Source organism: Micromys minutus (genome assembly GCF_963924665.1).
Source record: "Micromys minutus genome assembly, chromosome: 32".
Classification (NCBI taxonomy): Eukaryota; Metazoa; Chordata; class Mammalia; order Rodentia; family Muridae; genus Micromys; species Micromys minutus.
In genome coordinates, this window is record NC_137967.1 from 5,612,796 (window position 1) to 5,725,808 (window position 113,013).

General features: G+C 52.1%; 4 protein-coding genes and 1 pseudogene across 6 annotated transcripts in view; 3 read left to right on the top strand and 2 right to left on the bottom strand.

Annotated features, from left to right (window-relative positions):
* SYT3 (synaptotagmin 3) overlaps positions 1-3,870 on the bottom strand; it is a gene marked incomplete at its 3' end in the record, with an annotated part of 11,670 nt that extends 7,800 nt beyond the window's left edge. Inside the window, exons 1-2 of the mRNA XM_080908291.1 lie at positions 3,711-3,870; positions 1-187 (exon numbers count right to left, since the gene is read on the bottom strand). The exon at positions 1-187 is cut by the window's left edge and continues 342 nt beyond it. Of these exons, the coding sequence (XP_080764417.1) occupies positions 1-187; positions 3,711-3,861 (338 nt within the window). The 5' untranslated portion in view covers positions 3,862-3,870. The remainder of the gene's footprint in view (positions 188-3,710) is intronic.
* A 10,548-nt stretch (positions 3,871-14,418) lies between these two features.
* LOC308413430 (uncharacterized protein C19orf81 homolog) lies at positions 14,419-23,059 on the top strand (the record flags this gene model as incomplete). Its single annotated transcript, XM_080908391.1, has 5 exons — positions 14,419-14,485; positions 20,753-20,825; positions 20,959-21,079; positions 22,122-22,255; positions 22,864-23,059. 5 exons carry the CDS (start codon positions 14,419-14,421, stop codon positions 23,057-23,059), a joined length of 591 nt encoding a protein of 196 aa, XP_080764517.1.
* Positions 23,060-25,614: 2,555 nt separating this feature from the next.
* On the bottom strand, positions 25,615-70,408 carry SHANK1 (SH3 and multiple ankyrin repeat domains 1; the record flags this gene model as incomplete). Of its 2 annotated transcripts, XM_080908596.1 has the most annotated exons (24): positions 25,615-26,332; positions 28,621-31,705; positions 32,211-32,307; positions 37,234-37,352; positions 37,705-37,773; positions 37,945-37,968; positions 38,598-38,678; positions 39,175-39,310; positions 39,791-39,915; positions 40,145-40,227; positions 47,923-47,949; positions 48,359-48,434; positions 48,577-48,690; positions 54,365-54,558; positions 55,290-55,620; positions 55,876-55,942; positions 56,175-56,252; positions 62,711-62,827; positions 63,199-63,366; positions 65,944-66,095; positions 66,323-66,431; positions 69,308-69,379; positions 69,793-69,996; positions 70,154-70,408. In XM_080908596.1, the coding sequence occupies 24 exons, from the start codon at positions 70,406-70,408 to the stop codon at positions 25,615-25,617; spliced, it is 6,501 nt and encodes a 2,166-aa protein (XP_080764722.1). The 2 variants fall into 2 exon arrangements, with proteins under 2 accessions (XP_080764722.1, XP_080764723.1); XM_080908597.1 differs by lacking the exon at positions 37,945-37,968.
* Positions 70,409-76,559: 6,151 nt separating this feature from the next.
* On the top strand, positions 76,560-79,488 carry CLEC11A (C-type lectin domain containing 11A; the record flags this gene model as incomplete). Its single annotated transcript, XM_080909093.1, has 4 exons — positions 76,560-76,706; positions 76,854-77,061; positions 77,309-77,500; positions 78,339-79,488. 4 exons carry the CDS (start codon positions 76,560-76,562, stop codon positions 78,782-78,784), a joined length of 993 nt encoding a protein of 330 aa, XP_080765219.1. The 3' UTR covers positions 78,785-79,488.
* Positions 79,489-109,641: 30,153 nt separating this feature from the next.
* Positions 109,642-111,367, top strand: LOC308414103 (formyl peptide receptor 2-like; annotated as a pseudogene). Its single transcript has 3 exons — positions 109,642-109,686; positions 109,860-110,991; positions 111,307-111,367. The product of its transcript is annotated as a formyl peptide receptor 2-like (transcript).
* Positions 111,368-113,013: the final 1,646 nt, after the last annotated feature.

The window sequence follows — 113,013 nt, forward strand, 5'->3', positions numbered from 1 at the left end:
CCTCCCACCAGGCCTGCCAGCCCAACCCCAGGGGCTAAGTCTTTGCGCAGGGGGCCACCGCCCACTGCCGAGCCGCCTTTGTCCCTCCAGGGCACCCAGCACAACTTCCAGGACACGAAGAGAGAGACACCCAAGAGGACGATGCCACAGAATGTCACGATGACGGACAGCAGGCTCACGGAAATGTCTGGAAAGAGTGAAGAGAGAGAGGTCATGGGTCACGAGGGGTCAGGTCAGGGCTGCCTTGACTAGTTTCTCGGTCTGGCTGAGTTTGAGCTCAGCGTTTCTGCTATGATCACCTGTGGGGGGGGGTCACATTCTATAGGTAGCAGGTTCTGAAGGCTGTCCCCAGGCTTTGTCCTCTCTAGTTCCTGTTGTTTCTCGGTCATAGGGCATTTCTGAAGGACAAGATCCCTAAAAGCTTAGAGACAATCCAGGAGAATTTTTGCTATGGGTCCTTGGGAATCCACCGTAACTTCTCCTGGATTGGCAGGTGGGATAAGTCTACTCTGTTCTTTGTGGCAGTGGACAGCAATGGGGGCAAATGACGGTAGAAGGACACAATAGCAAACATCTGTTGAGAAGTGACAATGTAACTGTTACCTTGCTGTGGAGATCCAGAGACAGGAGATAATGAACAGGGAGGGGGTGAGAGCTCAGTCAGTAATATGCTTGCTGCTCAAGGATGAAATCCAAGTTTGGACTCTCAGAATCTACACAGAAAGGCTGGGCAGCGTAGCATGTGCTTGCCGTCCCAGCACTGGGGAGGCAGAGTCAACCAGATCCTTAGGAGCTTCCTGGCCAGTCAGCCTCCCTTACTTAGTGAACAGTGAGTCCGTTTCAAAAAAACAAAGTGAGCCTTGCCCGAGAAATAGCATCTGTGATTCACCTCCCGCCTCTCTCCTGTGCAGGGCTAACGAGCACATAACCCCTTCCCTCACCATATACCACAGGTGCCACACTTCAAAACCAACGTTCTTACTCTCACACATCATTACTTTTTTGGTGACTAGTGGCCCTTATTCAGATAATCAGTCTCATGACTGTGGTCACATGGTGTCATATATATTATGTTATATATAACTGGTGCCTTCTGGATGTCAGTAACATGATACCCTGTTTTGCTATGAAAGCCCAGCACAACTCAGTTCTTGCAACCAATGTTTTATGGCTCTTTGGGTAATTAGTACTGGGACTGGGGTTTTATGGCTATGGTTCCTCTCCTAATGCCACCAGGAGAAGGGTTTCATGGATTCTCTCTAGGCTGTGGGAATTTATTTTGGAGGTGACTCCTGGGATTGGAGTTAGAACAGACATGAGTCCTTGCTCTCTGTATATGGAGAACCACGTTGGGCGGGGCCAAGTAACTCAGTCACTGCCAGTTTAGACATCCAACCGTAATGGTTGTGTTCAGGGAACAGTCAGAAAGAAGGAAACACCTCTTAGTGCTGGATCACCTGGCAAAGCAAAAGCAGGGTGTGGCATGAATCCTCATGCTACTGTGTGACCTAAATGTGATGCATATCTCACGTCCCCGCTGCAAAGACCAAGGCTGTGGGAAAATAGAAGTCTCTGGAACGTGTGTCAGGCATTGCTGCAAGGACTTTGAGTTTTATCTTGCCACCTACTTGGGGTGCTCGAGCCTACATAGCTACTGTTTCTACTGAGAGCCCTAGATTCTACTGAAACAAGAGTCAGGGATTTAAGCAGTCCTTTCTACATGGGAGAGACCAGGGCATGGGAGTCATGCAGCAAACTGGCCAGATGCTTCTAACATTGCCAGTACAAGATTCCCATCCCAGAGAACTCTGGATCCTTCGAGCCTCTCCTGCTCCCCAGGCCTGTCTGCACAGCTTAAAGAGCACAGAGCCAAGGCAGCTGTGTGCCTAGAGCAAAAGATACACTCTCCCCAAGCCTGACCAGTGCCTAGGTGGGAACCTGTCAGAACAGGCACACACCTGAGAGCTCCAAGCTCTTGGGAGGTCCCACTGTTGTCTTGAGCCATGCTAGGCATTCAAGGACAATGCTAAATCACATTGGTGCCAAAGCCAATTGCTGGAAGAGCTTTAGTTTAAGGGCTGTCACAAAGGCAGTCCACCCCATCTACTTGTGATGTTTCCTCTTCATTGTCAAATTGGCTAGATTTAGAACTACCTAGGAGCTAGGAGTGGGTGGTTTGTGCCTGTCATTTCAGTACCTAGGGGCTGAGATAAGAGGATTTCTGTGAGTTTAAGGCCAATCTGGGATACATAATGAGTTCCGGGCCAGTCTGGGTTACAGAGTGAGACCCTATACCAGAATGTAAAACAAGGGGCTGGGGAGAGGGCTCAGTCAATAAAGTATTTGTCCTACAAGCCAAAAGACCCGAGGCTGAGCTCCAAAACCCACATTAAAATAGCCAGGCATGGTGGCACATGTGTATCCCGAGAACCCACAGACACAGAGACAAGCAGATCTCTGAGCTCACTGGCCATGCAGCCAACCCTACTTGATGAGTTTCAGGCCAGTGAGAGACCCTGTTTCAAAACATTGAAAGGTATGTGCCCGCAATAAAGAGCACTTGCTACTCTTAGGGAGGACCTGGATTTAATTCCTAGCACTCACACTGTGTCTCACAACCATCTCTAGGGAAACTGACAGCCTCTTTTGGCCTCTGTGGGCACCAGTAGACATGTGGTACACAGATATGCATGCAGTCAAAATATATAGACACATAAAATAAAAATAAATTTAGAAGCAGACAGTTCCTAAAGAGTTCTCGGACTGCCAAATGCACGCATGTTAGTACATGCACACACATGTTTGTGTATGCAAAGGCATTTCCGGGGAGGACATTTGGAGGGGGGGGACCCACCCTGAATACAACCAGCACTGCCCTATGCCCTGGAGGCCTAAATGCAATAAAATAGGAAAGCCGGGTAGGACCATCATCCCCAGGAATCCTGTTTGCTGGTCGGCCATGCTGTGACTGCCTTCTTTATGTGATAGAACTGCACCTCCAAATCCATGAGCTAAGCAAACCTTCCCTCCTTTGTTTCTATCATGAATCTGGCCAAAGTGATGCGAAAGCTGATGAATGGATCTCATGACCAAACCCCAACCAAAACCCTAAGCATGAAGGTTTGGTGGGTAATGGGTCACATGGGAGAATTAAAGATGGCCTGTGACCTTACTGGAAGGGAACGCAGGACAGTCATAACTTCTGTCTCCTGCCCCACAACTAACATCCTGCTTTGGCTGATTTAGCCTGTAACTTTTTGGTGTAATCAATTCTTCTAGAGCTAGCTATGGTGGTTTCGTGTCTGTAATCCCAACAGCTAAGAGACTGAGACAGGAGGGTTATTTCAAGTTTGAGACCAACCAGGCCTCCATAATGTTTTATCTGATCCCCAATTTTCTCACCTCAAAAAAAAAAAAAAAAAAAAAAAAAAAAGTCATGATTTCTGACATGGAAATTTCATGGCTGTAATTAGAAAGGAGTCGATCTCAGGACAAAAGCCCAAGGTCGAGGGTTAGATGGACCAAGAACACAGCAATTTCTCCATTTCAGTGGTTTGGAGACAAAGTAGCAGCAAAGACAGCCCAGGCTCTCAGTGGGACTGGCCAGAGGGGTGGGGAAGGCTGTGAGCTCTGCTCTGACCTTCCCACGTCTTTGCTACTGTGGAGTTGGGTAGAAGGCAGTGGCTAGTTGGGCCAGCTGGGGTTCTGACCTGCATCCGGACCCCGGGGATATCCTCGGATCCGCAGTTCGTTGAACTCCTGACACCTGTCATTGGTATCAGCATCTCGGACTCGTGCACAGAGGTCTGAGACCAGGATGAGGGCCCGCCGACAGAGGTCATCTTCGTAGTCCCCAGACATAGTGGCCGCAGGATCCTACACTTAAGAGTGGGGTGGGCAGAGATGCAGGTGGGGACAGGGACAGGTTCAAGGAGAAGGAGGGAGAAGGTCTGGTAAGGGGGCAAAGGCCAGAGGGTGGTGGCTCAGGAGCCGGGATTAGAGGATGAAAAATGACAGATGTTAGAGTTGCTTCTTGGGGTCACCATCCAGTGAGAGAGAGTGATTGGGAGCAAACAGATCAAGGGAGCCACAGTAAAAGGCAGGGCGCTCTCAGACTAAAGAATTGTGCCCGGGGGTGGGGTGGGGAGGGAGCACAGATTGAAAGTCTCAGCAGGTACTCTGAGACCCAAAGTGGAAGGCTGGAGGCAGCCATCAGTAGCGGGCAGCCAGGCTGTGGCAGGTAAAAGCATTTTGGGCAGCAGGAATACCATTGGTGCGAGGCTTAGAGGGGGAAAGCTGCTGGGGGGGGGGGGGGTCAGAGGAAGGAGAGTCAGGTGTGGGGCAGAAACACCAAGTTGAGAGGAGGAGAGCTAAGAGGACAGATGGAGGTAAGGACCAAGTGAAGGCTGGTAGCCAGGGAAAGACAGACAGACAGAGAATGGGAGCATAGGGATTCAGGACAGAGAGACGGGGGAACAGCGTGTACTTCATTATATCCGAGACATGGTGCACACAGAGAGAAGTAAGGCAAGGAAGGCAGGGGTGTGGGCAGAAACACCTTCCAAAGAGAGACAGGTAGATCAGAAGAGAGAGAGGGAGAGGATGCTGAATTCCAGGCTGGACAGCCAGACAATGGCTGGAGACCTCAGATACAAGGCAAGAGAAGAGAGTTGGGAACACAGAGTCATGGTCAGAAGAAAAAGAAGGAGAACAGGAGAGAGAGGTGGAGGTGGGAGAGGAGGGAGTGACACAAGGTTGGGGGATAGACATTAGACATGGGTGGGAAAGGGGCCCCCCAGAGGGAAATAATGAGGGCCAGTCAGGCGAAGGGGGGGGGCTGCTGAGGAAGACTGTCATTCGGCCAGGGTCAGACTCACCTGTGCTTATCCCTGCCTTGTCCTGGGTGGCAGCCGAGGAGGCGGGGGGCGGTAGCCCATGGGGGTTGCAGGGTGGACGAGCCTAGCCGCTGCGGACCGGTCCCCACGCTTGCCAGGTGGCAAGAAGGGGGGCTGGTGACTGATCTAGGGACCCAAACCGGGAGGGGAAAATTCAGCTCAAGCTTTGCATCTTGCCCCACTCGAAGTAGCTGCGCGACCCCAGATGACCCCTGTGAGGTCCAGCCGCCCCCTCCCACCTCCGTGCCCCCAGCAGCGAGTTAAAAGCGTAGGGACTACAACTCCCAGCTGCTCTTGCTGCTAGTGCTTCTGCAGCTTTACGCACAAGAGCTGCAAGGGCTGCTGGGAGTTGAAGTCCTCAATGGATCTCCGGTCTGCAGAAGATGTGATTTTTTTGGGGAGGGGTGCTGGAAGGGTTAAAATGTCAGGGTCCCAAGACGCTGCTGGAGAGGGGAACGGAGTCCAAGCCCTCCAGAGGTCACATGACTCTAATCACTTAGAGGTCATGAGATGGTCACTGATCCCCATACTCTGGGGATGGGTGGGCAAGGGTGAAGTGCACCCAGGTGTATTGAAATCAAGATTCCCCCTTTTTCCAGGGCCACGTGCCCCTCCCCAGGGGCGTCCAGCTGGCACTGCAGACTCAGTTCCCTAGCTCCAGATGCACCCCTCTTTGCACCGACCTCCGCGCCCCCACTTGGGGCCGCCCCCAAGGGATGAGGCTGGGGCGGGGGCGGGGGAGGGGGAGGGGCGGACTCACCGGAGCCCCGGCTGCTGCAGCCCCGAGCGCGCGCGCGCCCGCCCGCTGCCGCGGTGCCCGCCTGGCTCCTCCCCACCCCTGTCGCAGCTCCTCGGCTCCTCCCAACCCCTTTCTTCCCCCTCCCCCGCCAGCCCATGCAACCCAAAAGCCAAAATCGGTATGGCCCTAGTGTGCACCTCCTTGGACTCCCGATTGCAGTTTCACCCCAGTGAGAGCCCACCTGAAGGACCTAGAAGGTTAGGCTTCAGGGGTCCCAGGCCACAAAAACTCCTTCCTCCAGGGAGCAGGAATGAAAGATGGCCCACAGTATGTTTCAGGATTTAGATAGCGCCACAGGCACTGGATTTGAATCCTGCTCTAGTCCCCTTGAGACTCTTAGCATCCCAACTCCTAAGGGATGCAGTTTGAGAAACCAGTCAATGTGTATCAAGCCCTGGCACCAAGTAGGTGCTTAATGACTACTTAGAAGCACAGAGCATCCCGTGTTTTGTTTTGTTTTGTTTTGTTTTATCACATTAATAGCAACTAATGAAAATTGCCTTTTACCATTACCAATGTGAGGAGTTAAGAGCTTTGACGATGTCTTCTCATGGAATCTTCACTTTGGCATAAGGATGAATGCGATCAAGTTATTCCCATTTCACAGAACAGTTGAGGCCCGTGGAGATTTCATTCCTCCGACGAGGTCCTGATCTACACAAAAGCAGCCCAGAGGGATGGCTTGGAAGTCCCTGTCTCCCTCAGTTGCTATTTCCTCCAACCAGTTATACAAAAATCAACACAACCTCCAAGGCCTGAAGGCAGAGGTCTCTCTTCCCAGTCGCTCTAGATGGGGAGGGAAGAGGGTAGCAAGTTCCAGGTCAGCCTGGGCTACAGATCAGTTCAAGACCAGCCTCTGCAGATGAATGAGACCCTGTCCAAAAATAGAGAGCTGGGGATGTGGGGCAGCAGTAGAGGTCCCGTCTAGAATCCTCCAGCGAGGAGCTGGGGCATTGCCGAGAAGTCGAGCCCTTGTCTAGCAGAATCTCCCGGTAAGGCGCTTGGGCGTTTAGGTTCAAAGCAACCCTTTTAACTCCGTTGCCCTCTGCCCTGTGACCTGCCCATGTATTTTTGCCCTCACTGTGCCAGAAGCCTCCGAAAAGATTCCCGGCCCCATCCAGGGTCCCACGCTTCTGCTTCTCGCCTAGCCTCACAGGGGTCTGAGGGCGCATGCGTAGGTGTCTGCCCACCAAAGGGGCCAATGGGCGTAGTGAGGAGTCAGCTCCGTTCCAGCCTCGCAGCTCAGCCTGACCAGGCGGTGACACGTTCAGAAATGTGAACACAGATGGGCTTGCCAGCTTCACATGACACATCTTCAAGGAAACACTGAGTCTGAGGCAGCTCCGACACGGCGAGGCAGCTGCAGCGAGAACTAGCCATCTGTGCGACTCGGGGAAAATGCCTTGTGTGTTCAATGCCAGCTCAGCACACTGCAAGACTTCCACTGGGTTAATTCCTAACTGCCTTAGTTTCCCTCTTTAAAATTGAGGAAGAATTTTAAATTAACAAACAAACAAACAAACAAAATGTGGATACTGGGTTTTATTACGAAGCCCAAACCAGATGAAAACTAGTAATCCTCCTGCCTCAGCTTTCTGAGACTTAGTGCTGCTGGCCTGGGCCACTAAACCTCCCAACGAGGATGATAATTTGTCCACATGTGTGCATGTATGTGTCTGTGAATTCATGCACATGTAATGTGCGGGTGTCAGGTGCCTTGCTTTTTGACTGGCCTATAAGCTCCATGCGTCTACCTGCTTCTCCGTCCCCGAGCTGAGATGAATGTGGGCGCCCGCCACCACACCTTTTTTATGTTGTTCTGGGGATCAAACTCAGAACATGTTTGCTCAGTAAGCACTTTACTGACAGAGTTTCCCCCGGGCCTGAAAATGATAATTAAAAAAAATAAAACACGGGGGTTGGAGAGAAGAGCACTGATCTCTCTTCCAGAGGTTCCAAGTTCAATTCCCAGCAACCACATGGTGGATCACAACCATCTGTAATGGGATCTGGCGCCCTCTACTGGTGTGTCTGAAGTATACTCATAGACATAAAATAATTTTAAAAAATCAGATATTGCATCATTATTTCGAAGATTAAATTAAATTATCCCGATGTCTGCCTGTTTAGAGTCACCCACGAGCTCAGTGGTGGGGAACCTGTCTAGTGTCCCTCCAGTGAGGGCTGGCGTTGGGGCTAAGATGCTTTCTCATTCCTAGTACCTACATTTCCTCACTGAATCCTTAGCTGCATTTGACAAGTGAGAGAAAGCAAGAGGGTCCTAGGAGGCAAGGACCCTACCCGCCTCACATAGATGGGAAAAAGCTGCATTAACTTGAAAGTCACTTTGGGTCTTGTGGGGGTGACCTTCCTTTACATTGTTTGAAGGTGCACCCCAGTATTTTCAGTTGTTAATGCTGCACAGAGAGCTAAGTGCTGGCGGGGTGTGCTGTTGCCATTCGGGGGGAGGGGCTCACCAGTCTCCTGTATGCAAATGCTTGCTGTTCCTCACCTGCCCGAAAGATGAAGGCTAGGCAGTTCTTCTTGCCTAAAGGCAACCCTAAGGGCCGACCAGGTGTTTCTTGCTGCTGATGGGTTTAGGCTGAAATATGATTATTATATAATAAAGAGTTGTGGGCTGGAGAGATGGCTCAGCGGTTAAGAGCACTGACGGCTCTTCCAGAGGTCCTGAGTTCAAATCCCAGCAACCACATGGTGGCTCACAACCATCTGGAATGGGATCTGATGCCCTCTTCTGGTGTGTCTGAAGACAGCTACAGTGTGCTCACATACATGAAATAAATCTTTAAAAAAAAAAAAAAAAAAAAAGAGTCAAGAGTCGTTGAGCAAACCTGGGGCAGGAAGTATGGGGATGAGACTTCCAGGCAGGTGGGGGGGGGAGGAAGTCGTGGGGGACTCAAAGACAGAGGGGCGAAGAGACTTAAGCAGGAAGGAGAGAACAGAGCTGTAAGCAGGTAATGAGAACTCTTGTAGGGAGAGGTGGATGATGGGAAAGTTAGAAGTTTAAATGAGCTAGCTGACAGACTGGCCCAACTAAAGGCCAGCAGCTTTAAATTGTATAGAGCGCCGCCTTATTTCAAGCACAGGCAGGTCCGCAAAAGCCCTGCATTCGGGTCTGAATCAGGACTTTATGTGCACCTGAGATATTTGAGGGCTTTGTATATTGTTGCCACTGGGAGTGAAAAATGGCAGCCAGGAGACAGAGTGTGCTGGCCATCCTACTTGATTTAACTAAAAAGGTCAGTAATGGGAGTGACAGCATTGCTTTCCTTTGTCACTTCCCTGGTCTTCACTAACAGCATGTATGTGTTGGTTCGCCTGAGACTGCTTTGTTGCTGAGCTCCACTGTGGCTTCCCAGAGAACTTCTCCCATGGCCCCTGCTGCTTCCGAAGCCCCGGACCAGCTGGTGAGGCTGGCACTTTCCTCTGGATTGAACTGCACTGCTGGTCCCTGCCTAGAGGACCACAGCAACCAATCGGTGCATGTTTGCCACTGCACAAAACCGCTGACATCCTGACAATCGAGACTGGACACGCCCCCAAAGAACTATTTCTAAACAGGTCCACTTCCCGCGTATCCTAATAACCGTTCCCTGCCACTACCTCTGGTGGCTGGTGGGCTAGAGGGGAGGTTGTACATTTACTATAATAGGCTGCAAAAATTTACATCAACAGACCCTTTCAAGATCTCCTCTGGTCTACACACGTGTGCCATGGTATGCATGTGTACACTCATGCAGAAGATGTAAGTTTTTTTTCTTTTCTTTTAAAGTTTAAAAAGTTAACTTTGAGAGCTCTGATGAGAAGCTGGATGAGGACCATCTTGAGACTGTGCAGGCAAGCCTAGAGTTCTGAGGGTGCTGGGGACAATGTCAAGGAAGGCTTCTGAACTCATGGGCTTATGGCAGGGGCATGTCAGGATCTAAGGGAGAAAGGGATGAAGGGAGGAGGGTGTGTGTGCTTGAGTGAGAACGGTTTCCACTGGATCCTAAGTCGAAGTTAGTCCCCAGTTAGTGCAATTGCTTGCGAAGAATTAGGAGGTGACCTTGTGGAGTGGGTGTGGCCTTGTTGGATGAGGTATGTCTCTGAGGGTAGGCTTTGAGCTTTCAAAGGCCCAATTCAGGCTCAGTCTCCATCTCTCTCGGCCTACAACGTGCACATGAGATGTTCTCAGCCATCGCCCTTCATGCTTGGCAGCTGCCATGCTCCCCACCCTGACGGGAATAGTTAACCTTCTGAAACTGTAAGCAAAGCCACGATTAAATGGTTTCTTTTAAAAGTTGCCTTGGACATAGTGTTTCGCCATAGCAACACAATAGCAACTAAGGCAGAGAGGATGCAGAGAAGGGAGGAACCTGAGTGAGACCTGTGTAGAAGGGGGCTGGGTTCAGTCGGTGAGGACGGACATCAGAAGCTGCATTTTTTTCATCCTCGAATGTTTTCACTACCTTGGACAGCGCCTGACCCATCACAGACACCAAAATGAATGAATGAACGAATGAATGACCGAGGGGATGGATAAAGAAGAAATGGGTGGGTGAATGGATGGTATGGTGGTCTGAATGACAATTGTCCCTTATAGGGACATTTGTTTGAACACTTGGTCCTTGGTGGTGCTACTCCTTAGGAATATTACAGAATCTTTTGAAGGTAGAGCCTGGCTGTAGGAAGTGGGCTTTGTTCATAGTCTCCGCCCACTTCCAGTTCCCTGTGGTTAAAGATGTAATCCTGAGCTTCCCGCTCGGGCTGCCTTCTGCCATGCTTCCTCGGCTGTTCAGAACCCCACCCCCCAGAACTGAAAGCCCAGATTAATCCTTCTGCAAGCGGCTCGTGGTCAAAGTGTTTTATCACAGCGATAGAAAAGTAGCTGATATGGATGGAGGGATGGAGGGATGGAGGATAGTTGGATACCTGCCTAAGTAAAAATAAAGGGCATGGGGGGGGACTGGTGGATGAGGGGAAAGTCGGATAGATGGTTGATAGATGGATGATGGTGCTTACAAATAAATAATGGAAGAAGAAATGATAGGGTAGTGGGTGACCAAATGGGCCAGTTTGGACAGATCTCTTTCCTTTCCTTCCCACAATCCCCTGAGGTTCTCCCTCCACCTACCCATTCCCGCTTGCCTAATGGGAATCCCACAGGATGCCAACCTAACGCCACCTGAAAAGAAAAACCTGTGCTTGAGGTGGGCCAGGCCAGTCCTAGGGTTCAAAGAGACGCTAGACACATCATTTCACACACAGCACTGCCTGGAGATAGGTGCCCATCCCTCCCAGTGTTCAGTAGATAACCCCAAGAGGGAGGTCAGCCAAGCTGCCAGGGTTTGTGCAGAGGGAAGTAGGAGGAAAAAACCCTCCAGGGAGAGCGGCAGGCAGCACTGCTGCAGTTCTGACGTCATCTGCAGAACTGGAGGGAAGTGCTGACTCAGGAATGTGGGTCCCGGGCTTGTGGCCAAGGGTTACTGATGGCCTGGCAGAGGTGGCAAGAGTCGCAGAGAGAAGTCACCGTCGGCTGGACAGAGGGAGCAGCTGGAGAACAGAGGACGGAGAACTGCAGAAATAGAGGCACAGAGCCAGAGAGACAAAGAGAGGGAGGAGGAGGGAGGAGATACAGGGAGAGATGTACAGGAAACACAGAAAGGGGCGGGGCCACATAGCACTGTAATGATGCTCAAAGCTGGGTGTGAAGTTTGGCTGAATGTGGGAGAGGCTCAGGAGGCTCCTCTCCTCCCTGAGGAATTGCTGGCCGGATGGTTACTGGTGGAGGGGCAGCCATTTTTCCTCAGTAATATAGTTACAGGTAAGTTCCTTCACAGTAGTAAATAACCACTCCCATACTCATCCAAGCAATTCTAATTAAGCTCAGCCAGTTTAAAAACAAAACCCACCAAAGGTGGACACTGGTGGCGCACACCTTTCATCCCAGCACTTGGGAGGCAGAGGCAGGTGGATCTCTGTGAGTTCAAGACCATCCTGCTTTACAGAAAGAGTTCCAGGACAGCCAGGGCTACACAGAGAAATCCTCTCTTAAAAAAAAAAAAAAAAAAAAAAAAACGAAAGCTAAAATAAAATTAGGAGGGGGTAAGGATGCTGGAAAGAGGATTGGGTGGGAAATGAGAGAGGTGAATGGGAGACAGAGAGGGCGACAGAGTTGGAGAGGCGCTCTGAAGAAGCAAGAGACAGCAGGCTGGGGGCCGAGGAGGTTCTCAGAGTCTGAGTATGATCAGACTACAACATACACATACATGAAGTGGCCAAATAATAAATGAAACAGATGTATGCATGTGTGTGTATCTGATTTATTTATTTGTTTATTTTTAAAGTGAGCTAGGCAGATCCTCAAATAAGGCTTCTCTCAGGCGACCCTTAAGCTGTGCGGGGTTAACAGTTCAGGCTAACCAGGACCGAGAACTTTCACTGAGCCAATTTTGCTGGCAAGAGCTGAGGGGACTGATCTCAGAGGCCGTCGGTGTAGTGGTTTGAAATGAGATGTTCCCCATAGTTTGGGGGCATTTAATACTTGATGCCCAGTTGTGAAACTGGGGAGTTCAAGTGTGGTCTTGCTGCAGCAAGTGTGTCTCTGGCGGCACGCTTTGAGAGTTAAAAGACTTGGGCCCTCCCCAGTTTGCACTCTGATTCCTAATATCAGTTAAAATGTGAGCTTTCAGCTTTCTGTTCCTGCAGCCACGTCTGTCACCTGCTGCCACAATTCCCTGCCACCATTGATTCTTATCCCTCTGGAATGATAAGGCCAAGTAAATCTTTTCTAAGTTGCAGTGGTCATGGTGTTTTATCACAGCGACAGACAGGCTGTCCTGTCTGGTCTGAGTCTGTATTCTCTTCTTATATATACTACAGTCTCGCAAGAAATAGGAGGGTGCGCTAGGCTGGGGTTGCATTGCTAGCCACAAGAGGTTCATTCATTCATTCATTCATTCATTCATTCATTCATTCAATGCAGATGTCTCTAAGCAGTGAAAGTGAGGGCTTTCCTACAGAGATGGAATTGGCTGAATGGGAGGAAGGGAAGGTTCAGGGAAGTAGCAGAGCAGTTGCAATGTGTGCACAGGACTCGAAGTCAAATCCCCGAAGCACAGGTATGTAGAGATCGCTGGTGCTCAGCCAGTGTTGTGCACATTGGGGGACTTACGCATACCCAGGAGAAACATTGGAGATCAAGGTTGCAGAAGACTGAATGAGACCACTGATGTATATGGGCTTTTTAAGTGGTCAGTAACAACCAAGCATAGCGGGGCACAACTTTAATTCCAGCACTGGGGAGGCAGAGGCAGGCCAGCCTGGTCTACATAGTAAGTTTAAGGGGAAGGGAGTTCAGAGTGAGCACTGTGTTGAAAACTAAAAAACCAATCCCCCTCGCCAAAACAAAATAACCAAAACTAGCTAAGTTAACCTAAGTTTAGGATTCTCGATTTCTGACAAAACTTGAGAGCTTCAGGTACAGCTGGATCCAGCCATGTTGGGAAGGGACAGTAATAAGGACTAGGACTACCACCTCAAAATGGGCGTGGTGACACATTCCTACCATTTCTGGCCCTGGAAGGCAAGGGCGTGCCAGAATGAGGGAGTGAGGTCTAGACCAGGCTGGGATACTTAGGCAGTTATTAGGAAGATACAAGGCTGGAGAGATGGCTCAGCGGTTAAGAGCGCTGACTGCCCTTTCAGAGATCCTGAGTTCAAATCCCAGCAACCACATGGCGGCTCACAACCATCTGTAATGGGATCCAATGCCCTCTTCTGGTGTGGCTGACAGCTAAAATAAATGAATCTTGAAAAAAAGGGGGGGTGAGGGGGGAGCGGAAGGGGGGAGCGAGATACAACCTACAAAGGTATCATCACGCATAGATGAGACAGCTAAAGGTTTTACCGCCGCATGGCCTCACAGTTCCGTACTCACTAAAGGATAGTCTACCGGGCGAGCCTGGCAAATGCCACTTTTCTCACATTCAGGAGTATGAGCCCCAGCCTTGCTCGCACTCGCGGAACCATGGTAACCAGACCCTGCCTACCGTCCCCTCCCCCCTAAAGAACTCAATTTCTGTTTGTCTCCAGGAGTCTAGCCGGTGCTGAGCAGCGGGCAAGTGGGCTCAGAGAGGGGAAGAGCGAAGGGCGGGCCGGGCAGCGGGGGGGTGGGGGAGGTAGAACAGCTATGGGAGAGAGACTGAGGAACGGGCCTGGAAGAAGGGGAACGGGAAGTAGGGGGGCTCAGAGAGGATGACAAGATTGGGGAAGGACCGCAATGAGGAGAGGGCAATCCAGGGGCCTGGGGAGGTGCTGGGGAGGCTGATGGAGAAAAAGGCCAGGGAGGTGGGGGAGAGGATAGAGGTTTGTGGGAGAAATGTGGAGGACAACTGGAACAAGGCGTTGAGGGGGAGGCAGACAGAGAACTGGGAAAACCGGGGACCAGGATGGTTCAGGAGGGGTGAAGAAAGAGAGGCCCGGAGACAGGAAGAGATGGGGACGGAAGCAGGGATGCAGGAAAGCAGGATATGGGGCGCGCACCAAGTCCCGGAGGTTAGGGGAAAGCGCGTGTCCTTATGGTCTCAGCCTTCCAGTTCGGTGTTTGTCCCTCGTGGTTGCAAAGAGCAAGAAGCAGGAGTCCAGGGAAAGAGCTGGGGTGTGTGGCCCAGTGAGAGCACCCCGCCCCATCTTCCTGGACCTCCCCCGACCCGCCTCTCCAGGATGCAGCCAGAAGTGGAGCCTTTTAGCTCCCCAAGCCTGGCCGCCCCCAGCTCGCACAGGGACACAGGTGAGCAGGTCTAGGGGGCCGGCACACCGGCCTTCCCACACGGTTGGTCCTCGAGCCTCGAACTACGTTTCCCAGGAGCCTCTGCCTTTATCTGGCTGGTACTCTGAGTACAGAACTGCATTGCCCTGGGGAGTTCTGCAAGTCTCTGGCCTGTGTGGTACGCCCCAAACTACATCTCTCAGAAGATGTTGCAGTTCCCCTGTTTAATACTCTGAGCTCATAATACTTTCCCAAAAGGCTCCCTTGCCAATATTCTGTAATCAAAACTACATTTCCCAGAAGGCCTTGCAGATCCCTCGCAAAGACCGGATTACGAACTACATTTCTCAAGGGACTCCGCAGGTCCCTGGCCAGTATTCTGGGTCCACAACTACATTTCCCACCAAACTCTGCAGTTACCAGACTAATTAATAATCTTTTAACGAGAAGTGCTGCAGCTATCTGAACGCTACTTCTGGGCCCCAAACTACATATCCCACGAGACACTTGCAGTTCCCTAGCTACTACTCCGATTTAGAACTCCATTCCCTTCACCTGTAGCAAATACCCTCGGTTTACAAAGAATTTACCCTGAAATGCTGCAATGTCCCCAGCTAAAATTTTGGGCCCAGAACTGCAGTTCCCGTGAGCCACTGGGTCTCAACGACGCCTCTGAGTCTATTCCCCACTAGATACCTTCACTCCTTGGTCTTGCTCAGTAGTTCACCATCTTCCTGTTCCCTGGTTTTTATTTTCAGATGGTACCACCACCAACCCAGATGCAGAAGTAAACCCTAGGTGCCAGTCAGTCTTCCACCCCAGTCCCACTCAGATAACCCCCTCCCACCCCTCACCTCCACCAGCCCATCATCCCCATCTTACTGTCCTTGGGTCTTTTCTTTGTCTGTAGTTTTACAGTTTCCCACAGGGACCTTTTCACCTGGGCTCACCCTGGTTCCAGGGAGTCTTCCCAACATGCAGCTAGACTATAGCTGCCGCTTGCTCGTGTCCGCCCCAGGCTTGCAGCCTTTTTCAGCACAGTTCACTTCCCAAATGCTGAGTTGACATCCTAAGAAGACTCTACATGGTAATAAGTAACAAACGAAGTCTGTCAAAGTAGAAATGGCAGTGTTCTACAGGAAAAAAAGCACAGACAGATTAAACCCGGGGACACCGTTAGGGACCCAGGTTCTTTCATCTCTCAGAATTTTGGTTTGAGATTCATTTCCTTGGCATACCACATAATGTTGGCTTGCTTACCTCATGGTCACAAAGCAGCTACTACAATTCCAGCCATCTTTCCCAGAAGCCTTTATTCTTAGAGCGCCTCTTCTACCATTTCAACTGCAAACACTAAGCTGTCCACCTCTGTCCACCTGGTAGGAGGAACAAGATGACCATATTATTCTGCTCAGGGCTTTCCAACTCTAATGAATATTTCTGAATACCTGGGGACAAAACTATAAACCTCAAGACCAGACCCCATGGGATCCCCCTCTTCCATTTAGACCCACACCTCCAAAATATCCCACAGTCTTCTTTTTTAAAAGAAATTTATTTATTATATATAAGTTCACTGTCACTGTCTTCAGACACCCCAGAAGAGGGCATCAGATCTCATTACAGATGGTTGTGAGCCACCATGTGGTTGCTGGGATTTGAACTCAGGACCTCTGGAAGATCAGTCAGTGCTCTTAACCACTGAGCCATCTCTCCAGCCCTCCCCACCCCACAGTTATTAAAACAGTGCCTCAACGGGGTATCATTTGTTCAAACACGTGAGCCAGTAGGGACTTTTCACATCCAAACTACAAAATTTAGCAAATTCCTACAGTCTTTAAGTTTCACTGTAGACTACACCTCTTCGGGGAAGCGTTCTGTGATTGCTCCGGGGGAAGAGTTTCCTCTCTGCTTCTAAACTGGGAGTTCTCAGGGGCAGAGTGGATACCAGTCATTTGGCTAATAATCTTTTTAAGTTTTCTGGTGTAAGAGTGTTCTCTATCATCCTCCAGTACACGGAAAGCACAGAGACGCTGTTAATGAGTGAAATTCTTGCATCTAATGAATTAGTAAATACTTCTTTCTTCAGTGTTTGGGATCAAACTTAAAGATTTATGGAGTCAGGTGCTCTACCACTGAACCACACCCCCAGCCCCTCACTGGGGGATTGTAGGCAAGGGCTCTACCACTGAGCCACACTCTATCCTCTTACTGGGTATTGTGATTTGAACAAGAGTAGTTCCCAGAAGTTCATATATTTGAATGCTTTCTCACTAAGGAGTGGAACTTTTTGAAAGTATCAGTAGATGCGGCCTCGTTGAAGGTTCTGTATCTCAGGGGTTGGGATTTGAGGTTTCAAAAGCCAATGACAGCCTCACCCCTCTCTCTGATTGTGGATCAGAATGTAGCTCTCAGCGACTGCTCCTGGCACCATGTGTGTTACTATGCATCCTGACACAGTCATGGACTAAGTCTCAGAAATTTTGAGCGAGGCCCCAGTTAAAGTGGCTGTGGTCATAGCCAGAAAACAGTCACAGAGACCAAAGTTGGTACTGGGAAACAGGATATTGCTGTGACAGACCTGCCCATGCTACTTGTTGGTGGAATGCAGACTTTGGGTCGCTGGATTTAGGAAAGAAGACGATACTGAAGGCAATTTGAACTGTGGGGACCCAGCTCAAGAAGTTTCAGAGGGAGGTAAAAGGTCTAGAGACCGTTTATGGTGGTTTGAATAATAATTGCCCTCATTGGTTCATATATATTTGGATGCTTAGTCATCAAAGAGTGGCACTACTTAGAAGGATTAGGGGGTGTGGCTTTATTGGGGTGGGTGTGGCTTTGTTGAAGGAAGTATGTTGCTAGGGATGGGCTTTGAGGATTCAGAAACCTAAGCCAGTTCCAGAGGCTTTTTCTCTTCCTGCAGATCCACAAGCAGAACTCTCAGTTCCTTCCCTGGCACCACATCTACCTGTGTGCCTTCATGCTCCTGCCATGATAACAATGCACTAAATCTCTGGACTGGAAGCCAGCCCCAGTTAAATGCTTTCCTTTACAAGAGTTACCATTGTCGCGCCAACCTCGACCAGCAAGGAAGACACGACCCGGGGAAGATCTTCTTCGAGCAGTTTATTCAGGAACCTTGTACAAGCTTCTTCTTCAGCTTCTGCTTCTGACTCCACTCCCGGGGGAGGGAAGGGAGCAGGCTAAATACTCTAGACTGGCAAACCATAAGCTGCCACGCGGGCACTGCAGATAGGTTGTAACCATGCAGAAGTTAAGGAGCCAGGCAAGTGCGTCCAAATAAGGAGTTGTTTATCACAGGGAGCGCTCGCCATTGGGAAGGCGGAGGGCGGAGGTCAGCGCCATCTTTGGGGGTGGCACAGCGCAGCTCCCTACATACCATGATCATGGTGTCTCTTCACAGCAATAGAACGCTGTTGACCAAGACAACATTCTTTTGTTATTTTGGCAAAGAATGTGGTGTCTCTTTGCCCTTGTCCCAAATATCTGCCTGAGGACTAAATTGAAGAGTGTTTAGATTAATAATAGCTTTGACAGAGGAGAGGCCAAGACAGTCTAACATTGACTGTATAATGTGGTTATTAGTATATCTGTCTGTCTGTCTATCTACCTATCTTATCAAGACAGGGTTTCTTTGAGTAGTCATGGCTGTCCTGGAACTCCTTCTGTAGACCAGACTGGCCTCAAACTCAGAGCTCCCCCGCCTCTGCCTCCTGAGTGCTGGGATTAAAGAAAGGCACTGAGCACCGCACAGACTACCCATCACTCTTGTGCAGATATACAATGAAAAGGAGCAGTCTGGACAAAGAGAAATACAAGACACACACATTGAAGGGGAAGTGTAACAGAGTTAGGCCTGGTGCTCAAGGAGATCGTGTTTGAAGGAAAGTCTATTGCTAAAGAGAATGAAGGGAGAGGTGACCTCAGGCAAGACCCCACCCAGCTAAGCTTCCTGCCTGTGAGACAGATTGAAAGGTGAGCTTAAGCAGCGAAGGAAACCATCAATAACAGAAAGCCAACGCAAACATAACTGACTGAGGTGGCCATGTCCGCAGCACAACTTGGAATTTTGGGACACACGGTTCTAGCTTTAGAGTCAGGGATACAAGGAAGGGTTGCAGAATCTTCTTTTGCAGCCAAGGGAAGCTGCTGACGTCAGGTATGTGCAGGGGTATCCTGTACAGAGGCTGGGAGAGGCCATTGCATGAAGCTATGAAGGTAAAGCCTGGGTTGTGTTGGGTGACCTCAAGCTGTTGGAAATGCCAGAGCTCTGGGATAGCTGCAGAAGAAAGCTGCTAACGGGGAGTGGAACCTATCACTGGACTGTCTCGACCCACCAGCTTCTGAATAACGATACAAAGACTTATATTTATCTATGGAGCCTGGGCCTTATAGCTTAGGCTTGTTCCCAACTAGTTCATAGAACTTATTTATGTTGATTCTAATTTATGTTCTGTCATGTGGCCTGTTACCTTTCCTTCAGCATTGGCACCTGTTTCTTCCTCAGTGAGTGAGTGTGTGTGTATGTGTGTGCATGTGTGTGTGTATGTGTATGAGTATGTGTGTATATGTGTGTATGTGTGCATGTGTGCATTGTGTGTGTGTATGTGTGTGTGTATGTGTGTGAGTGTGTGTGTATATGTGTGTGTGTGTGTGAAGACCAAAAGAGGCTGTAAGGCATGGGTTCTGTTTAAATGCAGATTAAAATAATGGCACACCTCTTCAATCCCAGCAAGAGAGGCAGAGGCAGGGGGCTCTCTGAGTCTGAGGTCAGCCTAGTCCTCAGAGTGAGTTCCAGGATAGCGAGGGCTACAAAGGGCCTTGGAATGTTGCCATCAAACAAGGTCCCCACTCCACGTCTAGAAAAGCACATGTCCACCAAGGGGGTATGTAATTTCAAGTGCCAGATGGAACATCTGGAGGCTTTAAGCAGAGGGTGCTGACAGGAGACACAGCCCTCAGCCCTGAGCTTTGGTGGAGGCTGTGATGTGCTTTCTGTAGTTGGTGTGTTTAACTGTTCTGTGCCTGGTCTCTGCTCAGACATAACTGCGCAGTGCTTTCATCTCAGTGTCATTCTCCAGTGGCCCCGTCTGGAGTTGATGTCAGGGGTTGATGTTAGGCCAGGAGGAGCATCCTACATCCCTGGGCTACTAGGCAACTCTTCTCTCTTCTGTCTTGAAACACAATAAGGAGGCAGACGACAATTTGTGTCAAAGAGTGTGCTGTGGGAGGCTTGAACTCTGTAGGATAACTCATGGGCCTAAGATCCAATACGTTGCTACTCTACATATTCTAACATTATTGGAGATGGGCTACTCTTATCACATTCCAGCCCATCTGAAGCAAGGAGCCAAACATCAAACACAGTTTCCTCCCTTCCTTTTGACCTTCCTTTCCTCTCTCCCTCCCTTTCCTTCTTCCTTCTCCTCCTCTTCTTCCTTCACCTCTCCCTCCTCCCCATACTTTTCCTGTGAGGCACAGGCTGACCCACAGTCACTGTGTAGACCCGACTGCCTTTGAGCTTGTGGCAAACCCCCTGCCATAGCCTTCCGAGTGTGCATTCTCCCTCGGCCAGTAGACAATCCTTTGTGTAGATGGCTCTAAAGTTGCAGTACTCTCTGCATATGCCGTCGGTAAGAACTTGGTTGCCAGGCCATAAAGGAGCTGGTCAGGGACGTTAGACACCCTTGCACCTGGACAGATCTCGGGCTGAAGTCAAGAGGGAGAAAGTAGGTCATGTGTGCCAGTTACTAGCCAGGGGGAAAGAGAGGCCCGTCAGCTAATGATAAGATTGGCAGGGGGCTGGAGAGATGGCTCAGCGGTTAAGAGCACTGACTGCCCTTTCAGAGATCCTGAGTTCAATTCCCAGCAACCACATGGTGACTCACAGCCATCTGTAATGGGATCCAATACCCTCTTGTGGTGTGTCTGAAGACAGCAACAGTGTACTGACATACATAAAATAAATATATATTTTAAAAAAAGATTGGCAAGAGGTCACACGTGAGTCAAGTTCCAACCAGCAGGCTGGAGTTTGGTATTAATTCCGGTGCAAAGTAGTGTTTTCTCCCTTCAGGCTGAGCCTAACCAGAAAACAGTCTCAGTGCCATAACGGAAGGGTGGCTTTCATGACTCCAGGATGGTATCTTGGGGACTGGCCTCTAAGATCTAACTTTCTGGAGTGGTGTGTGCACTGCTGGGTGGTTTCTGAAAAGTTATGACCTCAAAGGGCTCTTGGCAGGTGACACTGGGTTCTTTCGTCACTAGGATCCCTCCTTGTTGATCTCGAGTCAATAGAGGAATCCATGTCTCGGAGCATGGGCAAGCCTGCCAAATCCTCGTGAGTACACCCTGGCCCCTTGACCTGTGACAGCTCCTGCAGAGGTGGCAACAGCAGCCCCTGACCCTTCCTCCTTTTTCCCTCTCTCCTTCCCCTCCTTCCTTCCATCTTTCCTTCTCTTCCACGCACACAGGAAGCAGTACCTGCGGCAGGTCATCTCGGAATATGAGGCGATGGATCGGGAGCTCCCGTGTATCCGGAAGTTCTCAGAACCACCCTCTGCCCAGCCCCTCTGCCTCTGCATGGAGACTTCAGTGAGTGACCCCTAGTCTGTATGGTTCAGGTGGTGACAGGATCAGACTTGAGGTGGCCTGCGGTTAAATTTTAAGTTAAGAACCAGGCATGGTAGTGTGTGGTTATTACCCTCAGTACTCTAACAGCAAAATCTGGAGTAGGTCAGACTCAGCTACACAGTGAGTTTGAAGCTAGCCTGGGCTACCTGAGCTCCTGTCTCAAACAGAAAAACAACACCAACCATCACCACCAAATTTACACACACACACAGACACACAGAGAGGAGGCCACAACTGCTTGTGTCTGTCTAGGCACAAACCTAGACACCCTTTTAGGTATATATGTGACTTTCCTCTCTCATGGGGGATTGTGGGCCTCATTTCTTGGGGACAAGTCCCCACTCCATCTGTCCTTTCCCTACTGCCTTTGAGGAAAGGACCCTAGTGTGGCACCCAGTGTACTACCCTGGGTACAAGGCACCTCTCTAGCTCAGAAGCTAAGCAGGCCTGGTTAATACAAGGATGGGAGGAGGAGGTCTTCCAGATCCTGCTAATGTCTAATAGTTGGAAGTCAGAGGACAACTCATTTCCCTCCTTCCACATTTGTGTGGGCTACAGGGACTGAACCGGTCACCAGGATTGCACAATAAACAATTTTAAAAAGCGCCTTTACCCACTAAACCAGCAAGTCAGCCCACCGCCAGAGATTGTTTTGTACATGTTTGGTCAGCCGTTTTCCCCCTTTGCCACTATGGTCAGTGATCAACACATCTCAGAAAACTTCTAACTCTACTGATAACTGCACTCCCTTGACTTGAGATCACAGGTTCAAATAGAATCTTCCAGAACTTAAAGGCACCATCAGTGGCTGGTCTCTGGGAGAGTTTCCCCGTAGGGCAGTGAAGAGAGTGACCTCTTCACTGGCAAGATGCCTTCACACTGGTGACACCTGTAGTCTTCCCTTTTGCCAAGAGTTGTCATAACCTAGCCGGTCTGCAGGTGGAGTTTAGACCAGCCTCCGACCTGGGAGGTAAGGGCTGAAGCTGTATGCATCCCCCTGCAGGAGGATTTCACGCACCTAGAGGTGCTGCAGGCTCTGGAGGCCGAGCTGCCGGGGGCCATGGAAAGTGGGCGCGTGAGCAGTATCCGCTTCGAGAATATGAATGTCATCTGCGGCACCGCGGGCCGCAGGGACAGGTGAGCCCATGCATGGGAGTGGTCTAGGGTGAGAGGCAGTGGGACATAATTGGGAGGGATGTAGTCAGGAGGTGTATTGCTCCGTAAATGGAGCTTGGAGGCGGAGTCAGAGCGAGGGTGGGCGAGGGGAGGAGCCCAGCATTACCAAAAAAGGAACACGGGGGGCGGAGCCTAGAGGAGGCTAGTGAGGGGTGGAGCTGAAAACAACGGAAAGACTTGGTGCCTAGAGTGAGTTGGACAAGAGGCGGGTCCTAAAGTGATAGGGCGAGGTCAAGAAGAAAGGTAACAGCGAGTCTATGAGGCCCAGAGCCACTCAGAGGGACCGGTCCTAGGTTGAGCGGCACTTTTGGCAAAATCATAATGAAGATGGCATTGGAGGGCCGGCCTGGGCTGAGTAGCATTTAGGGCGGAGTCAGAATCAGGGTGACATCGGGGGTGGGGGGGGTAGGTCCTATGCTGAGTGGCACTTCTGGCTTAGTCTAAAAAGGAAGTTAGCGAGGGCGGGACCTGCCACATTTCCTGGTAAGGTGAAAGATCCAGCAGAGAAGACCGCAGTGGCGCCCGCAGGTGATCCCAAAGACGTCTCTTGGTGTTCGCTTCGCCCGCAGGTGGCTCATCACCGTCACAGACTTCCAGACGCGCTCGCGCCTCTTGCGCTCGGGGCTCAGCCTCCGCGGACTCACGCACTCACTTGTGCGCCACGACGATCTACTGCTGGGGGACTACCGTCTGCACCTGCGCCGCTCCCTGGTCCGACGGCGCATGCTCGAAGCCCTCGGGGCGGAGCCGACCGGCGAAGATTGACGCACAGAGGGGGCGGGTCCCAACTGCGCCCCGCCCCGAGGCCCGGCGAACCGAAAAGGCGTGGCCTCCCTAGGAAGGAGGCGGGGCCGGCTCGAGGGGGTGGATACTGTGAGTTTAATTATAAAGAATGACCTGATACAAAAGCCATTTCTCTCGGCAAAGTCGTGTTGGGCGTGGGGGGGCGGGGCGAACCTCCACTGTCATCTACCTCCTGGTTACAACCCATCCCTGCGATCCTGCAGGACGAGCCCAACTTCCTCTCAAGTCCCCTCCCGCCCCCTTGGAAGACAGTTCTAGGGCTTTTATTTCAGGTTTTTCCCCCCTTTTGGATTTGTGTGTTCTAGGGTTTTTTTTTTTAATTTTTATTTTGCTTTGTATATTTTTTCTTTTGCTATTGTTTCTCTTTTTGCTTGGTCTCTCCTTTCCACCCCGCTCCCCCATCCTGTCCCTCCCCCTTCCCTCTCCCCGCTCCTTCCCCCCCACCCCCACCCCCTAAGCCCTCCCCAACCCCGCGGCACCCATCCGGAATTGACAAGCCCTTGATAGACAGGCGCCGCGCAGGCCCCCTGCGGACGGGGGGCATCCGACCAGGGGGAGGGGGCGGGTAGGGGCCCAGCGCCACCTCCTCTCCAGCCCTCGCCAGCCCTCCCCCCTCCCGTGACCCTCCCACAAGGTTCCCTGCATTTCCCTGACGAGGTGAGGGGAGGGGGCTGGCCCTCCCCTCGTGGACGGAGCGCCCCAGGGACGCCTGGGGGCAGCTATAGGGAATGGGGGGGGGGAAGGAGGGGAGCTCCCTTCTTTGGCAGCTGAACATAGGGGGGGAACCTGAGGGCGATGCCTTTCCCCCCTTTTATCCACAGCAGGGGAGGGGGCTACCTAGGGGAGGAGAGGTGGCTTTAAATTCCCAAGCCCCAGAAGCAGGGAAGGGGAACGTGCGGGGAGGGAGGAGCCATGCTGTAAGGATGGGGGTGTTATCCGGAAGAGAAGGAAGGGTTGGGGGAGGAGGGGGGAATCTTCGTGCAAAACGAACAGCAGACAGACGAATGGTCTAAGAGTGACAGGACGGAACGACAGCCTAGCGAGCTGGGAGCCGGCGTGCATGCGCAGGGTCTCCTCTCCCTAGGAAAAGCAGGAGGAGGTGAGCAAAGACCTAGGGTGGGTGCAGGAAAAAAGAGAGGACTGGCTAAGGGTGTGCAGAGAGAGGGGCAGATATGCAAACCAAAAAGAGGCCAGGCTCTGCAGGGCAACTGGGGAAAGTTATCTGGAAAGACCAGAACAGCACAGCAAGCACATCCCATACCTGAGCACCATTAGAAAAGAAAGAGGGGAGAGGGGAGGCTGGGGAGGGTAAGTGCACGAGAGCAAGTGTGCAAGGGGACACTGGAAAGCAAGGACGACAGTGAACAGAAGTAGCCCGGCGTGGTGGCGCACGCCTTTGATCTCAGGACATGGGAGGCAGAGGTGATCTCTGAGTTCCAAGACAGCCAGGGTTACACAGAGAAACCCTTTCTCAGGAAAAACAAAAACAAAACAAAAACCGAACAGAAATGTGAAGGAGAAGGATGGAGAGAAGGAGTTACACATGGGAAGAGAGTTCAGAGCCGTGAGTGTGTTCGCAATGAGCTAAGTGTCAGAAAATAGCGAAGGCAGGCAGGGCACAATAGTGCCACCGGGAGAGGGAGGGAGAGTTAGGGCTTAGGGGTGGCAGGACAGGGAAATGACCCTGGGTATGAAAATGGAGGTGTGTTCTGAGGGTGCACGGAGAGAGCAGAGAGCAGGGTGGCAGGGGCTCCGGGAGTATGCCTGGGTCTGTGAGCAGCAGGGAGAAGGAAAGTCCCATGTGTGTCTGCAGCATGGGTCCAGGGTGGCTAGAGAAATAAAGGGTGCAATACCCCCCTCCCCCAGAAGCAAGTATGCAGAGATCGAGCTAGCAAAGGCGGTGGCGCTTGAGGAAAAAAAAAAAAATCGAATGCAGCGTGTTGGGAAGCTGAGAGGGCCTTGCAGGCCGGAGGTGTGCAAGACAGCCAGGGGGTAAGCTTGTGCAAAAACTGCAGCCAGGGAGGGGACCAGGCGTGCGAGAGGCAGGGGGCTGGGCAGCTGAGTGTGTCAAGGGGAGTGGGAAGGCTGAGGGGCCTGGAGAGGTGAAAAAGGGTATTCGAGGGGCGTCAATGATGGAATCGGAGGGCACACCTTCCCAGGACCCATTAGGTCAGGCTCTGGGCTGACCCTCTATGGCTCTGTCTGTCCCCCCACCCCCAGTCGGCCTTTCCCTCCTTCTTCAGTACCCCTTTGTCATTTTTTCCTAATCCCCCCTCTACTCCACTTGCAGTCTTGTGTCAGCTGCCCACCTCTTGCAAGGTGCCGTTGTCTGGCCTGCATCGGGTCCACCTGGGGACCTCAGTCAGGCCTGGGGAGACGGGGCAGGGCACAGTTTTAACAGAGTCCCTGGCCCCCTGAGGGGAGAGGGGGAGAGAATGATGGTCAGAGGGGTCAGAGGTCAAGAGGTCAACGGGCTCAAGGGTCCTATGGACGGGCTGGTCCGCCCAGGCCAGCCATCACCTCTCCAGGAAAAATTTGAGAGCCCGGTCAATGTTCATACGGTGGCCCACCCTGGTCACGCCCAGGTCCACATAGTCTTCCTTGGTCAAGGCGGGCAGATGGGAGCCATCAATCTCGTGGTCCAGGAACTGGGCTCGGTGCTCTGACAAGCCCAGCCACTCTAGCCAATCGGCGACGTCAAACTTGGTCCAGAACCCTAGAGGCTTGGCGCCGAACGGCTTGTCCGGGGGCAGCGAGAGCAGGCGGGTGGGTGATAGGGAACGGGAGGCCCCAGACAAGGCTCCTCCAAGACCCCCAGATATCCCGGGGTGTGGTGGCACAAAGACGGGAGCAAAGGGGTCAGCCGAGCCTCCTGCCCCTCCGGTCGGAGAGCTACGGATGTCGAAGAGGCCCGGGTAGATGGGTCCTGAAGGCAGGATGGGCAAAGAAGAGGGCCTGGGCGCTGGGCTGACCTTGTGATCCGAGGCAGGCAGCAGCGAGGGGCTGGGTGCCCGGCGGAGCAGCGGAGGCCGCATCTCGAATTCCACACCCTGCAGGTGTCTGGTGGAAGCTGAGGCAGATGAGGCGGAAGGGGATGTAGCTCCTGGAGCTGCAGCTGTTGAAGAGGAGACCCCAGACCCGGTGGGGAGTGGCGGCAGAGGGGGTTTAGGCCAGTTCTGAAAGATGCTGCTGCTGGGTTTGGAGAGGAGAGAGGTCTGGGAGTCTTCGGAGAGCCTGCAATGTGACAAGGGGTGGGGGGGGTGGGGTGACAGGGGGAGGGAGAGGGTTTGGGAAGAAGTGTTGAGGGCAAGGGTGAAAAAGAGGCAGAAGTCATGATTCAGAGGGAGAGACACAAGGGTGGGGGGGCGGAGAGGTGGAGAAGATGGGGTGGTGGTAAGGGAGGGTCGGATGAATGTCGGGGAGAAGTGAAGGACAGGGAGAGGGTGATAGCCAAGAGAGATGGAAGAAAAAGAACCATTAAGTGATAGCAATTACACCCGCCACCACTAGCTGCTGCTCACGTGTGTCAGGCATTGTTCTAAAGGCTTTCTGAATCACATCTCAATGAAATCCCCACAAGAGCACAGAGAGCTTAAGAAACTTGCCTAAGGACACACAGCCAGGGAGTGGCAGAGCCCAGTTAGAAGTCACCAAAGTCTGAGCTCTTGACCACTATTCTATACTGCCTTTTATTTTTGTTTTGTTTTTTTTTTCCGTTTTTTGTTTTTGTTTTTGTTATGGTTAGTTATAGCAGAGTGGAAGACAGGGAGACAGAACAAAACAACAACAACAAAAAGAGGGTGGGTATCCAAGGTGGGGGGGAGAGATGGAAGGGATGGGGACAGAGAACAGAGAGAGAGAGGTGAAGAGAGGGAGATGAAAGAGAGAAGAAACAAGGGGAGAAAAAGGTTCCCCTCATCCCTTGCGCTCCCTTCAGCATGGCCATACCACAGGGCCTTTGAACTGGTGGCTCACTGTCCCTCACACAGCCAGGTGACCTTATCCGAGATAACTGTAACCAGCCAATTCTTGGGTTATTTTGTGGGGATATCTGTAATTATTATTCCCACTGTCTAGCTTGAGGTGTGGCTCAATGGGAGGGCCCCTGCTTAGAATGCCAGTGCCTGGGAGCTTGCTGTATGGCTCAGTGGTAGAGCCCCCGGCTAGAATTCTCCAATGAGGGCCTAGGGGTGTTGTGCAGTGGTCTAGTCCCTGCTTGGAATCCTCGAGTGAGGGGTTAGGAATGTAGCAGCTGGGCTTTAATAAAACCAGGAGTGGGACTGGAGGGATGGCTCCGTGGTTAAGAGCACTGGCTGCTCTTCCAGAGGTCCTGAGTTCAATTCCCAGCAACCACATGGTGGCTCACAACCATCTGTAATGGGATCTGACACCCTCTTCTGGTGTGTCTGAAAACAGCTACAGTGTACTGTATAAAATAAATAAATAAATCTTTAAAAAAAAAAACAAAACCGTAGGAGCAAGATGGGCACTGGTCTGTCTTGGACTGTCCACTATGGCCCCTCTCCTAATCCATAAAGGCACACTACTGTCTTCAACATCTGATTTATGCATATGAGGATTAAATGCAGCATCCTTCCATCCACCTACGAATAATAATGAGCGAATTGTTTTCTACTTCCAAGGCTTGCTAAATCCACAGGGAACAGAATTACAGTGCATTCGGTAGATGGAGAGGAAGAATTTCAAACCCCCACCTCACTGCCTCTGAGTCAGGAAGGGGCTCCTCCCATCCCGCCCAGGATAGCCATTGTTAGCATGGATCATGGCTTCACACACAACACAGCTAACAAGTATTTGGGAAACTTTGGCATAGATCCATATCTTCCCATCTAGTGGTTGCTAGGTCTTCCAAAGTTGCCCATCTCCCCCATCTGGTCAGTAGTGCCGGCCCAGTCCCTTTATAGTGGGCTGTGGCCCCTCCTCCTATTGGGGGGGGGTTCTCATCTACCTGCTGCTGTAAAGCACCACACACACCTTCAGACACTCCAATTTTGTTGCTGTTGTTGATATTTTGTAGCTAGGCTTGGTGGTATAGGTCTGTCATTCCAATTACTAGGGAAGTTGAGGCAGGAGGATTAGAAGTCTAAACCCAACCTGGGCTACAAGGCTCAAGGCCAGCCAAAGCAGCTTAGTTAAGCCTTGACTCCAAACATAATAAGGCTGGGGGTGTAGCTCAGTGGTGGAGCCCCCCCAACTTCCCAGTAAGGGCCTGGGGTGTGAGTTCTTCCCCATTGAGGGGACAGTGACAGTGGCTCAGTAGTTGAGCACTGGCACTGAAGTCCTAGGTTTGACCTCCAGGACCATAAAAAACAAAATAAACACATGTAGCCAGTCATCTTGGGCCACGGGTTATGGTGAACATGAAGTTGAAAAGTGTGCCTCTTAGGGGTCCGTTTCCTGCAAGACAGCCCAGTTTGTTTTCTGTAACTCCCGAGGCTCTATGGGGACCTTGGGCTCCAGCACTAGTCATAACCACCCACCAGCCACAGGCTTCTGCTCACCTCTGCCGCTGCAGGGAGGAGGTCCTCTCTGGGATGTAACCGGCTCCTCCGTGGTGGCTGTCTGTGCTGCCCCCGCTGCCCCCCCGAGCCCAGGGCAGAGCTCCTCCCGCGGTAGAGGACCCACCAAACTGCTGGAGCTTGGAGCTGAGTTCGCTGATGATGCTGGCTTTGACCGTGGCCAAGGCAGAGGCCTGAGGCTGGGACAAGGGCCCTGGCAGGGGTGGTGGTGGTCCCGGACCCTCCTCCCATGGTAGTAGCTTCCGAGGCAGGGATGAGGCCGTGGGCAAAGGTACAGGTGGGACTTCTGGCTCAACCGCCACGGGACCCCCTGCCACACCTGCTGTTGAGGGTCCAGAGCAAGCACTCAAGGCCAATAGCCCATCTGTCCCAGCTCCGGTTACAGAGACGGTGGGGCTGGTGGGGGTGACAGGATCTCGGAGTCCCCCGCTGGGACCAGGTCTCAAATTTCCACTAGTCCCAAGCGCCCTGCCCCGGAGCTTAGAAGGAGTCATGAGCTGCGGGGGATATGGTGGGCCAGGAGGCCCACTGCCCCCGAAGGCCTGGCCATCCAGGTAGGCAACATAGGTGTCCAGGAGCTCGGTCCCGCTGGCCACCCCGGCCCCGCCCCCAGCCACACCCCCTGTATTGCCTCCTCCTTCGGCGGACAAGCTGCTGAGTGTGGATGCGCTGCTGATGGTCTCCAGCGGGTGATCGCTGCTGCTCCGACTGTCCACCTCCTCAATTCCAGAATCTGTACCAGGTGGAGGGTCAGGCCCTGGCTGCGGTGCTGGAGGAGCTGGGGCTGCCGGGGCCGGTGGGCCTGGAGCCGGAGGATCTCCAGGAGCCGCGGGAGCCCCCTGGGTCAGCGTGGCCACTTCGCTGTCGTAAGAGGTCAGGCTGGATGCTGTGGAGTCCAAGGTGGGAGGGGCTGCGGCCACAGCCGGAGGTGGGGCTGCGGGTAGAGGGGTAGCTGGGGAGGGAGGGTCAGGCAGCGGGTGGGGAGGCCCGGGTGTGAGAGGCGACTCTGGCTTTTCGAAGCTATTGGAAAACTCCAGGGGTGGAGGCAGCGGCTCCGCAAACAAGAACTCGCCATCGTCCACGTCCACCGAAGGGGCTGGCGGTGGCAGGACCAGTAGCGGAAGGCCGTTCTCCTCGTTGCCTCGCGGGGAGGTGGGAGAGGTTGGCAAGACTCTGCGGGGGCTGGGAGGCGGGACCCCAGGCCCATCTTCCGTGGAGGACCCTCTCGTGCCAGCTGGGGGAGGCCGGGTTTGGCAATTCTCAAGGAATCGCACGTGCAGCGGCAGCCGCTCGGGCTCCTCGGGGGCTGCTGTGCGCCAGGCCTTGCTCACCCCAGGATGGGGAGTTGGGGGCTCCGGCCCCAGCTGCAGCAGGAGCGGCCCGACCCCTGGAGCCGTCGGGGGCAGACGATGCAGTAGGGAGCGGCGAGCTGCAGGTGGACTGGCGGTAAGGGCCTTCTCCTGACTCCCTAGGCCTGCCCGGTACCCCAGCTCTCGGCGCGCGGGGTCCCCCCAGAGGCGCAGCACTGGCTCGTGACGCGCATGTGGCGAATGGGGTGAATGGGGCGAGTGGTGGTGAAGGGTGGGCGGTGGGGCGTCGTAGCGTGGTGATGGAGGTCTAGGAGGCGGCTGAGGGGTGCCCCCACCCTCCGAGGACTCCTTCAAGGCCCGCTCCCGGGCGGCCAAGGCCAGCCCCAGAGGAGAGGCGGGATCCAAGGCTTTGCCGGTCAGCGGATGCACCAGGGGCCGCGGGGGGAGGAAGCTGGTGAAGGCGCTACTGCTCCCGCTGCCCCCGTAGGCTCGGCTGCTCGCTGCGTAGGCCCCGTAGCCCCCGCTGCTGCCCCCCGACTCCAGCCGCAGGTAGGGCTCGGCGGAGAACATGCCTTCATCAATGGATTTGGAATGGCGCAGCCGGGGACCCGGGGGCGCCCCCGGGCCCAGCCCGCTGTCGCCTCCATCCTCATCTCCTGCGTCGGTGGACAGGAACAGCGTGGACCGCCGCCGGGCTTCGTTCTGCCAGCCACCCTCCCTCCGCGCCGCGCCCACTAGGGCTGCTCCAAACTGGCTAGTGAAATCCAGGGTGGCCGGGCCGCTGGGTGACGCGGGGGTTGGCACGGGCGACGGGGACGGCGGCACTGGGGACGTGGCAGGCGCCGGGCTCGGCGAGGACCCGCCGCCGCCCGCGCCGTCGGGCTGGGTGGGGGGCTCAGCCTCTGTACTGCTTCCCTGGCTGCTGCGGCCGCTGCTACTGGTGGATGGGGCTTTGATGATGATGGTCGGGATGGGGATGGAATTTTTCTCCGACGGCACGGCCGGAGGTGGTTCAGACCGAGGCAACGCCGGGGATGTTGGGGAGGACGCGGAAGGGAGGCTGCCCTTTTGGGGCTCGCCTTCCACTTTGGTCTGCTTGACCAGCGGGCCCTTGCGACCGCGGCCGGAACGGGTTGGTACATACATGGCCGCACTGGCCGCCCTCGGGGGCAGCTGGAAGTAGCGCAGAGCGGGGGCCTGTGTAGGACCGCTGCTGCCTCCGCTGCTACTGTGGTGGGAAGGTGATGGGGCCCCCGAGTTCGGGCTGGGTCCTCCACCTCGCCAGCCTCGAAGGCTTGGCTGGGGTCCCAGGGCCAATCGAGGTGGGGGATCATCGGGGGAACCTCCTGTCTCCATCTCCGGTGGGTGAGGAGGATGCGCATGGTGATGGTGGGGCTGGGGGGGTGGGGCGTGATGATGGTGGTGATGAGGTGGATGGTGATGGGCGGGGGGTAGGGCTCCACTGTGATATAGGCTCTTCTCTCGGCTCCCACCACGGGTGTCAGGAGGAGATGGCCCATCGAAAGATGAAGGGGAGGAGGCGGGAAGGGGACCCCCGGAACTGGGGTTAAAGGGCCCTCCCCGAGGCGAGGGAGTGAGGCGGCCGGAAGAGGAGGGGGCGGGAGGTGTGCTGTAGGGCGGCTCTGGTGGTGATGTAGTGGGTGGTGGGGGTATGTCCTCTGAACCGGGGACTGACAGGCTACGACTGAATTTCATGGCTGGGGGTGCTAGGTAGGGTCTGTCGTCTTCCGCAGCCCCTGCAGAGACACGCAAGACCAATGGAGGAATTACGGACTGGCCCGCTCCTGCATACAAGCTGTGCACTGCACAACAGCAAGCAGCAGAGGCGCAAGAGAAATTCAGTGGAATTTCATCCTCCGGCCAGGAGGGGGCGCCGTTTCCTAATTATTCAAAGGTCTCGGTCCATGATGATGGTGATTTGGAGTGAGTTTAAAGCTTGCTTGGGGGGGGGGGGGGAGCGCTATCATTTTACAGAGACGCTCAGAAGCAGCTTAGCTTCTCCCTCTACAAGTATCTGCCTCCACTTACTATCCGTCTGCTACCAACAGTCGTTCCGGACACCAAACACCCGGGTTTTCTAGATGAAGGTCATAAAACTCACCCACCGAGTCACGCAGGTGAGAAGCAAAGCCGGAATTCATCTAACCCCGACCTCATCTAACCAGGGTCATACGTGGTGCTATAACACATTTCCAGACCTAGACAGTCCTCTCTTGTGCCCCTGGGCCACGTGAGACATACCGATAGATTTCTGCCGGAGCATAAGGCCAGGTCCGGGAGGCAGGAAAGAAGGCCGGTCATAACTTGGCTGGGAGCGGTGGTGAGGATCAAAGCTCGACTTTGGGGCAGCGGTTAGAGGGAGAGAGAAAAGAGAGCAAAGAGGAATCAGTCAGAGTTCTCCACACCGTGAAAGTTACTTTCTCCTCTGAGCTCTTTCATGGCAGAAACAAGGCATGGAGAAGCCAGCAAGCAATTCCTGGGAGGATTCTCTGGGGAGGTAGTCAGGAGAAAGAAAAGGAAAGCAGGCAGCTGAGCGGTCTCACTAAAGCCACCAGCAGTCAAGGCCTGTACCCAGGTCCCCCCCGACATTCTTCTGGCCTGTGGCAGCTGCCACTTCTCTGGCTTTCCGTTGCTTCCTCTCTCCTTCACTCCTTTCTGGTCTCTTTTCCAGACTTGGTGGAATCTTTCAAAAAGAAATCAGGGCTGGAGCGATTGCTCAGTCAGTGACATGCTTTGTCACACACTCAAGCATGAGTGTCCCATTTCTGATTCCCAGCAGCTGCAGCTCACGTCAGAGTTAAAGTGTGCGCGCGTGTGTGTTTGTGTGTGCGAGCGTGTGTGTGCGCGTACGTGTATGAGTGCACGTGTATGTGTGTGTTTGTGTTCTCGAGCTGGCGCCCATATGTCTCTGCTCACAGAGGCCAGAAGAGGGCACCAGAGCTAGAGTTGCAGATGTAGCTGGTGGGGGTGGGGGTAGGAGTCTGCTGGGCTACACAGGCCTGGGATCCAAACTCCCATCCTCATGGTAACACAGCAGACCCTCTTAGCAACAGAATCATCTTCTAGCCCCAGTTTCAACTCATTAAAGAAAAAAAGATGTCTGTCTCGCCATCCATGCTCTGTTCCGTCCACTCATCCTTCACACGCTCCTGTTCATCATCCATCTGTCCGTCTGATCTTGTGCCCATCACTCCGTCCATCTGTCTTTCACTCACCATTCCGTCTGTCTATCATTCCATCTACCCATCTTTTTTTTTTTCCCTGACCTTCCATTTATCCGTCACGCTGGCTGTGTTTGAATCCGGAGTGATGGTAACTCCACACAGAACATGAAGTGTGGACTGGTCCAGAGAGCCATGGCTGTCTGGGGATTTCAAGGCTTTCCAGGGTCTCAAGAGCCCTGCGGCTTCGTTGGCCTACCTGACTTAGCACTGTCTATTCCTGTGTTTGCCCCACTCCCCACTAAAAGGACTGTTCCACAGGTATGGGGTCCTGGCCGTAATGAAAGGCAGGCTGTAAGTGTATTAGGGGACATTAGGGAACAGAACATGAAGTTCAGTATAGTGACTTTTTAAAAAAGTTTTTTCTTTTTCTTTTTAAAGGTCTATTTATTTTATTTACATATGTGAGTCCACCGTCACTGTCTTCAAAGTACACCAGAAGAGGGCACCACATCCCATTACAGATGGCTGTGGGTCACCATGAGGTTGCAGGGATTTGAACTCAGGACCTCTGGAAGAGCAGTCAGTGCTCTAACCACTGAGCCAGCTCTCCAGACCCAGTGTAGTGACGTAACACCTGTCAGCTCAGAAGTGGAGAAGCTGAGGCAAGAGGATTACTGTGAGTTCCAGACTACCCTGGTCTACAAGTAAGCTCCAGGAAGTGTCATCTACTGCATGGGACCCTGTCTCAGAAAAACAACAAAACATGCAAGAGAACAAAACAAACAAAAGTCCAGCCCTAGAAGGACGGATACAGATACACCGTGGAGGGTGCGACAGGCCTCCAAGTGAACAAGGGACAGTTTAAGTGCCTGTTATCCCATTAGAGCAGCAAAGAGTATAAAAGTCAGGGAACAGGCTCCTCACAGGGATCAAGCGGATGGAGGAGGGGTTATGGCGATGGAGGAGGGGCCATGGCGATGGAGGAGGGGCCATGGCGATGGAGGAGGAGCCATGGCGATGGAGGAGGGGCCATGGCGATGGAGGAGGAGCCATGGCGATGGAGGAGGAGCCATGGCGATGGAGGAGGGGCTATGGCGATGGAGGAGGGGCCATGGTGATGGAGGAGGAGCCATGGCGATGGAGGAGTGGCCATGGCGATGGAGGAGTGGCCATGGCAATGGAGGAGGGGCTGTGATGATGGGGAGGGGCCGAGGTGATGTGGGAGGGGACATATGGTGGTGGTGGGGAACATAGTGGTGGGGGAGGGGTCAGGTCAGCAGACAAGAGGAGGCGGTAAAAGGGAGGGGCGAACATCACAGCAGAAAGATTAGTGTGAAAGAAGTGGTGTCAGAGTGTCTGGACCTGAATGAAGAAGGCTGAAGCAGTGAGAGTGTCAGAGAAGGCTGGGGAGATGGCTCAGTGGGTAAGTTCTGCAAGTATGAGGTTCTGAGTTCAAATCCCCAGAACCTACATGAAGATCCCATGCCTGTGATACTAGCACTGAGTGCATGAGTGTGAGGGGGAAGAGGTGGATTCCTAGCGCTTGACAGATAGATAGCTAATCTAGACAAAACTGGGGACAAGATAGTGGTGGAGGGACACACCTGTCCTGGTCTGGTTTCAGAAAGTATCAATCACACTTGCAGGCACCACAGCGAGACATGGTGCACACCACACATGTCATAAACCACATACGACACACACCATAAACCACACACACACACACAAACCTCATACTGCACACATACCACACACATACCATATGTCTCTGTTTTTGAGAGACTTCAACGAACAAGGTGTTGAATCGGCACCAAGGGCTGTCCCCTGGTTTTCATAGGCACGTGCATGTATGTGCACATACACTCTGCATACACCTGAGCACACACGTGTAAGAAAAGGGTTGGATGAGAGCTGAGGCTGTTGGAGGACAGTTGGGGAGCCATGCAGTTTCAGGAGTGGATCAGACTCCAAGGACAGTGCAGGGCTGAGATCAGAGGGCACAGGCACAGGCATGCACAGGAGACTCAGTTTGCTGAGAACCCTGTTCGACTGGAGCTGACCTCATTTGACCCTCCTGAGTGCTGCCAGCTTCAGCCGGTTTTACAGAGTGGGAAACATGCTGGGGATGAGGTAGCATAGTTGAAAACCACACAGGGAGAGAAAGCAGGATTTGAATACCCAGCCTGCTGCCAGACCTGTGTGCCCTCGTGGTTCCTGTCTCTGCCCATCTCATCTTCTCCACTCCTTTCTTTGTCCTAGATTCTCTCTCTTCCTCCCTCCCTCCTCTCCGCCCTCCATCCATTCCTTTCTCTTCCCCCCCTTTCCTGCCTCCTCTCTTCCGTTCTTTCATTTAAGAAATGCTCTGTGCTGTGTGTCAGGATAGCACAGTCGATGAGCAACAACCGTGGGCATTTTAGACGCCTAGAGAAACCAAGGCTGTCTGCAGGGCTCTCCACCAGCCAGAGAAACGGCCGCCAGATTGGGAACTTCAGGGTGGAGTGTGTGGTCCTGAGGGAATAGATGACACCTCTGTCCCCACACCAGGCAGTGGGAAACTTGGCCCTTTCTCCTTGGAAGCTATAAGCACCAGCTCTGCAGTGAGATTGGTGTCTGCATCTGCCTCAGAAATCGCGGCGATTTCCCGACCCCAATATTGCGGTAAGAACAAACCTGTTTTATCCTTTGGTTTTCTGAGACAGGGTCTCAGTCTGGGCTGGTCCTTAAACTCACGGAAATACTCCCTGCTTCGGTCTCTAGAATGCTTGGATTACAGGTGTGAGCCACCACTTCTGACTTCAAAATTCACTTAAAAATTCTTTTTGAATGCTGGGGATGTAACCCTTACATGGCTTACTTAACACCCGCCAGTGAGGGGCTGGGGGCGTGGCTCAGTGATAGAGCCCCTGCCTAGAATCCCCCAGTGAGGGCTCTGTGTGTGCGTGCACACGCGTGTGGTTTAGTAGAGAATCAATGCCTAGAATCTCCCAGGGAAGGAAGAGAAGTGTGGCTGAGCAATACAGTTTCTGACTAGACCAGTGAGTCTCAATTTTCCTGATGCAGTTCCTCACATTGTGGTGAGGCCCCTCCCCCCCATAAAATTATTTTCATTATTTAATTTGCTACTGTTGTGAATTGTTATATAAATATCTGATATGCAGGATAGTTGATGTGGGACCCCTGTGAGAACTGCTTAGAATCTCTCTAGTGATGGGCAGCGGTAGGGCCCCTGCCTAGAATCCCCCAGTGAAGGAGCTGGAGGCGTGTCGTGGTGGTAAAGTACACGGGACCCTATATTTTGGGTGTTTTAGTGTGACTGGCTCTTGTCTCTATCACAGCTTGTCTTTGTAAGCGACGCTCCTGCTCTCGATCTAAGCGAGAAGGCTGAGTTCAGTGAGTTCTGAAAAACTTAGTTACCGTGGTTGAGACTCTCATGGATAATCCCGAGAAAGCCCAAACGAATCTGTCAAACAGTTTCTGGACTCCCCAGAAGCCAAGGTCTGACCCTTAGAGTAAATGCCCCTTGGTCACCAGACTATAGGTGTGGCCTTAGCAGTCAGTGGGCAGAGGCTAAGGGAGATGCCAGGCAGTGGGTTACTTCCAAAGGTGACAGCTGGAGGGCAGAAGAGCCCACACAGTTCTGATGTGGGTGTGTTGGTGTCAAGGACCAGCAGGGCCCTAGCAGAAGAGCCCAGGCCTTCCTGAGTTTCACTGCCATGTCTGCAAGTGAGTTACCATTGCTGCATACCTCACAAGAAGATACTAAGGCAGGAACGAGCTAATCTGTGTGGAACGCAGTACCGGAAATATGTTGAACACTTGATACAGATCAGGCCTTTGCCTGTGAGAAAGGGCAGGTGGGAAGGACACACAGGCCATTGTGTGTGTGTGTGTGTGTGTGTGTGTGTGTGTGTGTGAGAGAGAGAGAGAGAGAGAGAGAGAGAGAGAGAGAGAGAGAGAGAAGAGGTGGAGGGGGGAGAAGAGAGAGGGATTCTCAGAATGGGGAGGAAAGAGAACTAGAGCTCAGAAATGCAGAAGACATTTGGGAGTCTTCACAGAAGTTCACTATCCCCTCAGTTTCCTTCCCACACCAGGTTACCTACCTCAGTGGCAAAGAATCCTTTGGGTCGGTGTTTGCCCAGGGATGCGAGACCACCAGGCCCAGGACTCTCACTGGCGCTGATGGTCTGCTGAGCAGCTGCCAAGATCTCATCCAGTTTGTCTGCAGGGGTGGGGGGGGGAGAGGATGGTCAGAGACTGTGAAAACGAAAAGTCGGCCTCACTAGAGACCTGCTTGCCTGGGGGGGGGGGTAAGATACAGAGTTCACGTGGTCCTATCTCTGTCTCTGTGTGGAGATGCCATCCCGGCAGGCGGGGCCCAGGAATGACAAAGCCCGGGAGAGTAGGTGGCATCGTGATGGTATGAAGTGCCTAGGGTTCCAGGGCCCTGAGTGCTGAGCTCACGGATGAATGAAGGGCACCGGGAAGGAGGAGGGCAGAAATGCATGCAGCGTCCCCAGAGGCTGTCCGGTGGGCGGATCGGGGCATCAGGGAGCCATGCTGTGGCTTCTTACTGAGTGCCATCTGATACACAGTCCGCTTTTTCTCCATGCTGGGCACTGCGGCAGGCTGTTGCTCATATTCTGTGGGCAAAGGGGAGGGATGAAGCTCAAGGGTACCCCTGCAGTGGGCGTGGCCAGCAGGTGTGGGCCAGCGCGAGGTGGGGGCAGTGAGGGACCGGGGTCGAGGGAAGGGTAAATCCGCCGCTGGGGTTGGGAGACTGGGACCCTCCCGCCAGACCTGAACCCACTCACCCATTTTCTTCTTCCAGGGGGAGACTAGCCCGGGGGTAGACAGCAGAGGAGCCAAGAGTTAGGACATCAGGGGGACGTGAGGGAACCCGTCTTTGGAATACCCACCTCCCTAGGGACCCAGGGTGTGGAGTGGTCAGTCACCTGCCCAACTGACCCCAGGTCAGGGGAAAATGAGACCCGCCCCAGGTCATGAGACTGTGCCTGCGAGGAGCAGCTAACCTTCCTCTGTTGGTTGAGGAGAGGACAGTAGAAAGAGGAGGAGGGGCCAGTAGAAAAAAGAGGAGGAGGGGCTAGTAGAAGAAGGGGAGGGGCCAGTAGAAAGAAGAGGAGGGGCCAGTAGAAAGAGGAGGAGGGGCCAATAGAAAGAGGATGAAGGGACAAAAGAGGAGAGAGGCCCATGGTAGAAGGACACATACAGACCACCCAGAGACCCAGGACAGAGAAACAGAGATACAAGAGGGCAGAGAGGAGACTCTCCAAAACTTCCCAGTTACACACAAGCAGGCCACAGAATTTGGTCCAAGGACATGGGGGAGGGGCGGGACAGGAGGAGGACAAGGACCCCTCGTGACTAACAACACTGACAAAGTCAAGGGTGGTCCAGCCCCTTGCCCCTGGCCGCCCCTGACCCTCGGCCGGCCCCACAGGCTCACCCATTTCCTCCAGCTCTGAGGTCATAGACTTGGAACGCAGGGAGATGGCTGGGGGCGGGAGCCGCTTAGCCTGCTGGGATGCTGGAAAGGTGGGGTGGGTGGGAGGTGTCAGTGTTGCAGGGAGGGGACCCCTCGACACCCACTCCTTTCACTGTGCTTCCAGAACTCTGAGAACAGCACCCCAGCATGCTGAGCCCTCTCTGCCTCAGTTTCTCCCCAGAAAGGTTCTGAACAGGCAGGCCTTGAGGGGAAAGGAGGGCCTGGTGGGAATTTGAAGAGTAGCCCCAAGAGTCTTAATTCGGTGGCATTGGGATACCCCAGGCCTGGCTCCACAGATGGCTGGAGAAGCTCCCTTATTTTAAGACCAAGTCTCCTGTAGCCTAGGCTAGCTCAAACTTACTAAGAAGCTCAGGATGATCTTGGACTTCTGATCCTCCTCCTGCCTCTACCTAGATGGTAGGACTGCAGGTGTCACCAACATGCCCTTTTCTGCAGTTCTGCGGATGGGACCCAGGCTCTGTGTGTGCCAGGCCAGTGCTCTACTGACTGAGCTGAGGCCAAAGCTGTGAAGAAGTACCTTTCTTGTGGACAGCCTCGTCCATGTCTGGATGTCTGGTCACCATCACCACCTTGACCATCAGTGTGTTCCCTCCCTGTCGGATCATGTTGACCACCTGACGGTGGCCAACCTTCACCACATTCTGTCCGTTCACCTGTGTCATGAAGGAAGAACAGGTGACTTTTAGCTCTGGAGTCCCTGGCAGTTCTACCCCAGTTTCTCTCCTCCATGGTTCTCTGTAATCCCCACATCCCCGGGGCCGGTCTAGCCTGTGCACACCCAGTCACCTCCACACCCCTTCATGTCCTTGTATTGCATATGTTGGGGGACAGTTCCGTGATGCTTTTTAAAAATGGGTATCTTTGGGTACAGTTATACTTTGTAGCCCAGGCTGGCCTGAACTCACTAGGTAGCCCTGGCTGGTCTTGAACTAGTGGTGGCGGCTGTGGTCCTGGAATGACAGGTGTGAGCCGCCGTACCCAGCCTGAGCACCTTTCAAGGGTCTAGGAAGAATGGCTGGACAGGTGTGGGTGACCCCATAGACCGGTTGGGGTGCCCAGGAATGACACACAGCTTGTGCACTCAGGGGGTTGTCAGCAGGGGCCCCAGGAGGACAGTGTGGCCGGGGGCTCACCTCGATGAGGAAGTCTCCCATCCGTAGTCCGGCCCGCCATGCCACGCCACCCTCGTCCACAGACTCGAGGTACTGCAGCGCCGGGAAGGCCGGGGTGGGGGTGAATTCCTCGATGGGGGTCTGCGCTGCAGACGGGGAGGAGCCGGCGGGGTCGGAGGGGAGGGGGTGGAGAGGCCGAGCAGGGGATGGGGCTCAGACCCAAGTCACAGAGGACTCACTGGAGCTGAGGGACCAGCACCCCAGGGTGGGGCAATGGGTGGGCTTTAGGGTGTACGTGGGGTCCCTTCTTTTTCCATCCTCCCTACCCAGGCTTGGGTCAGAGGCTCTTCCATCCCCTCCCTGGCCAGCACTCACCCTTGGCCCCCCGGAGCACGAACCCGAACCCCTCACTGTCCTTCTTCTGCAGTAAGACTGTCTTCTCCTTGATGATGTAATCACTGGCATGAGGCAGGAGGGGGTGGGGGTGGAGAAGGGCTCATGAGGCACAGAGTTGGTGCTCCACCCCATCACGGGGCACCCCAGCCCCTGCTTAGAGACCATTCACTGCAGTTCCTCACCCCAACCAGTCTGCACTTATGTTCAAGACGCCCCCTCAAAGCCCGGGGTGCTGTTGTTTCCACCCACTCCTTCCTCATTCACCCTTCCGTGAATCCATCCACCCATCCATTCAGCAGAGCTGTTACTGAGCCCACGGTGCACCAGGCACCCAGTGGGGTGGGCAGAAGAGGCTCTGAATTACCACAGCCCTGCTTGAGTCCTGCCTGGCAGTTTCTTGCCTGTGACCTTGAACCTATGATTTTAACCTTTTGGGCTTCAGTCTCCAAGTCTATCATGGGGGTGGGGGGTGCCTAAAGAACTGTAGGGGAGGTGAGAACGCTACACGCTACAGTGCCTGTGTGTGGCACCACACTCGCCGGGTTTAGCAACACAGAGCCTATCTCATGTCTCTAAGCCAAGGTACTAAGTCAAGAAAGCAAATGTACTAACACATCCCATTCCTTTACTAAAGGAACATTCCAGAAGCAAAACCAACCAAAAGAATGTTTACATTATCCTGTTTGGAATGACTGCTAGTTGCACATGACTATTTTTTATCAACATTCATCAAGATTAAATTTAAAGGGTCAGTTATGATGGCCACACGCTGTTCCTAATGACGGTGCTGACACAGGACATTCCTGTCGCTTATAAAAAGTTCCGGTGGACTGCTGACTGCAGACTCCCTTGATAAGTCTCAAGTGACAAGTGTCTGTCACACACCGATAACCAGTCCTGTTGATGTGACCCTGTCATCCCAGCTACTGGATGGAGGGAGTGTGGCCAAAAGTTCAAGATCAGCCTTGAGCAACTTAGGGAGGTTCTGTCTCAAAAATAATGCGAAAAGAGAGCTAGGGACGGCTCAGCAGTAAGGGATTGGGGGCACAACTCAGTGCTAGAGCACCTGCCTCGAATCCCCAAGAGAGGGGCTGGGCTGGGGATTGATGGTAGAACCCCTGTCTAGCAAGCACTAAGGCCCTAGGTTCCATCTCTAGCACTGGGAAAAATCAAGCACCAATGCCCCCCGAATATGGTGTAAGTTCTAGTGTCCAAGGCCTCCCCGGCCCATTCAGCAGGACATAGACACAGGGGAAGCTGGCAACCCCTCCCCCCACCGCACCCATATCTGTGCTTGCTCTGGCTCCTTGCAGCGCAGCCTCAGATCCTGGATCACCTTTCTACCCCCTCCTTAAGCTACAGCCATTCCATGGTCCCTCCCAATAAGGACAGGGACGCCTCAACTGCTCTACTTCAAGCCAGTTCCTTTCAGAATACCCCGGAACACTCGGTGTCCCCAGAACCAAATCCACCATGGCAGCAGTCTCTGGTAGCATCTAGAACCCAGGGCTGGTGCCCTGCACACTCTGTGCAGCAGCAGTGCTCAGACACCCCTCCCCACCACCAAGTCCCGGTTAGATTGTATGGCTCTAAGCTACTCCAATAATACCCATGCAGGCTCCCCCAATTACCCACCCCCACATATTCAGCTAACAGCCTTCCACAAGTACTCCAGATATTTCAGTGACACCTCCACACATCCCAATGTGCCCTGATCCTGACTCCCCAGCCCCCCCTTTGATATCTGTGTATTCCCATCACACGCCCTCTGAGCACCTCCCAGCACACGGGGGATAACACCTAATTGTGTGCCTATTGCATTCTGGTGCCTCCATCAATGTCTGTGTAAGCTCCCATGACCCCCCACAGCTTCCAGGGTAAAACCCAGTGAGTGTTCTGCACAAGCCTGGGTGCTGCCTCCTTCCTGGTCGTACTTAATGAGCGCCACATCGTGCATGTACACAGAGGAATGCTCCAGCCTCTGCGCTTATCCAGAGGCCAGTAAACCTGTCCACAGGTTTCCACCTTCTCTTCCACAGCCCTCCCCCCAGTAGCCCCCAGCAGTCTTTGCAGCTACGTGGTGAAGCCAATGTTGGAAGAAGACTGAAGGGCTGAAGAAAGGAAGGGTGAGGGCAGATGGGAGGAACGGGCCTAAGGAGGCTGGAGGGAAGGATGAGGTGGAAGGTGAGTCTCGGAGGATGTTAGGAGGGCAGGGCAGCTTGGCTCTAACTGTGGATTCTGGGGTAGCCTCGTCCCAACACACGGTGAGAAACTCTTATAAGCCTTTATGTCCTTACTACTCTGACACATTCTTCATACTCCCAAGAGCCTTCCCAGGAGGCCACAGTGCCCTTCAGGCTCCCCCTCTGCACCCCACTAAGTCAAAGTCACCTTCAACCATTCATGCCTGCCTGCCACTGCCACCCTTACCTTCCCCATGTTCTGAAATCCCTCCCTCCCTCCCCCCTCCTTCCCTCTCTCCCTCCCCCTCCTCCCCCCTCCCTCCAGCCCAGGCTGGTCTACTCCTTACAGTTCTCTTGATCCAGCCTCCCTAGTGTTGGGGTGATGGATGTGAGCCACCGTGTCAAACTCTGCAATCTCCTTCGGCCCCAGCTCTACACTCAAGCCCTCTCCCAAGAATCTTGTCCTCAGATGCAAGCCTCTCCTTCCATATGCTGAGGCCAACAAGAGCTTGCTGCTACCCTGGCAGCATTGTGAGCCCTTCACAACAGTCTCCCTGGGTTATTTCCCTCCTCAGAGCCAGTCCAGGAAGAAGACATAAATACCACCCATTCCCATTTTGCAGGTAAGTAAGTCAGGGACAGAAAGATTAAGAAACTCCCCAGACACACAGTATGGCTTCCCAGACACACAGTATGGCTTCATGTTTGTTTTTCAGCTCACCATGAAGCTCTGGCTGTCCTGGAACTCACTATGTAGACAAGACCCAGCCTCAAACGCACAACTGCCCTCCTCTGCCTCCCTGTCTGCCTCTGCCTCCTGAGTGCTGAAATCCAAGGCATGCACTGTTATGCTCAGCTGATCAATAACATTCTTTAACACCCAAGAAAATATCTGGGCAACTAACGTTCCGATTCCTTTCGTGTCACACCACCCAAATACCTCAGACACACGGTTTACCCCGAAGTTCGGCAGGGGACCCCTGTGCTGGTTAGTCTCATGTCAACCTGACAAACAAGAGCTATCTGAAAGGAAGGAACCTTGCCTTTCATAATTACTTATTGATGGGGGGAGGGTCCGGCCTCTGGTGTGTGTGTGGGCATCCCTGAGCTGAACAAGGCATGTGGAGCAAGTCAGTAAGCAGTACCCCTCCATGGTGAACACAAGGAACCCATGAGGATCCGTGCAATGCCAATTCATATTAGACTCATTACAGCAGTCCTGGATGGGACTGTGAGTGTGCCCATCTTTAATGCTAGGTTAACTGAGGCGCAGAGCAAGGCCTTACACAGCTAGAACTGCCAAAACCACAAGCTGGGTGGTCCCCAGTAGCACCAGCCCCCCATCACTGCAGGACCCCCTCATATGGCCCCCAGCATGCTGCAGAAGTGTCATGTCCCATAACTGACACTCTGTAGCCCCTGCCAGATGTGTTACTCCTGCCCCGAATGTCCCACTTGCTCTCTGGCTTCTCAGCTTCCTGAGGATGCCTCCATCCTTTTTCCCTCTGAGACACCTCCCTGTGCTACCTCTCACTGCACACCTTCCTGTATCCCCGTGTCTCCCCCAAACCATCCCACAAGTCAGCCAGTCTGAGGGTGCCCTTAGGATACACCAGACCACCCCTGCGCCCAGTAGTCCCTTCTTCTAAGTGACCTCTTCTTACGCCTGCCACCTCCTCACCCCTGCCTGCCTCCTCTCCGAAATTCCTGGCCCTCAGCCATTCTCTTGTCTCCTGTACAGAGAAGCTCATGGTGTCCCCCGATAACACCCACGTTCCTTTCACACCGCCTGCCCACTACGGAAAGCTCTTTCTCCTTTGGGGATGCGAAGCTTGCCCTGCGGACCATGCTGGTTTTCCTAGCAGCCTCTTCCGCTCACATTCCTCCACATTCCTCGCATACACCAGGCTGTGGTGCCGGCTGGGTCCCCGCCCCCCAATCCTCTTCCTACTGCCTGCCTTTCCATTCTCACCCCAGCACCTTTCTTGGCACCCAACAACCGCAAACGCCATTACCCAACCCCTCTCCAGCACCCACGCGTCCCATTTCCCCTCTATCCAGCAACCCCCTTTGCACCACCACCCCCGCTCCCTCTGAGTCCACTCACAGCACCACCATTCGCGGTGCGGACTACCTGCCCATGAGGAGCTGGCACCACGTCCTTCCCCAGGCCATCCCGCCGTGTCCCAGAGAAGGTCTCCAGGGCTTGCCGGTTCCCTCATGGAGACTGCGGCGCGACCGCTCCCCACCCCCACCCCAGGTCCCTCTTGCCCACTCAGGATGCCACAGCCTGGAGCCGGCTGCCATCCACAGTGCATTCTCCGGTCCTCGTTCCCTCCCTGTGTTCCCATCTCGGCGGGCCTCTCCGCGGCCTGCACAGGGCCCCCGCATGCAAGAAAGCCAGCCCCTGTCCCCATGCTGAGAACAGCACACAGGCAGGTGCCAGAGCCCCATGCAGAAGCTTGGCGAGGTTCAGCCCACGTGCCCCCATCCCCGCAGAGGGCAGAACCTCGGGGTCCAGGGTCGATCCTCCCCATGCACAGACTCCTGGGGAGGGCACGGAACAGGGCACACGGGGACAGAAACACAGAGCAAACTGGGGTGGGGGGAGGGGAAGAGGGGGCAGGCCAGGCCTAGGAGACTGGGTCTTGGGAAACAGCCGCAGTCTCTGGGACAGATGCACTCTATCACACACGTGTGCGCGCACGCACACAGACACACACAAGCGCACATACGCGCACAGTCCCCAGACAGCCTCGTTATGGCTCCAAATCACACAGAGACAGACACCCCCACGCAGGGACACACAGATGGACATAAGTGGGGGGTGGGCTGGGAGCCCACAGCCTCCCCATCTCTGTCTGTCTCTCACACACGCAGGCGGTCACACGCACACACATCATTGACACACGCACAGCCGCACAGTGACACGCAGCGGAAAAAGAGGAGGGGAGGGAAGGCTGGGGGCGGGATGCCTGTGTGATGGAGGTGTGTGTGTGGTGGGACAGACTGTGAATGGGAGACAGGGGTATGAATGGGGGGACTTGCTGGTTCTAGGAAGAGGGGCGGGGATGCGGAGGATTGGAGAGATAGGGGGCCTGGGGTATCTATTCGGGGGGCCCTGGGGAAGTACTCCTTAGAGTTAGGGGTGCCAGAAAGGGCAAGAGTGGGTTGCAGAGTATAGCTGGAGTGGGGTCCTTTCGTGGGGGTTCGAGGGGAGACAAAAGTCTTGGTGAATAGCAAAGAAGGCCCTGGAGCAGCTTCTGAAGCACAGGAAGGAGGGAGGTGGAAGAGAGCCGGGTTGCTGAGCTGCTGAGAGAGGGTCTGGAAGGGCTCGGGCCTAGGGAAGGGATGCTATGAGGAGGACACTGGACAGGTCTGGGGAGCCCAAAGTGCACGGAGGGTCGTGCCGGGGACGAGCGGGCGGTGCGCCGTTACCTGTAAATGTACCAGACGCTGCGCCTCCGGGGCCCCAGCGCGGGCCAGCTGGAGGATAGCGCAGGGGGCGGCTGGGGCAGGGCGCCCCCGCCGGGGCCACCCCCGACCGCAGACAAAGCCATCGCCACCGCGGCCCCGGCCCCGGCCCGGGTCCCGATCCGGGCCGCCCCCGCCACCACCGCGGCCGCCGTCGCCGCCGCCGCCGCGTCCCCGCTCGGCTGAACCCCCGTGTCCGGGCCCCCAGGCCCCGCCTCATGCTGACCCGCGCCGGGAGGGGGGAGGGGCCGGGGGAGGGGGCGCGCACCCCCCCTCGGGAGGGCGGGCAGCCCCGGGGGGCTCACATGCCGTGGGGGGCGCGCGGGGGACAGCGCATGGCTGAGGCTCCAGCACCGCGGACAGCTCCAGAGGAGGCAGCGGCCCCGCGTTAACCCCTTGGCGTCCTGCGCCGGGCAGCCGGACGGAGGGGGGACGGGCGGGGGAGGGTAACGCGGGGGCCCCTTTGGCGGGAGGAGGGAGAGGGGCAAGGCTTGGGGAGGGGGAGGGAGTCACTTCCGGTCTGTCCCCCCCCATCCTTACTCCCCCCCTTTCTAGAGTCCTCTCCGCGCAGGTGCAGAGAGAGCGCGAGCCAGAGAGCGGGAGCGCGGGGAGAAGGACGCAGCGCCACACATCACATAAGATGGCACGCCATCGCGTGCGGGGACGCGCAGACAGACAGAAGCACACTTTCAGGACAAGGGACACCCAAGGGTGAGAGAGTTAGACCCCTCCCCGAGAGGGCAAAGAGCCTACCCTCAGCGCAGACAGACACACAGCTCATCCCCCAAAATAGTAGGGAAAGGCAGGGTGCAGGGGTGGGGTAGAGTGGGAGGGAGCCAAGACATTCAACTGGGACCCAGAACACTAAAACAGAGAGTAGAGAGGGGACACATATACCACAAGTCGTTAGGGAGCCGTGGACCCCCACCGCATTCCTAAAGCAGGAGTGTGGTGGCATGGGGTAGGAACACAAGCAAACATGGCTCAGCTCCAGCTGTGATGCTAGGGACTAACAATGAGATGCAAGCAAGGTATGAGCAGGCAAGCCAGGTCGCTGCGGACAGGGTTAGGTAGGGCAGAGGGAAGAAGGTTCGACTGAATGGGCTTCTAATGCGCTTGGATAGACCTCAGCACCAGGAGTGGGGGGCAGGGAGAACAGAAAGCTAAACAGGGTAGTAATAAGGAAAGGAGGCTGGAGCTTGGGGTTGAAGAGACCCCTCCCTACTCAGTCTTTTGAGAGAATGATACCTCCTCAAGACCAGGCAGACCCAGGTGAGAACCCCCAGAGAGAGGCTGACTTGGGGTAGAGGGAGTCTCAGTACTCACCCAGGGCCCAGAGCCAGAGACAGATCCGGTGAACAGGCACAAGATTCGCCTCAGACCCTGGGGCACAGGGTGGCTGGCACCCAAGCCCCACCCTGTCAACCAGCCATTCTTTTCTCCTCCCTCAACCCAGACCTTTCCCCCACTGGCCAGAACACAGACACAGGTTTGGATACATTTAATGGAGGGATACCGTGAACAGGAAGACCCTTCCCTGGATTGGGGTGGGATGGGGTGGCAGAGGAGGGTGTCATATGAGACTTGGATTATGACATTCCTTCCCCCAGAGCACAGCCCTCTGGCCCTGGTTTCATCCCCTCCTCTGCCCTTCCCTCCCTCAGCATTCCAGGTTCTGAATTCCAGACCAATCACAGAGGAGAAGACATACGCACACGGGGGTGGGGAGCACCAAAGAACACGCAGTGACACGGGGTGTGTAGAGAGATCTGTCACCTGTTCACGTGTGAGCAGACACATGGACATCTCTGGCAGTGCTCGCCCAGTCAGAGAGGCACACATGTTGCAAAGCCAGCCGCGCAGTCAACACGGACACAAATGCACCCATATGCGGCACACAGCCTTCCTTAGGGTTATTTACAGTGATCCAATTATGGGCCTTCTGCCCATACATGCACGCGGATGTGTCATGCATGCTGGTATAGACACGTCCACACGCTGGGACACCTCGACTCTGGTCATGCACACATACACATTCTCATCCCTCAGGTACAAGCACCCCATCCTGGCCCCATACCCACCCTACCCCTCCCCTCTCACCTCCCTGAGTCAATCCCATCGATCAGACTTCAGAAGCAAGTCAGCCAGCAGCCAAGGAGGGGACAGGTGTCAGTGTGCCCCTCTCTCTGTCCCCACCCACAGGGTCCTGTTGGTTCCACCTGCCCCACCCCCCTTGGTATGACATATAGGATGTACATATGTCCAACAGTATGAGACTGCACACAGACAGGGAAGCAGGAAGGAGACCAGGGCTTCTAAGTAGCCCACACACAAGAACCCAGGGCCCCAGACACACCCGACCCACTTTAGATGGTCTCGGTGGCTGTCAGAGGCAGATTTGAGATTGGGCTGTTATGTTAGCAGAATTCTGCCTTCCCCCAGCTTTCAAGTAGACCAAGAAGAAAAACGGGTTTAAAGTGTGCAGCGTGGAGGGGTCTGGGAGAGGTGGGGCACCTAAGGGTGTGAGGACATTTACCTTGGGGCATCGAAGCTGTCGTAGGAGCCCACTGTGTAATGTCTGAAGAGTCTCTTTGCCTTGTCACTACGGCTCTCTGCGGGGACATAAAGCCGTGGCACCGTGCTTTGTAAACAGCAGGCTCAAGCCTACTCCCAGACTTCTGCACCCCAGTCCCTTCAGGTGGTGCGGGAGGGATAGGAAGATTGTAAGGTGTGATGGGGAAGGGTCCTTGTTACCTTGTCTTCCCTCCTGGGAACGGTTTGCCACCTCCTCTAAGCAGTCAGAAGGGAACCAGCCAACTCGACCTTTGACCTGGCCTTCCCAGAAGCCTCCTTCCCCGATGCTGAGCACTGGATAAAACGGTGGGAATAGGGAAATGTTTTAAGCTGTCTTTTTTTTTTTCTTTTTCTTCTCCCCCCCACCTCCTCTTTTTTTTTTTTTTTTTTTCTTCCTCCTCCCCTGCCCCACTATATTTCTGAGACAAGTTCACACGTATTCTAGGTTGGCCTCAAGTTCACTTATAGCTCACCATGACCTTGCACTTTGGGTCTACCTTCTTTCACCTCATCAGTGCTAGGGTAACAGTATGTACCCCATACCCAGTTTATATGGTGCTGGGATCGAACCCAGGGCTTTGTGTGTGCTAGCTACGCCCTCTAACAACCAAACTCCAGGCCCTTCTTGAAGCTTCTAGGCTTCTCTTCTGCTCCCAACACACTTGGTGCACACTGTCCCGTAATCCCAACATCCAAAGATATCCTTAAGATATATTTGAAGTATGAGGGCTGAAGAGACGGCTCGGCAATTAAGAGCACTGACTGCTTCTCCAGAGGTTCTGGATTTGATTCCCAGCAAACACGTGGTGGCTCACAACTGTCTGTAACTCCAGTTCCAGGAGCTTACAAGTGACACATAAACACAGGCAAAAGGTTCACACACACACACACACACACACACACACACACACACACACACACACACAAACAAACAACTTAAAAAAAAATATCTGGTACAGGATTTGTGTGTGTGATTTCAAGGCCAGCCTGGGCTATATCAGAAGACCCTAACAAAAATCAGAACAAAAACTTAGGGTAGGAAATAGTGAGGTGACTCAGTGAGTGAGGATGCTTACTGCACAGCAGTAAGGAGCAGAGTTTGGATGCCAGCAGCTATGCTCGACAAACAAACCAACAACCCCTAAAAAAACAAAACAAAAGAAGCCAAACAAACAAACTAACCCAAAAAAACCAACCAATCGAACAACAGCAAAAACCCTGAAAGTGTCCACATGGGGCTTTAACACTGCTGATAGGAAACAGGAGCATCGCTGGGGTTTACCGACCACCAACCTAGCCCAGTGAGAGACCCTGTCTTAAGGGAATAGGTCATAGCATGAGTTGGTAGCACACCCAGAGCCCTCTGAATTTGTGCACCTGTACAAAAGTGTGCATAGGTCACACTCAAAACCCCAAACAAAACAAAGCTCTTGTGGTGGTACGCATCTATACCCCCAGGCGCGGAGGCAGAGGGATGAGGACTTTAACGTCATTCTCAGTACCAAGAGTTCAAAGCCAGTCTGGGCTACAAGAGACCCTGCCTCAAAGCAAAAAACAGAAGGTTTAGGAAATGGGGGAGACCATGATGGGGAACCAAGTTAGGACACTTGCATATGAACTTCCTTAACGTAAGAAGAGCATATCAGGTAGATTCGGGGAGCAGACTGGGTTATGTGGCATGGTCCTCCCTTGGTCCTTGTCCCTTCCGGTTACCACCCACAACCTAGTGGAGTGTTTCCTTAAGCCCTCAAAACCCCATGGCTCAGGTGGCTGCTCTGGAGACAGCTGTGCCCACTCTTACCCCTGATGTTCCCCAAAGTCTCTGACCAACTCCTTTCCTTCTGTGCCCCTCTTGCCACCGAATGCCCACTTTACACCCCCACACACTGATCTAGGCAGTGACAACTCCAGCCCTGTCTTGCCACCCATCACCATCCTGTTCCCTATCTGGTGTTGAAGCAAAGGTAGATGGTAAGGACATGAAGAGCTCACTCCAGGCCAGAATTCTTGGAGGGGATACTTAGTGACAAGGACACCAAGGCACAGAGAGCTAATGACACTTGCCACCCCAGATCACAATGCTAGTCATCACTGGAAGGTCAGGATTTGAACCCAAGCCTGTGTAGTTCCAGGAATAAAGCTTTGAGTAGCTAGTGTGTACCTGAATTCCCATCCAGAGAGTGATGCTAATAGCAACAGACACACTGTCTTTTCTGTATCTCCAGTGTTTTCCCCAGCTGTTTCTGGGTACAAAAGGTGAAGGCAAGTGGGGGCTGCTGGTAGCACAGGCCTGTCATCCTAGCTTCTCGAGAGGCTGAGGCAGGAGGATTGAAAATTAAAGAGGTGCCTGGATTGCAGAGTGAGTTCAGAGAACAATCTTTGTGACTTAGTGAGATGCCAGGCTCCAAAAGATAAAGTGAAAGAAGGGCTAGGACTGTAGCTCAGTGGTAGAGCCAATGCACAGAATCCCTCAGTGAGGGAGGGGCAGGGGGCGTGACTCTGGTAGAGCACATGCCTGGAATGCTCCAGTGAGGGGGCAGGGGGCGTGGCTCTGGTAGAGCACATGCCTGGAATGCTCCAGTGAGGGGGCAGGGGGCGTGGCTCTGGTAGAGCACATGCCTGGAATGCTCCAGTGAGGGGGCAGGGGGCGTGGCCCTGGTAGAGCACATGCCTGGAATGCTCCAGTGAGGGGGCAGGGGGCGTGGCCCTGGTAGAGCACATGCCTGGAATGCCCCAGTAAGGGGGTAGGGGGCGTGGCTTAATGATGGAAAGCTTGCCTCCTCAATTCTGACTAGTGCGAGCAAAAAAGCTGAAGGGCTGGGAATGTAGTTTAGTAGATGCCTCACAAGCATGAGGACCTGAGTTCAGTCCCCAGAACCACAGAGAAAGCTGGACATATGGTACACGCTGCAATCTCACACTACTGGAGAGGCAGAGACGAGTAGATTGCTAGAGCTTGCAGGCCACGCAGCTTAGCCTACTTGACAAGTTTCAGGGTGGTGAGAGACCCTGTCTCAACAAAGCAAAGAAGACTGATCCTGAGGAACAGCAGCGACTAGCTTCTACATGCATAAGCACACAACTGCATAAAGCATAGATGAGAGTAGACAATAGGTCATCCTGGGATCTGGGCTCTCAGTTGGTTCTACCAGGCCTGATTGCTTGGGCTTGAGATCAACTATTTGGTCGCAAAAGACCTGCTGAGCGCTGACCAAGTGTCAAGTACTAGGACAGACACAGTTGGACACAAGCCATGAAGTCCCTGCCCTAGAAGAGCTTCCAGACTAAAGACCCTTAGAAAAACACCTACAGTGATCAAGGGGATGGAAGAGGCTGGGTATGGGGGCATATGCCTTTAACCCTGGCATTCCAGAGGCTGATACAGGAGGATAGCTACAAGTCTAAAAACAACCTGGACACAGTGAGTCCCAGGTTATCTACATAGGGAGATACTTTGTCTCAAACAAATAGGGAGGCGGAACTTGGAGAGATGGCTCAGAGCTCAAGAGCACTGGCTGCTATTGCAAAGGTCCCAGGTTCAATTCTCACCATCCACATGGTGGCTCACAACAATCAGTAACTTCAATTCCAGGGAATCCGATGCCCTCTTTTGACATTCATAGCATTGGGCATACATGCGGTACACACACATGAATGTAGACAAAGCAGGCATACATAGAAACTGAAACTATTATTTAAAAAAAAAAAAAACAGGGGAGGTGGGTGTGAAGGCAGCCCAGCTGTGACAACTCTCACCCCGTTGACTTCGAGGGTGCAATTGGATGACCTGGCTGGCTTGGCTGGCTAGGCAGGTGTCCCCTTCCTCCCTCACTTCTCCATGTGCATCCCTCTTGAAGTGTGCACTCAGCCTAGGAGAATGGCTTTCCCACACGGAGGAGAGCCATTCTTCAATCAAGGGCATGTGACTATTTGAACCCCACTGCTGGAGCCTCAGACAAGGTCTCAGAAATGGAAGGAGGGCCGGAGAGGTGGCTCAGTAGTTAGGAACATTTGTGCACAATCACTAGGGCCAGAGTTCAGGACCCAGCACACACGCATTGGTGTCCAGTGCATGTCTGCAGTCCCATTTCTGAGATGGGTGGAGACAAGACTGCTGGGCTTTCTGGCTTTCAGCCTAGACTCTGCCTCAAAGAAACAGGCAGACAGTGGCCTCCACATTCACACAGGCATAGGCACCGTACGTATTTACACACACACATACATAAATGCATGCATGCATGCATTTACACATGCATGAACACACACACATGCACAAACAAAAACCAAACAAAACCTCCATGATTTTTAATGAGGGGGAGGACAGTGTTTGGAGAGAGGCCAGAGGACAGTGTGTGAACTGAATAGGCAAGACATCCCGATACCCCGATAACCGGAAGCACCCCAGTAGCCGAGGATACAAAGAGACCATGGAAGAGTTTTCTACATAAATGGTATAGAATGTTCAAAACCAAAACATGTCTAGTTCATTTATACCATCCTGGCACTCGGGGGTCTAAAGCAAGAAGACTGTTGACGGTTAAGGCAAGCCTTGGCTACAGAGCGAGTTCAAGGCTATGCTGGGCTGCAGTATGAGACCCTACGTCAAGACTGATTGATACATAGATTGCTAGATATACAAATAAGTAGATAGATATGTGATGGATTGATAGGTGCATAATTTAGGTAAATCTAATAGATTGTAGGATAGGTTAAAAGATACATAGACATACATACATGATAGATAATAGATGCACACACACACACACACACACACACACACACACACACACACCATCCACCTTCCTATCCTTGCCTTCTATGGGAAGATAGACTGAGCCCCCAAAAAGATCCAACTTGCTGGATGAGAAGCTCTAAAGCCATTGAAGGCCTTCCTCACACCCCCCCCCCTTGCTTGTTCGGCCATCTCTGGTCCATCACTGGATGCTTATGAGGGGGAAGGCTGGTTCTCACCCAGAGCCTGGGCCCAAGAAACTTAGTGCCTTTCATGATTCTCTCTAGAGCCCCATTTTAAAGACAGTGAAACTGAGGTCTAGCGAAGCTGGTCTCTAGAACTCTTTCCTCTAGGTGGTGGGGCCAAGCTTTGAGCACAGACAGCCTGCTGCTCACTACTACATGGTGGAGCTCCTGGGTAGATTAGAATCTGGCAGAAAACTGCCCTATTTGCTCTGAATTAGATCGCCTTCAACATGGTTCTTTATCTCCAAAGCACCCATTTATCCAGGAACACACACTGTCCGGCTTTGAAGGTTGCAGGTTACATGCTATGGTCACTGTTCCCCAGAGAGAAGGCCAGGTCACTTGTCATTCCAGTAGCCAGGAGGTGGAAGGCAGGACTACCAGAAGCTCAAGGTGAACTTGTGGAATTAAGTTAGTTAGAGAAGAGCTTGAACAAAGTGAGACTCAAAAGGAAAAGCTCCAGGAGCCAAGAAAATGGTACAGGAGGAGAAGGGCCCGCTGTGCAAGCAAGCACAAGGACTTCAGTTTGGATCCATAACCCACGTAAAAGGCCAGGGAAGCCCCAGCACAGGGAAGCAGAGAAAGGCGGGTTCTTGGAGTTTGCTAGGCAGCCGGCCTGGTTGAGTTAGTGAGCTCCAGGTTCAGTGAGAGGCCCTTGCTCAAAAAAAAAAAAAAAAAAAAAAAAAAAAAAAGTACACGGTGATTTGCACACACACACACACACACACACACACACACACACACACACACGAACACGCACACGAGCTCCCGTGCCCACAAACAAGCACTCAAGTGCACATGTGACAATTCATGTCCCTCCTCCAAAGCTCAGCTCCCCCTCTTCCTCTTGACGTTGTCCTATATGGGGCCTCCCTCTCCTCCAAGCCAAGAGGGGGCCTTTTAGGGCTCTTTAAAGTCCCCAGAGTGCATAGGACACAGGAGGTCTTTGAGCTTCCCCTCACCCTGCCCCCACCCAGCCCTACCCTGTCACCTTTGATCTTTTCGCCTTTACTCAGAGAGATCTCCCCCTCGCCTTGCGCCTGGTATGACTTCACCGCCATGAAGGAGCGTCCGGGTACGGCTGAATAGAGCTTCCTACGTCTGCCTCTGCTGCCCAGGGAGCCCCCAGGGCCCCCTGAGCCCCCAGTTCCCCCAGCCGGCCCATCTCGGGGTGTCCCGCTGGAGCTGCATACACAGAAGTTGTGAGAGGCAGGGGAGAGTGGAGGGACAAGGCACTTCTGGAGGGACAAGGGTCCTTGGATGGAAGGAAGGCAGAGCGTCAGGGTGGGGACAGGGATTGAGTGCTTTTCTAAGCTCTGGTGTCCTTGGGAGACCAGATGCACCCCCCACTTCCGTTTGAAGGCTCCCAGCTCCACCCCTCCCATGGTCTGCGAGTACTGCCCGATTCAGCTTCCTGAAGCTGCGCTGGTACATCCCCCAGCTCATGAGCCTCCAGTGACTCCAAGCTTCCTCCTAGGGCAGGTCCAAGGCCAATTGTTCCCAGCCTTCTCCACTTCCTTGGGACCTGGGACACACCTGGTGGGTCTCCCTCTTTCCTGACATCCTCGCTGCCGAACGGGCCCCATTCTCTTGTTTTCTCAGTTCTCAGTTTCCCCTCCTTGGACCCGGCACAGCCTCATACATTGCTTCTAAAGCCCATGCCCACCCCAAGCTCCTATTCCTGCTCTTTCCTCTCTCCTCACCCCGCCATCTGTCTGTGCCCACAGATTGCAGCCTTTTTCTTCTTGTGTTCTATCCCACTCACACCAGGAGTGAGGCCGGGTACCCCCGAACGCCCTCATTGTACCCATGAGACAATTACAACTGCAGGTAGGTATGGGACAGAAGGTGGACAGCAGGCTGACTGTGTGGGACTAGAATGGCTGGTTTGGGGGGCGGGGCTTAGTCCTGCCTACCTGGGCCGTCCACGAGGCTGTCTCTTGGCATCTTCAGGATGTCTCCCCCGAGATGGGGAGCGTGCCCGGGCACCTCGGGGGCTGCTGGCACTTCTGAGGGTCCCACTGCTGAGCTTGGTGCTGGGGGCCGAGGGCTGTGATTGGCCCTGGGGTCCTGAGGTAGGACCAGGGGTCCCAGAGGATGAGGCCCCTGGGGCCGAAAACACCATCCAGTCGGGCAGCGCCATGCTCGTGTCGCTGTTAGCCCGCAGCAGCGCTGGGGGGACTGTCAGCCCTGCGCCTGGGGGTCCCCGACGCCGGGCTGCATACTTGGGGGACTCCTGGAAGGGTACTGAGAGTAGTGGTCAGGGCCAGGCAGGTAGGATCGGGTAAAAGAGGCAGGTGGGACCACAAGGGTGAGCGGTGGTGGGAGAGAGAGAAAGGTAGAGGTGACACAGTGAGGGTAGTGATGTGGTGAGTTATTCCCCCCCCACATTCCTTAGACATCAGTGTTCCGTCCTGATACCCTTCAATCAGGCCACCGACTCTGTAATCCCCCATATGAACCCTAATTCCCTCCCTTAACCCCCAACTTCTTTTCACTCACCCACATCCTGTTCCCGATGGTTACGAATCAGTTCCCCCAGCTCAAAGTTCCCAGCAATCACAGCCACCTGTAGGAGGGGTGCCAGAAGGTGGCCGCTCAGGAGAGAGCAAGGACAGGTGACATCCTGAATTCCTCTAACCCAGCCTTCCACTCATCACCCCGCCATCCACACCGACTCCACCAACCCTCTCCCTTCTCTCAGATCACGCAGCATTCTCCACAGCCAGTGCTTTTGACCTCCTGGTCCTCTGTGTCCCTCTACCAGGCCCTGCGCTGCAGATGAACCCAGAACCGCAGACCTGGAAGGGTGTCTGTCCGTTGTTATTTTTCACATCCTTGTTTGCGCCTCGATAAAGGAGGATCCTGGCACAGGTCTCCTGAGAGTGACAGCCAGTGGTCCAGGAGGAAGGAAAATAGTTAAGTTAGCAGGAGTGGCTGTGACCCTGGGGACTTCAGAAATGCTCTGACCTAAACCAGCGCTACCTGGGACTGCAGCCCCTCGACAATGACAATGTAGCTCACCCTTTAAACGTGGCCAATCGGAGGAGAGATGGGCTACCTGTATAAAATACATTGGGAAGCTAGGCCTGGTGGCTCACATCTGCCATCCTAGTTCACTTCACAGGCTGAGGCAGGAGGATTGCAAGGTCAAGGCCAGTGTGGGCAACTTGGCAAAAGGCTGTCTCAAGATAAAAAAAAATAAAAGGTGAGCTTGTGATGTAGTCCAGTTGCAGAGCCTCTGCCTAGAGTCCCCCAGTGAGGGCCTGGGGCAATGGCTCAGTGCGGGTGCCTGCCTAAAGCATGCACGTTCTGGGTTCAATATGATGTATAAAAAATAAATATGGAGTCGCAAGGACTTAGGATGCAAAAACACATCTCTAGTAATGTTATGCTGATTTCATATCAGTGATAATATTTGTAGAAACATCAGTTTAACCAAATCTGCTGCAGACACGCATGTTGCCTGCTTTGTGCCCCTTGTGTCTGTTGCACTGAGAGGCAGCTGACCTTTTTCTAAGGGACATTTTGGGGCAGGAGAGGTCTGAGCTGGGGTTGGGGATACTGTTCTCTCAACCGTGTGAGGTGCTGAGTATCTCTCCTTTCTCCCTGTCAGATTCCAGTTGTCTCCTGCTAAGGGGGTTGGGCTCCATGTAGGTTCATGTTAAAGTGATACATGATTGGACAGTGGAGAAGGTAGGTGGGGAAAGAGGCTGGAGGAGGGGAAGAGAGGGAGAGGAGGGGGATTCGGGAGGCATCATGGAAGCTGATGTGTATGTTTCTCTCTGAGCATCTCTAGCTTGATGAGGTTGTTATGATTATATCTAAGGGCCTAATTTATCTTTCCTGGATGGGCAGTTTATATCTTTGTCCACTGGTCGTAAGCTTACTGTGTAGAGGGTTTGGAGATTGAGAATTTAACGTATAAACCTGTTTGATAAGTTAATGGTTGTGGAGTCATTTTATTTTAACTGGGTGGTGTAGAAAAAGAACACTCCAGGGTGATTGTATCCACCTGGGACAGAAGCAACAGAAGTGTTGGAGTGAACTTTGCCTGAGTTCTTAGAGGCAGCATAAAGCCGCCAAGTTAGAGATCCCTGCAGTGCCATCTGGCCCCATGGAGCCAGCACTAGTGCAGGATAAGAGGTTTCAACTCTTTAATATTTACGACAACACTCCAGATGTGGCTAAGTATCCCATGTAGACAGAAGCACCTCTGGGCTCTTTGAAGGGCAACTGTGTGAGAGGCACCAAGCTTCAGAAGGGAGTGCAACAAGCTTCCCGGCAGCAATCACTGTGGCTCCTGAAGGATTGACCTCAGATTCCATTCCAGGTCTACATTTGTGCATGCGTGTCTGTGTGTGGGGAACAATGTATGTGTGATGTGTGTGTGTGTGCTCCTGTGTGTGCTCCTGTGTGTGACGATGCCCACAAGGAGGTCAGAAGACAATGCTCCTTTTAGCCTTGCTTGATGCTGCCTATATCAGGCAAGTTGGTCCATGAACTCTGAGGTTCTTTGTCTCTACTTGCCATCTCCTTGTAGAAGTGGGGTCAGATGTTCCTGCTACCCATCTGCTTCTTCGTGGGTTCTCGAGATTTGAACTTAAGTCCTCATGCTTGCATGCAAGTGCTTCTAAGCTCTGAGCCATCATCCCCAGTTCCCTAGGTCTGTCTTAATTGCACTCTCTAGAAGTGTGTACTATTCCTTTATATTATACACAATATAAAGAGTAGGGGGCCAGGTGGCAGATAATAGGGGCAGGGGGGCATATACATCTCTATCTATCACCTAGCACTCCCCATCACTCTCTGAGCTTAACTGGGTCTCTGAAATGACCAGAGGCCTCACCCAAACAGCCGGCTTGGTTATCCCTCCTCAACCCCAATACCTATCACATTCCCTTGCTCAAGCCACACTGGCTACTTCCTCCCACAACTGCTCAAGGTCCTCTGCACCTACTGCTCTGAAGAGCTGCTTGGAATTCATCAGTTTCTACACAACACACTCTCTCTTCATTTGGGTTTTACCAAAGCACCATCTACTCAGAGAGCCTTTCCCTCACTGATCCATCTTTTGTTTGCCTGAGAAGGGGTCTCAGGATAGCCTGGGCTAGCTGTGCAACCCATGCTGGCCTCAAATGTGCGGCGATCTGCTTGTTTGTCCTGAGTGCTGACGGGCATTCACTCACATATCCTTCTCTCTCTCTGACTCTCTTGCATGGATAAGTGTTCTCTAAGCCAATACTAACCCGTTTCCTTCAGAACACTGTACGCCAGGTATTTCATAGCCTGTGTTACCTGCTCTCTTCCACGATAGGTCTCATAGAGGCATAGGTGCATGACATCAACCTCATACAGCAGTGCCCAGCCTACAGGGATTGCCCGGGAACATTTACTCCGTGGAAGAATCCGGCCTTTGTCTTGGCCTGAACAAACGTACATCGGCCTGCGGTTCTGCTCCACTCTGGCTCCCTTGAATGTGAATTTTGAAGTGCCTTCTACATAGGAACCCTGCTAAGTGTATACTTTGCAGTTGACTCAGGCCTTTTCTGCAGGATGGGATCAGAAGGCAACATTTGTGCCTCGAGCCTTGTAGCCAGTTACTGGAGCAAGCAGGGCGTGAACCTGGTCTTCAGACCTTACTGTTTGTCTGGGTGTGACTGCTAACATCATTTACTAGATAACAGAGCAAACCCGGTTTGAGTTCTGACTGTGCTGTGTGTAAGCATGTACAAGCGCATGCATGTACCACCTCATAGTCACATGCTGCCACATATGTGTGTTTTTGTATGCTTTCATGTCCCCCCCCAGTCCACCTCGAGAAGCATGGGGCAGTAATATGTTTCTCAAGCTCCCTAGTTTATCCTGGGTCTGCCCAAGTTTAAACGTCCTAGTCTTAGTGAGTAGCTCCCTCCACTGTACATGTGGAGAATCTTGTGTTTATTTATAAACTAGAACTTATCTCAAGAAGTATTTGTTTTAACACCCACCAGGCTGAGAGCTTCCTTCACCTTCCTTGGGGCCAGCATCATCTCTGATTCATCTCCCATCCCCAGTACCTGGCACGCAGTAGGTGCACAAGAAATGCATTTAGAAGAGATGAAGATAGAAGATGGTGGAGCTGCCAATCAAAATTCAATTGCCCCAGCCACTCAATTAGCCACTCATCTGTTGAGTCATTTAATCTGTCAAAACCGGCAGCCACCTGTCAAGAGTTCTGAGCCCAGCGCTGTGCATAGTTCTGCTGGGGACCTATCCACGGGTCCATCATTCATTCACTCTGTCATGCATTCATTCATCTGCTCCCTGCACACAATGCAGTGAGGATTACTGTTTGTTGGGGACTTGGAACAGAACAGTTTATGACATTCTCTCCTCACTCTTGAGAGAGAAGCAAAGTCTAGGACTGGTACACCAGCAGGGGCTACATGTACATACTGCAGGGCTAAGGAGACAGACAGCAAAGGGTGACAGTCAGACCTGGGCCACATAGGTGGATGAATGGACAGATGGTATATAAACAGATAGAAGGATAGATTCAGGGATGGAAGAATAAATGTAAAAGAATTGCCATATTCTGGGAGGTTGGGATGGAGCCAGAATCTACCAGATTCTGTTCCCACCCCTGGGAGGCTTAAAGCCTAGAGAATCTGACCTTTGCCAGGAGGATGGTTGGTGGATAAATGGATGGGTGGGTAGAAAGATGGATGGATGGGTAGAAAGATGGATGGAATGGATGGATGGATGGATGGGTAGAAAGATGGATGGATGGATGGGTAGAAAGATGGATGGATGGATGGATGGATGGGTGGGTAGAAAGATGGATGGATGGGTAGAAAGATGGATGGATGGATGGATGGATGAATGGATGGATGGATGGGTAGAAAGATGGATGGATGGATGGGTGGACAGATGGGTAGGTGGGCTGGTATATGAATAGATGGATGGACAGATGGATGGGTGTATTAATGTATGGGTGGATGGGTAAGTCAATGTGTAGATGAATGGATGGATAGATCAATTGGTAGTAGAGAGGTGGACAGACAGATGGCTGCAAGGGTGGCTAGATGGATGCATGGATGAATAGATAGATGCATTGATAATGGATGAATGGGTGATTTGATGAATGAAGGGTGGCTGGGTGGGTGAGTGGGTGGATGAATGGCTGGGTGGCTTGGTGGCTGGGTGGGTGTGTGGACAAATGGGTAGGGGACAGGTGGCGAATGGGTGTATTGATGTGCCCACGAGCAGCTGGATAGTTAGGATGAACAGAGACGGGGACAGGAGTGGACAATGGACTCGTATTTGTTAGTCATCTACTGGATCTGATAGCAAGCAGAATGTTCACCTGTCTGACCTTTAGTATGACGGACCCATTTTACAGATGGTGGGCTCTGGTGGGGAAAAACCGAAGAAGGCAAAACAACACGCTCATCTGGCTCATCTGGCCCTCTCTGGGGAACAGCGGCTGCCGTGTAATTCTCTGCACTCAATTTTCCCTGCTCAGATGAATGCCAGCCTTCTGACCGCATCCTGGCAATTGACACTGATGATGATACTAATAATAACAATTATTATCACGGCTGTCTTCTAGGGATGAATACTTAATGTACGCGACCACTCATCCCTTTCAACCAGCTGACGCGGTTCCCATTCCAGGGAGGACAAAGCCTCAGAGAGTGGAAGGCACGCGTTCAGGTTCTTCCTGGGCGTGTGGAGCTGGGGCTTTTTCTCTCTCCGTCAGCACCTGCCTCGGAGTCAGAGGTCCTGGCACGGAGGAGCGGTAGAGAAAGCAGCAGCAAGCGGGAAGGAAATGCCAGCACCATGTTGCTGGGTTTGAGGAACACCAGTCCTCCCTTGGCGCTGAGCATCCTGCTCAGTGCCACAAGGCGGCACTTGGATACCCGCCATATCCCCAGCACTGGGAGTTCTCAGGAGGCAGAAGGGGATAGGGCTGTTTTGGAAGACTTCCTGGAGGAAGAGGGGGGAGCAACTCAGCAGCATCCCAGCAGGTGCCACCCTCCCTACCCTGAAGTCCCCCAAGCAGCTTTTCAAGGGCAAGAATCATGAGGCAAGGTGGGGAGGTGCTGTAGCTCCAAAGGGCCTGGCTCACCTGGGGTCTCTTGGTACCCCGATGGTAAAGAAGACTCAGCTCTTGCTGGCAGCAAACCTACTTGTTGAGACCTTTGTCTCCTTTTTACAGCCCACCTCTTCCCAGGATTTCTGGAGAGGGACCCTTCATACAACATTGAATTGCTTCATATACAACACTCCCACGCCAAGGCTGCACTGTGTTCACGGCTCTGCGCCCTGCAAAGACTTAACTTGCCCAGCCTCTTGTCTTGTACATAGCACGTGCTCCCTTCCTGGAGCACTCTTTTCCACCCACCTGCCTCTGCTACTTTGACATTCCTCAGAAACCCATCTCCACCCAAGTCCAGACATGGCCCTCAATGGAACATGATTCTCCATAACTTTACTGAGCACCGAGGGTTAGACCAGAGACTCAGCATAAAGCTTGGAGCCAGACACAGGGAAGAAGCTCATTAAACATGATGGGCAGATGGATGGATGGATGATGGGTGAGTAGATGAATAAATGAATGGATGATGGTTTATGGTGGTGGATGTATGGATGAGTAGGTGAATGGGTGAGGGGATGGATGGATGATGGGTGGATGGATGGGAGGATGGATGATGGGTGGATGAATGGGAGGATGGATGATGGGTGGATGGATGATGGATGGATGGATGGGTGGATGATGGATGGATGGATGGGTGGATGGATGGATGGATGGATGGATGGATGGATGGGTGGGTGGATGGGTGGATGGATGGGTGGATGGATGGATGGATGGGTGGATGGATGGATGGATGGATGGATGGATGGGTGGATGGGTGGATGGATGGGTGGATGGATGGATGGATGGGTGGATGGATGGATGGATGGATGGGTGGATGGATGGATGGATGGATGGATGGGTGGGTAGACAGGTGGATAAGTGGTAGATAAATAGGTAGATGGATGTTGGTTGGATGATGGATGTGTGAGTAGGTAGGTAGATGGATGGATAAGCAGATAGGTTTGTACGGATGGGTGGGTGGATAGATGGTAGATAGATGAGTGGATGGATGGGTAGATGAATGGGTGGGTGGGTAGATGAATGGGTGGGTGGGTAGGTGAGTGAGTGATAGGTGGATAGATGGGTGGATAGATGGATGGGTGGGCGGGTAGAAATGGTTAATGAACAGAGGTTGCAGAGGTTTGAGTGGAGGGATCTTGAACTGATGTGAAGCATGTGCCTTTGAAGGGGCAGGTAGACATTTCTTGGGCTGACCTTGTTGTAGAGAGCACAGATGTGCAGAGCTGTGTTTCCTGAGGCATTCTGGGCTCCAGGCTCAGCCCCATAGAAGAGCAGGTGTTCCAGATGCTGAGAGTGCCCTCGTTGGCAGGCCTGAGGGACAGAAAGTGCATGGGCCTCGTTAGACCTCATCTGAATCCAAGGCCCTCTTCCTTGAGGTCAGGAATCTCTGTGACCACATCCCCTTCTACTTTTTCTCCCATTCTTGGTCAGGACTTTAGCTGACTAAGCATTCAGTTTCTCCCCTATATAAATACCCCAGGCTAGCCCTTCAGGTGAATCAAGCAGCCAGCCTCATCCATTTATCTCTCCCTAGAGTTCTCTCCTCCTTTTCTTCTTTGAGGAAATTTCACTCTCCTCTCTATGAGGAAATCTATCATCTCTTCCATACCCCACCACCCCTTGGATGCTGCAAAGCCCAGGTACCCAAGCTCTCTCCAGGACTTGGGACTAAATCTGGTTACCTGGTGGATTTCCTGCCAGCCGTTCTCGTCCGCAATGCCCAGCTGGGCTCTGTTGTACAGAAGTAGCTCACAGCAGCGGGGGTCTCCCCCCACCATAGCTGTGTGGAACAGGGGGGTGAGCCCTCGTCGGTCCTTGTAGTTGGGGGAGCCCCCAAGGTCCAGAAGTGCCTAAGGAGGGGCAGAATACTCATGAAGAAAAGGATAGGTTGTGGCTTTAGTTTCAAGGGGTTGAGAGGGAGGTAAGATTTGAATGACCCTTACAGGCTCATATCTGTCTCTGTCTCATTTTTGTTCCAATGTTTTGTGTGTGTGTGTGTGTGTGTGTGTGTGTGTGTGTGTGTGTGCACGAGCATGCTCCCATGCTCACAAATGTGCTCACACGTGTGTGCTAGCACGCTGAGAGTCTTCTTCAATTGCTGTTCACTTTAGCTTTTGAGATGGAGTCTCTCACTGAGCCCAAAGCTCACCAATCCAGATAGAAGAGCTGGCTAGTCAGGGCCAGGGCTCCTCCTGTCTCTGCCTCCCCGACACTGAGATTATAGGTACATGCCACCACACTCTGTTTTTCTGCTTGGGTGCTGGAGGTTGAACTCAAGTTCTCAGGCTTGTAAGGACTCCACCCCGCCTCTCCAGCCCCTCTGATGGTCCGTAGACTCTGAACCAGGCTTTGTCTCACTCTGCACTAGTCCTAGTTCCTAAGCACAACGAGGAGACCAGGCAGGTGGCGTCGCGGGACCCTCTTGCTCTGACACGAAGCTCAACCTTTTTCTAGTGGGTGACTTTCGATGGGCCACTGGAGGGTATCCACGACCATAGGTTTCTTAATTCATGGCTCGGTCGTAGGGAAGACAGATGCAAGGGTGGAGGTCTATGTGTTAAGAATGTCCCTGATGGAGTGCAGGAGCACTCACTGTACAGACACCCAGAGAAAGAAGCCCAGGAAAGACAGGCATGGAGTGAGCCAATAATGAACCAGCCTCCTCGACGGTGGACATTCTAGGGGAAAGAGAAGGGTGCAGAAGGGGAGGGTTTAAAGCTTGTGTAAGAACAAGTGTGCAAGTGTGACAGTTGGCCCTGTGCAGGCAGCCCATAGCAGCCCGGTGCAGTAGGACACTACAATAAACTGTCCCTAGTGGTGTCATCCAACATGGTGGCCACTGGGGGGCGATAAGTGCCTGGCTGGCGAGCCCAAGGAAGTGTGATTTTAATTTTATTCTGTTTTAATTAATTTAAAGCTAAACAGCCTGGTGTGACCAGTGGTTAAGGGACTTGATAGTAAAGAACTGAAACCACACAGACAGACAGACAGACACACACACACACACATACACATGCACATGCACATGCGTGCGCACACACAGAATATCTGGCTCTAAATGGCAATTGTGCATGCCAAGTGTTTGTGAACAGAGGGTTCGTCAGTGAACCCGGGCATCTGTGAATATGGGTGTGCCCCCGTCTTTGGAAGCAGCCTATCCTGACCTATGCCTGAAGACGGATCAGTTGACTGGTAGCGCCAGAAGCAAAAGAATAATTTAAAATAAGACTGCATGAAGGGGTTGGGGGGCAGTCAGCTCTTGTCAGTAAAGTGTTTGCCATGTAGAAACGAAGGCCCAAGTGTGATCTCAATAATCCATGGGGGGAAAGTAGCACACAGTTGCAACCTCAACACTGGAGAGGCAGAGACAGGTGTGTCTCTGGGGCTCGCTGGCCAGCCAGACTAGCCTAATGGGGAGCCCTGAGCACCAGTGAAAGCCCCGTCTGGAGAAATGTGGTGGCTAGCTCCTGAGGGCTGGTAGCTGGTAGCTCTGGCTATCACACCTGTACATGCCTGCTCATAGGTCACACACACATGTGCCTTTATGTACACACACACACACACACACACACACACACACATTTGCTCTGTGCATTTTGTGGGCATAAAGGGCTAATTTGTTTGGGTGAGCACATTTTGTTTCTTTGTTGAGGGAGTCTCATGGTCTCATGATGCTTCCTGCTAGCCTCAGAGTCACTATATATGTTGTGTGTGTGTGTGTGTGTGTGTGTGTGTGTGTGTGTGTGTGTTCAGATCTTGGCAATCAAGACCTTACACCCCTTATCCTCCTTCCTCTACCTCCCCAGTGCTGAGACGCTGGGCTTGTGCCTCCACACCCTGTTTTTAGAAGGTGTGCTTTGCATCTTGGGTGAGAGAGAAAGTGTATGTGTTGGGAGGCGAAGTGTTGCGCTAGGCTGGATGACAGGGGAGGCAGATTCAGGACGTGCTTGGAGATGTCTCCCTGGGCAGCAGGAATTCACTGTTCATGTCCTAAGGCCCTTAAGGGAAGGTACTTTGGGAAGGCAGAGGTAGGGTGTGCATTGGGAAGAGGGAAGGGGGCCATTCTGAGTGCTCAGGGAGGAAGCGTCAGAGGAGAGGGACCTACCCAGGTTCAGTCACAAGAGACTTCTGGACTAAGCTGGGGAACCTGGGAGACTGACAACCGGTTCTGTGCATTTGTCAGTGTGTAGAAACAGACTTTGTGGTGGGGACAGAGAAGGGCTGTTCGGGTTGGGGAGCCATGAGACAGGATGCCATGTAAATGTAACCTAGGCCAGTCTTGAATTCCGGAGCGCTAGGGTGGCCGGTGGCTGCGTCAGACCTGACTAAAGGGGGATTCTTTTGGACAGAAACGAAGAGAGTAGGGTTGGAGACATAAAAGGGAAAGGAGAAAGGGCCCCACCGTCTGGGGACTGTGGCAGTCTCACCGTGAGTGCCAGGCAGTGCCTAGCACACGCAGCTTTGTGTAGTGCGGTCATGCCATCCCGTGCCCTGAAGTCTATGTGTGCCCCGCCCAGGCACAGCGTCCGAATCACCTCGACTGAGCCTTCCGTCTGGGCTGCCAGGGTCAAAGGTGTCTCTGAAGGGCAAGAGAAGACCTTCAGAGGCAAGCCTTTTGCCTCCACCTCCAGTGCTTTTGGTCTTTGCCTTTAGGCTCCACCCCTGGCCTTCTATCTCAGTCCCCACCCCACCCCCCATAACTTTAGGTCCCTCGGCCTCACCCTCTGAGGTTGGGTTGGTGTCCCCAGCCTCTTTACCCAACCCTGCTCCTCACCCCAGTCCTTCATGGCTCACACCCGTTCCTACCTCCTGAATCTGAGTCATGGTAATTGGGGTCCAGCCCCTTGTCCAGCAGCCTCGCCACCTTGTCCGACGTCCCGAGCTGCACGTACTCTAGAAACTTCTTCAACCCTGTCTACATCGTGCACAAAGAGAGACAAGGGGTGTTGGGGAGATCAGGGAGACCGGGGGAAGGGAACCGGCCAGGGCCAGCACTATGCAGGGAAAACATTCAGCCAATCCTTTGCAAAGGCAACAGGGAAGTCTGGCGTGGTGGGGTCATGTTATTCATCTCAGCTCTAAAGTAGAAGAGTAGTTTGAATGAACTCCCCACCCCCCAAGGCTCACAGGGAATGGCATCACTGAGTGGGTGTGGCCTTGTTGAAGGAAGTGTGTCACTGGAGATGTGAGGTCTCAGATGCTCAAGCCAGGGCCAGTGGCTCACTCTCTCTTCCTGATGTCTGATGCAGATATGGGACAGCTCCCTTGTCCAGCATCAGGTCTGCCTGCGTGCTGCCGTGCTTCTCACCATGATGAGAAGGGGCGAAGCCGCCCACGCTCTAAGGCAGCCCCAATACAATTACTGTCCTTTGTAAGAGATGGTCACGGTGTCTCTTCCCAGCAACAAAAACTCCAAGACAAAGGGGAACTGTGGCCCATGTTGAAAGCCATACTGACGACCACTGTTCTTAGAGGAATCTATCCTTAGTGTTACTGTTCTGATACACAATCCACAAGAAAAGAATTAAAATGCCACGGTCTCGGGGTGGTGAGATGGCTCAGTGGTAAAGGTACTTACCAGTTGTCAAGCCTGCTAACCTGAACTGGATTCCTCAGCACACACACAGAGATGGAGAAAACTGAACTCTAGAAATTACCCTTTAACTTCCACATGTGAAACCGTGGCATAAATATGTTGCCCCCCCCACCCCGCCCCTAGACACATACAATAAGAAAGAAATAGATGTAATGTTAAAAAGGTATTATGGGAGCTAGAGAGATGCCTTAGACTGTTAAGAGTGCTTGCTGCTCTCACAGAGGAACCCGAGTTCAGTTCCCAGTACCTACCAATGGCAGGTTCGAGCCAGCGTCTGGGCATCTAACGTTTCTAGCTTCTTTGGGTGGTTGTATTCACATGTACATACCCACATACAGACACATGCACACACACACACACACACACACACACACACACTTTCAAATATACGTTAGAAAAAGGTGCAGTGGAATTTTTGTGCTGTTTTTGTGGTGTGACTCAGCTCACACCTGTCACGTGGACGAAGGAGCAGTACACAGCCACTGACTCCCAAAGTGGATGGCACAGGTAGAGAGGCGAAGGCATGAAGGGGGAAGATCGGGATGGATGGTGTGGGAGAAAGAACCCCGGGGGGGAAAACGGATGGGGAAGTTCTTTGCATTAAATGTCAAGAATAACTTCCCTCTAGCCAGATGAGCCTCCTAACTTCCTCCCAGCTCCTAGAGGGCCAAGGCAGACACAGGGGAAATAGTACCCAAGGCTAGGAGGGAAAGGACCAAAACAGAATAAATGTGGCTGAGCAAAAAAAGGGGCAGAGTCTGTGGAGACACAGGCATAGGACTGGGGAACGGTGGATGCCTATGAAATACTATCCAGGCAGGAAACTGGCTGACACAGAGCAAGAAATGGGCCCTTCATGCTCCTGAGCAGAGAAGACAGAGTTCAAAGAACAGACTGAAGGGCTGGGAGCAAAGTTGTTAGGCAAGGATGGAGCCCCAAGTTTGATTGCCCAGAACCCACAGAAGAGAGCCAGGGGTGATGTATGCACTTGTCATCCCAGGGTGGGGGAGTTGGAGACAGACGTTTCTCCAGGGCTTCCTGGTCAGCTAATCTGGCCTAGGTGGTAAAGCCAGTAAAAGATTATTAAACATAAGGCGAGGCCATCGAGAGGGCTCACCAGGCAAAGGTGCTTGTCACCACGCCTGAACACCTGTCCCATCCTCAGGATCCCTATAGTGGAAAGACAATAATGACTTCCCCAAGTTGTCCTCTGACCTTCACTTGTGCACCCATCCACTCGCTCCAGCACTGCCAGCATCATCAGCACCATCAGTACCATCAGCATCACCAGCACTATCAGCACCATCAGTACCATCAGCACCATCAGCACCATCAGCACCATCAGCACCATCAGCACCATCAGCATCACCAGCACTATCAGCACCATCAGTACCATCAGCATCATCAGCACCATCAGTACCATCAGCATCACCAGCACCACCGGCATCACCAGCACTATCAGCATCACCAGCACTATCAGCAGCATCAGCACCATCAGCATCACCAGCACTATCAGCATCACCAGCACTATCAGCACCATCAGTACCATCAGCACCATCAGCACCATCAGTACCATCAGCACCATCAGCACCATCAGCACCATCAGTACCATCAGCACCATCAGCACCATCAGCACCATCAGCACCATCAGCACCATCAGTACCATCAGCACCATCAGCACCATCAGCACCATCAGTACCATCAGCATCACCAGCACTATCAGCACCATCAGTACCATCAGCATCATCAGCACCATCAGCACCATCAGCATCATCAGTACCATCAGCACCATCAGCACCATCAGTACCATCAGTACCATCAGCATCACCAGCACTATCAGCACCATCAGCACCATCAGCACCATCAGTACCATCAGCACCATCAGCACCATCAGCACCATCAGCATCATCAGTACCATCAGCACCATCAGCACCATCAGCATCACCAGCATCACCACCTCCCACGCATACACCAGGCACAGATAGCATCTGTCTGGGCAGGTGAGGCCACAGAGGGAAGTGGGAAGGGGCTATGATGGAGGTGAATGGGCATCTCTAAACAGGATGCACCCTCAAAGTTAGATGGGGGAATTGGCATGAATGAGGGGTTGGCAGAGGGAATGGTTGCTGGGGGGAGACTGGTAAAGAAGGTGATAGACAGGGTGCTCTGGGGGTGGGGCTGCAGGACACTCTCACCTTCGTATGCAGTTTGGCCAGCTGTTTCTCATCCAGGTTGGTCTGTTTGTAGACTCGGGTCTTGTAGCGGAACTGAGGCCAGGGATAGGATATGAGGGGACACAGGCATATTAGATTGTTGGGAAGCAATGTCTGACACTCCTTCATCCTCCCAGAATGAGTTCAGAATTACCATGGAAATGGTTGAGGGTCGGGTGACCTTTCCAAGAGTACTAGGTCATCAAGGCCTACAGCACTATAACTCCTACCTTATAAGTATGAGCATGGACCCCTACCCCCTGCAGTTACGTGGAATGTTCTAGAATGACTATGTAGTTGGGATTTCCTCAGTTGATGGCATAAGGAGCTTAGGGAGAGGAAAGGACGCCATCTGAGGCAACTCAGCTGGTGATTTGAACTCTGGGAAGTCTTGAAGGACTTCCTCATTGGAGGTTCTTTTGGAGTTGGAGTGGATGTGTTCCAGGGCATGACTTCTGGGGCCTCACCTCCAGGTAGGGTACCCCTTTCTCAAAGGACTGAGGGTACTCTCTTAGAAGCCTCTCCTCCTCCAGGAAGTTGGCATCCCGACCTGAGGTGGCTGGCTGGAACAGTCCATAGTTAAGTACGTCCTGTAGACTCTCGCTCAGGGCACAGAGTACTTGCTGTTTTGCTGTCCAGATGGTGGCATCTGGGTTGAAGCGTAGGCATTTCTGGTGGGAGATAGGATGGCCAGGGCTTGGTTGAGCCAAGGGTCTGAGGGTCAAGGGTGGGTTGGGAAAGGAGTAAGATTCCAGCTAGATCTGGGATGGAGGGTGGGGACAGACTTGGCCAGCATGTCTGTTAGTTGTCAGGTGAGTAGCCACTCACCGTCTGGTGCAGGTCAGGAATGCCAATCCTGAAAACCATCATGCTGAAGTGGGCGTCGTCAGGGACAGACATGGAGCGTCCCTGGAGGCCTCGGGTAGAGGCCAGGTTACCAGGTGCTCCGCTGCCCCGGCCCCGAGTCCCCTGGGGGCCTCTTCCTGGCCCGTCTGGGGAGCTGTCCGATTCTGAGCCCCCCTCGGGACACTCGCTGGCACTGTGGCGTTCCTCGTCCTCGCTTGTCGCGGGGCTGTGGGTCATCGTGGGGCCACGGGGCGACGGGGGACAGCTGCATCACAGGCAGCTGGGCAAAGAAAGGACGAGCCGCGCTGTAGAGTGACTCAGGCTACTGGCTACTCAGTAGACAGACACAGGGGCAGCCTGTTCCCTTTTCCCAGATAAACTTTCACCACCTCTGCAGCCTTCCTGGCACCTTTCTCCTCCCTGTCCTTGGCCCTGCTTGCAGCCCCCCATCCCCCCTGCGCTCCACTTTGTGGCTGACCCAGTCCTAGAAATCACAGAATCACCGTGGGAGCTAGTGGCCCACTTTGTCAAGCTACAAAAAAAAAAAAATAATAAATGAAGCTAAATTTAGCTAAGGACAGACAGGTGGACCAATCCACCTCGGCATCCTGCCCTCCTGGCCAGAGCCTGGCCCCTTCACCCCAGGGAGCTGGAGACTGACTTCTCTAGTAAAGGAGAGATGGAGGTGTGAGTTTTGAGCCTGGGGCAGCAGGAGGTGCCCGAGAGCTGGTGACTTCACTGAAGTGTGGCTGACCACATGTTTAGAGGCTGGTCCTGGGGAATGAGCTGTCTCTGTAGGGGATGGAGGGACACGAGTGGGGGTGGATGAACAGAAAAGAGAAGTTCCCCTGAGCTGTACCCAAGGGAAGGATGAGAGGTTACTGGGGCGTGTGAAGAGGATGCGTGGGTGGATAGGGAGGCTGGCCCTGGCTCTGGCTGGAAGGTCCAGGTGACAGGCTGTGGTGGACTGGGTGGGTGTGGGCAGCTGCAGGTGACCTGTGGGTGTTTCAGGAATGGCACAGCAGGGTGGGTGGGCTGGCACTGCTTGGTACTGGCGGCTCCACCAAGAAGAACTTGGATTGGGTGGGGTGTCTGGGGAGGAGGCTAAGAAGTGAGCTGTAACAATATGGGGGACCAGGAGATTCAGAGGGTCGTCCCCTCAAAGTGGCCAACTGAGGGGTGGCTCCTTTCCAAATGTGGCCCTCTTCCCTCCTGTTTGCCACCCCCTACTCCCCACTCTAGAACCGGAAAGCAGAATGTCTGGTCTGGTCCCTCCCACCCCACACCAGGCCCGGCTCCTGCACCGTTGCCATGGAGATGGGAAGCAGTGGAGGGTACTGCTGACTTTGGGGGAGTGGGGATGGGCTGGGGGGAGGGAGGGTTAGGGAAGGAAAGACGAAATGTTTAAGGAAGAGAGTTCCAAGAACTGTAGGCGAGCAGGCGTCTAACCGCGGGTTGAGGAACCCTCCCCCTCGCGGAGACCGAGCTCTGAAGCACCCCATCCCAGGTACCCCCTGCCTTGTTGCTCAACCTGCTGGTCTCGGGAGGAGACCCGAGCCTCCAGCTCAGTCTGCTGACCGCCCTACACCACGTGTCGCCCGGCAGTGTGACCTCAGCCACTCCCCCTCTGCTGACCCTGGCTGACATCTCCTCTGCAGCCCCAGCTCTGCAGGGATGGGGTGGCAGGTGGGATAAAAGGTCAGCAAAGGCCAGGTCCCCCATTGCGCGGGCTCCACTGCCCCAACACCCAGGACAGCTCGGGGCCCCTCCCCCTCCGGCCTCGAGGGAGGGAGCGGGCACACTCCGCCGGGGCGGCATGAATCAAAAGCTCGGCGGCTAAGAATAGCTGGCACGCAGCTGGTACCGAGACGGGCTGAGGAATCGGCGAGGGGGGGTTGGCGAAGGGGAGAGAGGGGGTGCCCTGAGAGGCTGCGGGGGGACAGGGGACTACTGGCGTGGCTAGGAGCCGGGCCCGGGGAGAATGAATGGAGGTGGAGGAAGGCGGGAGCAGGGAGGTTGATGAAAGAATAGCCCCGGGTCGGGAGAGGGAGCTGGGACTGGGGGCGGGAGCAGAGGGGGCGCGCCGGCCTGCGGAGAAGGAACCTGAGGCGCGATGGGCACGCGAGGCGCGGGTGGGAAGGAACTACAGACACCTGGAAGGGGCGCCGGGTCCAGGCGTCAGTAGGAGGCTCTGGCCCAGACCCTGGGTTGGAGTGGTTGGGTACAAGGGTGACCTAGGGGAGGGGCCCAGGTGTGCTGGGGTGGGCGAGGCGGGGGAGTGGCCGAGCCGGGTTGGAAGGCGGGGACCGGGACCCAGTTGTGGCCCCAGAGAGCCCTGGAGACCAGTACGGCTTAGGGGGCGCAGCACGTGGGGGATGGGGCACACCCTCCTTGCAAGGATACGATCTGGGACGGGGCACTCGGGACCGGGTCGCAACCCAATTTGATGTTACCCGTAGGGGCCACGCTACCTTCCACAGCCTCACCCCCATACACACACCCTAAATGTACACCCAGGCCGGAGCCGGCGCCAGGCCAAGGACATCCGGGGCGCCTCTGCCCTCTCCCGCAACCCCAGTTCTCGCAATTGCACCCTACCCCAGAACCTCCCTGTAGTGCCCCGTGCCCTTACCTGCCTGGCGGGGCTGCTGAGTCCCGGTCGGCGGCGCCCGCGGCCCCTCCCCCCTCCCCCCACCCCCCACCCCCCCGAATACGGGGGACCCTCAGGCCATGCCCCACCGCCCCGGAGGGCGAGCGGGCCGGGGAGGGGGCGGGCGAGGGCCGGGGGGAGGGCGGGGGGGCCGCGGACCTCACCCCCCCCGCGGGCCGGGCCCGGCCATCCGCAGCGCGCCCCCCTTTCTGCCGCTCCCGCGCGCCCCTCCTTGCCCGCCCCGGGGCTGGGGTCCGGCCGGGCTACGGGCGCCGCGGCTCCCTCCTGCTCTGCCTCCTCCTCCTCTGCCAGGGGCCGCCGCGCCGCCGCCTGCTTCTGCTCGGCGCCTCCACTGCCACCCGGCTCGCTCTCTCGCACTCGCTGTCTCTCCCTCACCCGGTCTCTCTCTCCCTCTCTCTCTCTCTCTCTTGCTCTCCTCTCTCTCCCTCCCTCCCCTCCCCTCCCTCCGCCCTCTCCCCTCCCTCCGGGAGCCCGCAGAGAGATATCGCCCCTCCCTGAGCCCCCAAACCTCGCCCATTCTCCCCCCCACAAACGCGGCTCCACCCCTCCCCTCGCCCTCCTCCACCCTTCATCTCCACTGCCCCATCCCCAAACCCAGACTCCACCCCTGCCTACCCCTATGTACCCAAACAGGATCCTGCTCTGCCTAGGGGAGCCCCTCCTCCAGATGGCTCCCCACCCTTTGTACACATGGTGGGGTGCTATTTGTATTTGTAGCCTGTATATTTCCAAATTGAATACTGCGGATTATAGATTCCGGTCCTGTACCCCCAAATGTGTATACTTTCACCCCCCCACATGCCCCCCCACATGCACACACAACTTTCCATATGAACCCACATGCATGAAAATACCTGAGGCACATACCCCTTCCTCCAAGCAGGTCCTGTAAACCAAGCATACCCACAGTTACCTGCTCTTAGGGCATGCCTGCCCATTACACATGACCAGAGACACACACCCAGCTACACGCACAATGTCACACCCCTGGGCCACAGCATACTGACACAGCAACCCTGCAAGATTTACCTACAGCACACTCCAATTGCATGCTCAGAACTGCCCACAAGAAGCATGGGTAGACAGACGTGTGTGCTGTCCGAGCCAGCTCACCTACTCCACTGTCCATCATCGGTGTACACCCTGCCCACAGCACCCCTCCCCCAGTTAGCCTTGAGTGTACTCTGGGTGCCGGGTCCAGGGACCTCTTTCCTGTCAAAGCTCACAGAAAGGCCCAGGTCACCCAACCATAAAGAGATGCTATCGAGGGTGAAGAACAGAGGCTGTCTCCCCAGGCCTGATATGGTGCTTCAAAGAACACTCCTGAAGATGCATTCCGGTACGTGTCCTGTATAGCCTCCAGTTTCACACACATGGGCACACCAGGCTAATTGTGAGCAGGTAGTTAGCCCTCTCCTACCCGGTACATTCACAGAGGAAGGCAGATTGGTTCAGCATCTTTCAGTCCTCTTCAGCCATGACTTCCGCTTTGCCCAGCAGCGTCCCCAGGGCCATCAGGGAATGCCAGCTCCTACAGAGGGTAGTTCTAGGTAGTTTCTGGGTATGTTCCCAGTTGCCGGCTCTCTGGGGCATCCTGGGAGAAGCTGGAGTTGGTACCCAGCTCGGAGAGGCCCTTGTCTCGCTGCACCCACCCAGGTGCTGAGCAGCTGCGCCCATGGAGAACAGCTGCTGCTGGTGTTGGTACAAACACCCAGTGGCTATGAAAGATCCTCTAGTTGCAAGGCTTCTGATGAGAGACCTCTGTGCTACAGATGAGCATCTCAGAGGCTCCGAGGGAGCCCGTTGGCTGCCCAAGGTCACTCTGCCCTCTGTGTCCTAGGCTTTCTTGAAAACTGGTGTGTTGCCCTTGTGGGGCTCTCAGTAGCTGTAGGCACCTGTGAGGTACCTGCTTGGAGCCAGAGGCCTTGGCCACATGATGCCACCACGCCCCGTGACCTCCATAAGGCTGCCATGTCTCCTCTTGGAGCTTTTTTGCTTTTTCCTTGCAGAGCCTGGGCCCCTAGATCTCTGATGCATGAGTTGGCAGGACCCGCCGACTAAAGCTGGAAAAACCCTGCAGGACTCATGAGCCTGGCATGGTGTGGGTAAGGCATGGGTATGGCCTTCTGTTTCCCTGGTATTAGGACTTTCCACTGCCCTCAGCATCTCCACTCAGACAGACACTTGAGAACTCCAGTGCAAGCTAAACACAAAAGTCCGATATTAAGGCCTTTTACCAAGCTGTTGTAACATTGGTCTTATTCATCAGCTCAACTGAGCACCTACTAGGTGCTAGGAAGCCCTGCTTTGATTTGGGGATACAGAAATAGCCCCAAATCCAAGCCTTGGCATGCAAGAGCAGATGTAAACGAGGCCATACTGGTTGGATCATACCTGGGAGAAAAGGGGGCATTTTTAGAAAGCATCTCGTACGGCAGTGGTCAGAGCTGAGGCTTCAGTAATGAGAAAGCTGAGGGAAGAGTCTTTAGCAGGAGGAAAAGGCTAGGAAGGACACATCGGAGATGGAGAATGAGGGGAGATGGCGTGAGACTGCAGAAAATGGTTCTCTCCCAGGCCCCAGCCCTGCAGGCTGCACGGAGGACTGAGGCCGAGGCCGAGGCTGGGGGGTTTGGCTTCTCTCCTGCTTCTGATGGGAAGGTGAGGAAGCAGGGGCGTGGGGAGTAATGTGATCTGATTTATGGTTTGGAAGGATTGCTCTGGCTGCGGCAGGCAAGCAGCCCAGAGTGGAGGGGCTTTGTAGAAGGAGGGAGAACAGGGGAGGCCACTGCAGTGGTCCAGGCTGGGATGAGGCAGCTTGCAGAGGGTTCTCTGCTCACAGCCTAGTGCTTGGTTAGTATGCATCCTGGAGATACCTGCTCTGATTGTCAGCCCCTTCTCCTCCCTTGACAGGGAACCACCGGGCCCTCTCCCACCCCCTCCCACCCTCCAGCATCAGCCTGCTTGGGACCTGGCCTGCAGGAGAATGGTGGAGTTACACCTTTCAAGCGGCACACAAGCATGCTGTTCACACATCCCCACACACACACACTGGGGCTGGTAGGGCCAGGACAGGCTATCTGGGTGGGAATTGGGAGAGCCCAGAAGCCTGAGAATGGGAGAAGAGTCCCCTTCATTAGGCTATGTGGTGACCACAGGATAATAACAACCTTAGCACACTCTGCAGTTTGCCCCCTCCTCAGGAATGGCCAAGACAGAGAGAAGCGGAACAGTCACAAGCCGGCATCCTATCATGGCCTGCTTTGTTCTGAGAAGGTTTCTGGACCAAGGCTGAGGCCCACCCGTACCCAGGATGCCCTGGAGAACTTTCTCCATTTTCTTTTTATCCATCTAAGTGCTTGTACTTGCAGAAGGGAGAAAAGAGGGCAGAAGCAGAGGTCTGGGAAGTGGCAAAGGGTGGGTGTGGGGAGACCCAAGGCGGGATCAGGCTTTGGAACGTTGGAGGTTTCCGGCCACAGAGGCAGAACCTCCTGGAAGCCAAGAGGGGCGGGGAGACACACCAGGAGAAGCTGCTGAGAAGACCAAAAGTTGAGACAGAGCAGATCAGGACGGGAGGCAGAAGAGAAAGCCTGGCAGAGAAAGAAGGTCCAAGGGGCCAGTGATCTGCCCACCAGACTGGGACACTTGCTACTTGTATACCCCAGACCTACCCCAGGCATTCTGACCTCTACTAGTTTGGGTGTTGAGAAGTCCAGCTGGATGCAGGCAGCTTGGCTCTTGGGGGCCCTAGTGGTCCCTCAGCTTTTGAGTTTTGGCCATGGAGCCCAAGGTCCTGAGAGGGAACGGGAGGGAGGCTGGGGAGGTGCCCTGGAGGAGGAGCGAGAGCGGGAGTCACTGATGTTGAAGGTGAGTGTTAGCAGGGCACTGGGGGCTTTTGGGATGAAGTGTTCAGATGGGCAAAGAAAAGTAATGGGGCTTAGATGGAACGGTGGGTTCGGAAAAGAGCTGAGAGGGTAGATGGGAAGGAGACTGACATGTATTCTCTGCCCCCAGAATCTCCAGGAGGCCTTAGGGCTGCCCACTGGGGTGGGAAATAAGGCTTCTCTTGCCGAAAACCCTGAAGGCAAAGAGGTCTGGGAGACCACGGAGACTCAAGAGGAAGAAGAGGAAGAGGAAGCAGAAACTACCATGATACCTTCTTCTAGCCCCAACCCTTCCCCCAGCCCTTCTCCCACACCAGAGGACACTGTCACTTACATCTGTGAGTATTCAGGAGCCAGGGTGGCCTGTCTGTCACTGACCCAACTAGAGGCCAGACACATGAGGGGGGCCCCAAGGTTCCCGAGATGTGTCAGCCTATCAAGAGCTCAAACTACCCAACTTCATCGACATGGTTCACACACCCCACGGATCGTCTCATCCATCCCACTCTTGGGAGGCTGAGGGCCGCGCCCTCCCAATGTCCTTATAGCCCTTGACTGTGTTTCGCATTCTGTCTTTTTTCACAGTGGGCCGCTTGGCCAGCCTCGATGCAGGTCTACACCAACTGCACATCCGTCTGCACGTTTTGGACACCCGTGTGGTTGAGCTGACCCAGGGGCTGCGGCAGCTGCGGGATGCTGCGAGTGACACCCGCGACTCAGTGCAAGCCCTGAAAGAGGTACAGGTCCGTGCTGAGCAAGAGCACGGCCGCTTGGAGGGTGAGTCTCAGCAGCACCAAGAGGGCTTAGGTGGGAGGAGGGGACCTAGGGTGGTCTGAAGACCTGGGGACCGCAGGCATCAGCATACCAGAGGGTCCACACAGAACTGGGATGTGTTGGCACATATAAAGATGGATTGTGAGGTGCGTGTGACATTCCTTGCTCCAACCTGTGCCACACCCTGAAAGTCCCACCCATAGTCTGGAACCGCCTATACCCTGGCCACGCCCCCCGAAGGCCCTTGCTCCACCTCACTAAGACACTATTGCTCTAACAAGGCTCCTCTTGGCCCCACCCTTTTCAGCCCTCAGAAGCATTGGCCCTGCCCCTGACAGCCTGGCCAGGTCTCACTGGTCACTTAAGTTCTAATCCCTCCTACTATCCACGCCCTCTCTGTCCTCAGAACTTTGGCTCCTCCTGTTGGTTTTGACCACTGAAGGGCTTTTCTCCTTTTAACCACCCCTCCAGCACCTCTCTCTTGGCTTCGCTGGTCACCGCGGTTCCAACTTTGACTCCGCCCTTTTTTAAAGCCCCCAAACGCTATAACAACGCCCCCTGCAGTCCTGGCTCTGCCTCATTGGTCTCCCGGCCTCAGCGCTTTGGCCCCGCCTCCAGCAAGCCTACCTCCATCTCATTGGCCATCGTTCATACAGCCCTCCTTCACCTGGCCCCGCCCTCCATCCTAGGCAAGGCTCGACAACTCATGCTCCTCCCTCTACCTACCGGCCCCGCCCTCTCCCGCCTTCTGGGTTCCACCTCATTGATCACCTAAAGGCCTAGTTTTGGCCTCGCCCCCTCCTACCCGCAACGTTCTGACTCCGCCTCACCCTACACTCAGGCTGCCTGAAGGGCCTGCGCCTAGGCCACAAGTGCTTCCTGCTCTCGCGAGACTTCGAGACACAGGCGGCAGCGCAGGCGCGGTGCAAGGCGCGAGGTGGGAGCTTAGCGCAGCCTGCGGACCGCCAGCAAATGGATGCACTAAGCCGGTACTTACGCGCCGCCCTCGCCCCCTACAACTGGCCGGTGTGGCTGGGAGTGCACGACCGGCGCTCGGAGGGGCTCTACCTTTTCGAGAACGGCCAACGCGTGTCATTCTTCGCCTGGCACCGCGCGTTCAACCTGGAGTCCGGCGCCCAGCCTAGTGCGGCATCACATCCACTGAGCCCGGATCAGCCCAATGGCGGCGTCCTGGAGAACTGCGTGGCCCAGGCCTCAGACGACGGTTCCTGGTGGGACCATGACTGTGAGCGGCGCCTCTACTTCGTGTGCGAGTTCCCTTTCTAGAGAGCCGGCCTCTGTCCCGGAGCTCTAGCGCTACACCGCGCACCCTACTGTTAGGGGTCTGGGGTCGCTTAGACATGACCATGAATCAATACGTTTTAGTAAGAAAAGGCCTTGTATTTTAGATACTGACACACAGGCTGATTGGGGCCAGGCCCACATCTGAGATCGCTTCCAAACTGCAAGCTCCAGCTATTACCAGCTCAGAGCTTATAAAGGCAAACCTCACAAGAGTGCATGTAGCCTGCTTACACGTAGGCCGGAGCTTACATTTTAACATAGATAGATGTCTTGCAGGTGTCCTAGTCATCCGTTGAGCAGAGGAAGCAAGATTGATTACAAAAGCAGAGACTGCAGTTAACCTTACAGCTAAATTTGCTACAACAGAAAATTTTACAAGGCCAATCAATTACCGAATAGTCTTAAACATTTTGGAGAAAGGGGAAATGGCCTGCTAGTGTGCAGCCTGCACAAGCTAGGGGCTTAAGAGGCATTTTTTGCATTGGTCTCACAAGCATAGTGAGTCTAGACTTCTAAACGTAATGTTAACCACCATACCTACAGTGTGCACCCTGCATCCCCACTCCGTACACTTATCTATACCCTACATAGTGCACTTTGCGTCTGGCACGCTCCTTGGGCTGGAAGTGTCACCAATCCTGTCTCGTCCCCAACCCCCACCCCAAGAGCTAGCCTATGCGACTTCTCCACGTCCCCACCTGTCTTTGAAACTTCAAGGTCCCCACTAGGCCCAGTGCCAATAAATCCCTTTAAAATATAATTTGTGGGGTCACCTGGCCTTTATCTTACCTGGAGACGGGAATTAGGAAATACCAGACCCTGGCTTTGGTGTGTTTTTGAAATGCAGAATGTCAGAGAGCACTTGTGCATAGGAGCATGCGGTTGTGCACTCGTGCACAGATGTCTGGAGTACTCATGCACCTATATAGGTGCTCAGATTCCTAGCCTGCTTCCTCACGGGGCCTTTAGGACCTGAGCCCTGTCATCATCACCGACACTGGCCTGCGTCCTGAGCATGAAGGTGTGACCTAGGTCTTGTTCTCTGTTGACCTGTGTCTCAGACCTGTTTTCCCGGTGGGGGCGGGATGGGGAGGGTGGCAGAACTATTTCATCAAGCCCATTCCAGAGAGGAGAGACCCCCACCACAGCTTTTAAGTTTCACAACCTCCCAAGTATGTGAGGTCACACACGGAGCAAGGAGTTTATGGGAACATTCAGGTGCCTGAGAAGACAAGTCAGTCTTCCCTCTCTGAGCCCAGGTCTCTTAGTCTGATGGCAGGGACAGTTTCTCCCATTTTGCACGTGTCTCTGGTGCAGTCTTGGAACATAAACATCAGCAATGTGGAAGTGGCCGAACATGTACCACCAGCCACCCCTGACCATACCTTGCCTTTCCATGCTCTATCTTCTGAGAGGACTCTTCCTAGCCCTGGGCCAGCCTGATCCTCAGCATTGCATGTAGGTGACGGTGTTGTGTGACTTTTTATGAGGCGATAGGGCACCTAAGGCAGTCTGAAGAAATGATCCCACCCAAATCTAGCTGCATCTCTGAAGTCCCTCCGACCCCCCGACCTCATGCCCCCATGTTACAATCTGCAGGCAGCACTAGTGAAGAGTCTCCCCTCTTTTTGCAATTGTTTTCTGATTGGATGACCTGGGGTGCTGTACTGGCTGGTTTTGTGTCAACCTGACACAAGCTGGAGTTATCACAGAGAAAGGAGCCTCCCTTGAGGAAATGCCTCCATGAGATCCAGCTGTAAGGCATTTTCTCAACTAGTGATCAAGGCGGGAGGGCCCAGCCCATTGTGGGTGGAGCCATCCCTGGGCTGGTAGACCTGGGTTCTATAAGAAAGCAGGCTGAGCAAGCCAGGGGAAGCAAGCCAGTAAGTGACATCCCTCCATGGCCTCTGCATCAGCTCCTGCTTCCTGACCTGCCTGAGTTCCAGTCCTGACATCCTCTGGTAATGAACAGCGATATGGAAGTGTAAGCTGGATAAACCCTTTCCTCCCCAACTTGCTTCTTGGTCATGATGTTTGTGCAGGAATAGAAACCCTGACTAAGACAGGCAGGGAGGGGCTTGTGAATTTGTAACTTTCTGCTTTCTTATGAGCCTCTCTCCTCCCTCCAAGAAGGGATTAAAAGAAAAAAAAAAGATGTGTGTGTGTGTGTGTGTGTGTGTGTGTGTGTGTGTGTGGTGCCCAAGGAGGTCAGGGGAGGGCAGATACCATAGAACTTGAGTTACAGATAACCAAGTCACCCTGAGTCCTCTAAGAGCAACACGGGATCCTCCGTACTGGGCATATTCTCCAGCCCCCATGAAGTGGTATAATGGAAGTAGTTACACACAGAGGGGTGTTACCTGCACCCCCTTCTCTTGTGTGAGGATTAGCTTTGCATCATGGGTGTTAGTTGTATCCTTGCCAGGATGAGACGTCTGATAGAAGCTCCTTGAGGAAGGTGGGCTTTCAGTTCACTATGGCACGGAAGGCATGGTGGACGGAGCAACCCAAGCCAGGCAAACTTTGATAACGAGCCACCAAGCATGCCTTCTTTTTTGAAAGTTTGAGAACCCCCAGAAAAGACATACCACCTAGGGACTGAATGTTCACACACACGAGCCTGCAGGGTATGAGGGGGTAATTCTTAGCCACATCGTAAGGAGCCCAAAGCAGACATCATTATGAGCCCAGGAATGGGTATGAAATCCTGACTGTCCTTGTGTTTCTGCAGGTGTCCCTCTCTCAGCCATGATCCCTTAAATGTCACCTTTGGAAACACCGTTGAATGGAGGAGCTGTGCCAATTATCTCTAGAAGAGCCTCCTTCCTCTGTCCTTTCTAGAGGCAAATCTCAGTCCTAGGACCCCAGAAAAAGTACAAAATAACAGGAGTCAGTCGGGCCTGGTGGCACACACCTTTAATCCCAGAACTGCAGAGGCAGAGACAGGAGCGTCTCAGTGAGTTCAAGGCCAGTCTGGTCTACAAATAAGAGTTCCAGGGCTACACAGAGACCCAGTCTTGAAAAACCAAAAAATAAAAGTAAATTAAAAATTATGTAATTTTAAGAGCTGTTTCTTAAAAGGGGACACTGTTCAGAACTCAGGTCATAAGTTCTGATGGCGCAATCCCGTGTGATCCTCTTGACATTGTTCTACTGTCGCCTGGGAAAGAGTCTCTGTGTATGTGTGCTGGGGGAGGGGGGCTGCACTGCAGAGATAGCTTAATGGTTAAGAGTACTTGTTGCTCTTGCAGAGGACCCAGGTTCCACTGGCCTGTAATCCTACATTCCTCCCTTTTCGTTAATCTACTCTTGATAAGCAATCCAGGGTTAGGAAAGGGGGCGGTGTTAGTGTTAAACTACTTCTTTGATGTTTGGGGGAATGATTGAGGATCTTGGGCAAGCTTGATCTTTCACCGTCAGATTTTAATCATGGATGGTAGACCACCCGTTGGAGGTCTTGGATGAACTTCGAGGAAAACTGACAGTGGATTGTTAGGAAAGCTGTTCCAGTGGTGATGCCAGTCATACCCAGGACCGTAAAAAGAGGCGGGATCTGAAAGACTCATTTATCATGAATAAATCCCGTGATGGGAGCTAACAAGAGCTCTTCACCGGGTACCACACTCCTAGTTTTGGAAAGGGGGAACATCAGGGCACAAGTTCCAGACCACCCAGAGGGTAGGCAACTGTAAATCCGAATGCCACGGGGTATGGGGTCATTGTGAGCATCTGGGCAGAGAGGAAGGTGGTGGCGCTCAGGGTTGGGGTAGTATTACAGTCTGAGGCATCCACGGTGCCCACAAAGCGTGTCTGAGGCGTTAAGGCTGTCTGCAGCACCGAAGAGAGCAACACGGGAGACATGAGGGGCAGCAGTGGTATTTGGCCGAGAGTCACTGACGGGAGACTGACGTAAGGAGAGTTGGTGGGTGGAGCCATGAGTGGCAGCTGTGAGCTCGATCTGGCAGAGCATTGGTTAGCGTCTGGTAGGCGGACCGTAGCATCCGTTAAGGTCGGAAAGAAGAGGGTGACCATGAGAACAAGGTGGGCTCAGTAGCATCCAAGAGGGGAGAATTGGGGAGGTGGGAGCCTTGATGGATGCTGGCTCACGTCGATTGTTCTAGATCTAGATTTGGAAAGAATGGGGTGCACACTCTTTGTATTTTGATCATGCCTGCTGAGCAGGTCACAATACACTTCACTAGTGACACGCACCTCCCATCTGGTATCCTGTGGGTCTTGAATGCGGAGATGAAAGAGCCCTACTATACGTAAAAATGAGAGGCAGGGGGATTAGGACGGTCCAGATCTGTCTCATAGTATTTATAAGACCACTATGGGCAACCTTTAAGTTTCTAGCCACTTCTTACACTAACCTGTGGTGGCTTGACTATGCTTGACCTATATATGAAGTGGTGCTATTAGGAGGAGAGTTGGGGCTTTGTTGGAGGAAGTGTGTCACTTTTGGGGTGGGCTTAAAGCTCTGCCCAGTGGGGAAGAGTCAAGTCTTCTCCTGAATGCTTTCAGATCAAGATGTAGAACTCTTGGCTCCAACATCATGTCTGTCTGCATGCTGGTATGCTTCCTGATGATAATGGACTGAAGCTCTGAACCTGTAAGCCAGTCTCAATTAAATGTTGTCCTTTATAAGAGTTGCCTTGGTCATGGTATCTCTTCACAACAATGGAAACCCAAAGACAGAAGTTGGTACCAGGGAAGGGTGTATTGCTGTGGTATGCCTGACCATGCTTTGTTTGGAGGAATGAAGATTTGGGGTCTTTGGATTTGGGAAGCTTTAAGTGGGGCTTAATGTACCATCTGACTAGGAATATGGAAGACATTGGTGCTGAGGGTTATTTGAACTGTGCAGACCTGGCTCAATAAATTTCAGAGAAGAATGTCAGTGTGTGGCCCAGAGACTGTTCTGGTGATATTTTGGTGAAGAATGTGACTGCTGTTTGCCCTTGTCTAAAGAGTCTACTGGAGGCTAAGGTAAAGAAGAGATTTTGATTCATTGCACTGACAAAGGAAGTCTCAGGAAAGCACAGCATAGACTTTATCCTCTGGTTTACTCTCATGAAGAACGTTCTGGTCAAGTGTAGCAAGCTTAGGAAGGAAAAATACAAAATGAATATTTCAAGTAACAAAAGGGCACCAGGAAGTACATGGAGTTGTCAAAGAGATAAACAGATTGGCAGAATGGTGACTTTGGGGCAGGATCCCACCCAGCTAAGCTTATTGTTTATACATTTGCCATTGAACAAGTAATAGTTGTATCATGTTGGGTGTTATTATTAATTGGTTACTGTTTTCATTTGGACTTCTAATCTGGAATGAACTACAGTCTAGAAATGGAGGACACAGGCTTCTGATCCACATACTGAGGAACAGAGGCCACGGAGAGCTTAGGTCCAGGCATGGTGGTACACGCCTTTAATCCCAGCATTCAGGAGAGGGAGCCATGCAGATCTCTGAGTTCAGTGTCATTCCACAGAGCAAGTTCCAGAGACAGCCATGTTTAAGCAGTGAAGGAGTTGGAAAAGAGAAACCTGGTGAAGATGTAATAGGACAAGGGGGCCATGTTCCAGCTTGAGTAAGCAGCAGAATTCAGCAGCTTTGGCCAAGTAGCTCAGGCTTTAGAGTAAAGAATAGAAGGGACTACTGGGAAAATTGATGCTGGTCAGCTGGAGCTAAGAAATTAGTAGTGATTAAGAAGAGACCAGCATCACTGAGGTGAAATCTTCCAGGACGTGCTTTCTGAGAGCAGAAAGAAGTTGAATTCCAGAGATAGCCAAGGTTGTGCCTTGTGCTGTGGCTGGACTTGGTAATGTGTAAGCGTCACTCAGGTGGTACTGGGTTTGAAAGTATGAAGGGGTCATGGAGAGCAGATGAGGCTCCGCACTGTGAGAGGCCAGTGAAGGCCATTGGTGAAGGTGCAGCCTCAGCTGCAGTAGATGGCCTAGGACTGAAGGGGTCATGCAAAGATGTTGATGCTTGACACCATGAAGGGAGACTATGAGAGACTACTGGTGAAGCCTAGTTACTGTGGAAGATGCACTATGGGGGTTTATGAAGCTGGATTACATGTATTTTGCTTTATGCTCTGGCTAGGTTCAGCTCCAACAGACTCATATGTTTAAACAAGACTGTGAGGGGTCAGGGAGTGCAATGTGGTGCTTTGAATATGATTGGCCAATAAGGAGTGGTGCTGTTAGGAGAAGGTGTGGCCTTGTTGAAGGAAGTATGCCACTATTGGGGTGGGCTTGAAGCTCTCTACCCAGTGTGGAAGAAATTGTCTTCTCCTGACTGCTTTCAGGAGCTAAGGTTTCTACATCTTGAGCTGAAAGCAATTAGCTAAACTAGTAGCTAACATGACCATAAGTTTGATTGACTGATTACTAACTTAACATTTCTTAATCACCCTAAACAGTTTGTAATAGTAGCTTTTAAGGACTAGAAATTACATTACATTTGCTAAAAAAAAATTATTTACTTATGTATATGAATACACTGTAGCTGTCTTCAGACACACCAGAAGAGGGCATCAGATCCCATTACAGATGGTTGTGAGCCACTGTGTGGTTGCTGGGAATTGAACTCAGGACCTCTGGAAGATCAGCCAGTGCTCTAACCTCTGAGCCATCCCTCCAGCCCCTGCTTTGCATTTTTAAGTGAGTTGCATAGGTACAATACCTAAAACAAGAGTTGGAACACAATGTTGTACAGTATGTTGTAGCAAAACATAACCTTAAATTTGTATCAATAGACAATCATTTATATCAACGTAAAATACGTGGCTTGTTGGTGTTCTTTAATTTGAAAGCAAATTCAGTGCTCTACCCTTTTATTCTACTGTTTCTGTGTACTCCTGTCTTTCGTCTTATCCCTTCCCCCTTAACACAAGATAGGAGAGAAAGGATAGAGGGAAGAAAGAGAGTGAAAGAGTTCCCGGGATCCAACCTCCTTTACTTTGTTTCCTCTCTGACCAAGACCATTAGCAACTTGTAACCAACCCCCTTAAACAATGATAAACATCCATCACACTCTGAATGACCTAAAACCACCCACCTCACCTCTTGGGAATGGGGACATTGTACTCTTGGTTTGTTTGTTAGCATTTATTTTTAACATTGTACTCTTAAAATTGCTTCCTGCTGTCTGGGAGTAACAGCATCTTTTTGGGGCTCTAAGAAAACTGAGATATTGGCCAAGTCCTTGGAGAACTAGCTGCCTCAGTCTCTGTTTGATGGGAAAATGCAGGGATTAACTGGAGTCCTGGTTGAAACAGTCTTTGAAGCTGGACCATCTTAGCAAGCTGTCTTGAAGTTGTTCTGGATGCAGATTTTTGAGCAACTAAGGCAGTCTGTGAGGCTGGATGGCCTGCACTGTTTATCTTATCTTCAGTGGTGTCTGGTCCACTTGTTCTGCAAACACACTAACTTTTAAAGGTAATATACATTTCTGCATTATTAATGCTTGTCTGGGGTGCGCAGTGTGCACAAGTCAGCTAAAGATGATTTTCTGCTGTGTTTTTTTTAAAGATTTATTTATTTACCTATTTATTTATGTATATTAAGTACACTGTAGCTGCCTTCAGACACACCAGAAGAGGACATCAGATCCCATTACAGATGGTTGTGAGCCACCATGTGGTTGCTGGGATTTGAACTCAGGACCTCTGGAAGTGCAGTCAGTGCTCTTAACCGCTGAGCCATCTCTCCAGCCCTGCTCTGTGTTTTATAAGTCCGTTTGGACTGCATGACTAAACTGTAATAGAAATTTTTATCCATGCCATATGAAAGGATGGCATGTTATAATAAGTTCTGAGAACTCTGTAGCCAACAAAACTGTCTCAGACAGTCTCCGAACTGTTCCCATGTGGAGGGAACAGCATTCACATTGCCTGTTTTGTTTTTGGTCTCTTCCTGTTTGCCTGCCAGGATTTTCAGGAGGTCCTCCCTGGTCAAATCTAATCTTTATTAACTTTGAAGGACCCACAGCCTTTTATTTCCTGTTGAAACAAAGACGTAACCTCTCCCCCAACACATTTCCCGAGTTCCATTCTGAGGTTATCACATATATAGGCTGATTTAACGCAGCAGTACTTTCTAAAATCCAGTGTTTCTCAGCAGCTGTGCTACCTGTCTAAATGACATTTAAAAAATTTAGAGTCGAAGAACACACATGGTATGCACTCGCTGATAAGTGGATATTAGGCAAAAAGCTCAGAATGCCCATGATACAACTCACAGACCATATGAAGCTCAAGAAGAAAGAGAACCAAAAGACGGATGCTTCGGAACAAAATACTCACAGGAGGTAGAGGGTGGGAGGGGCTTGGGAGGAAGAAAAGAGGAGAAGGAAAAAAGGGGGGGGGGATAGAATCAAGTGTGGGAGGAAGACAGGGATGATATATAGAGGGTCAGGAAATTGAACAGAGGTGTGTAGCAGTGGGGGATGGGGAACTGGGGGTAGCCACCAGAAAGTCCCAGATGCCAGGAAAGCAAGTGGCTCTCAGGACCCAACAGGGATGAGACTGATTAGCTGAAATGCCCAGCAAAGGGGAGGGAGAACCTGTAGAGACCATATCCAGAGGTGAGGCACGGCCCCTGGTTGGGGGATAGGACCACCCATTCATTTCCAAATTTTTGATCCAGAATTGCTCCTGACTGAAGGAAATACGGGGACAAAGTGTGGAGCAGAGACTGAAGGAAAGGCCATCCAGACACGGCCCCACCTGGGGATCCACTTCATATGCAGAAACCAAACCTAGACACTATTGTGGATGCCAAAATGTGTTTGCTGTTAGGAGCCTGATGTAGCTGTCTCCAGAGAGGCTCTGCAGAGCCTGACAAATACAGAGTTGGATGCTCGCAGCCAACCATTGGATTGAGGAAGGGTACCCCAATGGACGAGTTAGAGAAAGGACTGAAGGAGCTGAAGAGGTTTGTAACCCATAGGAAAAACAACAATATCCACCAGACCCCCCAGAGCTCCCAGGGGCTAAACCACTAACCAAAGAGTACACATGGAGGGACCCATGGCTCCAGTCACATATGTAGAAGAGGATGGCATTGTCTGGCATCAACGGGAGAAGAGGGCCTTGGTCCTGTGAAGGCTTGATGCCCCCGTGTAGGGGAATGCCAGGGTGGTGAGGTGTCAGTGGGCGGATGGGTGGGGGAGTATCTTTATAGAAGCAGGGGGAGGGGAATGGGAGAGGGATATTGAGTTGGGAAAACCAGGAAAGGGGATAACATTTGAAATGTAAATAAATAAAACATCCAATTAAAAAACCTAAAGTCAATAAGGCATTATTTAATCTATCTCTGGGAGACCTTATAACCCCCTTCTGTTTAATGAGCGTTTTCTTTAAAGTCCTGTTAGATCTCTCCACAGTTGTTCGTCCTGTAGGATTGTAAGGTACACCACTGATATTCTATGTTCTAATAGCGAATTGTTGCATTTAACTAGATCCACAGGCTTGAGCATTATCTATCAGCTTCAATCTGTGTACTGGCTGGTTTTGTGTGTAAACATAAGCTACTGTCATCACAGATAAAGGAGCCTCCCTTGAGAAAACGCCTCCATGAGATCCAGCTGTAAGGCATTTTCTCAACTAGTGATCAAGGGGGGAGGGCCCAGCCCATTGTGGGTGGTACCATCCCTGGTCTGGTGGTCCTGGGTTCCATATGAAAGCAGGCTGAGCAAGCCATGGTGAGCAAGCAAGCCAGTAAGCAGCACCCCTCCATGGACTCTGTATTAGCTCCAGTTTCCAGGTTCCTACCCTGCTTGAGTTCCTGTTCTGACTTTCTTTGGTGATGAATAGAAAATTGGCAATGTAAGCTGAATAAACCCTTTTCTCCCCAAATTACTTCTTTTTTTTTTTTTTTTTTCATGATGACAACAGCCCAAGCAATTTTAATACCAATATATGTGTGGGGACACTTCTGCAGTGTTGAAAACATTTTTGTTCATCTTCGTATCATGCAGGAAGGTGTACTGTCAGTTTCCTTTTTACTCATTTTCAAACTTGAAGACTTGTTTATGTGCTGAACCAATCTTTTCCCACTTTTTTCTCTCCTTCTTGCAAGGGCAATCATGCCAAACCTCATTCATATGGAAATGCACTGGGTCCAGCTGCTCCTTGGGAAGCTCCATGTTGCCATGAACTAACCTCTATCCTCTCCCCAAATTACTTCTTGGTCATGGTGTTTCATCACAGCAACAGAAACCCTAAGGAAGACGGTCTGCAAAGGTGTCTCCAAGATAGCCACCATCTCTAATAAATGTGCAATCTCAGGGTCAGCCTCTTTAGAACTCAAGGCATAAACATCGAAACCCTTAGTAGGTGTCAACTCTATGATGTATTAACACACACACACACACACACACACACACACACACATTTTAATTCTCCAGACCCTACAAAATAAAACACATAATCTATGTCACTGCTCTAAGATGGCACCATTAAATGTAATCTTAATTCAGAATATCCTATCTCTATGGGTTGCCATTCTGTGATCTCATCAGAAGGCGGCGCCATAGGCTGTAGATTGGATTCCTCTGAAGATTTTTTTTTTTTTAAATTCTGATTTAAAGGATCTCATGTAACCTAGCATTCAGTTTGTCTTCTCCTTAAAGACAGCCTAAAGATGTCTTTCTCTCTCCTTTCTTCAGAGACTTCGATTTATTTTGTTCAAGCTTAATATTTCTTTTTAAGACTGTCCATATTAATTTTACTTCAGTCTCTCTCTCTCTCTCTCTCTCTCTCTCTCTCTCTCTCTCTCTCTCTCCATATATTTTTTCCAGGACTCCCTCTATTCAGTTACTTTCCTTTTACATCTAAGCACATTTTAAAAACATTTTTTTCCCTTCCTTTGGAGACTTCATTTTCTATGCACATTTATTTATTTCTCTTTTACCACTTCTTAACTTAGTACTTGTCTCTGTGTCTAAATTCTGTCTCCGGCTTCCTGCTTTGTTCAGGACTTCTGGGCCTTGGCTTTGCTGCCTGAAGCTGGCCTGACCCTCGTCAGCTCTGGGAAGTTGTCCGCTCACAGGCCATGCAGTGAGGTGCTCATCTGATCTTTCTTAAAGGGACCTAGTCTCCCTCTGAGTTCAGAGCAGCATGTGGCTGCTAGGGAAACATTTCCCCTGATTTTCACACTGGACTTTTCCCAGCTTGGATTCATGCCTTCCATGTTGGGCACCAATTATCTCAACTCCCCAGCTGCCCAACTAATGGCATGGAACCTTTTTATTATTTATTTTTAAAGATTTGTTTATTTTATGCCTGTGAGTACACTGTCACTGTCTTCAAACACACCAGAAGACGGAATCAGATCACATTACAGATGGTTTTGAGCCACCATATGGTTGCTGGGAATTGAACTCAGGACCTCCGAGAGAGCAGTCAGTGCTCTTAACCACTGAACCATCTATTCTACCATTGGGTACCATAATACCAGCGGGTAGTGTCTTAGTTAGGGTTTCATTGCAATGAAGAGACACCATGACCAAAACAACTCTTATAAAGGAAAACATTTAATTGGGATTGGCTTTCAGTCTCAGAGGTTAGTTCACTATCATCATGGTGGTAGCATGGCAGCATGAAGGCAGATCCTATGCTGGAGAAGGAACTACATCTTGATCCACAGGTAGCAAGGAGGAACTGGATTATATATTGGGCAGAGCTTGAGCATAGGAGACTTCAAAGTCCACCCCCACAGCAACACACTTTCTCCAAGGCCACACCTTCTCCAGCAAGGTCACACCTCTTAATGGTGCCACTCTTTATGGGCCAAGCATTCAAACACACGAGTCTATAGGGGCCATTCCTATTCAAACCACAACATTCCACTCTCTGGCCCCCGTAGACTTGTAACTGTAAGATAATGCAAAGTGCATTATCTCCAACATCAAAAGTCCCCATGGTCTATCATAGCTTCAACAATGTTTAAAAGTCCCAAGTTCACAGTCTCTTCTGAGATTCATGCAATCTCTTAACTGCAATCCCCTAAAAAATCAAAATAATTAAAAAAAAAACAGATTTCATGCTCCCAACATTTAACAGCATAGGATGTACATTAATATTCAAAAACATAGAGAAGGGAGCACAGAGGGGAAATGAAAGCAAGACTGGGACCCAGCTGGGCCAACTACAAACTCTGCATCTGATGTCAAAATGCTCTTCAGATCTCCAACTCCTTTCAGCTCTGTTGACTGCAACACACTTCTTTCTTATAGGTGGTTTCCACTTCTGTTAGCAGCTCTGCTCAGCAGGTATCACACAGATCTGGCATCTCTAGCCTCTTGGGATCTTCAAGGCAATTCAGACTTCAACTTGGCAGCTTCACACAATGGCCTCTTTGGACTTCCATGCAGGGACACCTGCCTGGCCTCAGCAGCTTTCCTTAGTCATAGAGGGAGATTTCATGACCTCTTTTACACAGTGATCTCTCTGGGCCTCTATGCAGAGACACCCCTAACACATTCCTGGCCTCCGTGGCTTTCCTTCATCACAGAAGAATATCCCATCCTTGATTCTAAAGCCAGACATGTGGCCTAAGCTGCTAAGTTCAGCTGCTTTTTGGGTCTGGAACATGGGCCTTCTTGTTCAACTACGCCTTCACCAGCTTCCTGTTTTCAGTAGTTTTCTTCACTGCCTAAACTTGACTGTCCTGAACTTGCTCTGTAGACCAGGCTGACTTTGAATTCTGAGATCTGCCTGCTTCTGTCATTGGAATACTGGGGTTAAAGTTGTGTGCCACCACAGTGACTAGATATAAGATTTTCTTTAATTCTTTCTCACTATAGATATTTATAGCATGGCCACTGTGCCTCAAGATCCAGATCAAAGGGATGTTGTCTTTCTGCCACAAGATTCGGGTCAGGTATGGGCTCTATTTGTAGATTGTAATTCAGTCTAGATATAGTCAAGTTGACAACTGAGAATAGACATCATGATATGCAACAGGCACAGAGGAAGGTCCCAGGGAGTGGAGAAGAAGAAAGAAAGAGGAGATCTAAGAGTGTAAGAAACCAGACACCTTAGGAAGGATATAATTTTATCCTTTGTGGTGGGGACAGAGAGTATTTAGATTAGGCATTTTTCTATCTAGGGTAATGGCCTTATGAATTAAAGTTATAGTAAGTCCCAGATAAGTAACTCAATGGGGTCAGCAGCTGAACCTTAGAGGGTAAGACCCTATATCCCCAGCTAGATGGAAGTTTAGAAGAGTTGAGGTATCAGCCTGGCTAATTTGTAGGGATGAGCTACAGAGAAGATCATCTCTGTATAGCATAAGTTTAGGTTCAGGAAGAGGCAAAGAGATAAAATCAGAGGCTTTGTCCTGGCCAATAAATTCTAGTTGTTCCAGAAACCCTAAGGTGGGATAGTTCAAGAGAGTTAGGTAGAAAGGTGAATGTCAGGGTCATTCCAAATAAATGCAAAGATGTTTTGTGACTTGGGGTCCAGAGGAATGGAGGAATGGAAAAGAAAGTATCCTTTGAGGGCTAGGACAGAGAACTGAGAGTTCCCCCGAGTATATGTGTGAAGAAGAACCACCGAAGAGATAACAAGTTGCGATTGGGTTTTTAACCAGAAGTATGGGGATGTTAAGGGGGACACATGGGGCACAGAAAGTTTTAAGTTTGGCTCTAATGTCAGAGAAACTCTGGAAGAAGAAGTAGCTCATGGAGAGTTGTTTTCTGCCTGGGATTTTGGGATCCAGATTTGTATACTGAATATAGAAGGGCCTTTGTGATGTGGTCTAGAAATTGATAAGGGTTTTTATGTCCTGGATAACCTCTTGGAACTTTTCACAATTTATTGTTTTAAGGGCAGCCTTAGAGAGACTTCCCAGGAGGTATGTTGTAAACTGGTCTCTACCTAAAATACCCCCTTACCCCCTTGGATATTATAATTTCATTCTGGATTCCCATTGGTGGCCACCTCAGGCCCATTGGGTGTTGGGTGAGCAACTTTATTTTGGTGTATTGTGTCTGAATGTGCTCTCACCTGGTTCCAGAATCTTCTACACTCCTCTGGGAAAAGGTTGTTTCGTGTAAATATCATGGAAGGTGAGGTTGTAAGACCTGGGTGATATTGTTGGGGCCTGGGAATTGCAGCACAAACCACTCAGACACTAATCTCAGTCAAACAGCGCTGGTTTATTGATCACATATCCCAAGACCGATCGATCAGGGACATAGTGCAGACTTGGGAGCTGAACTGTGACACCCAGAATTTTATATAGCTTTTAACCTTAAAATTTATAAATATCTATGCCAAGTTATTTCACTAATCAGGATCTAGGAATAAGAAACTTCATTAGGATCAGGTCTTTTTTTTAAAAAAGAGATTTATTTATTTATTGTATATAAGTACACTATAACTGTCTTCACACACACCAGAAAAGGGCATCGGATCCCATTGCAGATGGTTGTGAGCCACCTAAGGATTTGAACTTAGGACCTTTGGAAGAGCAGCCAGTGCTCTAACCACTGATCCATCTCTCCAGCCCAGGATCAGATCTTTGTTGTTCATTTATTCTGTTCTCTTTGGCTGGTTATTCAGCTGTGGTGGGGAACATGCCTTGACTAACACTCATGTCAGTTAGCCATGTACATGTATGTCTACTTCCTGTCAAGGAGGATGTCAGTTCCCAGGGAGGTCTTGGAAACTTAAACTTCATCTAACTCAAAATGGACATTATACTCCAAATAGCTCCATATATTGGTGCAGGTGTCTCTCTTAGGCTGGGGTCCATCTCAGAGGCAGCTTATAAAGCAAGAAATCATAAAAGCTGGTGCAGGAAGTGCTGCTGGGCAGTTGGTTTGGGTCCAAGCTTCTTGTGGGAAACTATACAATGCAGTTCTGACTTCTCCTGCGATTGGTTTCCAAGAACACCACAGCACAGAACGTAACAGTATTTGCAATCAACTCTGGTGAGAAGAAGTTTCTTAGTAACAGTAGATGGGAAAGTTTCCTTGTAACAGCATAAAATGACTGACAACAGTTACCCAGGCCTTAACAGATACATTGGTACTCTTTAATGACTGGAGAAATTAGCAGTATACAAAACCAGTCTTTTTTTTTTTTCTATTTAAGAGAGTTCACTTAATGAGAATGGGACTTGTACATTGACAAAACTGTCTATCCCCAGCATCCTTCCATAAAAGGAGAACTGGGGCCAGGTTAGGTCAGGTAGTAGGAGGCAGAGGGCATCCCATGATGGAGGGGAGCCTGTAGCAAGAGGACTAAAGGCTGCTGGTAGACTGGAAGTGGGTACCAGGGAGGCATATTATCATGGCCTGTCCACTAAAGAGGGAGAGGAGCAAGGGAAGGAGCTGTGATTTGGGGTGGATAAGGGGGAGAGATGTTAATGGGATTGAAAGTAGAGGAGGAATCATCTGGTTCATAGCTACTAGGACGTGTCAGAGTTTCTATTGCTACACTGAATTGTGATGACCAGAAAGCAAGTGGTGTTCATTTAACTCACACTTGCACATTGCTGCTCACCACTGAAGGAAGTCAGGACAGGAGCTCACACAGGGCAGGAACCTGGAGGCAGGAGCTGATGCAGAGGCCTTGGCAGGCTGCTGCTTACTGGTTTGCCTCCCATGGCTTGATCAGCCTGCTTTCTTATAGAACTCAGGATAAGCAGCCCAGGGTTGGCACCATCCACATTGGAGTGGGCCCTCCCCCATCAATAACTGATTAAGAAAATGCCTTATAGCCAAATACTATGAATTCAATTTCTCGATTGAGGTTCCTTCCTTTTAGGTACCTCTGGTTTGTGTGTCAAGTAGACATAAGACTGGGCAGCACAGAGAAGTTGGGTGAGTGTCTTAGGGTTTTATTGCCATGAAGTGCAGGGAGTGGTTCTGATGCTGAGGTCCTGTTCCCCAATTGGTTCTTGATCAGTCAGAAAAGAAAGCCATGGGACAAAGGTCAGGTGGAAGCTACAGGCAGGACTTCCTGGTCCCAAAAGACAGGCATAGAGATGCAAGAATTGAGAACAGAGTTCCCCATGCTTTGGAGAGAGAAGAACCAAGCATCAATGTGAAATCTCAAAACAGAGCGGCCACACAGTCTGCTCCTGTACTTGGGTGTTCAGGGGAGTTTACAACTGAAGTTTAGGGCAGTTGGGAGAGACGGAGATAAGAAATTGATGAGGGCACGATTTTCCAGGTGGGAGATAGTAGTGCCTAGCAATTGTGCCCAAGAAGGCAGGTTGTAAAGGAACAACTGTGTGTGTTTTACCTGCAGATTCAAGGGAAGCCTGGTGGGGCCTGGTAATGCGGCCAATCTTGGAGCAAAGGTGGATAGAGTGATAAACTACACACAGTGAAGTGATACCATGACCACAGCAACTCTTACAAAGGAAAACATTTCATTAGGGCTGGCTTACAGTTCCAAAGGTTTAGTCCATTATTGTCATGTCAGGAGGCGTGGTAGCATGGAGGCAGACACATGCTGGAGAAGGAGCCGAGAATCCTACAGCAGGAGAAAGACTGAGACACACTGGCCAGACTTGAGTTTCTGAGACCTCAAAGCTCCAATGATACATTCTTCCAATAAGATCATGCCTCCAACAAGGCCACACCTCCTAGTAGTACCACTTCCTATGAGCCTCTGGGGGCCATTTTTATTCAATCCACCATAGTGAGGGGGCAAGAAGACCAGAAAGAAGGCTTGGAGTAGAGATAGGAAATGGCTTGGGATCTATTTCCATTTCCCTGATTGCTCATAGTAATTACAGAGATCTCTAATAATTTGGAATGCCACCCGGCAGCCATTTGGACTGGTTTTCCAAGAGATATTGAGGCCAGATGTTATTGTAAAAATGAGTAAGTTTGGAGCCCTTTAGGATGGGTACCAAGTGGAGGATGCAGAGGTTTTCTAAGAAGCATTCCAAGGAGGAATGTGAGGTTATGGATGATGCTATCCGTGTGTGTGTGTGTGTGTGTGTGTGTGTGTGTGTGTGTGTGCATGTGTGTGTGTGAAAGAGACAGAGACAGAGAGAGACAGAGAGAGACAGGGAGAGAGGTTTCAATCTGCAGTTGGGGGTGTCCCTAAGATTCAGAAATGAGAAAAGACTGACTGATTATTGGGTCACCAAATCACTTAATGATGCTCAGTGATAATAACAGCCCGAGGAGACTCAGTACCAGAGCTTGTGAGCGAAGGAGACTGAGCTCAGGAATGAGGTCTCCTCTACAGGAAAGGGTCAGGAACTGAGTAGGTGAGGAAGGCCAGCAGAGAGTCCCAAGGAAGTGTTCACACCTACCGAGGGGGAAATTTCCCAAACTGCCTCTGGCAAATGTGCTGAGCCCAAAGGTGGGCCTGGACTGGACCTGAAGGACCCTGAGACAGAGTAAAAGCACTGGAAGAGCCTACTCGAGTCAGGGCACCATTGAAAGGGTTTTCCAGCGCAGGGCTAACCAGGGAACACCACAAAGTCACGCCACACAACGAGCCTCACACAAGACAGTCACTGAGTAGATACACAGGATGGAGGCTGCCTCTGAGCAGAAATGGGAGCAGTGGGCTGGTCAGAGGGGCTGCAGAGGGCTGGGCTTTATAGGGGTTTTAGAGCATGCGCAGTGAACGGGTGGAAAAGTACAATGAAGCCAGAAGTATTGCTTGGCCCTTAGCCCTGAGTCACGGGGTGGGGATTTCCAAGTAGGGTCAGGGACGGGCCAGGGTAGGGTGGTTTTCCATTGACATATCAATCTCATTCACTTCCAAATAATAGAAGCAGGTCTTATCTCACCTGCCTCTCAGTAACTCAACCCAGCAAACCTGAGGTCTGCACAGCACTCTATCTAATCTCTTGATGTTATTCTAATTTGGTCTGTTAACTCAATGCTCTCTCTCTCTGTCTCTCTCTATCTCTCTCTGTGTCTCTGTCTCTCTCTCTGTGTGTGTGTGTGTGAATATGTGTGTGTGTGAATGTGTGTGTGTGTGTGTGTGAATGTGTGTGTGAATGTGTGTGTGTGTGTGTGTGTGATGTGTGTGTGTGTTGAGTGTGCACACATGCACATGCATTTTTGCCCCTAGGTTAAGGTCCAAGTGTTGTACTTCTCAATCTCTCTTCTCCTTAATTTTTGATACAGGGTTTCTCAGGGAAACCAGAGTTCACTGATTGGCTAGGCTGGATGACCACTTAACCCCTAGATCTGCCTGACTCTTTCTCCTCAGCACTGGGATTGCATGCCACCACACACAGCTTTTACTTGAGTGTTCGAGATCCAAATTCAGGCCCTGATGCTTGACCGAACCTTCGATCTCCAGTGCTCTCAGTGGGATCTGTCCTAGGATTTCCCTCAGCAGTGGAGGGTACAGTCTAGGGTCAGCACCAGGGTTTGTTAACTGTCTTTGCTTCTATTTCCTTAAGACCAATCCTCCCCACATAACCGGGGCTATCCTGTAACCTGCTGTCTAACTCAGTCAGGTGAACCTTAATGCCCTCCTCCCTCGGCCTCTCTCACCGCCATACCTCTGCTTGGCCTCAATCTGGACCGCCTCTGTATTTGGGATACTGATATTTTCTGAGGAGCAGCTCTGCTGCCCCTTTAAAAGTCAACGTCTCTGCGAATGCCTCTCGCTGAAACCTTCACCATACAGTCTCTCACAGGATGCACGTGCCAACGGTATCTCTCTGAAGATGGCACAACTGGGCATGGCCAGTGTCCAGACACCTGCTGTGCACCGTTAGGTTGTTTGGTGTTTTTGTTTTGTTTTAGTTCATTTGTGTAAGGAAGGGAGATTACTTTAGCCCCTGCTCTTCCAGAGGTCCTGAGTTCAATTCCCAGCTGACTCCGTTCATTTGTATCCGAGGTGACTCAGAACATTGTGGTCTGTGTTGACAGGAGTGTGGGCTCGCTTGGCAGAGCGTTTACCCAGTGTGCACTCAGCCCTGGGTTCTGTCTCCATCACTGTGTAAACTGGATGCTATGCCGAACACTTTCAACCTGCAGGGGTAGAAGCAGAAGGAGCAGGAGTTCAACATCATCCTCACAGACATAATGAGTTTGAGGCCTGCATAGGCTGCATGACCCTGACTAAAACATAAAGAAAGAAGCAGCAGTTCGGAACACCGGCTCAACTCAGATGACCTGAGCTCAGATCCCAACACCTACATGGTGGCTCAAATTGCCTATAACCACGGCTGCAAGGGATACAATAACCTTTTCTGGCCTCTTCAGGCATTACACTCACATTGTGCAGGCACACGTGTGCACGTGCACACACACACACACACACACACACACAATTGCAAAACAAAATTAATCTTCTTTTATTTTTATCTTTTAAAATGTATTTATGGGGCTGGAGAGATGGCCCAGTGGTTAGAGCGCCGACTGCTCTTCCAGAGGTCCTGAGTTCAAATCTCAGCAACCACAGGGTGTCTCACAACCATCTGTAGTAAGATCTAATGCCCTCTTCTGGTGTGTCTGAAGATAGCTACACTTACTTATAATAAATAAATAAATAAGTCTTAAAAAATACAAAAATAAAATGTATTTATTTTTAATTGTGTGAGTACACTGTCACTGTCTCCAGACACACCAGAAGAGGGCATCAGATCTCATTACAGATGGTTGTGAGCTACCATGTGGTCGCTGGGAATTGAACTCAGGACCTCTGGAAGAGCAGTCGGCGCTCCTCTAACCACTGAGCCATCTCTCCAGCCCGATAGAATTAATCCTAAAAGAGAAAAGGGGGCCGGGATGGAGCTCAGCGGTGGAGAACATGCCTGGTACATGCATGGGTTGGGTTCCTAGGACCAAAGTCTAGAAGAGAACCAAACAAGCTGTCGTTTATTTGCATATGATATAACTATGTACTCACTGTCAATCAACCAGCACAGAAACTGGGACAAATACACAGAGATCCGGTCTCCAGTTACAAGAGTAGCACGTCTGGGGCTGGAGAGATGGCTCAGTGGTAGGAGCACTCTCCTATTTGTGTCCTGTGTTGTTGGAGTCCTGGGCAATGGACTGACACTGTGGGTGGCTGCATTCTTCTGCATGGCCCTCGCTGTCACCATGCTGTGGTTCTTTGGTCTGGCCCTGGCTGACTTTACTGTCCCATGTCTGTGCCCATTTCCATATATATATATATATATACCATGGTCTATGGCTGGTGGCCATTTGCTAACTTGGTCTGTAAACTCTATATATATATATACCATGGTCTATGGCTGGTGGCCATTTGCTAACTTGGTCTGTAAACTCTACATGGCCTTTCTGGTTCTCACCTTCTTCGACGGCATCTATGTGCTGGTCCTCATCTCTGTGGATCGCTGATTGGCCCTGTAGCCCGTGTGGACCGGAAACCACAGGACGCTGCAGCGAGTCACGTGGCCGTCCGTTGCTATGCAGCAGCTGCCTGTTCTCCATTGCTGCTTCGACTTCAACTCAGAGAAAGGGACGGGGCAGGATGGAGTGCCGTAGCCATCGCCTCTTTCCTGCTTGGCTTCCTAGTGCCCCCGACTGTCACCAGCATCTGTACCCACACCCCTTCCTCTACGTCTATGTTTCCAGTCTCCATCTTCTGCCCTGGCTAGAGTGCTTAGGGAAGAGGGTTTAACCAGACGTCCTGTCCCTGAAGCCGATACCCCCAACAGAGGGTGGAAACCTTAACGGTGCAAACTAGAAGTCCACCTTCATAGTCTGTAAACAAATACATTAACTTCTGAAACATGCTTCCACTTCCAGGAAGTCCTCCCAGCAATTCATCCTCAAAAGCCTTCCAGCATCTATTTCCCAAACGGTGAGCAGTGAAAACAAGACTACATTTCCCAGTATGCTTTGCAACTCCATATATCCATGTGACTGAAATCTGGGCAATAGGCTGTAAGTATGCAATGTGACTTCCTTAAAGTGACTAAATGAAAGGGGTCTGTCTACCCTTCCTTGGTTTGAGTAGAAATGGAATGTATTAGCCAGTTTTTGTTATTTGACGACCATCCCCTTTCAAGTTTAACAGCATTTAAAAAACAAAACCCATGTGGGGCTGGGGAGATGGCTCAGTAGTTAAGAGCACTGTTTGCTCTTACAGTGGATCCAATTTTGATTCCCAGCGCCTGTATGCCAATGTACAACTATCCACACTTCCAGTTGCAGGAGACCCAACACCCTCTTCTGACCTCTGCTAGAACCAAGCTTAGTCATACACGCAAGCAAGAAACTCAAACATGTTGTCTTAGTTAGGGTTTTACTGCTGTGAACAGACACCATGACCAAGGCAACTCTTAAGAAGACATTTAATTGGAGCTGGCTTACAGGTTCAGAGGGTCAGTCCATTATCATCAAGACAGGATCATGGCAGCATCCAGGCAGGCATGGTGCAGGAGGAGCTGAGAGTTCTACCTCTTGGTCTGAAGGGAAATAGGAAAAGACTGTCTTCCAGGCAGCAGATGAGGGTCTTAAAGCCCACCTCCACAGTGACACATCTACTCCAACAGGGTCACACCTCATGATAGTGTCACTCCCCAGACCAAGCATATACAAACCATCACCATGTTAAATAAGTAAATCTAGAAACCACAAAACCTTTTATGATTTCTGCAGCTCAGCAGTCTGGGCTGGGATCGGCTGAGCGCTTTCCTCATCGTGGTGGCTCTCTCTCATGTTCTGCTCTGAGGGGCAGCTGGCTGTTGGCTGGGAAGGACACACCGACTAACCATAAAGTTTCCATTCTCCCATATGGTTGCTTTGTATATGCCTCTGTGTGAGCGTGTGTGTCTTTGTGTGTGTGCAAGTGTGTGTGTGTGTGTGTGTGTGTGCAAGTGTGTGTGTGTGTGTGTGTGTGTGTGTGTATGTGTGTTTATAACTAATGAGCCTGGGAGACAACGGTGCTGAGGGGCAGCTCTTGGGAACCAGGCACGTGAGTCCAGTATGGTTCCACACCCACAAGCCCAGTCCTAGGGTTCTCTCATTTCTCACCGTTCCCATGGTTTCCATCCTTCCCACTCACTTGGTTCCCACCACTCCCCCAGTTCCCACTGTTCCCACTCCCTCAGTTCCCACTGTTCCCACTCCCTCAGTTCCCACTGTTCCCACCCCCTCAGTTCCCACTGTTCCCACTCCATCAGTTCCCACTGTTCCCACTCCCTCAGTTCCCACTGTTCCCACTCCCTCAGTTCCCACTGTTCCCACTCCCTCAGTTTCCACTGTTCCCACTTCCTCAGTTCCCTCAGTTCCCACTGTTCCCACTCCCTCAGTTCCCTCAGTTCCCACTCCCCCAGTTCCCACTGTTCCCACTCCCTCAGTTCCCACTGCCCACTCTCACAGTTCCCACTGTTCCCACTCCATCAGTTCCCACTGTTCCCACTCCCTCAGCTCCCACTGTTCCCACTCCCTCAGTTCCCACTGTTCCCACTCCCTCAGTTCCCTCAGTTCCCACTCCCCCAGTTCCCACTGTTCCCACTCCCTCAGTTCCCACTGCCCACTCTCACAGTTCCCACTGTTCCCACTCCATCAGTTCCCACTGTTCCCACTCCCTCAGCTCCCACTGTTCCCACTCCCTCAGTTCCCACTGTTCCCACTCCCTCAGTTCCCACTGTTCCCACTCCCTCAGTTCCCTCAGTTCCCACTCCCCCAGTTCCCACTGTTCCCACTCCCTCAGTTCCCACCCCTCAGCTCCCACTGTTCCCACTCCCTCAGTTTCCACTGTTCCCACTCCCTCAGTTCCCACTGTTCCCACTGTTCCCACTCCCTCAGTTCCCACTGTTCCCACTGTTCCCACTCCCTCAGTCCCCACTGTTCCCACTCCCTCAGTTCCCTCAGTTCCCTCAGTTCCCACTCCCTCAGTTCCCACTGTTCCCACTCCCTCAGTTCCCACTGTTCCCACCCCCTCAGTTCCCACTGTTCCCACCCACTCAGTTCCCACTGTTCCCACTCCCACAGTTCCCACTGTTCCCACTCCCTCAGTTCCCACTGTTCCCACTCCCTCAGTTCCCACTGTTCCTATTCCCTCAGTTCCCTCAGTTCCCACTGTTCCCACCCCCTCAGTTCCCACTGTTCCCACCCCCTCAGTTCCCACTGTTCCCACTCCCACAGTTCCCACTGTTCCCACTCCCTCAGTTCCCACTGTTCCCACTCCCTCAGTTCCCACTGTTCCTACTCCCTCAGTTCCCTCAGTTCCCACTGTTCCCACTCCCACAGTTCCCACTGTTCCCACTCCCTCAGTTCCCACTGTTCCCACACCCTCAGTTACCACTGTTCTCACCCCCTCAATTCCCACTGCTCTCACTCCTTCAGTTCCCTCAGTTCCCACCCCCTCAGTTCCCTCAGTTCCCACTCCCTCAGTTCCCACTGTTCCCACTCCCCCAGTGCCCACTGTTCCCACTCCCTCAGTTCCCATAGGGAAGCCACCCTCATCAATCTTCATCCAAGACTGACTTCTTCAGAAAGAAAAGTCATCATCAGGAAGTCCCAAGCCGGCTTCCTGATGATGCCTTAGCCTCTGTGGTTGCAGATGTCACAGGGAACCTCCCTAGGGACAGTGGGTTGTCCTCTGTGCAGTGGACCAGAACATCTCTACTGAGATCCCCATAAGAAGATGACTGAAGTAGAAACTTAGGGTTCTTTGGAAAGTCAATTGTGCTGGACGGTGTTTTCCTGGAGCAGACACGTGAAGGAGTGTTTCGTTGACTCAGACACAGGTGAGAGGATGTTCTGCCAAAGCAAACACATGAAGGAACATGTGACAAAGGATTCTTTGCTAACTGCACACATGTATTGGTCCATTCGTCGGGACTCTGTAGAGAGAACCACACCAAAACTGTGTGTGCTGGTGAATTCTCGCAGCTTCTGCAGACCTGGGACAATTGGCAGAGTGATGTCTGCTGAGACAGACTCTTGTGCAGAGGCAAGACACACAGACATGTGATGTTTGTGGGGAGTATAGATAGAGCTGAAGGGACAGTGACAGAGGCTGAGGCTGGTTTGCTGGTGTTCGGTGCTTGTCAGACTGGAGTCTTTGCTGATCTTGACCTCACTTTGCTGGGAGAGGTACAGCTGAGAACTCCTGGCATCCCTGCTGACTTGAGTGGAGGCTGCGGCCTGGCTGACTCCGCTAGGTCGTGCCACGGCTGCTGATTCGTGTCTGCTATGCTGGCACTACTGAACTGGACCGTTAGCATACCCGTGAAGTACTCTGAGCAGATGGAGCTGCCGCCGCTGACCTGTAAACTAAACTGGCGGTTTCCCGACAGACGGAAGTTGCCCCAAAGAACCATTTCTAAACAGGGCCACTTCCCTATTCTTTCCCGCTATCTCTGATGGCTGGTGGGCTAGCAGGGAGGATAAAGTGTTTAGGAAGCATGGTGAAAAATAGACATTGAAAAAAAAAATTAATGTTACACATGACTCCTTCCTTGGTCAGATAGATGTTCCTGCTCACAGGGGCTCACACCACCCCAGGTCCCAGGCAGACATCGGTATGCATGCAAGCTGCCGGAATGGGCACCTTGGTCTTGTCACGGATGAGGATATTTATCTCAGAGTGATTAAGCCACTTACTGAAGGTCACACAGTAAAGAGGTGATGGGGGTCGGGGCCCCATGATGTGACTTTACTAATACACCGAGTCAAATACATACGGCACCTGTCAGGTAAATGGGTGGACAGTTAGGTGGGGGGCCAATACCTTTGGGGTGGAGCTAATATTTAAGAGGGAGGGCAGAACAACTGGAGGAGCAGCTAATATCTTAGGAAGGGGTTAATGCTCCAGGGGAGGGGCTGATCTCCACCCAAGGGGCTTAAGTTTATGGAGGGTCTGTCACTGTACTGGGAAGCCTGTGGGGCGTTCTTCACTCCTTCCTTTTGCAACAAGCGCTGACCTAGCACACAATAGGTGTACATGCCCCCTCCCTGTGGATAGACGCTCCAGGAGCCTGCCTCGCACAGCGTGGAAGCCAGCTCCTTAACCGAGGGAGGTTTCGCTCTTAATCACTACCTGTGTGTGTCTCCAGGAAGGCAGCAAGGGAGGCAGAGCCCCCAATCTGGCCTGGTTTTATCTTCCCAGCAGTAGGAGACAGTCTGTCACCCATGTTGGGAAATAGCTGTCAGGAGCTCTTCGCCCCCTGACATCTCCCCGCCCAGCGTGGAACCCGCCCCGAGAACAGGTGCGGGCCTCTGTCTGCTCCCTGAGCGCCTGCATTTTCTCATCCCGAGGCTGTTCCGAAGAGCTGGCAGACCCACTGCCCCGGCGAAATTCCAAAGCAAGACCCAAGAACCCTGCGGCAAGTTGTCCTCCAGCACCAGGCGTGATTTCTGCTTCTTATTCTTGTTTGTGTGGGGAAGAGAGTTGGAAAGAGGATGTGCCGACTCCTGATCCCACCCGTTTATAATGGTGATGGAGACCGGGTCCCACTTTGACTCAGGAGTGCATCAGCCACAGGGGGGCGAAGAAAATGGGACCCCTGGCTTGGGCAGACCTGTGGGTTCACCTACCTAAAGACAGGAGGAGTCTGCGTTCAAGGCCGTTCTGGAAAACTTAGTGAGGTTGTCTTAAAAACAAAACCCAGCTGGGGGCGTGGCTCACTGATGGAGAGTCCCTGCCCAGAAACCCCCTGCGAGGGGCTGGGGGCGTGGCTCAGCGATGCAGTAAGCTGATAGTGTGTCGGAAGCTCTATTCCATATCCAGCGCAGCACTGAAGAGAATGAGTGAAAAAGGAAAAAAGGGAAGAAACCAGCCCCACCCCGTCCCCACGTGTGGAGGCGGGGCGCCATCAACATCCCTGGAGGTCCAGATGGTGGGCACAAAGATCAGGCCAAGGAGGCCTCTAGGAAGGGTTAAGCGGGAGGCTGGGATTTGCGTCAAGAGTTCTGAGGGTGCTATGTTGTTATGCCCTAATTGTAGGTACTCAAAGACCACCGAGGAGCCAATTCTGATGGAAAACACATAAGGATGTTTATTACAGGCTCTAGAACAAGGTCTCTCACCGTTTCTGTTGCAGTGTCTCAGAGGGACAGCCCCAAGCAGAGTCTAGGGGTTCAGGGGCTTTAATCATTGTTACAGCAAACTTGGGGAATTTCCATACAGGTCAACAAGTTAATAGTTTAAAAACTGCATTTCTGGCATAATCTGCAGGAACCGAACAGGGGGACAGAACCACCAGACAAACAGGATGGTCAGGTTATCTATTCTCTGCAGGATGTCTAAAGTTACCTCTATGTACCTTGGTCCTGCTATTCTGGCTCCACTGGCTGTTGCTAAGGGGAATGGGTTGCTATAGAATGTTGGCTCAGGTGGACTTTGTGACTTTCTTCCTGGAATTGAAGTTTAGCCCCTGGTCTTGCACAAAATGAGGTTTCTTTAAACACGGAGTTGGTTGGGCTTTATAATGTGAGGAATTTAAGCAGGAGAGGATGGGGGCGTGTATGCGCAAAAAGATACCTCTAGGACCCATGAGAGGGTGAGCAGAAGCTAAGAGGAGGCAGAGCTGGGACCGAGGGGCAGAGAGAACAACCTGAAGAGGGAGAGCCTGGAAAAGGTGCTTAGAGAAGAGGTGAGGGGCAGAGAGAAGAGAGAATTGTAGTGTGATGGGTTAGGGTGGGGAGCTAACTGCAGGCTCAATTCCACACCCCTTCTCTTCCTTTGTCCCCCTACCCCACTTTCCACTGCAACCCCAAGACAAAGCCTGGGTAAACCTCCTACCCACTTCCTCTTTCCCCATGCCACTGCCCCGCCCACTACACCCTGGCCACACACCCCAGGCCCTCACAGCATACTCAGACCTACAGGCAGGCAAAACACTTATAAACATAAAGCCAAAACCAAAATTTTAAACTTGAAAATTACATCTATTTACTTAGGAGAGGGGTGTAAAAGCATCTGGTGTTTGACCGCCATCTTGCTGCTCCCCCCCAGACACTGTCTCGCATAACTTAAGTTGGCCTCAAAGTTTGTTATAGGTGAGGATGGCCTTGAACTTCTGATCCTCCCGTCCCTACCTCCCAAATTCTGGGATTTCATGTCCGTGTCACTAAGCCCTGGGCTTCTTGATAGCTAGGCCAGTGCTCCAGCAACCATGCTCACCCAGCCCTCTTTAAGAATTTAAACATGTCGGGATTCAAGATGGAGGCGGCAGAGGAGGGTGGTTCAGATCAAGGCGAGCTAGATCGATTTTATCGTGTCTAGGTGGGCGGTTTATATCTTTATTAATAGGCAGTGAATGTACTGTTTGGATGCATTGTGGATTGAGAATTTAACATGTAAATCTGATTAATTAAAAAAAGAATTAAATATGTCTTTTATCCCTCCTCTGAGAGTATGTGTGGTAAAGACTGGCCTGAAACCTGGAGTCCTCTGGCCCCAAACACAGGCTCCTCCCCTGCTGAGTTTGTAGGCAGTGGCTATATGTGGTTTTAATGGGTTTTACTGGACTCCCAAGGGGAGTCCCTTCCCTGCCCTTCCCTCAGGGCTCACATCCTACCTCCCACATCATACGGACCCAGGGGCTGTTAGATCTGCTCTAACCTGAGGTTCCTTTAGCCACACAACCTGATGCTCAAGGCTTCCTCTGCACTGCAGGAATTCCCCCCAAGCCTTCCCGACCACCAGCCTTGCTCCTGTGGGTGCCAGAGAGATACCTCAGGTACCACACAGATAAACCTTACGTCTCAGTGTCTGTGGTGAAATTCTGAACGGAGAAAGGACTTATCTTGACTCACCATTCAAGGTACAGTTGACTGTATCGGGGAAACCGAGGCAGCAGCTGATGGAGGCAGCCAGTGGCATCACATCCAGTCAAGAAGCAGAGACAAACAAGCAAACAAAATGATGGTGCTCAACTCAGTTTCTCCTTTTTCTTCAGTCCATCACTTGCTGCCCATAGTAAAGATGGCTGCCCACAGTATGTCTGACTGCCTGCAGTTAAGATGGCTGCCCACATTCTGGATGGCTGCCTGTAGTCAAGATGGCTCTTCCCACCACAACAGAATCAAGCCAGTCTCGCACAGGTATGCATATCAGGTTGACAATATCCCTTTGCTTACTGTGTGTGTTAAAGTCTTTCAAAGGTATGGGTAATGCAGGCAGACAAATGTGATCACAAACATCAGGAAGCCAGGAGATGGCTTGGTGGGTAAAGGTGCTCACAGCCAACCCTGACAACATGACCAGGGACAAACATGGTAGAAGGGGAGACCTGACTACTGAAAGTTGTCTAAGCTCTGCATGCATACACATACACACTCACATATATGTACACAAAATAATGTGATTTTTTTTTTTTTTTAATGATGGAAGGGGGATTCAGTAAAGGGCTGAGAGGAGAGGCCACAGAAGAAGTGGTATTTAATGAGAAACATGAAAGGCTCAAGTTGTCCAGACTTGTAAAGATGGTCTCTGAGACATGTACATTGGGCCAGAACACAGACAACCAAGGGAGGTTGTAGGTTGATGTCAAGGTGATACATAACTGGACAGTAGAGAGTGGGGTGGGGACAAAGGTTTTGTAAGGCAGGAGAGAGGAGGAAGGAAAGAGAATCAAGATGGAGTCGGAGAAGGAGGATCTAGATCCAGGTAGTATTATGGCGATAGGTAGATATGAATATTTTTAAGGGTTTCTATAGGTCAGTTTGTCTTATCTAGGTAGGCGGTTTATATCTTTGTCAACTGGTTGTAGGCTTATTGTGTGGGTGTGTTGTAGACTGAGAATTTAACATATGAATCTACTTGTGAAATTGCAAGTGTTTAGAGCTTTGATTTTTGCTAGGCTACAGGGGATGTGAGCAAAGTTCCCGCGGGCAGAGACACAGTGGGAGAGGGCGGCTCACAGACTGCGTGGTAGGGAAGAAGCCGGGCAAGTGGATTCAGCTCAGTGGCCCGCGGCTCTGTGCGCATGCGCACGTAGTGAGAACGGGCGGGAACTGGTGGCCTCCGATCATTTTTATTAATTACGGCGAGTATTTAATAATAGGTAAGAGGTAGGGTGTATGAGTCAATATGATTCAGAGATTCCCTATCCAAGGCTTTCTCCACCCTAGGGTCCTGACTGTTTTTGGTGAAGAACCCCTTCCTTAGCTCCCGGCAGCAGATTCTTTGGAGACCAGAGTGTGAATTCCACCATGTAAGCCTATGTTGAAGCCTCCTGCTGGGCTGGGCTGAGAGACTGAGGTGACTTGAATGTGCCTGGTCCAGAGAGTGGCACTGTTAGGAGGTGTGGCCTTGTTGGAGGAAGTGTGTCACAGAGTTTGTTCCCAGCACCCATGTAAGGCAGCTCACCATCACCTTTGACCCCAGCTCCAGGGGATTAGATGCCCCCCCCCACACACACACATACTCATACACACACGCATACTCACACACACACATGCTCACACTCACACACACACACACACAGAGGGAGAGAGGGAGGGGGTGTTAGACAGAGAGAAATACTGGAATATTCTGTCTGTAAAGGTCAGAGAGTGTTTTCAGGAAGGGACACAGATTGGGAACCGTGGGAGTGGGAGTTCTCAGGGTAGAAGTAGAAATTTATTCAGTGATTCTTCTGCAGTTTTCATTTCAATTTTAGTTTTTGAGACAAGGTCTCATGTGGGCCGTGTGAGGCTGGAGAGATGGGTCAGAAGTTAAGACCTGGGCCTTCCAGAGGACCCAGGTTCAATTCTAAGCCTCAAGATGGTGGCTTACAACCGTCTGTAACTCTAGTTCCAGGGGATCTGCCACGTTTTTCTGGCTCCCACAGTCACTGCACACACATGACGCATAGACATATTTGTAGGCCAAACACACATATGCATGAAAGATAAACCTTTAAAAGAATGTGGCCCTGCATAAAATAATACATGGCCACTTACCCAAGGTGTGACTAGAACTCATTCTTCAGACCCTACGTTGAAGGCTCTCCTGGCCTAATGAAATAAGTGATAGCCAGGAAAGGCCCTCTCAAGAAGGCAGCAGCCTGTGGGGTTTTGAAGGGTGAGTAGGAGTACGGTATCTACAGTAATGAGATGAAACCAGATACACCAGGATGATGAAATATCAGGGACTCGTGTGTGTGTGTGTGTGTGTGTGTTCATATGAGTGTGCATGTGTGTGTATGTGTGTGTGAGTGTGCACGTGTGTGTGTGTGTGTGTGTGTGTGTGTGTGTGAGTGAGTGTGTGTGCATGCATGTGTGTGTCTTATTCTAAGAAGTACAGTCCAGAAAGAAGGGAAGTATGGCCAGGAGGCTGATGAGGGGGGATAGAATCACACAGACCGTGAGAGGCTCTGGCCCTACCTGGGGGAACTCGGATGATCCAACCATTCCTTCCGTTCCCAGAGGGACCTGAGGCCTACACTCATGAGATCTTGCTGGCTGACCCTCTTGTTTCCAGCCAAGTCTGACCCCCTGCTTTGTGTGCAAACTTGCCACCAGCTGCTGCTTGGGCACTTCAGCTACAGATGAGCTCAGGGCCCAAGGGCATGGGGTTGGGAGGAGGTGGAGGTAGTGGGAGGGCCTGAATCTAAATCCTGAGCTGACAACCAAGAGCCAAGAGTCAGAGGACTGAGGGATGGGACAGGGTCCAGGTCCTGAGTCCCTCTCCTGGCCTTAGTGGGGCTTTTCATCCAGACTGGCTGGGACTTGAGCTTGAAGAGTCCATGTTCTCCAGAAAGGAGGGAGGTGGGAGGGATGAAGAGGAACTGGAGGGTGAGGGTCTGACAAGAGAGGCCAGGGAGGGGTAGCTGAGAAGGGTAGGTCCAGGTGGAATTTTCCCTTCCTCTACTCAGGGGTTGGGGAACCACAGAAGAAGTGTAGGACGGGGGAGGATGCGGGGGGGTCAGCCCTGGAGTATGTCAGGACAGACTGAGGAGTCACCGGAGAGGAGGATGGGGGCTGGGCTGGATCGGGGGATAGAGACATGGTTTGTCAAGGTGAGAGAGACTGATGGGAGGTCCCAGGAGCAAAGGAAGAGAGGGGACACCAGAGGTCTGGGGGTTCTGGGACCACCCCTGAGGGGCGGCTCAGAGGAAAGTGGTGCAGGGGTATGTGTGTGCGCGCTAACGCGGAGGCTTTGCTGGTCTGTCCCTCTCCACACAGCCCGTAGAGGACACTGGAGACGCAGCAGCCAGCACCCCTGGGGAGTCAGGACCTGCCCTGGGCGGTTCTCTTTCTCCTCTACTCTCTGTTGGCAATTGTCTCTTACCTCCTGGACATGACCAGCTACAGCCTGCTGGCCCTGGCTGGAGGATCCCTACTTCCTGCCCAACCGTCCGCAGCCTGGTATGGCCACCAACTCATAGCTGACGTCATATTCCTGGGGATCCTCCCACTCAGCCTCACGGGGACTCGCACCTGCTGGCCCCTGGGCCTCACTTCTGTTCCCTGGACCCGTGTCTGGCCTTCTTGACCTTCTGTGTCAGTGGCCGACTGCTGGCTCACGTGGCCGCTGACTGTTGTTGCTGTACCTCCTTGCTCCAACCATCCTGGGCACCGGACCATCATACGATTCGCCAAGCTGGTGGGTTCTGGATCCTTCTGCTGGGCCTGTCTGGGAGAGCCCTGGGAACTTTAAGGGACCGAACTGGCCAGAGTAACCCTTTCAATGGGACAATGACTCTGGAATCCCCCGGGCATGACCAGGACTCCTCCGCTTGGAACCCTATGCTGGATCAGTTAGTATTTGGGTTTGGGGTGCCACTGGGGGTACTGAGAGTCTTCCATAGCCTCGTGCGGGAGCAGCTGCAGCTGGCCAGGGTCACAGGGAGGCCTCTGCTGCTGGGCTGCCAGGGGCCACTACAGCCATGATGTTTATCTGTTGGTTTCCCTTCTACCTTCTGCTGCTGCTGAGGTTCCTGGGCATGTGGGGGTCCAGGCTGCAGCTGGGGGATGTGTGGGCCTTGCTGACACCACTGGGGCTCAGTCTGCTGGGATCAATTAGTTTGTTCAGTCTACTGCTGTATGTGTGTGGAGATGTGAAAATCTGGAGAAGGCTGGGCCGGGCCTTGTGGTCTCCTGGGAGGGAAAGGGAGGAGGAGGAGGAGGAGGAGGAGGAGGAGGAGGAGGAGGAGGAGGAAGAGGAAGAGGAACCCCAGGTGCTCCGGATGGAGGCTGAGAGGCTCAGCTGCAGCCTGAGGGAGCAGGACACAGTCTGGGGTATGGGGTGGGCTGAAATGAAGGTACAAGGTACAGGTGATGGGAAGGGAGATGGAGAAGGAGAGAGAGGTTTGGAGGGGGTGGTATGTGGAGCACCCAGATAGAGCATCCGTTCCCATGGGTTTGGAGTCACACAGAATGTGGCAGACAGAGGTCCTGACAGGGAGCCGGGGTGACAGATGCAGGGTTACAGGGTAGAGACAGAAACCAGGAGGCTCCAATGAGGTGTGTAAATAGAACTTAAGACTAAGGAAAGAGGGGCAGGCAGGAGAACAGAACAGATGGGAGGGAGCAAGCCACTTTGGCCTGGAGGTGAGCAGGGGTAGAGTCCTAGTTCCCAGCCACCCTGCTGGACCGTCCCAGGCATTATTCATAAACCTGGGTGCTTGCCCCACTAGGTGGTTCACAGAGACCTGCCAGCATTGGGTCTCTGGGGGACCGCTCTTTGGCTCGGGGTGAACTATCTTTCTTCTTATGGTATTTTGAAATTCCCAAGTGCTTTTCTAGTTACACCTCCCCTTTGGGGATGGAACTCAACCAAGACTTTGAGCACAAAAGGGTAGAGTCTTAACAGCGAATGCCACCCCAGACCCTCACTGGGGGATTCTAAAATGTGCCCACCTTCCATGACACCTCTCAATCCCAAAGGTGAACTCCACCTATCTCTGAGTGGTTCCTCCTTCCCCATCCCCTTTTCTTTTTTAAAAAAGACAAGGGCTCATTTTGTAGCCCAGGCTGGCCTCAAATGCATGGTGATCCTTCTGCCTCAGGGCCCCTTCCAGTAGGAGGACCAGCCCGAACCATTACCATCACCCCTGTGCAACCCTGAGCCTTTGGTACAGTCACATGAGGCAGGCTAGAGTGGGGGAATTAAAAAGATGTGCATTCAAGGGGCTAGGACCCTTCACCACAGTGTCTGGCTGAACCACCAGTTGGGAGTCGAGAGTCCCAGCACCATCAGGTTCTGTGGGCCAGCAGGATAGCTCAGTGGTAAGACACTTACCACCAACCCTGACAACCTGCATCTGATACCCGGGACCACACAAGGGAAGGAGAAAACTGACTCCTGCAGGTTGTCCTTTGACCTCCAAGTGTCCTTTGACCTCCACACATGTTCTAGTGCCCATATTCTATTCCCCCATCAAACAACAACAACAACAACAACAAACACCCTTTTTGTTTTGATGGTTTCCTTATTCCAAAAAAAAAAAAAACAAAATCCTTCTACACAGATCTATCTTCAATATGAAGGTTGGAATAGCAGTGAGCCTTAGACGTTTGCATCATTTAAGGTCATGTTCCTTTCAAAGCTGCAAAGTGCAAACTTTAAAGGACTTACAAAGCAATTTTCTGGGGAATCTCATAAACAAAGATATCTTTGTGTAAGTCGAAGCGTCCCCTAGCTCCCCTATGGACCATGGCTTCATCCTGAGAACTGTCATCTTCTGTGATGAATCCCAGAAAATACCTTGTGGTGGTTTACCAAGGAAAAGGAAAAGGTCCTCCGAATAAAGTCAAGTCAGAAACCTAATTTGTCCTGAGAAGCCTGCATCCTGACACCCAGGGGCCCTGGCGTGTACAACCCTCCCTTGAGCATTTCTCTGTCAGGATCCTTTCTTAGGACCGGAGAGATGGCTCAGAAGTTAAGAGCACTGGCTGCTCTTCCAAAGGATATGAGTCCAGTGACTGGCACCCAGGTGGCAACTTGAAACCACCTTTAACTTAGCTCCAGGGTTCTCTGTGGTCACTGCACTCACGTGCACAGACACATACAGTTTAAAATAATCTATTAAAAAATCTGGGGGGGGGGCTAAGTGTTCGTGATGGATGTGTGAGACTGTAGGTCTGCATGTGACATAACCCGTGTGTGTGTGTGTGTGTGTGTGTGTGTGTGCATGTGTGTGTGTGTGTTTGTGTGTGTGTATGTGTGAAGTTGGGGGGCAACCTGAGAGTGTTGATCCCCACCTTTCACCTTGAGACTGGGTGTTGTGGTGTGAATAAGAATGACCCCATAAGCTCATATATTTAAATGCTCAGTCACCAGGGAGCAGCATTATTTGAGGATTACAGGGAGTAGGTGGCATGGCCTTGTTGGAAGAAGTCTA